We start from the raw sequence: 136,285 nt of genomic DNA, 5'->3' as shown, positions 1-136,285 counted from the left end.
GCCCAAGTGGCAGCCTTGTCTGGGCCAGGAATGCTCCGTGAGCTCAAGCTGAGCCTGGGTCTGGGCAGGAACCAAAGGGGAGCTCGGAACAAATGCACCGGCGGCTTCCCCGAGACTGCTGGTGGTCAGTGCTCGGTCATTGGCCGCTTTGACTGGACTCTCACCCACCCCACCCCGCTGGCAAACATGGAGCCTGTCGTCACCCCAGTATTCTGTATGTGCTTGCCAAGTTGGTAGCCGTATCCCCACAGGACAGCAGCACCCCGAGGGCCGGGCCACATTGCCACACAGCCCTGGACTCCAGTCACAGGTGGCCCAATAGCAGCTCAAGGAGCCAGCTGGACTGTGGGGGCCTGAAGCAGTCCTGTCTCCCCTCCTAGGCTTCTGGGGTGCACTCCATGCGTGGGCCCGCACGCCCGTGAAGCTGTGGAGCTGAGGGTGGCCGCCCCGTCCCGTTGGTTGAGGTGGCCGCGTTTCTGTACCTCTGGTGCCGTCCTGAGTGCTTGGTTTTAGCGGGCACCGGTCATTCTTGTTTGGAGTAATCACCGTCCCAGTCTTCACTGGCTGATCCTAGACCCGTGTCCTCTGAAGGAGCAGGGTCCTCCTCCCCTCCTGTCACCGTGAGCCGCACTCCAGCGTGGCTGCTTAGGGCCAGTGGCATCGGCTCAGGCCATCCCAGATTTGGCCCAGAGGGTCCCCTTCGGGCGGCTGTGGCCCCCTCTTGCCGTTTCCCAGCACCCTTGGAGTGTGTGCTCTTGTGTGACAAGTAGCTGGGCTGGTCCTCACCTTCCCTGCCCAGCCCGGAAGCCGCCGTCTCCCTCACCAGATGGATCGGATTTAGAACTCAAGATCCCTGCTGGGGGCCCGCATTGCCCCCTGGTGCCCGAGGTAAGGGCATTGTGGGTGTGTGTGCACACAGTCGGGCCTGTTTGGTTTTGCGTCTGCGCAGCTGTCGGCTGTGGAGGCGGTGGCACAGGCCTGGAGCGCAGCATTCTGGGAGGCTGAGGCAGGATACTTTTACAGGGTACTTTACTGACTTAGCAAGACCTGGTTTCAAGATACAAATAGGGCTGGGGGTGTTGCTCTGTGTGTTTACCGTGGACTCAGTTCCCAGCACCGTGCACACTTGTGCACACACATGCACACGCACAAAGTGAGCAGGCCGGCTCCCGGAGGCTCCAAGAGAGGATCCATTCCCCTGCCTGTCCACTCTGCAGGGCATCTGTGTCCCACGGCTGTGGCCCCTTTTTCCATGTCCACAGCCAAGCATCACAGCACTGCCCCCTCCCTCTTACAAAGGTCTGTGACCCCTCTCCTGCCCGCCCAGTGCCCCAGGGCCCTCCTGTCTCAAATCCTTGCCCAGATCCCAGCTGCAAAGCCCTTCGGGCCGTGCCCTGGGCCCCTCAGGAGCAGGCGGGTGGGGCTGTCCTGCAGGGCAGCAGCCTCCCCTCTGCCATCCTCTCCTGCTGGCCAGGGAAGGCTCAGGAAGGCAGCGTCCTCCATCTGTTTCTCTTCTTCCCACAACACAGAACCCACAGGAAGTGCCCCATTTTGTAGAGCAGGGGCTACACGTGCCGGTGCGGAATTGCCTGGCTCAGTCTTTTCCTTGTCTGCAAAATGGGGGTACAGATTGCAGCTGTTTCGGGGGCATCGGCCTCAGTCGCTCTGCAGAGTGGATGGGAGGCAGATGTCAATTGTGGCCGGGGCTAGTGCCATGTGAGCAGGGACTGCGGTGGTGCTGGTCACCGCCCGTCCAGCCCAGCTTTGGAGCCGCCCCCTCCTCGTCGTCCAGCCTCCCACGGGACTGGGGGCCCTGCTCTGTGAGGCTTCACACCACCCACGCACCCTCCCTGCTCAGACCACTTCCCGAAGGAGCATGGTCTGCTGGCCACGGCCTTTCCCGTCCTCCCAGATAATAATGGGCCCTCGGGGGAGGCCGCACTGGACTGGCTGAGTGTCAGGCTACTCTCACGCCCGGCAGCTTCACCTCAGCAGTGCCCCCGCTGCAGGCTTTCCCTGCCTCGCGGGCCGTCCCTGTGCTCGGCTGGTCTGGGGACAGCCCACGGCAGGAATACTCTGTCAGGACCCCAGTGAGGGCGTTGGATCACAGCCAAACCCCCCTAAGAATCTGTTAAGGCACAGGCGACCCCACCTAGGGCCCTCCGACCTTACGGGGCCTGAGAATCTGCATTTCTAATAGGGCTGAGGACCATTTGAGGACTCCTGGATAGAGGCAAAACTGGACAGTTCACAGAGCCTGCCTGGAAAAGACTGGTCGAAATCTCAGAAAGAAGGTGTCCATGGCACTTCCCTGGGCGGGGTGACCCTCGCTGTCCTCTCTAGTTCACTCATCTGACCGTTGCATGCGCTGTGACCTGTGAAACTCTGCAAGGGCTGGCCGCGAGGCTCCTCTCTGCCTCCTCCCTCGGGGACCCCAGAGTCCAGCGCTGTCCCAGCGGGGGACACCGGGTCCCACCCAAGTTTCTCCCGCTCTTCTCATCCCCTCGACCCTGCTCTTCCCCGGCCCAAGGCCCACTCCTCTCCTCCTCCGCCGGTTCCCCTCACCATTTCCTCCCCAGCCAGGAGGCCTCTCTGGATCGTGCGGTGGAGTGCAGTGCCCGGCCACCTCCCTCCCCGAGTGAGACGCCCCTCAGGGCCCACCCCCCCAGTGGATCTGTGCTGCCTACACACCTGGTGTTGGGATCTTCTGAGGGAGGGCCGGTGACTAATCCTGAATGCGTGCCCAGCGTTGGGTGTCCACGGGCACAGAGTTTACGGCTGCTGGTCTGGAGTTCCCGGGCCCCGAGGGCTCTGTTGTTTTCTCACCCTGGCACCCCACCCCACGCTCTCTGGGCACCCAGGACGAGGACCCTACTGTCCCCACCACGTGCGCCCCACAGTCCACCTGTGCTTCAGGTTTCCCATTCACCGTGCCCCAAATCCCACGGCAGGCCTGCAGAGTGCTTGCTGCATGGCCCAGTAGCCCGAGGGGAAACTGAGCCTGCAGTGGGACTTAGGAACTGTGTTGGGGAGACACAGGTCAGCGTAAGTGCTCTCAGCATGCCGGGTCCTCCGGGAGCCACATGAGAGTGAGTGAGGGGTGCTCACGGCCAGAAAGCAACAGCAGGACCGAGACGGTGGAGGCCGGCTCTGGAACCAGGACCGCTGCCATCTGGCAGGACAAGGGCCCGGACAGCACTGGGCCAGAGGACACTGTCTGGGCGGGGAGGGGTGCCCGCCGTGGGAGGTGCGCTCCTCCTTAGCGTGGAGCTGACAAAGGGTGCATTGTGGACTTAGGGGCACTCGGGAGGCGGATGCAGAGCGGGTGAGCAGGCCGTGCCAGCTGCGTGCTCCCGGGTCAGCGGCCCACGGCGAGAAGCCACCCAGGAAGCGCGTGGGGTGGGCAGCTCCGCGGCAGATGCGTGCAGGCGGGCACTGGCTGGGAGGGGAAGAGGTGGTGGGGAGGAGGAAGAGAAGAAGGAAGAGAAGTCTCCATTTTATTTCAGAAGTCAGTCGTCGCCTCCCGCCTCCCCCCCCCCCCGCCACTTCCTGTGGCCTGCTGGGAAGGGAGAGAGGGTTCTCAGAATACCGGGAAGGGCAGAGCACCCCAGAGCCCTGGCGCCGGCTCCCCATTATCAGAGCCCCCAGCTGCTTCCGGGGAGATGCTTCGCACCCTGGGGCTCTCAGGACATGGCCTGTCCCCGCCCGACCTTGGGTTATTTAGTGTCCCCTAGAACTGGCCATGGTACCACCTGTGGTCAGTAGCGGGCACTGTCTACACCTTGTGGGTGCTTGAAGGCGCACAGGGGTCAGGCCAGGGTTCTCTGTAAGGTGTCACTGCTGGGCCAGTGCTGCAGGATCCCATCTACTCAGTAAGTCTGCTTTAAAAACAGCCACACGGGTCACCTGTGGTGGCGCTCGCTGGCCATGTCAGCATACAGGAGGCTGGGGCGGGGCACTGTTGTGGGCTCAAGGCTGCTCTGCAGCGGGTTCCCAGCCCCCCGGAGGGAGCGGCCTCTCACACATGCACATGTGCGGATCTCCCTAACACCAGCGTTGGTGAGAGAGCGCGGGGTGGGCGCTGCTGTCCCTTGACCCTTGAAGGCGGGGCTGGGGCTCAGCCAGACGCCCTCCCACCAGAGTGAGGACCAGGCCAGAGCCGGAGCCAGGGCCGGGCAGACGCTGGCTCACAGCCGCCCACTCTTCCCGCAGGTGGACGGGCAGTCGGAGCTGAAAGCCAGCGAGGAGGAGAAGGCCGTCCCGGCGCTGCCACCCAAGCAAGCGTGCCAGTGCCACAAGGAGGACTTGGCAAAGACGTTTGCTGTAAGAGCTGAACGTGCGCCTGACACTGCGGTGGTGAGATTTCTGGGGGAAGAGAAGGTGGCACCGCCCCGAAAGCTGCCCTGGTTGTGTGTGCTGACCCACGCTGGTGTGGTTGAGCCCGGTTAACAGCGGTAACAGTTGTGATGGGGGGATGAGCATCTGGGGACTCTCCGGTGCCTGGTCCCAGCAGCCCCTCACATGGGGCTTTCAGCACCAGCGACCCTCCCCTCACCATTCACCCGCCGTTCGCACCCCTGGGACTGCCCGGTGCTGAAGCCCGGCTCTCCTGGGCGTCTCGGGAGGCATTGGGGCCTCCCCTGGCCATCGGGGTGGCAAAGCAGCCCACTTCCAGGAAGCACCCCACTGAGTTTGTAGGGCTCGCTCCACGGCTCTCATTTTCTAGAAAACTTGCAAACACCTGCACTCACGAGCTTCCACCCTGGGAATGCTAGTAAAAGTCCAGCAGTGCTCAGGACCGTGCAGCAGCGCCCCGGAGGCCGGCAGGCGGGGTCTGAGGGTATCTTTGGCTCCAGCTTGAGCCCTGTGGATCAGTATTTGCGGGGAGGGGCCCTTTATTCCCTGCCTAGCCAAGTAGCAAGATTTTTGATCCTCATTTAAAGAATATACAGCCTGTAATCCCAGCACTTGGGAGGCTGAGGCAGGAGGATCGTTTCGAGTTCAAGATCAGCCTGGGCTATGAAGCGGGCTTAAGATCAGCCTGAACTGCACAGAGACCCTGTCTCAAAAAGATCGGGGAGAAAAGAGCGTACAAATCTATTCAGATCCCTCTGTCACCCTCTCCAATACCTGTGTCGCCCTCTCCAACACCTGTGTCACCCTCACCCACACCTGTGTCACCCTCGCTCGCACCTGTGTCGCCCTCTCCAACACCTGTGTCACCCTCGCCCGCACCTGTGTCACCCTCACCCACACCTGTGTCACCCTCGCTTGCACCTGTGTCGCCCTCTCCAACACCTGTGTCACCCTCGCCCACACCTGTGTCACCCTCACCCACACCTGTGTCACCTCACCCGCACCTGTGTCGCCCTCTCCAACACCTGTGTCACCCTCGCCCGCACCTGTGTCACCCTCACCCGCACCTGTGTCGCCCTCTCCAACACCTGTGTCACCCTCGCCCGCACCTGTGTCACCCTCGCCTGCACCTGTGTCACCCTCACCCGCACCTGTGTCGCCCTCGCCCGCACCTGTGTCACCCTCGCCCGCACCTGTGTCACCCTCACCCGCACCTGTGTCACCCTCACCCGCACCTGTGTCACCCTCACCCGCACCTGTGTCACCCTCGCCTGCACCTGTGTCACCCTCACCCACACCTGTGTCGCCCTCACCCGCACCTGTGTCACCCTCACCAACACTGCCTGACGTCCCCCATCACTGTTTGCCGCCTCCAAACCTGCTGTCGTGTGCAGAGGTGAAATTCGGTCCTGCAGAGCCACCAGCTCCGCACGGCCCTGCCCTGCGCGCTGGGCCCCTGCCGCCTGCTTCCTGCCCTGCGCCACTGTCCAGAGCCCACAGCCTCTCTCTGGAGACTGCTGTGCCTCCTAACGTCCGTCCCTGCTGGAGCAGGGTCTGGATTTGCTTTTCTGGTTTTCTCTGCCGTGGCGGTACGGGTTGGGCCCGGGTACTCTACCCCAGCTTCGTCCCCAGCCCCTTTTAGTTTTTGAGAGAGGGTTGCTCTGAATTGCCCAGACTGGGCTTAATCTTGGTCCTCCCATCCCGGCCTCCTCAGTAACTGCGATTGAAAGCCAAGCAGGCACCATGGTGCCCGCTAGCATTGCCTCTCTTTCTAAAGCTAGCTGGCATTTCCTGGTGCCCACCCACCATGCTGTGCAGAGCCCTTTACCCTCCGGTGGACTCGGGTTGCTCCCAGCTCTGACTGTGGGAGACACAGCTGTGCTGAGCAGCTGGATCAAACACCTCTGCGGGAGCCGCTTCAGGCCTTCTGGGCACGGGCCCTGCGGTGGGATGGCATGGTCACCTGGTAACCCGACACTTGCTTTGGAGGGAGCCCTGAACTGTCTTCCAGGGTTCGCTGCTTGCCAGTCCTGGTGGCTTTTACCTTCCCAAGGTGCTTTTCCATTTGCTGAAACTGACAGGACCACACTCTGCTGTAATTATTGAGTGGTTGTGTGACCTTATGGAAAAAGAATGGGACCATGTCTTTGTGTTCTCTTTCTGCTCCACGCTTGGGGGTCTTCCAGCAAGTGCCCTGTCCTCCGAGGCCGAGCCCCCTTCCCTAGACCATCCCAGAAGTGATGGGCTACAGGGTGAGGTCCACACCGTGGGCCCCTGCTCCTTGCCGGGCCCCTCAGTGAGCTGCTGCGCCCTCTCCTTCCAGGTAGACCTGGACACCGGCCTGTCCGAGTTTGCCGTGACGCAGCGCAGGCTGGTCCATGGCTGGAACGAGTTTGTCTCCGACAGCACGGAACCCGTGTGGAAGAAATACCTGGACCAGGTGGGCCCGCGCTGTCCCCCTGCCTTGCTGAGCCCGCAGGGCAGGGCTGCTGCTGCCTCTCCAGATATTGATTGAGGGTGTCCTTGGACAGGCCCGCCTGGGCGTAGGCAGGGGTGTTCCAAGATAAGGCTCCCCTGAGCAGCGGCCCAGCAGCCACCACACGCAGGGACAGTGACCGCGCGGTGAGCTGGCCACATGCCAGGTGCCCAGCCGCAGCAGTGAGACAATAAGCGGCCTTCACCCACGAATGTCCCGCCTTGTGCCCTGTGCTGGGGAGAGGGAGGAGAGGACCTGAAACACTGTCCCAGGGGGCGCGCGGCCGCACAAACCGGGAAGGAAAGGCGGGGCCCTGGGAAGCTGGAGCTTCAGGGAGCCAAGCCAGGGCCAGGTTTAGCTGGAAGTGTTTTCAGCCCTGCAGTGGGCACTGAAAACCAATTCCTGGTCCGTCTAAAACTCAAACCCCTGTCCTGTATTTTTTCTGGCAACCTGAGCCCAGAGTCCCCCACACAGCAGTAGGGACCATGCTGAGCAGCAGCCGGGGCACCCAGCTCTCACCCGCTGTGGTCAGGCGGCAGCTGGCTCGGCCCTGCTTCCTTTCCGACCAGGGCCCTGGCACTGCCCCGTGTCCCTGCCTCCCAGCCTGTCGCTCCCCGCGCTGGGCCTCTGCTGCCAGGGCCGCCCAGGATGAAATCTCGGGCTTTCGCAGACCAAAGACCCGCTTCCTCTGATTCCTGTCGGTTTGGGGCTGCATCTGCTGGGCTCCTGCGGGAACCCGGGAGCCGCTGAGCGTCCAGTCTGCACCTGTCCTTCCCTGCACTGCTGCCCCTGCACTGCTGACCCCGCACAGGCCGGCGCTGTGGCTCCCTGTTGCTGCGCTGGTGCCCGGGAACCTGCCATGCTGTCTCGGGAGTTAGTCAGAGATTCTCCACCCGCCTGACCGAGACACACAGGTCAGGATCCAGGGAGACGTAGGCTGGAATCCGATCACTTGGGTCAGTCCCAGGCTCTGGCTTGGTAAGCCGAGGAGTCTGTTGACTCCCTTGGGCCTCGATTTCCCTGTCTAGGAGAGTACTAGGTCCCGCCATTGCCGTGTCACCAAGCAGAAGGTGCCTGGCACCCACGATGGCTCTCACGGCCCAGGGAGTGCAGTGAGGATCCTGGGCCCGTCGGCCACTTTCAGGCCTCGGCCGCTCATTTATCAAGCAAGAACCCTTGGCAGTGCCCGCGCCAGGGCTGGGTCCCCCACGGGGCTCTTTACTGCTAGTTTGTTGGGATCAGGTCCCACAAACCTCCTGCTCTGTCCCTTAACTGGCTTCTGGAGGTCCGCAGGGTTTCCTCTAACACGAGGCTCACCTGCCGGCTGCCCGATGTCCCCATCCCAGGCACTGGGGTACCAGGGTGCCAGGCTCGTGCGTTTTATTTCTTTTTTGGTCCTGGGACTCGAACTCAGGACCTCACAATTTGCCGGCGAGTGCTGCGCCACCGAGCTAAATCCCGGCTTGCGGCTGTGTCTGAAAGTGGGAGGGGTGTCCAGAGAGCCCACCTGGCCGTCCCCAGGGCCCCTGCCCGCAGGAACTGGACCCTTCCTTGTCGCCAGCTTGGGTCCAGCAGCCGTTTTCTGGGGGTCCAGTGCCCCTTTCCTCCTCAGTGAGTGTTTCCTGAGGGGCTCCTGCTGGCTGCCGTCTGTTGGGCCCTACTCTGTCCGCCAGGCAGCTCCTCTCTCCTCACCACCACGCACCCCCAGGGCCCGCAGTGGGCCGAGGCTGCTTGGGGCAGACGGTGCGGTGGGTCAGGAGCACCCCATCCCTGAGCCCCAGTGCACTCAGATCGGTCGAGGCCCTGAGAGGACCGGGAACCCTGGTCGGACACGGCCCTTGTCGTAGGTCACCTTCTCGAAGTCCATAGAGAGAGCTGATAGACCTGGAAAAGCAGGTGGCGAGAGAGGGCGTGTCTCTGTCCCGCCCCGCGCTGCAGTGTGACGAGTTGCTGGTTCACACTCGGGTGCTGCCCGGGCCCTCAGGCAGGGCAGCGAGGACCCCGACATTCCGGGGCGGGTGGGGTGAAGTCCCTTGTGGGTTCTCCTGGCGCAGGGCCCAAGCCTTTCTCACGAGCAGTGCTAACCCCACGTATGTCGGTGTTTCCTCCTCGCCTTGGCTGCTGGAAAGCTCAGGCCCCGCACAGCCAGCTGGAGAGGCGACTTGCTTGTTGGTCCTTTACCCTCCCCTGGTCTGCTTGCTCTGCCCTCTCTGATCCTGTTTCTGTGTGCCTGTGTTCCCTCTATGTCTTTGTAACGCGAGCTACCTCAAAATGCCTATGGGAAGTGACGGACAGGTGCACGGACTAACAGGGACTTCCCGGAGGCTGCGCCCCGCACAGCTCAGTGTGCAGGCAGTGAGGACCCTCGGCGTCCCAAGGCCCTGACCCACGGCACCGGGCATGCAACGAGAGACACCAAGGGCTCGGAGGCAGGGCCAGGGCCCCGTGTCTGGTGGGGCCCCGGGGCAGGGCTCCGGCCCTCTGTCCCCGCACTGGTGCCCCAGAAGACCCGAGTCTCGCTCCTGTGTGGGGTGGACCCCGGAGGAGACCCGCTGTCTGTCTTTCAGTTCAAGAACCCCCTGATCCTGCTGCTGCTGGGCTCTGCCGTGGTGAGCGTGCTCACCAAGCAATACGAGGACGCGGTCAGCATCACCATGGTGAGCGGCAGCGACGCGGGCTGCCCGGGCCTCGCTTACGCTGCCAGGCAAGCCACCTCGCAGGGCAGACAGCCTCGGGCCGCGTGGCCAACTGGGCTGCAGTTGGGTTCCCGTGTGCAGGGCGAGGGGTTCGCTGGCGCGAGGTCATTCTCAAAGTGTGTCTGGGTAGAGAAGTCCGGAGTGTGAGCCCAGGAAGCGGGGTGGAGCGTGCTGTGGCCTCTGCTTGCTCGGGGCAGGGGCTGCAGCTCTGTGTCACACAGTGCGCTGTTCTTGCACAAAGCAAGGCGGCCACGTGCGCAGGGCATCACCGGCCCGCTTGCTGGCCCGGCCGCTCTGGCCCGCTGCGGTCCTCAGCCTCCCCGTCCTCCTCCAGGCTGTGCTCATCGTGGCCACCGTCGCCTTCATCCAGGTGTGTATTTGCCAAGGTTCCAAACGTCAGGGTGATCTGGACGTGACGGGTTCCTGAGGGCCCCGAAACAGCCGTGCCGTGTGCCTCCGCAGGAGTACCGCTCGGAGAAGTCCCTGGAGGAGCTGACCAAGCTGGTGCCCCCAGAGTGCCACTGGTGAGCTGGTGCCCGGGTCTTTCCGTTCCTCACTCGCGCTGGGGCTGACGCGCTGGGCAGGCGCGGCGGCGTCCCCGTGGTGTCACCGGCTCGCTGTGTGTCCTGCGGCCGGAAGCGCTGCTCTCCCACGCGTCTCTCGGTGCCTGGCCTGGGCTGTGGACGGACGCAGCGGCTGGGCAAAGGACGCCGGCCCGGCTGTGTGCATTCTCCAGGGTCCTCGGGTGGCTCCAGAGAGGGGGGTCCGGGGTGCAGGGCCAGCCCAGTGCGGGGGAGGTGGACTCCGGCCCAGCTGGGATGCCCGCTGGCCTCCCAAATGCCTGGATGTGACTGCTGTGCCCTCTGTGGCCACGCAGCTCTTGCTGAAGGGGTTCAGATGGAGAAAGGAAAGGCACAAATGTCCATCAGGGCCACATCCAGAAGCGCTCTGTGACCCGAGCTGTGGGGTTAGGGGTCCTAGTCACATGTGCGGAGACCGAGGGAGGAGCTGGGTTCTTAATTCAATCCCACTTCACTTTGGGCTGGGAGCAGCTCTGGGGTGAGCTCTGGACGAGCGTGTGTGAGGTCCCGAGTTCCTCCCCCTGCACCACAGAATCCTAAACAACACAAAGATTAACTTTTTTTTCTGTGTTTTTGAGACAGAGTCTCACTGTGCAGTTCAGGCTGGCCTTGAGCTCACTTTGGAGCCCAGGCTGGTCTCGAACTCACCACGATCCTCCTGCCTCAGCTTCCCAAGTGCTGGGATTGCAGACCTGGGCCACCACGCCCTGAAAAAGGATTAATTTTAATTTAAATAAGCACCAGGACCCAGTGAGCCGACTGTGTGTGTGAGAGGGAAAGAGACAGAGAAGGAAAAAGGCCAGACTGGAGGCTGAGAGAGGCCGATGGGAAGCCTGGAGGGGACTCTGCCAGGGCCACCAGGGCAGTGGAAATCCGGAGTTGACCGCTGGGCGATCGGCCCTGGACACCCCGAGGGAGCCACAGGGTGCATGTGGCTTGATGGCTGCTCTCAAGTTTAAATGCCAGGCCTGGCCTCTCGGGAGCTCAGCCTGCATTATCGATGTCCCCAGCGGCCGCTCGATTGTGGAGGACAGCAGTGGGAGCGGGAGGGGGAGCCTGCAGGTCCCCGAGTCCCTCTGGCCAGTGGGGCACTGCCATGCACACCCCTCTGAGCTCCTGCATGCCAGCAGAGGGTCAGGGAGGTGTGGTGGTGGAGGGGTGGCAGCCACTGAGCCCCGCAGGCGTCTCAGCCCAGACCCAAGGCGCATGGAGGTGTGACAGTGACCAGGGAGGGGTGGACATGCCCCAGACAGCTGCTCTCAGACCACCCCAATCCAGTGCGGCAGGAGGAGCCAAGCGTTAAGCTGAGGCCTGGGTCACAGGGGCCATGCGGGGCACAGAGGGAACCACAGTGTCTCGAGGTCAGGTGCTGAGGCTGCCGGGCTCAGGGAACTCAGCTCTGCAGACGTGGTGGGGAGACTGTGTGTCATGAGCACTCTTGGGGGGACGGATTTGTTCCTTTCCGCGGGACCTCCCTCTGCCCCCTCCTGCTGCTTGGCTCTGCTCTCCACCTGGCTCCCTTCGGGTTCCAAAGTGGCTGCCATAGCTCTGTCTTCTCCAGAACAGATGGGGTGCACACGTGCACATAGAGTAGGCACCCTAGCTCCCTCCACATCTCGCAGGCTGGGGTACTCTGGCCTGCCTGTACCCACACCTGTCCCCAGCAGGACTTGGGGTCTTTCCATGCTGAGCCAGGTGTGACCACTCCATGAAGTACCCGGGTGGCCACGGGAGGAGGGCAGATACCCACGCAGGGTCAGCTCCATGAACGAGGAAGAAGGAACTGTGTCCTTCAGCCACCGAGTCTGCAGGGCTCCTGAGAGCAGGAAGGGGCAGTGTGGTGCCCCCTGGCAATACAGGCGGGAGCAGCTGGAGACAGGGCTTAGCCCTCGCCCTGGAGCTGGGCTCCCCCGGGTGGGAAGGCCCCAAGGCAGGAGGGACAGCGTGGGACTTTGCTGTCTCTGGAACTGCGGGAGGAGCAGAACAGCAGGGGTGAGGAGGCTGTGCGACCCTGGCAGAGCCGGAGCCCTGCATCGTGTCTTTTGCCCCAGTGACAGGTGGCCCCTGTGCCCAGGTGGTCCCTTGTGCCTCCAGGTCAAGCCACCTGCTCCCCAAGCACAGAGCACAGCCTGTTGGCCGCTGAGCTGACCCTGCGGAGGCTTCCACAGGGCTGGGGCTCCTGCTCCAAGCTGGGGAGTGGTGGCCCCCTCATTCCCAGGCTCCCAGCAGCCACCCCAGTCCCCAGAGGTCTTTTAGGATCTGATTTCAAAGAACAAGAAGGCTGAAGGCACAGGGTTTTCCAAAACGGAACGAGAAACAGCTGCACTGCGTCCGAGGCAGAGGTGGGGCACCCACGCGGTCTCTGCCTCCTCCGCCCACAGCATGAGGGACGGGAAGCTGCAGCACCTGCTTGCTCGGGACCTGGTTCCTGGGGACATCGTGTGCCTCTCCGCCGGAGACCGGATCCCCGCAGACATCCGCCTCACCCAGGTGAGTCACACCCCTGCGCAGGCGAGCCAGCCGGGAGGTGGCCCGGGCTGCCCTAGAGCGCGAAGCCCACCCTCCGTCTCCATAAACGCTCGCTCCAGTGCAGGCAGGTGGCCCCTCTCCTGCAGCTTCCCTTTCCGGGGTTCAATGGCCACAGTCAGCCGAGGTCCAGGAGCAGCTTGGGAGCGTGCTGGTCGCCCTGCGTGGTCACCAGGGCCTGTGGCACTGCTGGTCACGTTGCCGGTGCCAAGGGACCGACTGAGCCATTCCGGTGTGGTGCCCGGGGAGGACCACGCTTCTGCAGGGCTTAGTACTCTGCAGACTCAGGCAGCCCTGGGGGCTCGGAAAGTGTCCCTTCCGCAGCCCGGGGGGCCTACAGGAGCCGACCAGAATTGGGCCCCCAAGGGACAATCTAGCGTGCGGCTGACTGCAGCAGCAGATTAGCCCAGGTGGGCTGGAGAGTGAGCCCAGCCCAGCCAATGCTGAGGGACGGTGACAGCGGGGAGGGACCCGGATCTGGGAGCCCGGCTCCACGTGGCCCAGTCCCGGCACTGCTGCCGGCCAGGGACAGCTCTTCCATCGGCCTGTCAGGATGGCGCCAGGCCTGGGGGTCCTCCTGCCCTGTCCAGGCTGCAGGAGGGATCTGTTTTCAAGGTGCAGAGGGAGGCTAAGTGCAGGCGTCTGCCTGGGACCAGCATTTCCGCGTCTGTGACCTTGGCTGCGGGCCGTCCCACCATGCACACAGAGCCTCCGGGCTGCGGTGGGCAGGGCCAGGCGAGGGCCACAGCATCTGAGGGTCAGCCACGGGCAGCTCCCACAGCGGCCACGCCCCCCGCATGGACACCTGTCTGTCTTTGTCACGTATCTGCCTTGGGCTGCAAGACCCTCCCCCGGCCGGGGCAAGGGGCGCAGACACAGGTGGCCGCCAGGAGGGTCCTGTCCGCTGCAGCTGCTGGCCTAAGGCAGAGGCTGGGTGACGCGGGTTAGAGCCCTGGGTCTGTGAGCCCGTGACCTTGAGCAAGACGCTTAACCTCTCGGCTGCTGTAAATGGGAGGGGCCCAGGTCACCCCAGGGCTGTTGGGAGGACTGAGTGAGGGTCCTGACAGGCGGGCAGCTGGATTGCCCTGTGAGGCCGCTGCCACTGGCCTCGCCTCCTGGGTTGGGGCCAGGAAGGGCGAGTGCAGACCTGCCCAGCACCGCAGCAGCAGCAGCTGGGTGGGGGAAGGGGTTCAGTCTCCACCCTGAGTGTGACCCGCCTGGCATGCCTCCCCTCACCGTGTCTCCCCACCCCACTCCGCTTGTGTGGTAAGGTGGACACCTCCGAGCTGGCTGGCGGCTGCTCTGCTGGTATTTTGCAACCCTGCTGGACAATCAGTGGCTTTGTTGATTCACAGTGGGAGCCTCTATGTGCGGTCATGCCATGGGATCCTGGAGCCTTCCCCGTGCCTCAGCCGGCAGGCCAGGATCAGCCCTCAAAGCCCTTCGGCCAAGCCACCCCGTAAACGCCTAGCACCTGGGGTCAGCAAAGGCCTCGCCCTCACCGAACCTGTAGAAGGGTCACCGAACCTGGTCAGAGGCAGCGGTCACTGTGGTTTTTTGTTTCCCTGGGCTTCTTGAGTAAGAAAGGGTTGAGCTGACTGTCGGGGCCCTGGGGAGCCGTGGCAGGAGGGGCCTGACGCCTGGGGTGACTCCAGCTGCACCCTGAGACCAGCCCCGCCCGCCTGCCTCAGTGGGTGTCGGGTGCTGCTGCCACAGAGCGAGGCAGAACAGCTCTGCGCTCTGCGGTGATGTAACGGGGAGGCCAGACCTGGCAGAGACAGGTTTCCTGGACAGTGTGCCAGGCTGGGCCCGCGTACAGCCAGGACTTCCTGCCGCAGAGTCCCTGGTGGCAGCTGGCGAGTGTGCACGTGTCCCCCCGTCCTGGGCTCCAGGTCACAGCCACATCTCATCCCAGCCCTTAACACCCCACCTCCAAACGCCCCTCTGATGAAGCCGCCAGTCTCACACCTCACGGGGGTCAGAGGCCGACACGGGCTGCACCCTCGAGCGCTCCCAGTCAGAGCGCTCAGTTCCGTGTGGGGCCCAGAGCAGGGCAGCACGGGCGCCCTGAGTGCGTCCCATGGTTGCCACGGTTAGCAGTGTTAAAAAGTGTGCTGAAGTGTCTCACAGCATTTAAAGTAGGGGGAGACTTTTATTTCCCAAGAAACAGCACCTTCCTGACCCCGACCTGGAGGCGTCCACGGCCACGGCTCGACACTGGTCCCCCGATTTTAACGCCTTCCCTGGAAGGTGCCCGTTCAGGCACCAGGTGCCAGTCGAGGCTCTAAAACCAACTCGCAGGGCGAGATGGGAGCTCCCGTGGCATCGTCTGCCCCCAGGTCACAGACCTCCTGGTGGATGAATCCAGTTTCACCGGAGAGGTGGAGCCGTGCAGCAAAACAGATGACCCCTTGCCGGGCGGCGGGGACCTCAGCGCCCTGAGCAACATCGTCTTCATGGGGACCCTGGTGCAGTGCGGGAAGGGCCAGGTGAGGCTGGGCTGCCTGCCGGGCTGAGGCCCACCGCCGCAGGCCCTCGGCTTCAGCTGCCTCTCTGCTCACGCAGGGAGTGGTGATCGGGACGGGGGAGAGGTCTCAGTTCGGAGAGGTGTTCAAGATGATGCAGGCTCAAGAGGTAAGCGGCCTGGGTGTGGGGGTCTGAACCGCTGCCCGGGAGGGAGCGCACGGGGTGCATCTGATCTTCCTTCTAAACCGTTATTTGGGAGCTGAGCAGGGTGTCCTCACGATGCAGCCCTCAGATGGCAGCGGCTGCAGGCCCCGGGGGAGGTCGGTGACCTGGTGCCCTGCGTGCGGAGTCACCCACACCAGAGCCGGCTGCGGCCCGAGGCCGGGAGGTGCCTGACAAAGCTGCTGTCCCTTGCAGACACCTAAAACGCCTCTGCAGAAGAGCATGGACCGGCTGGGCCGGCAGCTGACCCTCTTCTCCTTCGGCATCATTGGTGAGCGCCGGCTCCCTGCGGGGTTCTGGAGTCTGCGGGACCGTGTGGGGCGCCCGGCTGCCTCTCCTGCACCGTCTGCTCACCCGGGCACCTCGGGCTGGGACAGGAGACGCAGGACGGGCTGGGGGCCGTCACAGGGCCACACGGCTCCTGCTCTTCCACGGCCCAGAGCGGGTCCCGGGCTGGCGGCTCCCTTAACTCTGCCAGACCCCTGCTGCCTGGGTTCCCGGAGGGTACAACCCCACCAGCCTGCGTGGAGAGGGCACACACCAGGAAGTGGAGCTGGCACTGCTGCCCAGTCTGTTGGCCAGAGCTCGGTCACAGGACCGCCCCCAACTGCAAAGGATGCTGGGAAATGTAGTTAAATCCCGCCCAGAGTCCTGTTTTTATACTTCTGTGTGCTGAGCCTGGGCGGGCGAGGCTTGGCCTTTCAGCAACGCACTGAACGGCATCAGAATGATGCTCACACCTCCACGTAAGTCCCAAGCCTTCACCTCTGAGGGACGTCCGGCTCTCACCTCGGCCTCTGCCCTTTCCAGCACTGGCCTTGGTTCTTTGCAGGACTTTCTCAGTGAGCGTTTGATGAGTGAATGACCGATCAAGGGACATACAGGGAGGGGACATACTGTGAGTCTGGCTGAAACCACAGTGCCAGCACAGTTCCCAGACCCGGCCCAGCCGCAGTCACTGACTCGGTGGGTCTCCCACAGCATGCCACACCCCCATGCCAGGCTCGGGGCCCCCAGAAGTGACAGGAGATGTCACTGTTCCTCTGACTTGGGAGGTTCTAGGGAGGAGCTGATAGGGATCATGCGGGATGAGGAGGAGTTCTCCAAGTGGGGGAGGAGGTCCAAGCAGAGGGAGTGACATTCTGAGGGCACCAAAGATGCCTTCCACCATAAGGGGGAACCTAGCGCCCCGGGAAGAGGATGAGTCCTGGGGCTGAGTGGGCCGCACGCGCTTAGGGCCTGGCCCTGCCGTCGCCTCTCCAGGAGTGGGTTCCGAGTATTCAGTGAACAGTGTGGGCCCAGAGCCTGGCCTCATGCAAGTGGCTGTCACCGCAGTGTCCCTGGACACACAGCCCCAGCCAGGTCCGTCCCAGGGAAAGGGGGAAACTGAGGCTCAGGAGGCCCCGCTGCTTCCATGGTCACATGGCTGGAGAGGAGGAGGAGCTGCCCCTCCCCGGTGGTGGTGTAGGCTGTGTCCTCCCCTCCCACATCCTGGGCACGCCCCGGTGGGTCTGGGCAATTTGGATGGCACAGCTGCCAGCAGGTTTTTATGTTTTGAGACGAGGTCTCTGCTGGATTACCAGGAACTTGTGATCCTCCTGCCTCAGCCTCCCTGGCTAGCAGACTTGACACTTAAACCCTGTAACAATTCCCAAGCGAGGCAACCTCACGATCCCATTCTACAGAGAGGGAAACTGAGCCTGCTCCTTGCAGCCCCAACACCCCTCCGAGATGCCAGACTGTGTGGTGCAATCTCTTGGGTGCCAGCTAAAGGTCTCTTGGTGACAGCCCAGGGCCCCAGTGCCCGGCATAAGACCTGGTACACAGTAAACCTTAGTAAATGATGGGGGAAAAGGAAAATGGACAATTTAACTGGGAGCAAACATAAACAGTGGAAGTGGTCCCTGCCCCGGCAGGGCGTTGGCCTGCGGGCGTGAGGCTCCAGGTTCCAGCCCCAGCACTGCGGAGGCAAATGTGCCCTGTGCCATCCCAGGAGTGGCTGGCACGGCCCACACATGGGGACCCCCAGGAACCGTCTCTAATTTACACGATGGCACTTGAGGTGAGCACAGTTGGGACGAGCCCGGCAGGAGCAGCCAGGACCTTTCCTGAAAACGGCGCTTTTTAAAGCGTGAACGCTCCCTTAGTCAGTAAAGACGCAGGCGAGACTCTCGAGGTCACTCGGCTCCCTGCGCGGCTCCCTGTGAGGTCCCTGCGGGCCGCGGGGGACCCAGGCCGCCTCGTCTCCCGCAGGCCTCCTCATGCTCATCGGCTGGGTGCAGGGCAAGCCGCCGCTCGCCATGTTCACCATCGGGGTCAGGTAAGCGCCGGCCGGGCCTCCCCTTCCCTGGGCGAGCAAGGGCCGAGGGGCAGGAGGACGGGCGCGGCGGGGCACCTGACCCCAACAGGCCCCAAGGTGCATCGCCAGACAGGGCAGGGTCGGGGCGCACAGCATGTGCTTTGGGGCTCCTTTTGCTGTCCTGGGGAACTGCTGGGCTCAGAGCGTGAACCCCGGGCCCAGCCTGCCAGGGCGGAGGTTCTGCCTTGGTCACCTGCTGGTGATGTGTCAACCACAGTGACCAGGTGGGCGCCGGAGACCTGTCTTAACGCCATCTACAAGGACCTGGTGTCTGAGCAAGGGCCAGGGGGCCAGGGAAGCTTGCACGGGCCTGGGATGAGGAGGCACTCATGGGTGCAGATGCCAGGTGCCCCGCAGGGGTCAGTCTAGGATCTCGGGAAACCCAAGGGGCGGGGGCCAGGTCTGCTGTGATGGGGAGCAGTGCAGGAGGGACATGGGCCCTCGGCCGTCCTTCACAGCCCCGGGGTCATGCTGGTGTCCATGACTCTGGTCAGGACACTGAGGTTGGGGTCCCTCTAGCTTTCCAGGGCGGCCTTGGCCGATGTCTCTGCCAGGACAGGGGCTCTTCCAGCCACTGCTGCATCCCTGCCCTCAGCGGCCAGCAGCACTGGCCCATCGTTTGTCCCCTCAGGTCCCCCACTGAGCAGCGGTGCCTCTATTTACCTCCCCCGCACGCCGGCCGTACAGGTCTCTGTCCTGTGGCATTGCCAGGCAGGAGGAGAAAGCTAACAGCAGGAGTGGGCTTAGCATCTGCCCTGCAGGGGGCGCTGCAGGGATGGGGTGCCAGGCCTGGCCGTGGCCAGGGCAGTTTCCTCACGGAACTGAACGCAGGGCATGCCTGGGGCAGGAGCAGGCTTAGGGCTCAGGTGGCACCGTCGGGGGACTCGGCTGGGACAGCCAGGACGTGCCGGCCTCCGTCAGGGAGGCACAAAGGGCAGCCCGGGCCCTGCGAGGCCCTGACCTCTCCTGGCCCCCCGTCACCCCAAGCCCAGCATCCTCCGAGTCTCTGGGGCTGGGGGATGAGAGACGCTGGTCCTGGGGTGGAGCCCCAGCTTGTCACAGAGAAAGGGGCTGGTAGCCACCGGTGCTGAGCACTGTGTGGAGCTCAGGGTGACTGAGTGTGACGCCTAGAAGAACAGGGCTGGACAGACCTCCCCGCCGCGCTCACGGGAGCCCGAGGCACTGAGCAGGGCGGCTGATGAGACGGTGACACCGTGATCCCGGCACACTGGGAGGCTGCGGCCGGAGGGTCCACGTTCCAGCCCAATTTGAGCAACTCAGCAATTTAATAAGACCCTGTGGTCACCCGTTTCCCCTGGCACGGGCGGGGGAAGCAGAGGTCCCGTGCCCACGCCAGGGTGAAGGTGGCCTGAGGGGCAGGGCAGCACAGAAGGCTGAGCGTGGCCCCTGGAGCCACAGAGCCCGGGACCTCCCTGGCAGGGCGGCAGAGGCAGACCCGGAAAGACGCCCACACATTCCCGGGGTGACCGGAGCGCGGCCTGCCCGCCCGCCACAGGAACCGTCCCTGCCTGATCGTGGTGAAACCGCACCTGAGAGAAAACGCCCTCCTTCCACCCTCGAGACCAAAAGGGTCAAAGCTGTTGTTCTCAGCTTCAGATTCAGGTCGCCGGAAACCCCGAGCCGGCCGGGACGTGGGCTCTGCGGGCAGAAGAGCTGGTGACACTGTCCGAGGTAAACAAAGGCGGCCACCGTCGGACTCAAGACGTCGCCCTGCTGCCCGCGGCACCAGGGTGACCCGGGAGCTGCTCTTCCGGGCCTCTGACCTTTATTAGTCAGTCTGGATTAATCTTCATCTCCGTGAGGCCTCTGACGCCCTCCGGCCCCCCAACCCTCTGCGAATGTTTGCCCGGCTGGCCTCGCCCTCCTGTGCCATCAAACCCCAGACGGCTTCTTGCCATCGCCATGGAAACGGGGCACAGCCCCTTGGCCGACAGTCCCAGAGCGTCCAGCATGCGGGTGAAAGGTCGCCGTGCCCACAGTTCCTGTGGTGGGCAGGGTTGGCGCACACACACAGTCTGGAGGGTTATTTTACAACATTCATCCAAAACTTCAAATGCAGAAGCTCACAGGAGAGGTGTCCACACACAAGAGGCCCAGAGAGCCCAGCTGAGAGCCTGGATCCCCTGCAGTGTCCTGCACAAGTCCAGCTGGAGGCCCAGGGCCCACAACAGTGTCTCAATTCTGTATGAAGGACCTGCGCTGGGGAGGCCCAGGGGTCAGCGGGGGAGCTGAGAGTCTGCGCCAGGCGTGAAGGGCTGTGCCAGCAGGAGGGGTCTGCACTGGGCCGGGAAGCGACGTTCACAGTAAGGACCAGGGCTCCCCAAAGGGGACCACAGCCGCCTCAGCGACAGCGCGGACACTGCTTTGAAGACACGGGGCCCCTGAGCTGCCATTCCTCAACACGCTGCAGTCTCCGGCAGTCGCCAGCCTGCTCTGACTCTGGGGTCACCTGTCTGGGTGACCGTGGGGGTCACGTGGCCTCTGTGCCCAGCTCCTCCCACCCGGCCTCAGGTTTTCAGGGTTCATCTGTATCGTAAGGTGTTAGCGGAACTCCGTTCCATTTCAGGGCTGAGTAGTATTCCACCGCGTGGACAGACCACGCTTTTCCACCCGTTTGTCTGTTGGTGACTGAGTTGTTACACATGTTGTTCAGATGTCTTAAAGGAAAGTTTCAAGAAGATCTCAAGGTAAAAGGAACAGGGAGGTGACCGCCAGGTAGCTGCTGTGGCCTCCCGAGGCACAACTGCAGTGCTCATCTGCAAGCTGGGTCCAGCCCAGCACATGCAAAGCAGCCCCCAGGCCTCAGAGGCCGTCGTCAGCGGGTCTCTGCCCCACCTCGCATCGCAGGGAGGAGAGCTGGGCCCGGGTGTGTGGCACAGAGGAGCTGGAGGCTGGGCGACGCCGGCAGTTGCCCAAAACAACCCGTCCGGTGCCCGAAGCCTCCACTTTGATACCCTCACCCGGATTCCTCGGCACCAACAGCAAAATCCCAGGGCCCAGGGAGGACGCTCAGGGCGCCCAGACTGGCATTTGCGGGGCAAGGCCTGAGGACCAAAGATTTTCTCTAACGCAGAATAATATAAATGCAGAAGTGTCTCGAAAGACACTAACTCGTGCTAAGGTGTGACTGACTGATAGGAGAGGTCCCTTCCCAGAAGCCAGGGAGGCTGGTGCACAGTGGGATCAGGGTGGCACCTACAGCCGGGGACCCTGGGGACACACTGGCCAGTCACACTGTCCAGAGTGCGTGCTCAGTGCGGCGTGGGCACCTCTGCTTCCCCCAGCCTGGCCGTGGCGGCTATTCCCGAGGGCCTGCCCATCGTGGTCACAGTGACGCTGGTTCTGGGCGTGCTGCGCATGGCCAAGAAGCGGGTCATCGTGAAGAAGCTGCCCATCGTGGAGACGCTGGGTGAGGGGCCTGGCACGGTGGGCGGAGGGCGGGGGTGCAGACTTGAGGGGGCGGAGGTGGCCCCGGTCCTCGCGCTGATGCTCTGTGGCCCCAGGCTGCTGTGACGTCATCTGCTCTGATAAGACGGGGACTCTGACGGCCAACGAGATGACGGTGTCCCAGCTGGTGACGTCTGACGGGCTGCGCGCGGAGGTGGGGCTTTCTCCGGGGACGTCTTCCTGGGTGCAGGGACAGCGGGGACGGACCTCAGTGGGACTCAGCGGCATCAGCCCCGCCCCGCGTGCCCGCAGGTCAGCGGCGTCGGCTACAGCAGTGCAGGGACCGTGTGTCTCCTCCCAGCCAAGGAGGTCCTCAAGAAGTTCGCCTGCGTGTCTGTGGGGAAGCTCGTGGAGGTGACGCGTCCCCCACAGGCAGCTCCCCAGGCTCAGGCTGTCACGCTGCAGCCAGGGTGGCCCAGGACTGAGGGGACTCGGGGGTGGGGCCAGGGGAGCAGATTCAGCTGCCCGACTCGAGAGAGCCCTGCAGAAAGGCTGCGTGGACGCCGGAGGTCACGTGGCCCGTGGCCCCACTGCTGTGCGTTCCTAACAGTAAACGTAGCAGCCTCTGCACACGCCGGCCCCACCACGTGGCCGGCGTCCCGTCCCGGCTCTGTGCTCGGGCAGCAGAGCCAGCTTTCCCACAGTCCTGGGTGAGCCTGGGGATCCCGGGGGCCACTTCCGGGGCTGACCGCGGACTTCCTGAACTGCTTTCAGGCGGGCTGCGTGGCCAACAATGCTGTCATCGGGAGGAACACGGTGATGGGGCAGCCCACGGAGCGAGCCCTGCTCGTGCTGGCCATGAAGGTGGGCGCCCGGGGAGCACCACGGCCTGGGAAGTCCTGCAGTCTCGGGACCCAGGGGGGTCCTCCAGTACCCCATGGCTCGAGTGCTGAGCAGACTTGGGGGAGACAGATGGCAGGAGGCCCACCGAGGTGCCCAGCAGTGGCCGTGGCCTCTGTGCCTCCGGGGTGTGTGGCACACAGCAGACCTGAGTTTACAGGAGGGGAACCTGCGTCCCGAGCTGTAGGGTGACTGGCCTGGAAGCCATCACAGCCCACAGGACAGGTCTGCAGGGTCCTGGCCGAGCAGCAGGGCCACCCCAGGACACAGAGGTCCTCCAGGAAGCTGCCTGCCCCTCACATTCCAGCAGACACCCCACAGGCCCCCGTCCCCAGGGAGTCAGCAACGCCCTTGGGACCTGACCAGGACGTGACAACAGGGACTTTCCCCCAATGGGGCACCTGAGCTGAGGGCTGGCATCTCCGCTAAGTGACCAAGTGGCCCCTGCAGACTGCGCACCTGGGGACGGCCTTTGGGCCGCGCCACAGAAACGCCGTCTGCTCCCCAGATGGACCTGGGCGACATCAGAGAGGCCTACGTCAGGCAGCAGGAGATCCCGTTCAGCTCTGCGCAGAGGTGGATGGCCGTGCGCTGCCGCCCGCGGGCCGAGGTGAGTGTGGGCACTCGCTCCATGCCCCTGCCCCCACGCAGCCAACAGCGGCCAGGGTGACATCCCCACAGTCGTGGTGACTTTAGAGCCACCGCACACGTCCTCCCCGGCTGTCACGCTAGCTCACAGCATGCCACAGAGGGGACAGGACCGCTCGGCCCTGAGGCACCCAGAGCCACGCCCGGCGGTGTGAGTGACGGGCTGACTGTGTGTGTGTGTGTGTGTGTGTGTGTGTGTGTGTGTGTGTGTGCGTGCGCACAGACCCGGGCCGGGTACGAGCGCTGTAGGTGACAAGGGTCCCGCTCTGACCTCTCCGTGCGCTGGGTGGGGACTGTGTGCTTTCCCATTTGCCCGGAGACGTCGCTCTGCATTTCCGGACCCCGAGCCTTCTGCCCGGGGACCCAGCGCGGCCGTGTGCCCCACCTGGGCGGGTCCCCCCCCTCCTGCTGGCTGCTCCCAGGTCCCTGAGGGAGCCTGACACATTCCAAGCGCCTCAGAGAGCCAGAGACACCAGGAGCACCTCCCTCGGGAAAGGCGGCTGGCGGCGGGGCTGAGACGCAGGCTCTGTGACTTGGCTCCTCCTCCGCCACGCCGCAAGTGGCACCTGCCGGTGTACTGAGCACCGCAGTGGCACCTGCAGGTGTACTTAGCACCTGGCCCTGGTGTTAGCGTGTGGCAGCAGTGTGCCACCCGGAAGGCTGCTGAGCAGCTGCTGGCTGTTCTGCACCCAGCTCCACACCCACCCCAGCTACATTTTCAAAACAAGGCCACAGCGTCTTTCTGTGCCAGCTAACAAACAGTTCCCCACCATCCTGGCTGTGCCCACCTGGGGACCCCACGGGACCAGAGGGTCTGGCGCATAACACAGTGCTTGCTTAACAGGCAGGACGAAAGGTCCACTGTTCACCCAGGTTGACTCCCAGTGCCAGGGGTCACGTGGAGCCTCCACTTCCTGCGTATCAAGGCTTCCCTGTGACATTAAAGGGGCACCTCCTAGCAAGCAGGGTGGTGGTCAAAGGCCAAGGTCATTCTTTTTATGGGCTGCATAGTATTCCATGCTGTGGATTCCAAGGCTCATTAATTTGTCTTGTATCCAGAACAGCAGTCTCTACAGTAACTGCATTGGGAACCCTCCTATATGTGCAGAACGAGGTGACGGCCACCTTGTGCAGAGGCATCTGAGTGGATCCCTTCTTTTGTGTTTTCCAAGGACCAGGGAGACGTTTACTTCATGAAGGGGGCCTTCGAGGAGGTGATCCGCTCCTGCACCACCTACAACAATGGGGGCATCGCTCTGCCCCTGACGCCCCAGCAGGAGGCGCTCTGCCTGCAGGAGGAGAGGAGGATGGGGTCGCTCGGCCTGCGAGGTCAGTGCAGGCCCAGCCCGGGCTCCAAGCTTCCCAGGGCTTGTGGGCAGCACAGGGTCCCGGATGACAAGCAGGCAGCTTGGGGTTGGGCAGATGGAGCCTCTGCCCCTCCCCAGCACTAAACACCTGCCTGTTCAGAGTGGCGGGGTGGGGGGTGTGGGACACCCCAAACTCCAGCACCCCAGCAGGTTAGAGGCGAGACTGCCACGTGGCCCAGGCCATCACATCCGTTCCCGTCCCAGGTGTGGGCCTGGGCCGGGCGCTGGACCAGGTGCCCACGGGGACTGTAGCTCAGTGTGCCAGGCTGCCGCGAGGCCCCAGAGGTGGGGGACCCAGCACTTAGCACTGGCGACCCCAGGGACTGGCTCTGGGCCTCTGCGAGGTGGCACAGGGCTGGTGGCCAAAGCCACGAGCCCCTGAGGCCCCTGCAGCCGGAGGAGGCCGTGTGCCTTGCAGGCCAGGGCTGGCAGGGTGACCAGAAGGACCGTCCTCGGCCAGGGAGTAGACAGAACAGCAGTGGCATCGTCAGCACACAGCACTTGGCACTCGGAATCGGTGTGCTTTGCTGGCGCTGGCCGCGGCCGGTACCGCAGTGTGCCACAGGGAAGCGCTGCCCGAGGCGCCTCCCCTTCCGGGGTCAGCAAGGTGACAAAGGCTGGTCCTCACGCCGCCACCTTTCCGATCGCCTGGCCCCAGAGCAGGCTTGGCCTTGGAGCCACTGAAAACGGGGTACATGGCACAGACAGCCTCCCGGCCGCGGTTCCTAGCGGGCGCTGGCGCCAGCCCTCGGGAGCCGCTGCTGCTCCTGCGGGAGTGACGAGGTGAGCCCTGAGCACGAGGGCAGAGCCGCCACCGTCACGGTCCCCAGCCTGCCCCCCGCAGGGCTCTGGGCCACATGCGGGCGAGTTCTGCCTCCTCCCTGGCTTGGGCACTCGCATCACAGGGCCTATGGGGGTGGGCACTGCCAGCCTGGGACACTTGCACCTGCTGGCCCAGTGACCCTCCCCGGGTCTCCCCTCTCCGCAGTGCTGGCGCTGGCGGCGGGGCCGGAGCTGGGGAGCCTGACCTTCCTGGGGCTCGTGGGCATCATCGACCCCCCGCGGGATGGCGTGAAGGAGGCGGTCGGCGTGCTCTCCAGGTCGGGGGTGTCCGTGAAGATGATCACGGGGGACGCTCTCGAGACGGCCTCAGCCATAGGTAACGGGGCGAGGGCAGGGGCGCCCTCCTGTACCTGGCACCACCCTTGCCAGTCTGTCTTTGGGGAATCAGGGCTGTCACACCCAGCTTGAGCACTCAGAGCAGCCCCCCAGACCCAGATCCGTGTCCCCCGCTCTGCCTCCCCAGCTGCCTCTGCTTCCAGGACGCCGGCAGGTTCTCCAAGAGGGGACACAGGTGTCCTCACCTAAACAGGACCTACTGGGTGCTGGCCGCACCCTGCCTTCAGGGCAGAGGCGGTACCTGCCACCGGCTCTGCACCCCTGGGAAACGGAGGTCCGCTCTGCCCTCCGTGGCAGAGGATTGGCAGGTCCTCCTGCCCCGCCGGGGAAGCGCCTTGTGCAGGCTGCCCTCACCCCCGCCGGCCTTGAGACGGCGTTGTGCCATGAGGTGGCAGCGGGCTTCAGAGACAGAGCCACCTCCGGGCCTGCTTGCTGCCCCAGCTCCTCCGCTTCCGTCTAACTGGGCAGCACAGGGCTCTGCTGGGAGTGGGGTGGGGCCACGGTGCTCAGTGGCAGCGTCCATTGTGGTTTCATTCCATCATTTCCTGCTGCGAAGATGGAGGCTGGTGTCAGGTAGGTGAGGGGACACGTGGGGGGAGCCACTCCAGCCCTGAGCGAGCCCCCAACCCGGGTCCCCCTGCAGGCAGAGACATCGGTCTGTGCAACGGGGAGCTGAGCGCCATGTCGGGGCAGGAAGTGGAGAGCATGGAGCCGGACGCCCTGGCGGGCCGCGTCAAGGAGGTGGGTTCCTTGGCGGCCCGGCCCGCTGCTGGGGGCGATGCCTGGCAGCCACAGCGCCAGGGGGACAGCCTGACGGGGCAGTGGTTATGGGGCTTCAGTCCGTGGCCAGCTGCTCCACGGGAAGAGGGACCACGGCCCCCGCTCTGGCACAGCCCAGGCACCACGTGGCCGAGCCCACACTGCAGAGCAGCTGGCGGGGCCCGCGCCACGCACGTCACCCACTCCTCTGTGTTGCCGTTCTCAGGTGTCTGTGTTCTTCCGGACCAGCCCGAAGCACAAGCTGAAGATCATCAAGGTGCGCCGGGCAGGGGCACAGTCATGCCACTGTGCCAGTCACGTGGCTCCAGGCCCCACGGGTCCTTGGGGCAGCCCGAATGGGTGGTGGCTCAGTTCTGCTGTCCTCTGGGTCCACGGCACGGGCACCGACCCTGTGCCCCAGCATGTTGTCAGCTGCAGCTTTAGTTGCAAGGCATTCTGGGAGCTTCCCCCCCAGCAGGGCAGAGCCGGCCCGGCTAAGGTGGGAGGACGGGGCCAAAGCTGGAACCTTCGGCAGGGCAGCTCTGTCCATTTCGAGCGGAGGTCTTGCCTTTCATTCTCGGCACTTGTGGGCTACAGGCTAACTCTCTGCACAGATGGCTCCCAGAGATGCCCCCGCACGGGCAGCCCTGGCCCGGTCCTCGGGACCAGGGTGAGCTCGCCGGCCTCTGCCTGTAGCTGGGAACCTCCCTGTCCCTTGGCCCTTTGGGCCTTGCCACAGCCCAGTAAGGCAAGGCTAGCTGCCCTCAGGAGGGGTAAACTGAGGCAGCAGGTCCATGGGCCGTGGGAGGAGCCTGTGTGGCGTCAGGAGGGGGTCTCATTGGGGTCCTCGGCCCTGGCCCCATTGCCCGTGCTTCCCCCAGGCGCTGCAGGAGTCGGGGGCCGTCGTAGCCATGACGGGGGACGGAGTGAACGATGCGGTCGCCCTGAAGTCCGCAGACATCGGGATCGCCATGGGGCAGGCGGGCACGGACGTCAGCAAAGAGGCCGCCAGCATGATCCTGGTGGATGACGACTTCTCGGCCATCATGTAGGTGCCCGCTACGTGGCTTCCTAGTTGCATAACCAGCAAAGACGTCTAGGCAGGTGGCACGGGGCTGTGATCCAGACGGCCTGGGAGGCTGAGGCAGGGGGGTGGCCATTTTCAGCCCAGGCCTGCAGCTCATGGGCCTGTCAGTGGGAACACGGCTCAGGCTGAAGGCCCGGGGTCATTGTCCAGTAACAAAAAAAGTGAAGCCGATGCACCACAAGAATCCTGGAAACGGCCGGGCGTGGTGTGCTGGCCTGTAATCCCAGCACTCTGAGGCTGAGGCAGGAGGGTCTCGGGAGTGTGAGGCCAGCCTGGGCTGCAGTGAGCCTCGGTCTCAAAAACCCAAAAGAAGCCTGAAAACGCTTTCCCCTAAAATAAGTCACAGCGTGCAGAGACTATAAGCATTATGCTCTCAGATCTTTCGCAAAGTTTTAATAAAAATGGGGGTTCACAGTCCCCCACCCCAGCGACCCCGAAAAGCCCCTGGGGACACAGTGTCTCTAACGCCCCCTTGGCTTTTCCCTGGATCCTGTGCTCAGGGCTCCAACTGGGAACCAAGCACTAAGCACTCGGTGCTGGGCAGGGCTGGGCTACTGGGTCTGGCCGGACGCTGGAGCACAGGGTCTGCGCGCAGGGCTGAGGGTCACGGCTGCTGCCCTGTCCCTTGCAGGAGCGCGGTGGAGGAGGGGAAGGGGATTTTCCACAACATCAAGAACTTCGTGCGGTTCCAGCTGAGCACGTGAGTGGGGAGCGGCCGCGGGCCCCTGCCGTGGCAGCTGGTGGGCAGCGGGGCTGAGGCTGCGTCTGTGCTGCCCCCAGGAGCATCTCGGCGCTGGGCCTCATCACGCTGTCCACCGTGTGCAACCTGCCCAGCCCGCTCAACGCCATGCAGATCCTGTGGATCAACATCATCATGGACGGGCCGCCGGCGCAGAGGTCTCAAACACGCTGCCTCTGTCACCAGGCCCAAGGGGGGCAAAGGCCTGGGTTGGGTCCCCAGAGCCAGGCTGGCACCTGTGTGCCCACAGGGCTGGCAGAGGCGGGGGGCCAGGGTCCGCTGTCCCCCAGGGCCCTGGCTCATCTCCGTGGCGTCTGTCCTGTTCCGAGCAGCCTGGGTGTGGAGCCTGTGGACAGGGACACCCTGCGGCAGCCGCCCCGGAGCGTGGAGGAGACCATCCTGAGCCGCGCGCTGGTCCTCAGGGTCCTCGTGTCGGCGGCCACCATCCTCAGCGGGACCCTCTTTGTCTTCTGGAGAGAGGTGAGTGGCCGGAGCAGTCCGTGAGCACCAGGTGGGGACACGGCGTTCGGGGAGGGCCGGGAGGCAGAGGGCAGGGGCGCCCCCTGGGGCGGCAGGAAGCCAGCAGAGGCGGCTTCTCTCCTGGGACAGGAGGCCCTGCTTTTACGGTCACCAGGAAATTACTGGAAGGCTCCCCCTGTCTTTCCTTTGGGGACATCCTGTGGGTCACTTCCCACCGCCTGCAGGCGGCACAGGGAGCCACTGACCGAGCAGGGACGGGGGCAGGCAACGGGGCAGCCTGTGGGGGTGGAGGACACCGGCTGTCCCTTCTCCCAGTCGTCTCCTGCCTGGGACTCGGGGCTCAGCCGGTCCCCCGCTCTGTTTAGCCACGCTGGGGTCGGGGGCGCAGACCAGGCCTACAGCTCCTGCGGGAGCAGCGGGTCCCACCAGGCAGGGGTGTGGGGCGAGAACGGCCCAAACCTCCCCCCGGCCTCCCTGGAGGCCACGACCCCCTGGGCGCTGCCCTCGGCAGCCCCAGGGCGGCAGCACAGCAGGTGTGGCAGGGAGCAGCGGCCCCGGGGTGGGGGGGCACCGCTCGGGTCCCCCAGCACCGCCCTGTGGCCAGGTCCCCGATGACAGAGGCAGCTCGCCGCGCACCACCACCATGACCTTCACCTGCTTCGTGCTCTTCGACCTCTTCAACGCCCTGACCTGCCGCTCTCAGGTGGGCTGGGGGGACCCCCCGCGCCCCGCCTGCTCCCCTCCTCCCTCCCTGCCTGATCTGGCAGCAGCGAGCGGGCACAGACGTGGACCCTGGCCGAGCTGAGGTCCCCTTTCTCCCCGCAGACCAAGCTGATCCTGGAAGTCGGCTTCCTCAGGAACCGCATGTTCCTCTACTCGGTCCTCGGCTCGCTGCTGGGCCAGCTGGCCGTCATCTACGCCCCACCCCTGCAGAAAGTCTTCCAGACGGAGAACCTGGGCGCCCTCGGTGAGCGTGGGGACCTCGGGTGCTGGAGCCCCGAAGGCCGCTCGCACCTGCGCGTCTGCCCTGAGCCCCTCGGGCACACAGGGCACGGTCGGAGCCCAGGAGGCCGCCTCCCCGGGTAGGACCTGGCAGGGCCTCGGCATCCTAGGGCCCAGGCGGGAGGTGCCGCCGCTGGCTTCCCGGGCTCAGCCCTGACGTCCGACCAGCTGAAGCCCTAGGCAGGGGGCAGGGCCACCCACCATGCCAGCTGAGGACACGCTGAGCGCCCCTGCTCAGAACTAGGGGCTCCCCCAAGTCCTCAGCCAAGTGGACAGGGGCGTGAGTGGTCCCTCAGCCTGCAGCAGAGGACAGGAGTGAGCCTGAGCCAGTGCCCCCATCAGGCCCATGCTTGCCCTTGGCCGCCACCACCAGGCAACAGAGGGCAGAGGACCCCGGGGAGGCGGCCCCCAGACAGAGCCGGTGCTGAGGCTTTGGCCTCAGTCCCGAGCCCCGAGAGGTCAGTCCCGTGAAGCTGGACAGATGGGCCCGAAGGCCCTGGGGCCAGCGAGGGCCGGAGAGAACAAAAGGAGCCAGAGCCAGTTGGGAAATGGACGTTCCTGCAGAGGGAGCAGCCGGGCCTGGGCGCCCCGCAGCCCCCGCCCCGTGCTTCCTCCCCCCCCCCGAGAAGGGAGGCGGACTCCACGTGCCCGGAGGACAGGGCTGACCCGCGCCCGCTCCCTGCAGATCTGCTGTTCCTGACGGGGCTGGCCTCAACCGTCTTCATCCTGTCGGAGCTCCTGAAGGTCTGCGGGAAGTACTGCCCCTGCCCCGGCCCAGCCCAGGAGCCCCCCGGGGCGCCCTGACGCCGCGCCGTCCGCATCTGTGGCCTGGGACACGGGGAGGGGTAGGCAAAGCTGTGTATTTATTAAATCACAACGGTTTTTACTAAGCTCAGCGCTCAGGTCTTTGTACCACGGTGACCGCGCTGGCCGTCCCGAGGCAGTTTCTGCAGCGCGGTGACAGGGCCCGCTGATTACTTTAGGTTTGCACCAGGCACCAAGAAACAAACCAAACCAAACACTAAAGCACGGTTTGCATAAGATCGAAGTTTCTCACTCACACGCACAGAGGTGCAGACACAGCCCAGGGCGTTCACAGGAGCAGCAGCAGTGGAAGGGCAGAGGGCGCCATCGTGCCCCCCGACCTCAGTGGCCGAGGAAGGAAATGGACGCGCCCAGGCCACACCTGCTCTCCACGAACCCCAACACGCGCTCCCGGCAAAAGTTCTCCATCACACAAACGCAAAGGGACACAAAGGGCCAGGACTGCTGAGTGACCGGCCCTGGGCCAGCGATGGTGCGCCTGCGGCAGGCGGGCTGCAGCCCTGGACGGCTCGCTGTCGCCCGCTAGGTGCCAGGCATGCGGGTGGGAGGCAGCTTCGCTGAGGGACCGGCTGAGAAACAGCAGGGGAAGGACGGACGGACGGGGTGACCCTCACCTCTCGGCCCGCGGCTGTGGTGACTCCAGACTCTGAGTTTCCATAAATTGTCACTCACGTGGCAGCAGCGTGTCCACAGGAAGACCTGGCCCAGGAGCATTGTTAGGTGACCCACTGCAGGTGCAAAAGAATGGAGGTAGCAAACCACAGGGACACAGGCACCCCGGCTTTACTGTGGCCTGGTTTACGCCAGCCAAGGTGCAGGCCCAGCACGGGTATCCACGGAGGGCAGAGCGGGTCAAGAAAACATGTGATGTATGTGCGGTGGAGTAGTATTCAGCCATGAAGAGGATGAATACTACTCCACCGCACATACATCACACGTTTTCTTGAGCCCCGGAGGGAGGCCTGCCTTCCGCGCTCCGCGCTCCCCACACGCCCACCCTCTTACTCAGCATGCACACGGGCTCACACCTGCATCCCAGCACTCCGGAGGCTGAGGCAGGTGGATCGTGGCGAGTCTGAGACCAGCCTGGGCCACGAAGTGAGCTCAAGGCCAGCCTGAGCTGCACAGCGAGACCGGACTCAAAAAGACCAAAATGCACACGTATACAAACATACATAAATACACACACACACATTTGGCGGGAGAGACAGCAGCCACGTTTGCGACAGGACAGGCCATCACTCTGGGCCCTGCTGGTCAGTGCACGGAGGGGACCTCGAGGCCCGACCCCTGCGGTTCTTACTCCGGATCCCCAGCAGGACAAACTCCCCGTTAAAATGCAGTCACCCATGTTTTTCAGACCTGCACAAGGGCCTACTGCGTTCAGGGACCTCATGGGCGCGGCGAGCAGCTCTGTACCCTGAGAAGTGTGTGACAGCCCAGAGGTGTCAGAGCACCTGGGCCGAGGGCCGGGGAGCCCCACGGCTGGCCCCCACCTGCCGCAAGAGGGCTGCACCCCCAGGGTACCAGAGGCCTGGCGGGGCACCCCGTCCCCATCCCGGAGTAGGGTGCTGCCTTGGGAAGCAGGGACCCCGGCTGTGCGCTGCACTCTGGCTAGGCCGGGTGCAGGGTAAAGTTGGGGTGCAGGGCCCCATGACCTACCCGGGCCCCAAACAGCAGTAAATGCAGGCGCCGCAGACCTGCTAGGAGTGAGGTATTCAACTGCATTTTTATTTTTTAAAAATCCACATCGCAGTGATGACGAGGACCCCGATTCCCTGGACTGCGGTGGAAACCACTGTGGACTCTGCGTCTTATCAGACGCCCCCACGTGCACCTGAGGAGACGCGCCAACGGCTACCCCGCGAAGTCTACACAGGCGGCATCAGGACGCCGTCCCCAGCCTGCGCAGAGGGCGCTTTTGTGAAGCCGATTTACAAGGCCCTGCCGCAGCCGGGGTCGCCCCGGGGCACGCTGGGTAAAGGGAAATGCAGGAATCTGCAGAGCGCAAACTGGCTCGAGTCCTTCCGCACAGCTTCTCTCGGAACGGAGACCCCTTTTCCCTGATCTGGGCCCCAAGGGGCGCTCGGGGTCCTCGGGCGGGCCCCCAGGGCCGGGACTCTCCGCCCTGGGCTTCAGGCCTGGACCGCAGCACCCCAAGGACGAATGGTCCGCACTGCAGGATCCCGGGCCCTCCTGCTCTCCGGTCTGGAGTCCTGTCCTGTCACCTGCCTGCTCCCAGGGGAGCCGCCGGGGCAGGGCGGGTGGCCCGGCCGATGGGCCTCAGTCTGGACTCCAGGCCAGCACTGGACGGCACTCAGTGCGGGTTTGTGGGTTGGGCCACGTGCACCTTCCTGAACCTGGGGCCCCAAGTATCCCCGACCCGCACTAGTGATGGAAGGGAACCCCTGCTTCTCTGCAGATGGAACCCCAAACCTCCAGCCACAGTGAGTGGTTTGGAGACGGAGCCCTAGCGGCCGACACCTCCTGAAGACCCATGCCGTGGCGGGGCCAGCTGTCCCCAGCCTCTTCAGCTGCTTCCCCGGTGCTGGGATATTTGGGCTTGGGGTTGATTTTTTAATAACGAACACAGAGTCCACACTGTTGGAAGCGTGGCGATTCCCACCCACAGCCTCTGCCCTCCTAGTGGGCCATCGGGGAGGCCTGGGAAGAAGTCAGGTGACCGCTGCACGTGGCAAAGTTTGTGCCGGTTGATGCCAGCAGAGCCCCAAAGGTCTCGTTTTTGGACCCCACTGGTACAAAATGAACACTGCGTAAGGCTAAGCGGCTCGTCCCATGCACAGGGGTTCTGGGATTTTTCCTGGCTTAGGCCATGTGTTCTGACCGAGCACGTCGGGGCGACCTGAGCAGGTCTGTGGGGCTGCACCTCCAAGGTCCAGTTAAACCCATGGGGGAAGCCAGGGCTCCAGGGCTCACCACTACCCAACGGGCTGTGCCTTCTGCATCTCCCGGGGTCCACACCCCAGTAGCTCACTGGCTGGTGGTGTCATCTGGGGCTTCCCGGAGGCCTTCGCTGTGGCGAGTCCGCCCGCTGGCCTCCAGCAAAGCCTGCGCCTCGGGGTCGGCATCCAGGATGCTCTTCTTAGCCTTGACCTTGGGGAGGAGGAGGGAGTGTCTGTGAGGTGCAGAGGCCAGCAGCCCTGATCCCCAGGGCCGGGCAGCGGCTCTTGCTATGTGCCTGCCTATCTGAGAGAAGCCCACTCGCCGCCTGGTCCATGCTCTGCCCAGGGCCTGCTCCCCTGGGCGGCATCGCTGGGAGTTACAAGCCGGTGTGGGCAGTGCCTCGGCCGAAGTGGAAGCAGAGCCAGGGAGCCTCGAGGAAGCCCAACACTCCCAGCTCGCACAGCAGGCCCTGGTTCCCAGCTCACCACCCGCCCACCCGCCTGTGCCTAAGGGAAAAACTAAGAATGGGGAGCCGGCTCCCCTCCACCCACGCAGGGTCCTGCCAGACCCCTCGGCTGCTGCACTCACCGGCGACGACGCTGCGGGGTCTCCGACCGCCCACACCTCCATCTTCTCAAACCGGAAGTTCTCCTCGGCGGACAGCTGCGGGCTGCTGTACGTGGTACACGTCGGCTTGGCCTTGCTGTGCCCGTTCCCGAAGTCGGCATCCACCCACAGCCCAAAGTAGCCGTGCTGCCCTCCCATGCCCTGCGGAGGAGGCGGGACGGCCTGGCCTGAGCCACCCGGGCCCAGAACGCCAGGACGTGACTCCAGCCCAGGACTGAGGCCCGAGGAAGGGCGCGGAGGGTGACCGTCCTGCTCTGGGCTGCAGCTTGCATCAGTGCCACACAAGCGTCCCGTACCATGACCCCAGAACGGTCACAGATGTCCCCAGACACCCACAACACAGCACTCGGCACTCCGGAGAGGCAAAGCTGTTACCCCCAGATCCCAGAAGATTACATGGCAGAGGTGGACACAGGTGACACTGGACAGCCCTGCCCAGACTCTGACCCTCAGCAGCAGGGTGCTGGGTTGAGGACAGAGGACAGGAGCAGACCCGGCCCTGGTCCCAGGGGTCCGGGAGCACTGGCATACCCTGGTTCTGACTGGGCCAAGGGAGCCCCAGCAGGTGTCTGCTGCTCCCGCTTAGTGTCACCTCTATTCCTCGGGCCATGACCAGCATGGACATGGGGTGCTGGACAAGGGGTGCTGCTCCAAGGACAGGGTCTCATCGGCGTCCTTGGGTGGGCTGGTCATGTGCCCCCGGGCAGCAACCGGAAGAGGATCCCCAGCCCCTCCAGCTAACTGAGGGTGTCACCTCCGCAGCCCCTGCAAGCACAGGCTGGGGGCTCACTGGGGGAGACGGGTGGGGAGAAAGGGCAGCGGGAGACCCGGCTCCTGCCCGGCTGAGCCCTGCCTGCCAGGGTTCAGAGCTAAAGCGTCCCCAGGAGCCTTGTTTGGAAGGTGGCAGCTCCTGGGGTGCTGTACAAACCCATGGAGCAGCTCAGGCTGACGAGCTGCCACCAGGGATCCCCAAGGTAGGACCCGCAGGCCCCAGCTCCTCCCTTCTCCCTGTTTCCTGTCCCCCATGCTGTGAGCCGCTTTCCTCCGACAGGCTGCTCCACCACGCCCTCGGGCCGGACCAGCCAGCCTCGGACTGAACCCTCTGAAACCTCGAGCTAGATCCACCTCGCCATTAAGTTGTGGGTGTCAGGGTCCTCAGCTCCTCACGGGGGCCCCAGGCAGCTGTGGGGCTCGTCCTCTGTGGAGTCCAGGTGTCAGCTGTGTCCCGCCCGTCAGCCCCAACCCAGCCCTGCCCGCCCTCACCAGCCCGTTGGGGATGGTCTGCTGGCCCTGGTTCAGGTACATGTAGTGGTCGTTGTAGCCCGTGGGCATGTACACCGCCATGCTGGGGGTGATGGAGAACAGGAAGCATCTGTTATCCCCTAGAAGTGACAGAGAGCAAACACACGGACAGCCAGGTGAGCTGGGCATGAGGCAGGGCCACTGGGCTTCAGCTGGGTGAGCACAGCAGTGAGACCTCCTCACCCCTCTCGGGGGGCCCCGGAGGCCCCATGGCCGGGGTGCACACTGCAGGAGCTCGGACTGCACAGAGGGTGAGCCCACAGCTGCTTGGGCCCCATGTGAGGAGCTGAGGACCCACGGCCCAGAGAGGCACCACGGCAGCTGAGCGCCAGGCCCGAGGGTGGGGTGGCCGCGATCAGGACGGAAGCAGAGCGGGTGCACATTGAATGTACGGCCTGGATATGGGGCACTGGAGGCCTGAGGGACCTCGAGGACACAGACAGCCCCCCGAGCTGTCAGGGGGGGCATGGACAACACCACGGCTTCGGGTGAGACGCAGCCGAGCCACTGCGACCAAGGTCAGCACAGCTGGTGCAGCTGATGCCCTCGCCAGCCCCGGGGTGAGGGACCAGAGGCCAGGGACAGCTGCAGACAGGACGGACAGCGGGGTCTGCCCTCTGCACCCTCCGCGCTTCCCAGGCACCGGAATCTGGAGAAGCAGCTCTTGGCTCTGCCATGATAAGGGTACTGATGACCAGCATTTACTGGGAGTCCATGCTAGGGGACCTGACAGAGCCACCACGAGGCCCACAGCCGCCACAGCCACAGCCTCGCCCCATGGGATTCTGCCTACAGCACAAGCCACGGGGGCACCTCACCGTCAGGACCCAGGCAGGACAAGGCCCCAAGAGGCACTGCCTGCCAAAACCCAGCTGACAGCGAGGGTCCTGGCCAACGCTCACGATGCCACTGCTGGGCGATGACAACTGTCTCCACCGCCTGCCCACATGGCACCAGTCCCGAGTTCAGGGAGCTGAGGCCCAGAGCAGCAGGCACCACACCCAGGGCAAGAGCTGGGACCCAGGATCCCATCTGCCAGCAGCACAGCCGGGGTCATTCCGAAGCTGTCCACCGGCTCAACGCTGCGGACAGGGGCCACCGTGCCCTGACTGCCATTCATCCGCAGGGCAGGCTGGCCTCTGCCAGGTGCTTCTGCACATGGAAGAGGAGGCTGGCGTCGCCTACACCCGCAGGAAGGTGGGGCCACTGCCAGCAGCTCCTTGGGGCCACAGAGGGGAGCTGACAGCAGCAGCCGTCACGGTGCTGGGGTCCCGAGGCCACCAAGGCACCAGGAAGGACACAGTACTGGGAGAGCCCGGGGGAGCACGCAGGCAGACGAGCCCCAGATGCCAGCTGTGCCCAGAAAGGCCGCCTGCGAGGTCAGGGACCCTGGACTCAGGGAGGAGCCCTGCCACGCCCAGGCCTAGCAACCCCGCACACTCTGAAACTACAGTGACTCCGACCCTGGAGACAAGCAGACCCAGGGGACAGAGGCGCTGAGCCCGCCCTCCCGGTCTTCCCGCCCAGGCACGAGGTCACGCAAGAGTCCAACAAGACCCAAGGGGAAGCAGTGCCAGGAAGCCCGTGACCGTGACGCGCAGGACTCTGTCTCCAGCCCCCGCCCCCCCAGGCATCCGTGGCCTGACCTCTCCCGCCCCCCAGGCCTGGCCCGTGTGATGACGCAGGCTCCGTGTCCCCGCCTGAGCTGCTGACACCTTCTGCTGATGCTACCCCACTGCCAGGGCCACAGAAGAGCTCTGTGGCGCCCAAACCACCCACAAGCGGCTCCACGCCTTCCCACAGGACAGGAAGAGACAGAGGCTCCCGCCGGCCTCCGGCTCACCTTGAAACTGCGGCTTGACCTCCCAGGAGCGGGAGGCGAAGCCCCCGAACACGTGGCCGTCGCGGTCCTCCAGCAGGGCCAGGCAGGGCCCGCGGTGAGTGATGCGGCCGCACAGCTGCGAGAAGCTCTGCCCGTGCAGGCGGGAGGCAAAGAGCAGGCGCCAGCGGCCCCGCAGCTCAGGCGCCAGGTGCGAGCTGAGGAAGATGACGGCCAGGACGTCCAGCAGGCTCTCCAGCCCCGGGCCCGGCCCCAGCGCGCACTCGGGGACCAGCGCGGCCAGGTCAAGGGACCCGCAGGGCACGAGGAGGCCTCTGTGGATGACCACGCTCAGGAACGTGGCCACGTGGGGGACCCTGAAGACCCAGTCCTCGATCACGGCTCGGTCACAGTCACCGTCCAGCCACTGAGGCCCCTGAGGCCTCTCGCCACCTGGGGGGAGTCAGTGTCACTGGGGTAAGCGTTACCCGGCAGTGACCGCCTAATCCTGCCCCAGCCAATCCAGGAAGCTCGAATCTCACGTGACCCGAACACCCCGAAGACGGCCTGGGGGAACTGAGAGGCACAGCACATGCGCCAACGGCTGCTCCTGTGGAAACGGGGGATCCAAGGAAACCCCACGCCACGGGGCAAGGCAGAGGTGCTCACTTCCTGTCTGCCAGCCGAATCACACAGGCCACGCCCAGGTCCCCACCGTCCCCAGGGGGCGCTCACCTGGAAGCCTCATCTCGGAGACCAGCTGGGCGGCCAGGGCCTGCGCCCTGACGGGGGCACCCGAGGCCACCTTCCCCGCCCAGCCCCGCAGCTCCTGCCTGTGGGTCAGGACGTGTGCCACGGAGTCCACCAGGTCCTCTGCAAACTGCAAGGGCACCGTGGCACCATGAGTCACAGCTCCGCCACCACACAAGCCCTGTCCCCACCACCACGCGGACCGGCCATTTCCTTCTGATGCCCGTGGTAACAGCTGGCGCGTGTGGGAGAGGGCACCCCAGGGGTGAGCTACCCACTTTCCGGAGCAGACCCTCGGCCGGCAGAGAGGTTTCACCAAAGCCCAAGTCCTGGAACTCTGACCTCGACTGGGCGTGTCCAGGGCTCCCCACAGCTGGACGCCTCCCAACGCCACCACCCGTCCACTGTCACTGTCCTCAGCTTCCAACAAGGACACAGGCCGCACCTTTTGTACTTCTCTGGCCTTCACGGGCCCCTCCGAGGCAGAAACCATCTTCAGGACCACCAGACTCTTCTCCTGGGCGCTGCCTCTCAGCAGGAGGGACAGCGCCTCGGAGAACTGCTCCCGAGAGACGCTCTCCCTGGGCCCCTGCGCCCGCCCGCTTGGGTCCACCTGCCGCATGCCGTTGTAGAGTCTGGTGACCATTGCTGCGGGCAGGGCTTCCCCAACATGGCTCTGCTGGGACAAGTGGAGAACAGGCTGGAGAGGGCGGGCTCCCGCTGGCGTCCTAGGAAACCAGGAGGTCAAGGCCCGCTCTGGGGGGCTCCAGCAGCCACCCAGCCTCCTGCGCCTGCTGCTAGCCCCGCCTAGCGACCACGACCTGAAGCTTTCCGGCTCTCCCTGGCCACCAGACATCCCAGTTCCTTCCTGTCCAGTCTCCTCAGGTGGCCATGTCCCTCCTGCCCCTGCGGCCACCTGCTCGCCACTCTGCCCGGAGCATGGACTCCGCAGACTCCTGAGCCGCAGGGCACCGGTCTGCGGTGTCAGTGTTGCTCTCGCCATCTGGGACTTCTGAGCACACTGTTTTCTGTCTTATCCTGGGTCTGAGGCCTGCGCTGTAACTATTCTTACTAAACCCTTCATATAATTTTTTTTTTTTTTTGGTCTTTTTGAGACAGGGTCTCTATGCCCTTCAGGCTGGCTTGGTAGCCCAGGCTGGTCTCAAACCCACAACGATCCTCCTGCCTCAGCCTCCCGAGAATGCTGGGATTACAGGCGTGCGCCACCACGCCCGGCTAAGGCCTGGTGATTTTTGAAGCTTAAACAATAACATTGTGTAACGCTGTTTTCCTTTTGGCCTCCAACATCAGATCTGATTTGGCCCAGAGGTGACAAATAAGAAAACAGTATGATTCACAAACACCCCCTGAAGTCCCTGCAGACGGGACTGACCGCCGACCGCCAGGCTGCCGCACTGGATGGTTTTTGTAGGGCAGGCTGCAAACTGCCCGCAAGCGTCCTCCTGTATCTGTGGGTGCTTCCAACCTTCCCCTGCCAAGCGGCCTCTAACTCCTTCCCAACTTGAAAGAGAGCTGCGGTCTTGGGGTCCTCCCCCAGCCCTGTGTTCTGCTCCCCGTCCCCCGGTTTGGTGCCCACCCTGCAGCCAGAGCAGGCTGCACTTGTGCGGCTGTGGGTGCGGCCCCGAGCCCCGCGCTGCTGACCTGGAGACGTGTACAGATGGCTGTGACCCCCCGAGCGCCCACAGTTCCCCATCTGCAAAAGGAGCGTGGTGGGGGGATCCCTGTGCCCCCATCAGGGCTGTCGGCACATCCAGAAGATGGACCGTTAGAGACAGCAGCTCCCACCCCCTCCTCTCACCCGTGCCCGCTCAGTGAGAGCCCCGAACGCGGGCTCAGAACCCCCAGAACAGGCCATGAGGTGGGCCGGCAGGTTCAGCTCCGTGAGGGGAGCCAGAATGCCAGGCTCACGCGTTTCCTCAGGGCACCGTTGGATTCCCTCACGTCTGGGTCACTTGAGCCAGGCGGCCCAGCCCCAGGCTGTCACCTACGGCAGCCAGGACACACAGGCCGGAGGAAGGAGGGAAGGGAGCCGGCTGCCCCTCTGATGTGGCCTCCAGTTAAAAACGCTCAGCGGCTCGGCCCTCACGATTCACCCTAAACTCCTTTCTCTAGCACAGATCGGACTCGGTGCCGATTTAAGGTGGGGTCGTGCAGACATCACTGGCCGCAAGGGCAGAGTAACCGCGGCAGGGCCGCGTGGCCCGCGGAGCCAAAGCCAGGCGCCGCCTTGCCTCACAGAGAACCTATTCATGGGGTCCCCGCCCCACCTCGAGCCGAGCATCGGTGAGGATCTTGCCTTCAGAGCCATCAGGGAGAAGCAGGGCGAGGCCTGCGCGCCGTCCTCCGCCGCCGACAGGGCGTCAAACAGCCTGTCCACCTCAGCCTGCTCCTTGGGAAGAAGCCGAGAGCAGGAGCTCTTCCCCGCGCGGCTCCTGCCGTTGCCCATGGCTCCTCGCCTCAGGAGGACTTTTCTAGGACAGGAAAGGGAAGGCGGGGCTGTCAGCACACAGCCTCGGCAGAGGGCCAGCGCGGCCAAGGTCACACAGAGGCGGCCGGCCGGGCCACGCAGCCGCGGAGCGAGGCAGAGGTCAGCAGCTGACCCGAAGTGCAGCCACGCCCGACTCCTGGTCTACCTGTGTGCACATCACGGCCCGGCCAGTGGTCAGCACTTCCATCAACCCAAACTTTCATCCCTTTAAAAACACCTCTGACCCTGGCTGGCCCCTCGCCGCTGGGTAAAACTGGACCCTGGACACCGGCCTAAACCGGCCTCCAGGGCACCAAGCTACCGAGACCCCATTCCGCTGCCTCCACTGTGCGCTCTCGGGCAGGCACTGAGCCTGCTGTGCCCGGCTTCCCGCGCCTACCACGGTCCTGCCCAGGGCACTGCGAAGCCCCATGCTCTCCAGAGCCAGGGGAGGAGCGCCTGGCCCACCCCAGGCCCACCGGCAGGTGCCCAGCCCCATCACCACCGCAGGCCTCATCACGGAAAGAGCCCGGGCACCCACACACAGGGGACCCACACCAAAGCACGGTCAGTGACGAACACCAGGCTGAGGGGCAGCACTGAATCTCTGTCCCGACTTCTCTGATGCAGGGGCACAGCCAGCTGGGGAAACTGAGGCAGCGCTGCACAAACAACCTTGTGTCCCGCCCGACCGGGAGGGGACAGTCCCCCAACCCAATTTTTCCATCCTAGAGGGTGCGGCTCGGTGGTGTTCAATGTGTCCACCTCGTGGACCACAACCGCCTCCACCTGGGGCCGAAACATTTCCCTCACCCTGCAGGATGCCCAACACCACGCTGGCATCCCCAGTGGTGCCCCTTCCCCAGCCCCGGCCACCGCAGATCCACCTGCCACCCCCAGCTTTCTCTACGCCAGGCATTTTGCATCGAGGGCTCTGTCACGTTTCGCGGCTCCCAGGCCCTCCGAGGCATGGCCAGCTTGTTTTTACAGCCAGCTGGCCTGTCACTGTGGGGCCCAGGACAGCCCCGCCACGGGCCTGGGTAGCTAATGACCATGCGGGCTGTCCCCACCTTCCGGCTGCTATGGAGACCCTCACAGATCTCAGCCATGAGGTTGACACCGGCCTCAGGGTCGCTGGCTTCCCCGGCCACCCTGTGCTCGGTGGCTGGTGCACCCCGCTCTTCCCCCCGCCCTTCGGAGGCCTGCTGCTGCTGTCTTTCTGTTGGGGTCACCCGCGTAGGGGCCCTGGTGGGACCCCCCTCTCCCTGCCTGAGAACAGGACCGGCCTGGCTCAGGGCTGTCACTTGCGGACCACTGCGTCTCAGGGCTCTAGTTTCTCAGCAGTGGACAGGCCAACAAGGACACCCCCTGGCCAGGCTGATGCCCAGCAGCACAAGGCTGACCTCACCTTGATAGCAGGGGGTGCACAGTGGGGCCTCATGTCCCCCACTCCGGGCAGCACCCAGGGGTACGGGGTGGCCACGCTGCCGACATCTCGGCCCTAGGGAACGGGATTGTCACAGAGGCCTCAACAGGACAGGAGTTATACAGCATCAACTTTAAACACCCGCTGAATTTAGGGGGACGGGGAGAGCGTGGCCAGTGGATAGGCGGCAGCTTCACAGGGGAGGTGGCAGCCACAGTCCTGCAGGAAAGGAAGGCGTGAGCCCCTAATTTCTGTGAATTTGTCAAGTCACCCAGAAACTTGCCGAGCTGTCTGCGCCCTGCAGAGGGGGGAAAAGGTGCGCCCATGTCACATCTCATCCCAAAGCATGGTGCTGTGGCTTCAAAGTCTGTGACCTCAAAGTCTGTGACGCCGAGGGCCAGAAGTCACCCACATGGCATGCAGAGCCCCCAGGGAAAAGCCGGACCCTTGCAGTGGCAGCAGCCAAGCCCACCCGGGAAAGCTCCCAGGGCACCTGTGCACCACAGGGTCCGCTGGGCACCAGCGCCGAGTCCCGCAGGGTCTGGACGCCTTCCTCTTCATCTCCCGGCCTCTGGTCTCCTAGCCTGAGGCTCCCCGCTTCCCTGGAGCCCGGGACCTCAGCACCCTCCGGCTCTTAACACCCAGGCCCCCGGCTGTTCTGTGACTCCTTCACTGGGCACTTGGTGGGGCCGGGCCGCTGCCCCAACACTGCTCCAAGGAGCCACAGGCTGGGCCCTCACTCTTCTCGGGGTTCCTCACACAAGAGGGTCCCCTGCTGACCCAGCCCCAACCTGGGAGTGAGCCCCTGTGTCCTCAGCGGGGCACCCAAAACCACCTGTTTCCTGGCCCCTCCTAACCCTGCTCAGACCCCTGCCACACGCCTGGTGCCCAGCGCCGGTTCCCAGAGGCCAGCCCACTGGGTCCTGACAGCAGCCCGGCTCCCCGAGGCCTCAGTCCCATCAGCAACCCGGTGACAGCGTCACCCGCTCCTCCATGCCGCCTCCCCTGCCTTGCTGTGCGGCCCCCCAGTGCCAGGCCAGCAAGGGCTCAGCACACAAGGGACGGGTCCTCAAGGCCACTGGCCTTGCAAGAAAATAAGCCCAGAGCCAGCAGGGAAGGCACCAAGGACAGATCGGGGCCAAAGCCACCTCCAGCCCCTTCAATGTGCAAAGCCACTTCGCACAAAACAGAGTAATCACTCTCCAGGAGACACTGGTCCAAAGACACCAAAGAATCCGTGTGCCCAGTGGCTGTGCCCGAGAGGCCAGTCCGCCTCTTCCTGACACCATTCATTCAACTGCCCACGTCACTTGGGCCAGGCCTCAACCCAGGTGGCCGTGGCCAACACAGAAGACCAGAGAGGATGGGGTCCCAGGCACCAGGACACAGCACCCAGGGACACGGTGAGGCTGGGCGGAGCACGGCAGAGGACTCTGGGGATGGAGGGGCAGAGGGGGCCACAGAGGACAGGGACACTCTTCCCCTTCACCCCTCGGTCCACCTGCTCCTCACGGGAGCCGTCACAGGGAGCACGGTCAGTGAGAGGTCAGGGGTCGGGGCCGCCTAGGAACAGCCCTGGCCGCTGCACCCCCAGCCTCAGCGCCTGACAGCACCACTGAAGGACACATCACAGGACAGCGGGGACAACCTGCCTCCTCATGGCCACTGCAAGACAACGGCAGGGGGACGCAGCTCCAAAGTCAACTCCTCTTGGCCTCCACCGTGGTCAGGCCCAGAGCTCTTCCATCTGCTATGCAGGAAGTGGAGCTTTGATGTGTCCTCCCTCCACAAGCAAGTCTCTGGCCTTCCTGTCCCTGACTGGCTGTGTGTCACCCTGGCAGCTCGTACAGCGACTCCTAAGAGGACCCCTCTCAGTGCCACTTTTAATCAGGATTGCTGGGACCAGCGGCCACAGCTGGTGGCAGCTCTGTACCCAGGGGACACCAACCACAGCCTAGGGCACGGTGGTCCGCATCAGTGGAGGGGAGTCCCACCAGCATCCAGGGGGCGGAGGCCAGGGCTGTTGCTAACTGTCCTACAGTGCCCAGCAGAGCCTCAGGACAAGTGTCCAGGCCTGAGAGCCCACAGGGCTGGAGGAGAGAAGCCATGGCCTCAGAGGACACAGGGCGAGAATGAACAGGAGGGGACCCGTAGGACACCAGTACTCACAACCCTGCCGCTCCCATGCACGAGCCCAGCTCTGCAGCTAGGGTATAAACAAACACCGAATTCACATGGTGACCCTGGGTTTCCTCACTGTGGACAACTTGTTAGGCTAATTCCAAACCTTAATAAAACAGTAGCTCTGAGCTGGGCATGGTGGCGCACACCTGTCATCCCAGCACTCAGCAGGCTGCGGCTAGAGGCCTGGTGTGAGTTCACGGCCAGTCTGGCTACCTCGTGAGCTCAAGGCCGGCCTGCACTACAGAGTGAGACCCGTCTCAAAAAAACCAAAAACGAATTTTTTAAATAAAACAGTAGGTCCAATGGGCCACAACAAGTGACAACAACCTTTGGCTGGTCCACCTTTTAGTCAGACTTCTAATCCATCTTAGCAAGAACCCTCAATAGCTGACCACCGTCATGAGCTACCCCAGCTCTTGTCCCCTGCCGTTCCAGGGGACGGCCGGTCACCCTGGCCTGCCTTCAGCGGTCACTCCACCAGTTAGACCAGAGTCCCCTGACCCCCACACTTCCCTTCAGCTGTGTTCCTTCCCGACCCAGCCTCCCCCGGACGGAGGGCCCAGCTCTGCCCCCTGCCGATGACCGGTCCTGAATGACGTCCACCTGACAGCTGAGGCTGCGCTCCTGAGCCACGGCCAGAATCCGACAGGGCAGCTCCCAGCCAGCGCCCACCCGGAAGGGACAGCTGACCGTCCCGTCCCAGCCCCAGGGCGGCCAGGAGCCGCGCTCGGCAGGCCGCGGGTGCCCTCGGCCGCCCCATCCCGAGAGGCCAGGCGGCCCCTCCGAGCCCCGGCGTGGCCCCCGGCGCCCCTTCCGGCCGAGCCTGCCCCGCGGCGGGAGCCCAGGGAAGGCCCCTCGGACCTTATCGGCCCCCACACACGGCAGGGCCCGCGGCGCGGTGCTCCCAAGGAGGCCTCAGTTCGCGGCGGACACCGCCAGCGCCCACTCGGCTCACCCGGCCTGCGCCCCACAAGCCCTCCACACTGTCTTCCAGTCGGGGTCCAGCAGCCTGGGAACTCCCCCTCCCCGTACCGCCCCTTCCGTTCCCAGGCAACGGCGCTGACGGGAGGATCTTTTGTCCAATCGAGGAAGAGGGAGGCGGGGCACGAAGCGACGTCAGCCAATGGAGATGCAGCTCACGGGTAGTAGGCGGGCCATGGGCGGTGTAGGCGGGGCCGAGTACCACGGAAGCTGCGGAAGACCAGACTGCGTTGGAATCCCCGGAGCGCCGGGCAGGTGGAGAGGGGCTGGGCCTCGGGGAGGTGACAGCCCTCCGAAAGGAGACAGGACGGTTTTCCCTGCCCTGCTGGACTCACAGACGCTCCCTCCAGGTGCTGACATGCCCCAGTCTGCTGAGCCTGGAGCTGCCCCGGCCTCTGCCCCTCTTTAGCCTCCGGGCTCCCAGCGCCAGCCTTGTCCACCTGGTCTCTCCACCGCCATACCCCTCCAAAATGTCCCCTCCGGATCTGCTCCTGTGCACTGCTTAAATCCACTCCAGGCGAGTCCAGGGACCCTGTCGCCAACACTCAGTGACACGGTGGTGCTCACAGCCAGCCTGGAGCTCGTGGCCGGCCCTTCACTGCAGCTGTCTCATATGTGTCCCTCTGGCTGGTACCTGGCTGTCCCTTTCTCTCCCAGGGGCTTCCCCTGGGTCTCTGTGTCCCCAGACTCTGCCTGCGTCTTCCCGGTCCCTTCTGTCCACCCGCATTCCCCTGAGGTCACATCTTCCCCACCTGTCTGCTGTGCTGATCCTGGGGTTGCACGTCAAGAAGCCGGTCAGCAAGTGGGCCCAGGCCTGCTTCACTTGCTCCCAGGTGTCTGCTCCACGGCCCCCAAAGCCAGCCTTGCCACCCTCGTTCCCCTTCCCGCCAAACCTTCGCCCCTGCCCATGTTACTCCATGTCCCGAGGGCCTGGAGGACCAGGCCGGACCTTAGTAACATCCTCCTCCTGTGGCCTCCTGGCCTCCTCCACCCAGCCCCATCCTATGGCCCACAGAGCAGTCAGCAGTCAGTGTCCCTGGACAGGGAGGTCCCACCGGTGGGACCATAAAAACCTGCCTGGCCACTCACCAGTACCAAGGACGGGAGGGAGAGTCTGGATAGCCGCTCCCTCGCAGGACGGCCACTTTCCCACTGAGAACTCTGCTCTCCAAAATCAGTAGCGGAAACCCGGCCATCCCAGGTTCTATGGGTCGGGATGACGAAGCTCCTTCCCGCCCAGGACTGATGTCACGTCCACGGTCTGCCCCGAGCAGCTGGGGTTTCTGTCCAGCTGCGGAGCTGCATGCAAGTCAGGTCTGGACGCAGCCGTCCACGCCTGCCTTGGTGGGGCTCCCTGGGAATCCGGAGCTGGGTCCCCTTTGTCCAGCTTGTGCTGGCTCAGCTGAACCTGACGGAGCCCTGCCCCTCTGCAGGGCGGACTCCTTACCGTTGCTGTGGAAGCCGCCCCAGTTCACAAAGCCGGCTGGGAGGTGCCGGGCTGATGGGGACTCTAAGGCCCAGGAGGGCGGCACTGGCCTGTCCCGTCTGCACCCAGGCACCTCGGGAGGGTGTGGCGGGGGTGAGAGGGGGAAAGAGATGGCCACAAGAGGGACAGGGAGAGGCTGGCCCCTGTCAGCAAGGGGTCAGGTGGGGCGGACGACACCACGGGGAGTTCTAGGCTGGAAGTCGGAGCCGCCTGCACCTTCTCCTGCACTGCATCGAGGGTCTGCTGCCTTTCAGGATAGAATCGGGGCCAGGCTCTCCGCAGCCCTGCTAACCCCCATGACACCCACCGAGGGGAGGTCAGGAGACTCCCAGGGCCACGCGGCAGGGCACAGGGACCCTGACCCCAGGGCCTGGCTCTTTCTGTGGCAGTGCCGCGCCCAAGTAACGTGGAGGGTGGCTCAGCAGTGCCACCTGTGGGGCGGGAGGGCAGAGCCTGGGAGTGGACACCAGGGGCCCTGTAATCCCCAGGAGGTCAAGGACTTCTGGACAGACCAGCCTCCAGTCCTCTCCATCTGGCCCCTCCCAAGACACTGAGTCACAGGAAAGGCAGTGACCTGGTACACACTGGCTGCCAGCTGGCCGAGTCCCGGGGGAGGGACTCTGAGCAGGGGTGCTCTGCCCTGCAGGATGCCTGTCCAGGCCATCGGAGCTGGGCAGGAAGTGGCATAGAAGAGGGTCTTTCCCTCTGCCCTGCTCCTGTCCACTGCCACCGTGTGGTCCCACTGCTGTGGGAATGGAGAAAGGACTGGGGGGGGGGGCAGTGACTGGCAAGAGAGCGGTGCCAGGCGCCTGCCACCCTGCCCACGTGTGTCACCCCAGCGAGCTGAGGTGCGGCTGCACTCGTGGTGGCTGAGGCTCTGGCTGGCCCAGTTCTCGCCCACCACGATGGAGAAGCTGGCCCTTCCTGCCTGCCCCTCCTGACCCTTAGACTAGAACAGAAATAGAGCCCCTGCTGCCCAAGGGCCATGGGCCTGGCTGACAGCTCACAAGCCTCAGCCTTCAGGACCAGCGTCCCTGGAGAAGCGGAAGCATAAAGTGACCTGTCCCTTGACGCAGGAGTGGCCCCGGCTTGTCCCCTCAGCACCGTCAGGCTAGTGTCTGCCACCTGCAGCCAGGGCTCCTGCAGCCCAGGATGCACAGGACTCAAAACACTGGCACTGAGGAGGCAGGGGCCATTTCCCGGGGTGGCGCTGCCACTGCCGCCGCCGGGAGGGCAGGCGTGGAACAGGGTCAGGGGCGCAGAGCTTCTGCTGTGGCGCCACCCGGTGGCCAAAATGGAAACAGCACTCTGCTCTCTGCGAAAGAGCCTCAGAATTTTAAAAGCCCGGGAGATGATCGAGATGATTTATACTAGCTGAACTTTTGTACATGAACCACAGATGACTTTGTTTTGTGTCTTTGAGACAGTTCAGGCTGGTCTTCAGCTGACTTTGTAGCCCAGGCTGGTCTCCAACTCACAATGCTCCTCCTGCCTCAGCCTCCTGAGTGCTGGGATTACAGGTATGCGCCACATTAAAAAAACAGCAACCCTGCGCACCGTGCTGTTCCAGTGCTCCCTGGGGAGTCCCTGGGCCGCCCTCCGACTGTCCCTGGGGGCCAGCCCCCATTTCAATGCTGACAGACCATAAGCACTGATTTCCCCAGATCTCTCGGGGGCCTGGCCTGCCGCTCCTGCCACGCATGGGGACTCCTCTGCTAGGACACCTGGCAGAGGAGTCTAACTTAGACGCCTCCACCAAGGACAAGCCACCTGTAGCCGGAGCCTCCCCTAACCCTAACCCTAACCCCTGGGAATGGAGGGTCACCAGCACTGCCCCACGAGCTCCCAGTGATGGCAGAAATGACCCCCGTGCCATGCAGGCCCTCGGGGCCCAGGCAGGAGCGGGGACCGCCCGACTGCTCCTGGCATTTCAGAGCAGGAAACAAGAAAATAACCAGAGCCAGCGAGGAGCGGAGAAACTGGAGCTGGGCAGACACTGTGTGACCCGCCAGCACCCCGGCACCCCCCACCCCGCAACCTGAGCACGGGGTCCGAACAGGGGCCGGTGCAAGGACAGTGGTGGCCACGGCCAGAAACAGAAGCGGCAGAGTCCATCGGACAAGAGGACAGAGCACACACTGCAGTCAGGACAGGGAACACGGGCGGGACACCAAAGGACGGACACAGCGACACACAGGTCACGGGTGGCAGGGGACAGGCGACCCTGATCCAGCCATGGATCCTGCTGACCGGCCGGGGCACTCTCGGGGCTCCGGAGATTGCTGTGCAGCTGGCAGAGGTGACAGGAATCGAACTCACAACCCCATGCTTCCAGGCATGTGCTGCGTGGCTGAGCTGTATCCCGGCCCTTTTTTAAAACTTTGTTCAGAGGTGACAGGTTTATAGATTGAGTTGTATGCTGCAAAGTGGTTGATTTTGTGCTATGTAAATTTCTCCAAAAAAATTTTTTTTAAAAAAATTATTTTTGTCACTCAGTGAGAGGCAGTACAGAGAAATTCAGAGAAAAAGGGAAGAAGAGAGAGGCCTTTGATGCGGGCACGGGAGAGTCACAGACAAACAACAGCGCTCTCCGCGAGAACCAAGTGGGGCTACTTCACCAGGCCTGGCTGGGGGAGGGGCGGGGGGGCAGAGTGGCACCCCACAGCTGCTGGCAGGAGCATCCGCCTGTGCCCGCAGGAGACAGAGACTCACGGGGCGGGCTGGAGCCGGACTGGAGAGGGCTCTGCTGGGCTGAAAGGGAGCAGGAGGTCCATCCCTGCAACCAGAGAACCTGGAAGTTACTCTTGGAGACAGAAGCTGCTGCTCTGAGCCGGGTGCCCAGGTGGGCGGATGCCCTGTTAGAGACAGCAAGCCCCAGGCTGGCAGAACCTACCAGAAAGTGCCCATCATCTTGTGCCCCTCACCCAGGTGGTGGCACAAAGGTCAAGGCCAGGGAGGGGCACAGTGAGACTGGGGGGCCGGACTCCTGCTCCCCCAGAGCAGGCACGTGTCCGCCTCTCACCCCAGCCTGGGGTGGGCCTCCGGCTCCGACCCTGTCCCGTGGAGGGCGGCCTGGGGCTGGGTGGGCTGTGACAGCCAGACCAGACAGCAGATCCCGCGGCAGGGGACAGGAGTGGCTCCCAGGGTGCTGGTGCAGAGGGGAGCAGAGATGCCCAGCCTGGAGACACAGCGCGCACCGGCCTGGCACGGGAAGGAGGCAGCCCCGACCTCAGGTCGGGTCCTGGCCTGTGTGACCGGGAGGGGCACCGAGGCCTGCAGCCGCGGAGACTGAAGCCATCTGTGGGGCCGGCGCCCACTGTGCCGGGAAGGAAGAAGGCCCCCCGCCCTCGGCCTGGCCATGCTGTCCGGCTGTCCACCCGTCTGTGCCCCGTGAGCTGGAGGGGCCAGAGACAGGCCCTGGACGAGTGAAGGCGCAGGGCACACAGCTGTGTGAATGAGTGAACAGGCCCCCATAGTTCATGGGTGTCACAGGAGAAGATGCCCCAATCCTCGGGAATTCCAGCCCCTCACACGGGAGGCGAGGAGGGAGAAGGGGAGGAGGAGGAGGAGAAGGAGATGGAGGAAATGGAGGAGGAGGAGGAGGAGGAGGAGGAGGAGGAGATGGAGATGGAGGAGGAGGAGGAAAAGGAGATGGAGGAGGAGGAGGAGGAGATGGAGATGGAGGAGGAAGAGATGGAGATGGAGGATGAGGAGATGGAGGAGATGGAGGAGGAGAAGATGGAGGAGGAGATGGAGGAGGAGGAGATGGGGAGGAGGAGATGGAGGAGGAGGGGATGGGGGAGGAGGAGATGGAGGAGGAGGAGATGGAGGAGGAGAAGATGGAGGAGGAGATGAGGGAGGAAGAGGAGGAGATTGAGGAGGAGGAGGAGATGGAGATGGAGGAGGAGGAAATGGAGAAGGAGGAGGAAGAGGAGGAAATGGAGAAGGAGGGGATGGAGGAAGAAGAGATGGAGGAGGAGGAGATGGAGATGGAGGAGGAAGAGGAGGAGATTGAGGAGGAGGAGGAGATGGAGATGGAGGAGGAGGAAATGGAGAAGGAGGAGGAAGAGGAGGAAATGGAGAAGGAGGGGATGGAGGAAGAAGAGATGGAGGAGGAGGAGATGGAGATGGAGAAGGAGGGGATGGAGGAGGAGGAGATGGAGGAAGAGGAGATGGGGAGGAGGAGATGGAGGAAGAGATGGAGGAAGAGATGGAGGAGGAGGAGATGGGGAGGAGGAGATGGAGGAGGAGGAGATGGAGGAGGAGGAGATGGAGGAAGAGGAGATGGGGAGGAGGAGATGGAGGAAGAGATGGAGGAAGAGATGGAGGGGAAGAGGAGATGGGGGAGGAGGAGATGGAGGAAGAGATGGAGGAAGAGATGGAGGAGAGGAGATGGGGAGGAGGAGATGGAGGAGGAGGAGATGGAGGAGGAGGAGATGAGGAGGAAGAGGAGATGGGGGAGGAGGAGATGGAGGAAGAGATGGAGGAAGAGATGGAGGAGGAGGAGATGGAGATGGAGAAGGAGGGGATGGAGGAGGAGGAGTTGGAAGAGGAGAGATGGAGGAGGAGAAGATGGAGGAGGAGATGGAGGAGGAGGAGATGGAGGAGGAGGAGATGGAGGAGGAGAGATGGAGGAGGAGGAGATGGAGGAAGAGGAGATGATTGAGGAAGGAGGAGGAGATGGAGATGGAGGAGATGGAGGAGGAGGAGATGGAGGAAGGAGGAGATGGAGATGGAGGAGGAGATGGAGGAGGAGATGGAGGAGGAGGAGATGGAGATGGAGAAGGAGGGGATGGAGGAGGAGGAGATGGAGGAAGAGGAGATGGGAGGAGGAGATGGAGGAAGAGATGGAGGAAGAGATGGAGGAGGAGGAGATGGGAGGAGGAGATGGAGGAGGAGGAGATGGAGGAGGAGGAGATGGAGGAAGAGGAGATGGGGAGGAGGAGATGGAGGAAGAGATGGAGGAAGAGATGGAGGAGGAGGAGATGGAGATGGAGAAGGAGGGATGGAGGAGGAGGAGTTGGAAGAGGAGGAGATGGAGGAGGAGAAGATGGAGGAGGAGATGGAGGAGGAGGAGATGGGGAGGAGGAGATGGAGGAGGAGGAGATGGAGAGAGGAGATGGAGAAGAGAGGAGGAGGAGATGGAGGAGGAGGAGATGAGGAGGAGAAGATGGAGGAGGAGATGGGGAGGAAGAGGAGGAAGAATAGGAGAGATGGAGGAGGAGAGATGGAGATGGAGAGGAGGAGGAGATGGAGGAAGAGGAGGAGATGGAGGAGGAAGAGGAGGAGGATGGAGGAGGAGGAGGAGGAGATGGAGATGGAGAGGAGGAATGGAGAAGGAGGGGATGGAGGAAGAAGAGATGGAGGAGGAGGAGATGGAGGAAGAGGAGATGGAGGAAGAGATGGAGGAGGAGGAGATGGAGATGGAGAAGGAGGGGATGGAGGAGGAGGAGTTGGAAGAGGAGGAGATGGAGGAGGAGGAGATGGAGGAGGAGGAGATGGAGGGAGGAGGAGATGGAGATGGAGGAGGAGATGGAGAAGGAGGAGAGGAGGAGGAGGAGGAGATGGAGGAGGAGGAAGAGGAGAAGGAGGAGGAGGAGGAGCGTGGAGCCGAGCTCTGGACCGGCCCTGGACGCAAAGGAAGGAGTTGAGGTGCTTTCTGGTGGAGCGGAGCCCACTCGGAGCCAGAGCAGACACTGCCTGGAGAAAGCGGCTCCCCGGGCGGGGTGGAGGCAGCTGCCCTCTGGCCTGGGAAAGGGTTTAAGGGTTCTTCCAGGCGGCGGCTCTGTGGGCGAGCCGGGTGCGGGCAGCGGAGGGTGACCGGTCAGCGGGTGCCCCCCCCCCCGCCCCGGCAGGGCTGACTTTTGCGGTTGGAGCAGGTCTGGAAGCTTCTCTTCTGGCAGCCTGGGCGTGAACAGCCTCGGGGGGGCCAGGCTGGCCCTTAGCTTCCTTCTCCTTGTGCTGTTGTTGAGATCGGGGACCCAACTCAGGACCTTGCACTTGCCAGGTGGGCGCTGAGCTGCTGAGCTGAATCCCGGCCCTTTGGCTCAGTGCAGCCCTGAGACCTAATTCCCCAAGAGTGGCCGGGATGGTCCGTCTGCACAGGGGACAAGCAGGTGGAGGGACCCCAGGAATAAAGCTGGCCGTCCCCACGAGGCCGCCTTGCATCAGCTACAGTGGGGGCCACGGGCCCAGTCCTGAGCCAAGGCCACATCAGAGACGTGGCCCTGAAGAGGCCCGCAGTGTCCCCTCCAGGACTCAGTCCTCCTCCGGCCATTCCCGAATTATCCTGGCTTGTTCAAAGCCCATGTGGCTGTGTGCCTACGGGGTGGCGCTCGCGGTCCACACAGGCAAAGGACACCAGGTCGTGTTTCCCGAAAAGTGTAATTTTCAGACAGTAGTTCTAGAGTCACAAGGATGTGGCAAATGTGCTATAGAGAGTTTCTGTGTAACCTACACATGTGACGCCCGTCACTAACGTCTTAACAACGCTCTAGCAATGGAGCCCAGGACCTTTGCACTGGGCTTATTTCCAGACAGAGCCTTGCTGAGTTGTTCAAGTGACCTCACATTTGTGGTCCTCCTGCCTCAGCCTCCTGGAGTGCTAGGCCTGCAAGCGTGTGTCCCCACGCGTGGCTTCAGCTGTCTTCCTGATGTCCTCTCTTCCGGGTCCCAGATGACCCCTAGCTCTCTGCTTCCCCAGGCTGCCGTGGCTGGGAATGCTTTGGGTGGGGTTTGTAAAGTGTCACCTTGGTGCTGGAGATTTAGTTCAGCAGCATAAGCATCTGCCTTGCAAGCGGGCGGTCATGAGTTCGATCCCTGGTACCTTGCCTCTGGGCCAGTCTGCAGTTCTCACCTGAGTCGCACACCAGGCGTCCCCCTGGCGGCACTTGCCAGTCCTGGCCCAGGCCAAGGCTGGCTTCTTGCACGCTGCGGTTCCTTCTCTTCCCACCCTGTGCTCCGTGGGGTGTCGGGTCTCCCCAGCCCAGTATTTGAGGTTGATGCAGGGTCTTCACGCTGGGCCGCCACGCTGGGCCCCTTCACCTCCTCTGAGAGCGGCTCTAGCTAAGTCACCAACGCCCTGCGGAGAGCTGGGCCGCGGGGAGCACCTGCCTGCTTCCCTTTCTGCTTTCTGAAAGCCATTCCTGGCCCAGGGCAGGGAACGGGGGAGCGGTGGGGCCTCCTCTGCGCGGCAGCCAGGGGGAGCAGGGAGGCTGGGGTGGCCCGGCAGGGATGCCCCCCTGTCGCCGGAGCTCTGCCCTCCACCCCACACTCGGGCCCCCTGCGGCCCTGGGGAGCAGGGCCACGTCCCATGGCCTGGGGTTCAGCCCACGTTCCCACAGCGGCGGGCTCTGCCAGGGTCCTCCGTCCTGCTCAGAGGTCACACAAGTGTGGGAACCTCTCGGCTGCCGGCATCCGCCCTCCCACACCCAAGGGAAAGGGGTCACCTTATATGGCAAAATAAAGAAGCAGTCACCGCTGTCACACTCAGCACAGGAAGTCCCGGGTCACAGGAGAGCACTGCACCACCTGTGCACAAGCTGGTGTGGGAGCTAAGGCGCGGTGGCCTTACTTCCGGGGTGAGGGGGTCTGGGGGTCGTCACCAGGACACAGGCTGGGCCATGACCTGTGCAGAGCCGGAGAAGCCCGCGGTGGGGTTTCCAGTGTGGTTACCAGGCGCGGGTGCAGGGTGCCAGCTACCCCAGGGCTGTGTGCCAGGCCAGTGCTCATCTAAGCCTCATGGGACAAGTGGGGGCACCTCGGGAACCCCACCTGTGCCGGACAGCGGCCACGGGCTCTGTGAGGCCCCTGGACTGGCCAGTGTGGGCTGAGACAGACTCAGGGTTCTCACTGAAGGCTGGAAGATGCCTCTGGCTTCAGAGCTGCGAGAAGCCAGCTCCTGGGGAGCCACCAAGGCCCGCAGAGCTCCCCCGCCCCCACCGCTCTCCCCACGGGGACCTCGGGTGTGACAGTCATGCAGCATGCAAACCCTGATGCTGGCACAGGCGTGGCGCGTGAAGCTAATCCGAGGTCACCTGGTCACAGGCAGAGGCAGCCGCAGGGGTCCCCTGTGGAGGCCGCGGAGAGCTCCCCGATTCCTCCCCTCAGGGATCTGGGCTGCCAGGCTTGCACACGGCAGGAGCTGCTTGGCCACCTCGGGTAATCAGGCTGTTGTAAACCAGGGTGTGCTCCCCACTTTCTGTGGCCACATTCCCAGCCCTTTTCACTTGTTCTGCTGAGCTCAGACTTGCCACCCTCCTGCCTCAGCCTCCTGTGTGCGAGGATCCGCAGCCTCGTGTTTCCTCTTGGCAGCAGGAGTGTGAGGGTTGGAATCCCGGTGGGGCCGCCGTCTCCCTCTCCCCGGCCCTGACACTGGGACAGCCACTCGGCCCGGAGCGGGCTCCTGGGGGAGCCTGCGAGCTGTCCACACACCCAGCGCCTTGATGGAGCAGCTGCCAAGTGCTGGGGGGGGGAGGCCCGGGGACCAGGACCTCCCCAGGGAGGAGGGGGGCTCCGGGACACAGCGGAGCACTCACTACTCTGCCCCCAAGGAGGAGAGAGGAGCTGTTCACGGGAGAGCGGAGGCACCTGGGGCCGAGCGTTACACAAACCAGACTCAGGAGCGTAAGCACCACAGGGCTCCTCCTCCGGGAGAGACCAAAGGGTAAACACCAGCGAGGAGAAGACAGAGGGCAGGACAGAGGGCAGGGGCTGCAGCTGGGCACACGGGGGCGGAGAAGGGGCGGGCGGTGCCCCGCACCTGCACGCACTCCCCCATCGGCGCACCCACCAGGAGCACAGCAGAGCCCCCCCAGACCCCACCTGTGCTGCTGGGGAGGAAAAGTCCCGCCCTCCTGGGACCCCCACTCTGTCCCTAAGTGTCACTTGGGCTCCTGCCTGAGGGGCTTCAGGCCTCCTTAACAAAGCAGACCCCAGCAGCACATGGGTCGGCTGGGAGGCTGAAGCAGGAGGATCACAAATTCCAGCCTAATGGTTTGCACTGACTTTGTAAGACCCCACCTCAAAAACAGCAACAAAAACACCTCTGCACCTGGGTCCCCCCGACTCCCAGCCTGAGGCCCAGGGTTGGTGCCCAAAGGTGTTTTGGGGGAGCCTTCCGGGGCCCCAAGCTCTGGGAGGTCCTGACTCCTCTCAGCCTGCCCATGGGGATCCCAGGCGTGATCTGGGCTTCCCCAGAGAGGTTCCAGGCAGCAGAAGCCCTTAGTGGGGGCCCCTGAAGTGGGGGTGCCGTCCCATCCTTCCGAACACACGCACAGCAAGAGCTTCACAAAGAAGGAACTGGGGAGGCGAGCTGGGGTTCACCTCTGTCTGCACCCCGAAACGCACGGCAGGTGTGCATGCACACACACACTCAGGACACTGGCCTGCATCACCACGTCTCCCGCCGTGAAGCCATGAGCCACGCTGCTCACGCAGCCTCTCTCTGACTTGCCCCATCCATGGTGCCCGTCACCCACGGCTTGGCACCCCGGTCGCTCCTGCCTTTTGCTGCCCTGGAACCCTGCGCCCTTTGGTTTCTTCAGTGTTTGTGACTGACCCCAGGGCCTTTGCACCGAGCTGCATCGCCAGCCCTTCTTAATTCTGAGACCAGGTCTCGGTAGATTGCCCAGGCTGGGATTAAACTTTGCAATCCTCCTGCCTCAGCCTCCCACTTCACACAGCATGTAACGTCCCTGGGGCTCCGCAGGCCAGTCCCCCAACACCAGGGCAGCAAGGCCTTCCCTTTATTTTCCCAGCCAGGGACTTTTAAAGAGAAAAAGGTGCCAGTTGTCACCCTCGTGTCATCAAATCGCAATGGCCTCTCTCTTGGGAAAGGCAGGACCTAGAGCTGCAGACCAGGGCTCTCTCCGGAGAGCTCCGGCTGTGCCCATTCCTGCGCTAAGCTCCAGGGCCCAGCAGGGCGTCATGGGGAGCAGGGCTCCCCGCCACCCCTCCTCCCAGGCTTTTCTCATCCACCGGGGTGCTCTCCCCGACCCAGTCGGAGCCCACCGGCTGCCTACAGCAAGCAGCAGGCCAGCAGCAGGCCAACCGCACCCCTGTGCGGCCCAGGAGCAGGGCTGGGGGCTCAGTGTCCGCCTAAGCTCCCAGGTGTTCCCGAGCTGCAGGGGGGCACATCAGGTCTGGGGAGCAGGGTGCAGGGCTGAGCGGCCCACCTCCCGTCCCACCTGTCAGGTGTCTGGAGCTGGACCCTTGTAGGCAGCACCTGGCCTGCCAGGAGCAGGGTCGTCGTCATCCTGGAGGTGGGGTGCACACCCCGGAGGTGGGGTGCACAGCAGCGTCTGGCAGGCACTCGCAGGGTGTGGCGCCCCACCCCCTTTCCCGAGGGGCACTGTCAGAGCCGCCTTCCGGGGAGCTGGGCTTCCCCTATTGGCTGTAACAAAGCAGCACCAGCTGGGTGCAAAGTTCTCACCTCCCTAGGGAGGCCGGAAGCTCCAGGGTCCCCCAGCAGCACTGTGGGACCCCAGCTCAGCCTCCTTCCCCACGAGGCCTCTGTGTCCCCGTCCCTCTCCTGTCTCTAGGAGGACACAGTCATTGGACCAGGATGACCTCATTTAGCCACATCTGCCAAACCCCCACGCACAGACATGGGCTCGGCTATGGACACAACTTCGGGAAGCACTCCACCCTCCCCCTGGCCCCTAGGCTCACCCAGCTGAGGAACTGGGCCGCCGGGCTCCGGGGGTCCCCGTGTGTTTTGCCCCATCCCCTCTGGGAGGAAGAGAGGTGTACCCTCCTCTGGGAAGATGCAGTTCCCCATGAGTTCCCTCCCATCCTGGGCCCCAGCTAACGCTCAGGAATCGGGGTCCTGTCAGCATCACCTGGTGCGGGGTGCGCCACGGCCCAGCTCGCCAGCCTTGAGGAGACCCCACCCACAGCCTGCAGAGTTCGTGGCCTGCCCTGGACCCCAGCACCAGCAGAGGCTGCCAGGGAACCGAAGGCCGTGCTGCCCGAGCCCTCAAAGGGCATATGGAGGGCTCTGGGGCTAATGACCTCCCGGGGTGTGGGTGTCCAGGTCCCCGATATTCAGGCTTTGGGCAGCTGCAGAGGTAACCTGCACTGAAGAACATGGGAACACACACTGTCCACTGTGCCCCACGGGTAACCGAGACCGGGACCACCCTGCCCATCGCCCTGGGAGACGGCAGACATCCAGTGCCCGGCAGCCTTGCTAACCTCCTTGGAGAGCCCGAGTGTGGGTCTCACGGGCTCTGGGGTTTTGGACAAATGGTGTTGAGGCCAGGAGACCATGCCTGCTGGGCCCACTCCACCAGGGCTGCTGCCTGTGAGCTCGGTTAGGGGTGGCTGAGGCCTCCCTCCAGCAGCACCTGGCTGGACCCAGCCCCAGGCCATGACACGCAGGACAGGGAACAGAGAGCAAGGCCTGGCCGACACCGTCCTGGCTGAGCCGGTCCCACCCCACCCCTCACTGGCACAGATGCCCACAGCTCTGGGCACGGGGCCTCCGAGGGCCCCTCCATAGAGACGGCAGCCCCAGGCCCTCGTCAGCCCGCAGGGTGAAGACAGGAAGGGACGCAGCTCGCTCCCCTGTGTGAGTGTGAACCCTGGGTTAATTGGCCCCAAAGCACAGGAAAGCCTGCCTGCGGGGCCCTGGCTGCGTCTCTCCAGGACGTGGGACTCTCCAGAGGTGGGGAGCCCTGGCTGCCAGGTGCTGAAGAGGACGCTTAGGGAGGTCGGGGACGGGGCACACGGCGGGCCAGGGCAGGGCGAGGGGGCCTCCTGACCGCTCGCTGGCCACCCTGAGGTGGATCAGGATGTGCCAACTGAGTTTCAAGCTCTAAGAAAATGAGAATTTGCTGTTATTGTAATGTAATAGTGGGGCACGGCCGTCAGGCCTGGAATCCCAGCATTTGGGAAGCTGAGGCAGGAGGATCCCCGAAGGTTCTGAGGCAGCCTGAGTTACATTTTGAGACCCCGAAAACACAGAAAAGAATCCACCTCCCACCTGGCCCACAAGAATGGGGGTACACTAGAAAACCCTGCCTAGGGCCACCGAAGGGCTGGAGTAATCATGTCTGGTGCCCAGTTCAGGTGGACAAGGACTGTCCCTCTGCCGCCTCCTCACTCGGGCGGGAAGGTGGGGACCCTGGCCTCTCCCTGCCCCGCTGCCAGCACAGACCCGGGACTCTCAGCCCCCACATCTGGTCCTCTCGGTGCCCTCTGGGGGGACATCACTGTCATGGGGAGTACCCTGCAGGACTTGCCTGGGCTCTGGCCTGTGCTCTGACCCGGGGCCCTGCATGGGGTCCTGGGTCTCGGGCTGCTCTGTTCCTCAGAACTCCCCCTCTCAGGCTCCCGTCCCATCCCAGCCACCACCCTGCAGGCCACCCAGCGTGGCTGTGCTGTCCTCTGTGGAGAAGTCCCCACAGCTGGTGCTGACCCCCGACAGACACGGCCCGGCCAGCTCCCGAGCGCAGACACCAGAGGGACACCAGCCACAGTCTGTGGGCCAGCGTGGCCACCAGGTGACTTCTGGGCCGGGGTGCCCGCCTGCCCAGCTGTGCCTCCAGCAACCTCCGAGTCCACACCTCTGTCCCTGTGAGAGTCACCCGGCACCTTCAGGGGCAGAGCGAGGAATCCCCAGGCAGGCTCGGCCCTCGAGGCCCTGACCACCTTGAAACTGCCCGGCTGGAAGGACCCAGGCCCTGTGGTCTCAGGGGGATGCTGGGGCTTGCGGGGAGCTCGCCTGAGGCCACAGGGTCACCCAAAGCCCTACCGCACCCAGCAGTGAGCTGCAGCCCTGTGCATCCTGGGATACCCATGGTGACTCCACCTTGAGGGCCCTGGACCTGGGGCCTCAGGAGTCCCCGCCACAGTCCCAGGCCTCCAGATCCCGGGCGCACCCCACTCACAGCACCTGCAGCCCACACGCCCCCTCCCCACCCCACTCTGCCCTCCCCTCGATGCCTGCCTCCACCTCTCTCTGTCTCTGTCTCTGTCTCTTTGGTGCTGGGAATTGAACTCAGAACCTGGCCTTGCCAGACAGGCGCTTTGCTGCCGAGCTCTAGCCCCTCCCTAAACCTTTATGACAGTCGGTGACACAGTGAGGCACCCCAGAGATCCAAGCATGGTCCCCGAGACTGGAGAAAGGGTTAAACACGGAGCTGGGAAATCCTCGGGGGACAGGCGGGTTCCCCAGGACAGACCCATGAGTGACAAGGACCCGCATCACCACCTGCTGAGGACTTCCCTGTCCCCCTTAAGTGACACAGTATTCGGAGAAGGGAGCACAAGTGACCCTCAGGCCACACAGCCACCACATGGAACAGCCATGACACAAATCCAGACGGGTCCCCAACGGAAGCCCCGGCTGTCACCCCAAGGCACCGTGCCAGCCCTGTGTTGAGCAGGCCACCAGAGGCAGGCGCCAGGAAAGGGCAGGGGCCCGGTGGCAGAGGTGGCCGATAAGCCCCTCGCACCTAATGCAAGATGTCCCTTAGCCCGCACAGCACTGAGGGCCCTGGGGTGACAGCGTCACAGCCACAGGCTGTCACGGGGGGCTTTGCCTCCTCCTTCCTCGGCTTGCAGTTTTATGACTGACCGGGGGACGTCTGCACCCCACTGCGCAGGGCAGCGCAGCACCCAGCAAAGCCGACAGTCAGTGAAGATGACGGCACCGAGCCTGCGGGCACTGCAGCTGCCCGGGCTCCCTGCTCCTGGGCATCCTGTGCCGTCTCGGATCGGGTGGCTCAGTCCCTCCTCCCGTGCCCCTGGCTCTTGGCCACCTGCCCGCAGAGACTGATGTGGGCAGAGCTGAGGCCACCCTGTGGCCGTTCTCGGGTGACCGAGAGGGCTGATGCTGCCAGGCCAGGCTGACTCTTGGGTCGCGGGGTGCCGATGACCCACGCCGGGGCCAGTGTCACAGCACAGTCCACACAGCCCAGGACCCGCACAGATGGCTCCCACACCGGTTCCACCCACAGACTCACCAACACGGCGGCCCTGGGTCCGGGCTGCACACAACCAGCACCTGAGGACGGGTCTGGGTCTCCCCAGGCTGGCATCGGGGCCTGGGGAACCAGCGGGAGCCCAGGAGGCCCAGGCCTGCCTGCCCACCCCACTCATTTCTCTGCCTCTGTCCTTTCTCACGTCCCTGCAGGACAGCCAGCCCACAACCCGTCCCCCTGCCCCACATCTCAGTCTGCATGGCCACGTCATAGGACAGAGGCCCTGACTGGCCCAGCTCAGGCCAGGCACTCGCAGGTCCTGGCCCGGGGTGCACAGGACCAACATGGCTTCCTGTGGACCCAGAAACCAAAGCCGGGTTGCTCACGCTCACCTGTGAGCCCAGACTCAGGAGGCTGAGCCAGGAGGGTTGCCCAAGTTCAAGCGCAGCCTGAACTACGGAACAACAAAAGAACCCCGGGTGTCGCGCACAACCGCAAACGGCACCAACCTCCCGGAGGGGACGCTGCACACTGCAAACACACGTGGCTGGGGGTGTGGGGACCTCGGGCTCCGGCCTGTGTCTGGCTGAGCGATGGCCTGAACTGTGGGCTTAGGAAAACCCGGCCCTGCTGCTCCCTGGGTCTTCCTGTTGGGCAGCAGGGCTCAGACCCCTGCCAGGGGCAGAGCGCGGCAGTGGGCGGCCTGCGGGCAAATCTGTCTCTGTCTCCCCTGCTCTCTCCATCTCTCTGTCTCTCTGTCTCCCTTGTCCCGAAAACTGCCTAACCCGTTCCCTTCCGCTGTGGGGAACCCCGCCCCCCAATCCTTCGGGAACAAAGGCCCTGTGTGCAGTGTGGCGCCCTCCTGACCCCAGTCTCCTGGTGAATGGGGACCTTGTGGCCGGCTCAGAAGTCTCTGCGTCTGCTGCAGCGGCTCCCTGACCTGCACTCCCCAGTCGTAGGGGCCCCTGGGCCCCTCAGAGGTGCCGTCCCCCACTCCACGCTGACCCCGGGGTCACCAGCGTTCCAGTGGCCGATGCCACCCCTGACTTCCATGGACGTGGTGCGGGTGGAGGAGACGCCCGTGTGTGTCCCCTCTGGGAACTCAGCGGGTTTCGGGGCGAAACTGGTGAGCATGATGTCCATGGCCCCGCCGGGCCTCCTGAGCTCAGGCCCGTGACACCTGGGACAGTCACCAGCCCGAGAGACAGCCAGCCCGATGGGGCCGCGTTTCAGCCCGCCCTGCCCTCCCCTCTGACCAGGCAAAGGCCTTCCACCGTGTCCTCGCTGCACCGAGCACGGCGTCCCCACCAGCGCCCAGCCCGTCCCCTCGGCACCCGGAGGTGACCCGTCCTCTGCCACCTCCGCAGGCGGCCCCCTCGGGGGACAAGGCTCCAGGGGGACCCTGTGCGTCTCCCCTTGTCGGGAGGCCCCGCTGACCGGGCAGAGGAGGGCGGCCTGCGCTGGGCTGCTTTGAGCTCTGCCCTCCCCTCCCTCCCTCCCTCCTTCTAGGCAAACGCTCTGCCAGGGAACTGCATCCCAGCCCCTTTTGCTTTATGATTAGGGTTTGACCAAAACTGTGCAGGCTGTTCAAGTATAAAGTCGTCCTGCCTCAGCCGCCTGAGTGCCGGGTGGCAGGTGACAGGCGTGTGCGGCCACGCCCGGCTGATGCACTGCTGGCTTTTCTTTCCTTTCTTTCCGGTTGAGATGAGTCTCACTGTGTAGCCCGGCGCCCAGCGATCCTCCCGCCTCAGCTTCCCCAGTGCAGGGCGACAGGCGTGCACCATCACGCCTGAGGACTCTGCTGACCGGTGTGGTCAGCACCCAGATGCAAGCATCCATCTCTCTCAGTGAGACCGGGACAACCGTCCCCGGGGACTCCTGAGGGAGGACAGGGAGGGGAGGACGGGGAAGGGCAGGCTGGCTCCGTGCTGCTCCCCGAGGCCTGGTCTCTTCGGCCCGCTGCCCCCGAATAGTAACTCCCCATCTCAAACCCTCACGAACTGCACCCACAAGCTCCCGGAGGCCGTGGGGGTAACACTCATAGATTGGGACGGGCCTGGTCACCGGGAGCCACCATCCAGGGCACAGCTGGTCCCCAGGGGCCCTGCTCACCCAAGGATGATGCCCTCGGGCAAGGCTTTGGTGAAGGGGCCATTCAGGGCCTCTCCTCGGACACCCCGCACCCCAGTCTCCCGCATCACTGAAGGCGATGGTGCGGCCCCTGGCTGGCTTTGCATCCAGTGCCCATAACTGCCCAGCCACTCTGCTGGTCCGGCCCCTGGCCCCAAGCCTGGCACGCGGTGTGGGCACAGAGCTATTTGCTGGGTGAGCGATTGGGCTCCTTTTGACCCTCAGCCAGAGGACGGGCTCCGGTTCGTGACCCCATTCACTGAGCTCCGAGGTGGGGAATTTCCTAGGCACAGCAGTCCTGGTCAGCACAGCAGTCCAGATCAGTACAGCAGTCCGGGTCAGCACAGCAGTCCCGGTCAGCACAGCAGTCCCGGTCAGCACAGCAGTCCCGGTCAGCACAGCAATCCTGGTCAGCCGGGGCCTTGCTCCATGGACCCACTCATCCCCCGACTGGGCTCAAACCTGTGATCCTCCTGCCTCGGCCTCCCAGAGTGCTGGGGTCACAAGTGTGCATCTCCATTTGGGGCCTAAAATCATTTTTAAAATGACAGCGCTCACCGTGTTTCCCACTGTACCGTGCGTCTGCACAGGGGTAGATCTGTAGGGACAGACAGACAGCTGCAGGGAGCAGGGTTCGTTCCTGCAGCAGCAGGCCAGCTTTCCTGAGGGCTGCACCGGGGCGGGGGACGCGGTGAGCAGGGGGGGCCCTGCGGTCCTGGAGCGGCCACCCGAGGGAGAGGCAGACTTGGGTTCAGAGCCCAGCTCCCGGCACTGTGGTGGTCAGTGACCTCTGGGCCTGGTGGCCACTGTCAGAGGACCCGAGGAGCCTCTGAGCGAGGACCTAGTCTGCCCTCTCCCTGCACCCGGGCGCCGCCCGCCCCGCCAGCAGGCCAGCCCTGGTCTCCGGGCGGGCAGCCTTTGTGCTGGGTTTTGTTTGTCTCTCTTTTAGCTCGGCGACGGCCCAGCCCCCAGCGCTGCCACTGCCCCGTAAATCACCGCTGGGCTCCGGGGTCCCCACGGCATCTGCTCGGGTGCTGCTACGTCTCCACGGGGGGGGGATGCCCTCCATGTCATGCGGTGGGGCCGCTCAGAGGGCCACAAGCCACCCCAGAGCCTGGCGGGCCGAGGGGAGCCCCACGGTGCCATGGAAACTGGCTGCCGCGGGGAAGCCTCCAGAATCTCTGCCGGGCTGGCAGGAGCGCGTGTTCTTCTGGGCAAGGACTCCCTGCTCCCCACCCAGGCAGAAAAGGAGGCCAGGAGCCAATCACCCGCACAGATCCCCATGTGGGGCTTCTCTCAGACGCCAGGGACAGGGGACCTGAGGCCGCCTGGGGTAGGGCGTCCTCCCCTACGCGGCCAGCCCTTTGGTCACTCCCAGTCACCGCCCGGGCCCACCTCCTCCTCCTTCCTCAGAGGCCGGGAGGCCATGGGGTGGGCACAGAGGAGGGCACGGGAGGTCTCGGCCCTGAGGCCCTGGGGGACAGAAGGGGGATGGGGCCCAGCAGAGCAGCAGGCCTTGGGTCAGGGCCTGGGGCCTGGGGACACAGATGTGGAGGTCACAGCCAGGGAGGTCACGGCTCCAGATGAGATGGATGGGGGGGGGACAGAGAGGTGGGGGACAGAGAGGTGGGGGACAGAGAGGTGGGGGACAGAGAGGTGGCCTCCCAGGGTCGTGCCTATTGGGGGAACCCTTCATGGGCCACTCAGCCAAGATTTGGGGGGGGGGGAGTCCCCGCCCCTCCCACTACTCCCAGACAAAGCTGCCCCCCTGCACACCTCACCCGTAACCCCTGTGACGCTGGCTGCCAAGGGTGGAGCGGGGCTCAGGGCTTCCTTTTGGGGTGACGGGAAGTTGTGGCCCTGGTACGACCCACTGAGTGGGACCAGGGTTTCACTGCCACTCAGAAAGCGCGATGCACCCCCGCCAGGCCGGGCAGGGGGAAGCCGGGTGCTGTGTCCATCGGCACCGGCTGGGGGCCCCGCAGGTCACATGAAGAATTTGCACCGCCAGCCCAGGAGTCTTTCAGAAAGGGTCCCCTGACACCAGGGTGCTCCCCGTGTGCTCGGTAGAAGACTCCAGAACCAAGCGAGTTGCTGCTGGGACAGTTTCCTGTGGTTGTGTAAGAGCTTAAAACACCCCAAACCCGCAGGGCCCCCACCTCCCAGTTTGCAGCCCCCTCAGCACAGGGGCCTTGGGGTGCACAGCCACTTGCACCCGGACCCCGGAGTCTCTTGATGCATTTGGTGGGCAGATGGAGTCTCTGCCGCCTTGGGGCGGCTCTGAGGGAAGGAGTCGCCCCTCCTTGTGGACTTCGGAGGCCACTCAGGTCCTGTCCTCATGGCCCCGTCCCCTCCTCAGCGGTCGCCCTCTGTGGCCCCCCTGGCTGCCGTCCGGGTTCCCCTGGTGATGCCAGGCTGGAGAAACGCAAGCCCAACGGCCGCAGGACACAGCCCCCCGCTGAGCAGACCCCGGGTCCCCACGGCCTCCTCCGTACCCACGAGCCGGTGGGTCACCGGGGCCACCAGAGAGGCCGCTGGCCACTGGCCCACCCGCAGCGGCTGGTCACTTCCAGGACCCCAAGACCGGCATTGTGGAGAGCTCTGAGACCAGACGAGAGGCGTCCAGGGGACACTGGCCTGGTCGGTGCTGTCCACTGAGCAGAGCCCACTGCCGAGCCATTCTAGATGTGGACACGGAGTCCCTTACACGTGGACTCCTCCATCGGCGTGGAAACCAAGTCGCCCAGGGTGGCCCCCGCAGGCACAGGACCGCAGGCCTCGGTCTCCTATAAACCTCAGGTGGGAAGAAGCAAACAGAACCGGCTCCTGCCCTGCGCAGGGGGGGCTCCGGGTCCCAGCTGCTCACAGAAGAGTCGGGCTCCAGAGAGGTGCCCGTCACCCCGCGATGACCCCAGGGGGCTGCTGGACAGGAGCGAGGCCCAGAGCTCAGAGCTGCCACGGGGGCCGTCACCCCCTCCCCCACCAGCTGCCCCACAAGTGACGGTCCCCCTCCACAAGTGACCGCTCCCCACCCCGCCTCAGGGCCTGCGGGAAGACCTGCAGGTGGCGCAGCCGGCTGAGGGTCCCCCACACTCCACACAGGCTGCTCCCTGCGGCTCCCCGTGACCCTCGAGCGGGAATGAGGCTGAGTCCCCCGCCTGACCTCAGCACAGGTGACACGGAGGTCGCCTGCCACACGGGCACCGGTGACAGCTGCCAGTCCCGACCACGGTGCCAAGCTCTGGGCACGGCAGCCCCGGAGGCCCGGGTGTTTCTCCATTCTCAACGGACAACGAAGCAACCAGCCTCGGGGAGGTCCGGGAGCGTCCCGGTCAGCACGTGACAGGACCGGGCTTCAGCACAAAGTCACACCTGCCGCCCATCGACTCTGGACCAGTGTTCATTTCCATGTATTCATGCTGAGACAGGGGCGCTCTGTGCGGCCCAGGCTGGCTTCGAACTTACGATCCTCCTGGCTCAGCCTCCCAGCGCCAGATCACAGCCCTGCGCCGCCCCAGCCCGGCTTATTTTCTTTTCAAAGGCAAAGACATCCGCACCACTGGAGTGCAGTTCGCCTGGCAAATGATCACCCCAAAACGTGGGGTGGGGGGAGGTGAGGGGGGACTCAAGGGAGAGGGCCCCGGGGGAGGAGCCGCGGGCTGGGGCGGGGCCCTACTGCTGGGGGTTCGGGGAGGCTGTGACCCCCCCAAGCAGCTCACAGTCAGGTCCCACAGTCGCCATAGCAACCCCTGGTCCATCCCCAGGCTGGCGGGAGCCCGCTGCGGCTTTGAGGAATTATTTCTTCAGCCATTCAGCAACCACCAAGTTCCACCCGCCCGGGCGGGGGGGGGGGGGCAGCAAACTCCCCAGAGCTTCCAGTCCCTGACAGGAGCCCTAAGGAGGCGCTAAGGAAGGGTGGGCGGAGGACCCAGGGGGGCAAGAGAGTCCTCTGGGCCTCTGGCCGGGAGGCGGCACCCCCCACCCGCACCCCACCATAACGCAGTCAGCGACTTATTAGTCTACAGAAACACAAAGCCAGCGTCACTGGGTCTTCAGATTCACCAAGGAAAGAGCCAGGTTTCTACGTGAGACCTTTCCGTGGTTTAAATACTGGAAACCAGCTCCAACTTGGAGTCGGGCTCACGGGCACCGTTACGCAGGTTGCACACTGCACAACTCTAGGGACAGACTGCCATGTTAGTTCAGTGAGCACGCCGACCCGCAGATGTAGGGATCCTGCCCTGCCAGGCCCAGCCAACGCTGAACATCCGGCCAGGGGCCCGGGGTGATGGAGGTGGAGTCAGCCACTAGAAGCCGCCAAAAATGGCCAACGGGGTCCCTGTGTGAAAAAGTGCTCAGCACTGCTTGCTATGAAAGCGGATTATAACACCGGGATCGGAGCACAGCTCAGCTTCCTGCTACGGTTTTTGAGGCAGCGTCTCACTAGCCCAGGCTGGCCTCGAGCTCCTGGTGCCCCTCCTGCCTCAGCCTCCCAGGTGCTGGGATTAGAGGTGAGAGCCACCCCCGGCATAGCCCAACTGTTGAAGACAAAACGCACTGCAGGAAGCAGTCTGCAAGGCTGAACCCCAAACAGAACAAGTGACCCCCAAGAGGCAGGACGTCAGGTCTCTTCTTTCTCATCTGTGTTTTCTAATGTTTTTTTTTCAGAAAACGTTCTTTATTTCAGGTGAGTGCGGTCAGCGCAGCCGTCACCAGACCCAAGTCCTGAATTACAGAGCAGTGTGTGAATCCCGAGGACACACACGAGACCAGCCACGGCCACCCCCTTGTGCCCACGCGTCTGTTATTCGTGGCTGTGTCTCCACTAGGACAGGACACTCGGCAACAAGTCTTGCGTTCTTTAGTTTAGACAGGCGTTACCTTGTGTAAACACGTTACAAATACTAATTATGACTCACATGATCTGTTCATGTGTATCTATGACAGGGTCCTCCTGTGTGACCTTGAACTGGTGGAGATCCTCCCGCCTCAGCCTTCCAAGTGCTAGGATTACCAAATGTGCAGATATTATGAATATAAATCCAGTTTCTATCTAATGATGCATTGTTATCTATAATTCAGTACGCCCATCTCATGCTGTACCTGTCTGGATCTTGCTGTTTGGTTTCATTTAGATACGCATAACGCTGACCTCTGCCGCGGAGGACTTGTGCCGTGGAGAGGCCCGTTCCCTTCTTTCTCGTCCCCTCCCGCCCCTTCACCCCCTCCCCTCCTCATGTACAAAGGTTTGGCTTCCATTTTTCCTATTTTCCTCCCTCTGCCCTGTCTTCTCCTCTGCTCCCCTCCGCTCCCCATTTTCCCCGTTTCCCAGTAGCTAATGTGCTTTTTGGTCCCTACTAACAGTCAGCTCCTCGTCCCAGAGAAGCGACGCAGCATTAAATGTGTGTCCCGTTGATTGCACTTTGGTCTCGAGGTCCCCATTTAGCCAGAAATCTCCCGCTTGCTCTTCTTTATGGCTGAGTAGTACTCCACTGTCCAAGAGAAACACCTCTTTGTCCGTTGAATCGTGGACGGGTGTTCGGGCTGTTTCCAAGGTTTCGCCGTTACACACGGTGCTGCTGTGAACATGGGCATCATCATGGTCACAGACGCCACCAAGAAGGGGGGCCTCTGGTCCTAGCCTTTTGAGGGTTCTCCACCCTGATGTCCACAGCGGCTGCAGCAGTCTGCACTCCCACCTACGGGGGGGTCCTTCTCCTCACAGCCCCCCAGCGTTTGTTACTGGGTGGTGTCTTGATGGCAGCCATTCTTCCTGGGTGAGGAGGATCTCAGGGTTGTTCTCATTTGCATCTCTCGAATGACCAGGGCTGATGAAGTTCCCCACACCTGCATTTGCCATTTACACCTCTTCATCTGAGGAGTATCTGTCTGTTTCAGGCGCCCGCTTTTGGACTGTGTTCACATTCGAGAGGCCTGACTTTTTAGTTCTTTATATACACTGCATAGTGGTCCCTTGCTGGGAACAGCCGGCAAACATCTCTCCTGCCCTAAGGGTCGCCTCTGCATGCTGTTGGTGGTTTATTTTGCTGTGCAAAAGCTTTTTAATAACCCAAGACCACAGCTGTTGATTCCTTGCGATAGCTCCTGTGCAAACCAGGTTTTGTTCATAAAGCCTTTGCCTGCACCAACGTCTGTCCTCCGACAGGGTTAGTGTTTCTATTTTAACTCTAATCTTCGATCCATCCTGGTCTAGTTTCCGTCTGTGGCTGGGCTGAGCCAGTTCCCAGGACCACTATTTCCTCCAGAGCAGGCGTTCGGCCCTTTGTCAGAGATAAGGGGCGCAGTGTTAGAACCCTTTCTGTGCCCCTAAGGGCTTCATGGTGCTGCTTTATCCCAGTGGCCTTGCAGTGCGGCCTAAAGTCAGCATCCTGACGCCGGGCTCGCCTTTGCCACACTAGATCTCTCCTGGTTCCAGCCCAATTTTAGGACTGTTTCCTCCAGTTCTGTGAGATACGCTATTGATATGCTGACCAGGCTGGATCTAGCTCAGTGGCATAAGCGTCCTCCTGGCAAGCGTGAGGTCTTGAGTTCGATCCCCGGATCCAGAAACAAAACAAACAGGGCCGCGTCAAGCCTGCCGAGCGCTGGGAGCGTGGCCGCGTCCTCTGTGCTGGCTCTTCCTGCCCAGCGCCGGAGGCCCTCGCACCCTCTGAAGTCCGCTAGCTCCTTTTCCAGAGGACTGTGCTTTTCAACACGAAGACCTCGGACTCCTTTATTAGACCGAGTCCTGGCCATCCGCTCTTTGGGACGCACTGCTGGGGTGTGCTTCCCGCTCTTCAGGAAGGCCGCGCGTCTCTGGCTGTGGGCTTTGTGTCCGGCTGAACTCGGTTGTTCGCTCCAGAGTCCGCCGGCTCAGGTCCTCTGCAGAGCCGTATAACTCACAGGGTGACGGCCTCTCTCCCTGTCCTGCCCAATTCCCTTCCTCCTCCTGTCTGGCTGCCCGGCGGCCGGTGCCAGGACGGTCCTGGACAGCAGGCGACGGCGGGCATGCTGCCTTGCTGCTGAGTGTAGGGTGAAGGCTTTTGTTTTCCCCTTTGGCATGATGCTGCTATTGGCTTGCCACATGTGGGTTTACCAGATGGAGGTAAAGCCCATTAACCCGCTTTCTGTGGAGGATCCCCAGCGAATGTGCCGGATTTTGTGAGCGCCCCGCGTCCGCTGAGGCCATCACGCGATGGCCCCTGGCTCCGTGGGAGCGGAGCGCCGCGTTCCCGGTGTGGAGCCATCGTGCAGCCTGGATGCGCCCTCCTGGGTCACCGTGGATGAGCTTCCCGATGCTTTGCGGAATCCTGTTTGTATCTTATTGGGGATTTTTGCGTCTGTGTGCATTAGGAAGATCGGCCATCGTTCCCTTCCTGGCTGGCTCTTCCTCCGCTTCGGCCGCCAGGGTAACGCTGCCTCCGGGATGAATCCGGGAGACCTGCTTCCCTTTCCGTTCCATTAAAGCGTTTGAGAAGTAGAAGCTTTACCGTCTCTAAACTCTTGAAGAATTCAGCAGTGGCTCTCTTAGGGCCTGGGCTTTTCTTTGTTGGTAAGTTTTTAATTATGTCTTTTTAAAATTACTTTTTAAAATCATGTCTTTAATTTCACTCACTGATATGGGTTTATCTAGAAATTTTGTATCTTCATGATTCAGCTTTGGCAACTCATAGAATGTTTTGTTTTCTGGTGCCCGGGATGGAACTCAACCTCACGCTTGCCAGGCAGGGGCTGAAGCCACCGTGCTGGGTCCCCGCCCAGCTCCGGGAACTGATTCCTGCTCGCCCAGGAACCGATCCTGAGCTTCCCACCTTGGAACACGGGCGCTCCACACGTGACTGAGGATCTCGCGCATTTCCGCAGGCTCTGCTGGGACTCCCGCTTTTCATCTCCACCTGCAGAGTCTTTTCTCTCCTCTTCTTATAAGGCTGGCTAAGCGTTTGTCAGTTTTACTCACTTTTTCAAAGAAGCGAGTGTTCTGTGTGCTGATTCTCTGTATCGCTTTCTCAGTCTCCGCGGCACGGCCTTCGGCTCTGATACATCGTGATGCATCGGAGCTGGGGGCTCCGCCTGCTCCACGTTTTCTAGGAGCTGGAGGTTCAACCTTAGGCTGCTTATCTGAGCTCACTCTGAGTTCCCGACCTGAGCATTCACTGCTATAAATTTCCCTCTTAAGTCGGCTTTCACTGCATCACTAAGTCCCCGTAGGCTGTAATGACACGGTAGATGACTTGTAGAAACTAATTTCTTTAATTTTATCTGTGACCGATTGGTTGTTGAGTAGGGTGCTATCTAATTTCCACGTGTTTATGAAGTTCTTGTGGTTTCCTGTGGCGAGGATTCCCAGTTTCACTGCCCTGCGGTCTGAGAGCATGCTTGGGACAATTTCAATTCCTCTGCATTTACTTAGGCATGTTCTATGAGCCCGAGAACGTCCTGTGTGTAGCTGAGAAGAACGTGTATTCTGATGTTGTGGGGTGGAGCACTCTAGACATCCACTAAATCCATTTGCTCAAAAGTTTAATTCTACTATTTCATTATTGCTTTTTTGTCTAGTTGATCTGTCTTTTTGTGACAGTGGGTATTGAGGTCTCCCAATACAATTGTGTTAAGGCTCATGTGATTTTTCATGCCCATTAATAATTGTTTTATGTAGCTGGGTGCACTAATATTTGTTGCATATGTATTTGTGATTGTTATCTCTTCCTCTTGGATTGTTCCCTTTAGAAGATTGTAGTGACTTTCTTTATCTCTCTTAATCAGTCTTGGCTTGAAATTCACTTTATCTGCAAATAGAATAGCAACTCTTGCTTTTTTCTGGATTCTTGTTGCACGGAGTATTGTTTTCCATCCTTTAACTTTCAGTCTATGAATTGCTTTTTGATTAAACGTGTTTCTGTACGCAGCATATCGCTGGATCCTGCTTCCCGAGCGCACTGCCGGCCTGTGCCCGTCCCCCTGGCGCACGGAGCGCTTTCCGTGAGGTTATAGCTGACCTGCACTGACCCCCTTTGTCAAGTCAGCTCCCTGTTCTCGGTCTCCTTCTCCCGTTTGCCCTGCCTGGTGGGTTCATTCCACGAGGTTCACGGGCTGCAGTCCTCATTCTCTTTCTGGAACGTCCCTCGGAACATGCTGGAGCGCAGGCTTGGAGGTCTTGAGAGTCTCCAGGGTTCTGTGTCATCCCCATGCCTTATTTCCCCATCAATTCTTTTTTTTTTTTTTTTTTTTTTTTTTTTTGGTACTGGGAACCGATCTTCAATTTTGCAGGACAGTCTCGAGGGCATCAACAGGAGTCTGCCTTCAGAGCCCGCTTCCTTCACTCCGAGCTGTGGCTGACCTGAGGGTTTGTGCTGAGAAGTCTGCCGATTCTAGTAGATTTTCCTTTACAGGTGATCGGTCCTTTCCTCCAATGCCCCCAATATCCTGTTCTTGCCAACTTCTGCGATCCTGCCTAATCTATGGCTGGGGTGTAGGGTTTTTTAATAATGGCTCGCCGGAGCTCTGTTCGCTCACTGAGTGTGTGTCAAAACCTTTTCCACGCTTGGGAATTTTCTGCCGTTGTTCCGTGCACAGGTCTGTTTGCGGCATTTGTAGGGTCTCCTGCCCTTTCACTCACGCCAATAATTAGACTATCTTCCTTTGTGTACAGCTGCTGGATAGTTTTCAGGGCCCTGGCTATTCTTCACGACTGCTCAGCACAGTCCTGGCTCCTGCACCCGCTGTCCTGTCCTCACCTCGGGTCACTCTGCCGCACGCTTCGGTGGCATTTTCATCTCCTGAGTACGTGTTTGAATCCGTTTCACGGATTCTGCCTCTGTCCTCTGCTGTGTTCATGGCTTCCTTCATCCTCCTAGGCGCCTCTGTTTAAGTCTGTGTCTTCTCAAGAGTTGCGAAGTGTGTATTTTTTTTTTTTTTTTTGTATTTTTACCGGTACCAGGGATCGAATTCACGACCACACGCTTGCAAGGCAGGCGCTTATGCCGCTGAGCTAAATCCCCAGCCCCAGCTAAGTGTGTAATTCATGAATATCACCCTCTGTAGTTATCGGAGAGATTATTCCTGACTTTTTTTCTAAAGCTCACTCATCCGCTTTGTCATTTCCAAGGTTACCGCTTCAGGACTCGAGGTGGGAGGCCTGGACTGTCCCCTTTGTGTCCCCTGGTGATCGTGAGTGCTTAGGGCAGGGGCTTCACTGCTGTGGTCCGGCTCTGCGTGGACATGAGCGCCTCTCAGAGGACTCGCTGGCTTCTGGGTGTATCTGTTCAGGCTCCCACCTCTGCAGTTTGCGTCGCTGCCGTCTGGCACAGCCCTGGGCTTTGGCCCTGGCTACAGCTCTGGCTGTGACCCTCAGGCAGCTCAGCCTCGGAGCAGAAAGAACCACCACGCCGTCGGGCTGACCCGGTGCCAGCGTAGTGAGGATGGCATCACACCAGCCACGCGGAGGTACGAATCCGTCAGCTTTAGCCACAGGGACGTGGCTTAGAGTCACGTAGCAAAATCTAAAACAGACCAGGGCCAGGGGTTTAGCTCAGCAGTGTAAGCGCTAGGCCGTGAACTCGATTCCAGGTACCAAAACACCCCAGAAAATGTGTCCAGTCCATTTCCTTCAATATGGTGATTTTAACCTGGCGGGGGAGGGTTAGTGGGAAATAGAGGCACAGGAGGAGGAGAAGGCTGGAGGCAAAGAGGGGGGGACGGGATCAGGCAAGCTGAGAGACTGTGGAGGAGACAGGAGGGGGACAAATAAACACAAGGACAGACAGGGTGACAGCAACAGAACTGGGGACGCCGTTCACGCCCCAAAAGGAAGAGGAGGAGAAGACATGTCCACCGGGGTGACCCTGCTGTCCCAGGGAGGTGGATGGGCACACAGTGCCCGCCCGTGTGGGACAGGCCCAGCAGAGGCCCCTCGGGGCGGCGGTGACCCCAGCGGCCAGCACCTGTACTCCCCCGAGTTTGGGGTGCTCAGCCTCCCCGACACGGAGGCCGCCGATGGAGCTGCTTACAGCTGCTGAGTGGGGCTCAGCGGCCTCTCCTTCTCCAGGGATGTCGGAGCCGGGTGGCTCACCAGCCTCTGCGTCCGCTGTCCGATGCTCCTTGTACCACTGTGTTTCCTCAGGGGTCCCCGTGGAGGCCTCAGGGGTCCCAGGAGTCACCCCGTATCCCGCAGCGAGACAGGGCTGCCGCCACCCCGCCTCCTGCACTGGTCTCTGCTCCTCCCCGGCCTGCAATGCCCACATCAGACCCTTACTGGGCCCGGACCAGCTCCCCGCTTCCTCCCGCTCTGTTCCAGCATCCAGACCCCCAATCTCTGCGCCAGGCCCGACCCGGCCCCGCAGGTGCAGCGCCCACCCCGGAGAGGCTCAGAGTAGGAGGGGGGCAGGGGGAGCAGGGTGGGACAGGAGGGGGTGCCCGTCGCTGCGGCTGCAGCCCGAGCTGGAAGGCAGGTCCTCTCCCCCTGCCGGCCAGGAGTCTGGGCTCCGATCCCGGGCTCTCGCCTGCCCCTGGAGGCACCAGGGCCCCAGGTGTCGCCCGTGGCCCCTGATGCCACCTTCGCCATCTTCCCTCATTTCTCTGTCTCCGGCTCCTGTCTCCCGCTCGGCCATCATGAGAACGTAACTGAAGTCCCTTCTCCCAGCTAAGGCCCAGGCCCGGGCCTGGGCACGGCTTGTCCCCGGGGCCACCCTTCAGCTCACCTCACAGGGCTCGGGGAACCTTCTAGAAGCAGCAGCTCGGACCTGACCGCTGCTCCTTGCTGAGCAGGGGACCTTTGGGTCCACTCTGCTCTGCGGCTCCCTGGGGAGCAGGCACGGGATCGTCCTGCCCGCCCAGGAGAGCAGGACAGGGAGGGGAAACAGAGGCAGCCGCCATGACCTCGTGCTGGCTGGAAGTCCACGGCCCGGAGCTGCGGGAGGAGCCCAGGCACGAGGAGGAGTGTGGGGTCACAGAAAGGTGGGGTCTGGCTGGATCCGAGGCGCCTGGCACCTGCTCCCCCAAACCTCCCAGCGAGCGGGCAAGTTGTGAGGCCAGGCCAGGGGCGCACGCAGCTTCTCCTGGACCCCTGCCAGGCTGGGGTCCCACGGCCCCCCCAAAGCCCAGGCTGAGGGCAGAGCGGGAGCTCCCCACGGCCCCGCCGAGCCTTCGGACAGAAGCAGCAGCCGGGCCCACGGCCCAGTCCGGGTATCCGGCCCCCTAGTGTCCACAGCCAAACCCAGGGGAACCCCTGCCCCAGGGGACCGCCCTCTCCCCAGACCCCACCTGCACTGTACCCCAACCCCGAGCCAGCTTCATCCCCGACACAGCTCTGGCCGAGTTCTGGGTCCCCGAGGGGCTGTGTGCTGCAAACACCGTTCCCAGCTCCCACCGCTTCCCAGCCGGAAAGGACATCACTGCTAGGCCCTCGGATGCCACCCTGGAGCCTGGCGATTGCCTCTCACCCAGCCCTGCACCCCCACCCCGCCAGCCTGGGGCTTTGTCTGGGGAGACCCGAGTTCAAACCCCAGTGCTGCCACTTTCCACCTTGTCACCTCGGGGGAATTTATCTGTGCCTCAGTTTCTACAAAACAGGGACAAAAACAGTGCCCACCGTTTACAACTGTTGGGAGTAAACCTGCATCGCACCCGGCCAGCGCAGCTCCAGACACCCGAGCAGAAGACACGGCTCCGAGCCCTCGGCAGAGAAACTGCAGGCAACTCGGGAGCCAAACTCTGTTTTCTAAAAACACAACACATTTATTCCTGTAAACTGTCTGGAGCCAGAGCCGGGCGGCACCGCCCAAAGCACGAACTTCTTCCTGAAACGAGGGGCGGGGAGTAAAGGAAACTGAACCCCAGAAGGTGTCCCGCCAGGAGCCGAGCCGCCCAGGCTCCTCCAACGCAGCAAAGCCAGCGCTGCAGCGGGCCCCACGCGGCCACCTGGCCCTCCCCTGTCCCTCGGGGGGCCCCGAGGTCAGCCTGGAAACGCTCCTCCGTCACCCCAGCCTCAGCCGTCTCCTCGCTCCCGGAGGTTTCAGCCCCAAGACGAATGGCCAAGTTACTGCCAGGCACGTGTTAAGGCAAATGTTATCATTTCTCACTTGGTCCGAGCCAGACTGCACTACCGAGCAGCACCGTCTCCATGCAGCTTCGGGCAGGGGTGGATGGGCCCGGGAGCATGTCCAGGAGCTCTGCACCCACTGAGGGCCGATGTGTGTGCTCAGGGAGGCTACAGCAGCCTCCGGCGCAGCAGCAGCCTAGCAGGAAGCAGGAGGCCTAGGGAAACCAAAATGGCACACGACAGCCCAGAAGCGACTCGGGGCCTCGGTGCTTAGACTGGGGGGCAATGAGGAGCACGAGAGAAAGCCCAGGGACCGGGGCCACCCTGGGAGGCACCTGGGGCGGATATGTGCATGACCTCAGCGTCAAACAGATGTTTCTCTAGGAAAAGAAGAGGGAGGAAAAAAGATCAAAGAAAGAGGTCCCATGAGCAGCCGAGAGACGGGACACAGCGGGGTCAGCAGGGGACTCGGAGGGCCTGGGCTGCAGACCCAGGCGGTGGGCGTGCCTCCGGCCGTCCTGTCCTGGTGGCCGCGGCCCCAGGCCGCAGGGCGGTCACTCCGTCTGGGCATCGTAGTTGGCGCCCCCCGCCTTCTTCAGCTCGCTCTTGATGAAATCCTCCTCCAGCTCCTTCCGGTCGCTGATCACGAACTCCTTCGCGAAATTCTACAACAAAAGGAAAATGCAGAGCCGTCAGGAGGGCGCGAGGGACCCGCCACGGCTCCCGACGCCGCGTCCAGAGAGAAGACAGGCGGGGTGGTGGCAGCGCCTGGGCCAGGACGTGGCCCGGGAGACTGGAACAGCGAACGGGCACACGGCAGCTGTGGGTCACACAGGCAGGGCCAGATGTAGCTCAGGGCACCAGCACCCACCTGGCAAGGGCAGGGTCCTGAGTTCAAATCCCAGTACCACAAAAAAAGAAAGGAAAGAAAGGCCGCAGGGCTGGGGTAGGAGTTTAACACCGCGACCCTGGAGGAAGGGAAGAGGCAGGAGCCACCCAATCCCCACCCACAGGCCGCCATGCCTGGCTCCTGACATGGCTCTGGCCACTGCTGGTCACAGTGACACAGGGCTTCGGGCAGGTCTGAGGCTCAGCCTGGTGGGGCACCAGGCTTCCAGTCCCGTTTAGTTACTGGAGCATAGCACACATTCATTCAACAAACACCACAGAAGGAGGACAATATGTGTTTATGGTGCCCCGTGGATATGCAGCTCTCCCTCTGCAACCCAGGGCCGCACGTGGACAGGCAGACAGGGTCTGTCCAGTGGCTCAACCGAGGCCCAGGGAGGAACGGCCACTCTGCGTGGGGCTCTTCGGACTTCGATCAACCAGGGAACCTTCAGCTAAAAACACAAGGGTCTCTAAAGGAGGCTCCCAAGAGTCCCTCAGGGCCCCCCGAGGGGGCAGCCTCACTCTGCCAGCTGCCGAGTGGCACGCAGACGCGGCCACCCGCAGCCTCGGCCGGGCCACACAAGATGTCCAGAAAAGGCCAATCCACCACAGTGTGCAGCCAGGTGCTGGCGGCTGAGGACAGGAACAGGAAGTGAGAGCACCCTAGAACTGGCACAACCAAAAACCAACTCAGCTCCCTCCAAGAGGTTTTAAAAAACGCCTTGGGTGATGCTCAGTACTGTCAGCCGGAGCCCCGGCCCAGGCACAGAGCAAGCAAGGCTGCCCCAGGGGCCCCTTCCTCCACTCCCTTGGAGCTAGCGGGTGGTGTTTGTGCAGCACTGTGAATGTCCTAACTGCCATCAACTGGGCCCTTTAAAATGCCAACTGAGTCAGGAAGATCCTCCACCTGAAACCCAGGCGTAATCCCAGATCTCAGGGGGCTGAGGCGGGAGGGTCTCCGTGAGCGCAAAGCCCTCCTGGGCTAAACAGCAAGGTCCTGTCTCAAAGTAAAATTTTTTTAAATACATAAATGGATAATTTTATGGGAAACAAATTTCACCCCCATTTTAAAAAGAAGACAAAAGTCTGTAGACCCGCAGGAGAGCCTTCCAGGTCAGGTTCTGCCACATAAACCATCACGGGGAGCTGGCAGGTGCCAGGCTCGGCTCTGCACACTTCCTCCTGGAAGCCTCCCTGGGCATCGGCTTGGTGTTTTGTTAAGATAAAGCCCAGGGCTGGGCGGGGCCCACCCAGACCGAGAGGCCCCAGGCCTCCGCAGAGCTGTGCTGCTGATTCCTGTGGGCGATCGCAGGCTGAGAGCAGGAAAGCGGAACCGGGGCCTTTCTCAACCCCGGCTGGGGGAGGGCTGGGGGGTGGGCGAGGGGAGGGGCCGGGCCGGGGGTGGGGGGGAGCCTCGCAGAAGCAGGAAGCCGTGGCATCGCCCCGCGGCCTCTCGGGAAGGAAGTCGCAGTCCCGCTGCCTACACAGCTATATATGGCAATGTTAAGTACAGGGGACCCCAGTGCCTTTCCCCAATCCGCTCCAGATTAGATTAAGAGGGAAGGAATTTAGGGCCAGGCTCGTGGTGCACGCCTGGAGCTAGCCCTTTGGGAGGCTGAGGCAGGAGGACTGCAAATTCAAGCCCAGCCTGGACAACATGAGCAATGTGGGGAGCCCCTGTCTCAAAACGAGAGCTGAACAGGCTGGGATGCGGCTCAGGGGAGGCCCGGCGCGCTGCCCAGGCCTGCGGGAAGGAGCTCCATCCTCAGGTCTACGCAGTCCAGAGGGAAAGAGGAACCGCACACCATGCACCCCGAAACCGTAGGCGTGCGGGACGCCAAGGACAGGCAGACAGCACCCTGAGAGGGACAAGGCCAGCAGGGCCAGCGTGGAGTGGGGGGACTGCAAGGTGGGCGGAAAACCACCCCTCAAGGCTGCCCAGAGCGGCCTCCGGCGCTGCACTCCCGATGCCAGCTGCGCCTGGGAGAAAGGAAACGGTTCCAAGTCTTGCTCAGAGAAACTGGGTGACCCTGATGAGCAGGGCCCGATCTCGGCGCCCTCGGCCGGGTGACTGCTCCCTCCACGGGGAGAAACCACGAAGACCAGATCCCGCCACGCTCAGCCTGGCACCCGCACCCCCACACACCCCCAAACAGCCTCCGGGCCGGGGCAGATGATGAGCCCCGAGTCGCTCAGAAAGTGTGTTAGGGTCCCCGCAGCCACGGTGACGAGGAGGAGGAACCGGGGCACTGAGTCCACTGACTTTTTATCCAGACTCGTATACTCCAAACACTGTGGCCTGTGCGTCACGGGGGCCCAGGGCGGTCGGGGTGCTCAGCCTCAGCCACCTAGGTGAGCACCTGCTGGGGGCACCCGGGGTGATGAGGCCAGGGGCGGGGTGCTGGGGTTCCACCCCTCAGTGGAACAGAAACAGTGGGCATTGGGCCAAGCACAGGGCATGGACCCCTGCCGAGTGCCTGGACCCCTGCCGAGTGCCTCTCCCCGGGGCAGGGGCCAGCAGAGGTCCTGGGGCCAGGGCCAAGGCCTGGGCACCAGACCCTTAACCCTGACCCTCCTCTGCCTCTGAGGTGCCCACCCTTCTCCCAGGCCCAGAGCAGCAGTCTCGGGCTGCGCCAGGGCAGCACAGAGCTCTGAGGGTGGCGTCCGGGGCCCAGAGAGCCCCAGGAGGGGCTGCTCCCCTCCCTGCACCCCCAAGTTCAGTTCTTAGCAGGGGGCCTGGGAATCCCTCCTGACTCCCCAGGCACTGACGCTGGCCAAGCGCCCCAGAGCTCCAGGGAAGCCCCGATCCAGGTGCAGATGGGGTGCAGGGCAAGTTCCGGAGGCCAGGGGGCCAAGGAGCTGGACAGCAGAGGGCACGCATCAGGGAGGCGGGCAGTCACAAGGTGGATGGGCGGGCGAGCAGGAGCCCTCTTGGCCCCACACCATGGTCACTGAACTCCACTCCTACGGCCTGGGGCTCAAGCTCTGGGACCCTCAGCTCTCCCTGAGGGTCCCAGAGCAGGAAAAGTGGCCGGCTCTGAAACGCCCCGAAGGCAGCAATCCACACTCGGGGCTGGGCGCCCAAATCCTCGAAGGAAGGAACTGAGCGAAGCCCGGGGGCGCTCTGGGAGGCTGAGGCGGAGCACTGCACGTTCCAGCCCAGCCTGGGCAACTTAGCAACTAGGAAGACTTAGTATAAAGATTAAAAGCTAAAAGGGCGGGGATCTGGTCCAGAGGCCAGGATCAGCTGGAGGACTGGAAAGAGGAGGAGGAGGGCAGGTCGGTCCCACGCAGGGCTGTGCACGGGCTTCCGGTCCCCCACAGCCTGGCAGAGAGGGCACAGCGGGGAGCCCGCTCTTCCACAGCCTGAGGGGCCTGGGGGAGGAGGACACCTGCTGGCCACCAGCTACCTCTGCCCACCTCTGCCCGTGGGTGAGGAGGACTCGGGACCAGGGCGGTGGGGACAGGAGCACGGGGCCCAGCGCCCACCTACGCTTGTTCCCGGCACCTGAAACACCAAGGCTGTCACTGGCTGGCACAAGGTAATTCACTCAATAACAGCAGGTTTTCAGCACAGGCCACTCGTCAACAAGGGAAAGGCACAGGGCTCAAATCAAGACAGCCTGGAGCTGGGCACACCTGTGCCACGCTGCCCGACACAGGTCCACAGCCACACCCGGGGGCACAGGGTGATCCCCCAGTGAGTCAGGCGGGCATCGTACTGGGATCCCTCACCCAGGGTCTGTGGTGTCCCCACCCCTGTGGCCGGCCCTCCCAGCACTGCCTGGCTGCCCGCAGTGTAACCTGACACCTGACCTGTGTCCTCCTGGTGGCCATCAGAGCCCATGTCTCCTGCGGTACCCGCAGCAGACATCACCAATCAACTGCCTACCGCTCACCCCTCCGCCCCCTTCTTTGCCAGAGCTGAGGAAGCCCCCACGTGAGTCCCGGAGCTGGAGATTAAACCAGGCTTCCCTTCATTCAGCTTCTGCCTCCTCAGGGGGCCGTGCACTCCCGACCCCTCAGCCTCACCCACATTTGGGGACTTTTCCCAAGAAATAGTTCAACAGAATTTGGGGTGTTTTTGTGACTGGGGATCGAACTCACGACCTTGTGTTTTCCAGGCAGTGTCAGTAAGCTGTTTCTGCATCTCAACAAAAGATGAGAAAATCAGTACCCAGCATCCTTCCTTTCCCGTCTGCAGCACTGGGCGCTGAACCCAGGTGCTGCCCTGAGCCGTGTAGCAGGTCCCCAGCCCGTTCACTATTTTTATTTTGAGACAGGGTCTCACCAAGTGTTAAGCAGCCGAGGCTGGGCTGGACAGGCCATCCTCCTGCCTCAGCCTCCCAGGGTGCTGGGATCACAGGGGTCCCCGCCCTGGGATAAGAACTGGGGTAGCACACAGGGCTGTTCAACAGGGGCACAAGGCCACTGTCACTCCCCAGTGTGAAGCCTCTGGGGGTCCCCCTACCCTCCCAGTAATGGCCCCTGCCTCCCCACAACCTCACCTCCACCTCAAGTCCTGGCCTCCCTGCCTTGATTTCCCCATCTGCACACAGGCAGATTCCGCAGGGCCGCCCCCGGCTGTTGGCAGATTTCCACCAGGCCCTCTGTGCTGGGGAGCCCGACACGGCCCTTCCTGCATCCAGGCCGCACGAGGCCCCAGGACACAGGCCAGGGCCTGGGCACGCAGGGGCACCCCATGGGCTTGGGGAGGCACAGACACATGGATGAGAGAGCCACCCGGGCAGGGAGCATTGGGGACAATGATGCCTGGTCATGGTGCCCAGAGCCATGGGCACTCGGCAGGGAGCACAGTCCGGCAGCGGCTCAGCCTGCCAGGCCCTGGCCCCCAGCCCCAGGACAGGCGGGGAGAGCGCCTCCCTCTCACCGTTACAGTGCTGTGCTGGGCACACGGCACCCTGCCACCCTGCTCGCTCCTCCTGGCTGAGTCCTTGAGGCCAGGCCATGGTGGACACCACTGCGGGCAGCTCCTGCTGGCCGCAGCCAGCAGGATGTGGGTGAAGCCCAGGGTTTCACAGGTGACAGCTCCCGGCCCGTCCTAAACCCCAATCAACAAAAGCAAAATCAAACCACACACACAAGTGCACACACACGCGTGCACATAGACACACACAGAGACAGACACACACAGAACCAGGGCTGGAGCGGGGCGTGGTGGGAAGGGTTTGGGCTCAGCCCAGGCGACTTCATGATTTACCAAGAGTCTGTCTCAAAATAAAAAGCTTGGGGTGAAGTCCCCCCAGCACCGCACGAGGAGGAGGAGAGGGCCGGGGGAGACAGAGGACGGGAAGAAAGATCAGAGCTGCTTCTTTAATTCCTCTCACAGTACCGAAGATTTACATTCTCCTTTGCTGAAGTGAAAACACAGATTCTAGAGATCGGATTACTCCGCCAGGGTTGATGGAGCTTGCATAGCAGCAAAGGAACACGCAGCAGCCACGGCCCATTCCAGTTTCAAAGTTTCCACTGGGACATTTAAACACAAACGCAAGCGGGGCATGGTGGCGCGAGCCTGTCGCCCCAGCACTGGGAGGCTGAGGCAGGAGAGTCACCAAGAATTTGATGCCAGCCTGAGCTACGCAGTGGATCCAAGGTCAGCCTGAATGAAGCACAGTGTGAGATCTTGTCTCAAAAAGCAAACAACCCACCCACAAAACAAGCCCACAAATCAGAAAGAGCCGTTTCCCGCAGAGCTCTGGGATCACCTCTGCACAGGCCAGCCTGCGGTTAGAGAAGCAGCTTCCTGCTCACTCGCTGCTGGGGACCCTGACGCAGTGGCTGAGTGGCCCTGGGGCCAGGTGGCTCGGGGTCCACGCTCCATGGGGGCCACTGCGCCCCGCAGCCCCGGTGCCAGGTAAGAGTCCATCGGAGGGCGATGACCCCCCAGGAAGAGGGGAACGTTTCAGAGCAGGTGAGTGAGGAGAGGCCCACAGAGGCTAATTCCTCCTGCAGGCGGGGAAACTGAGGCCCAGGAGGGCAGGGCCAGTGTGACGGAGAGCTCCACGACTGCACCGCACCGCTCTACCTCGGTCTCACTGCAGGCCTTGACTTTAAACCTCACAGCACGGTGGTCCAGTTGCCCCCCTGTGCAAAGCAATGGGTGTGCCGTGGGCACCCGGCCGCCTCAGGGCGTGGACTCGCTCTGGACCGGCCTTGTGACTTTGTGGATGGCTCAGGGACCCCGACCTGTGGGCTCTGCTGTGGTTTGAACACTGCACGCCGTGGCACTGTTTTACCAGTCTCAGAAGCAGAGAGAAAGGCTCACTGGCCACTGGACACCCGCCACCTTCCTCTGCTGGGGCCTGGGCCTTCTGGCCGGAGACCTTGGCCAGGGGACAGGATACCCCTGTGGCCACTCGGCTATTAAACCTGGACTGAGCCGGCAGTGAGGACACAACTGTAATCTCAACCCCTGGGAGGCTGAGGCAGGAGCAGCTCCGAGAATTTGAGGCCAGCCTGGAATACATCACAAGTCCTCTCTCAAGACATCAAAAAAGGCAAAAATTATCCGGGCAGGAGGAAAACTGCGAGCCGTGAGACAGGTGCTGGGGCAGAGCAGGTCACAGTGGGCAGCACTGACCAGCAGGGCTTGCGTGGCCGGCAGAGCACCCACCCTCCAAAAGGAGCCGACAGCCCCGGGCCTCGGGAACACAGTCTGGTGCCTGTGAGCCGGCCGGCTCCCGAGAGAACAATCCAGCCCCGCTGGAGGAGCTGGCGAGCACGATATTATAAAAATAAAATCAGAAGCGGCCCGAGGCTCTCACGGGGAGGCTGCATCTCAGAGGAACCGGGGGACAGAGAGGGACGGGGAGACCCTGAGCTGCTTCTCAGCCCCTCCACCCACACACAGCCTTCCCACCGCCAGCCTCCCGAGACCCCACAGACCCTAAGGAAAGCAGACAGGAGCGGGCAGAGCGGCCCGCTGGGGAGGAGAGGCGGGGGGGACCCAGACCCAGACCCTAACCCTACAGGGGCCAGCTCCTCAGGGTGAAGGTGCAGGTCAGAATCAGAAACAGGGACTGCGCCGGCTGGGGCGGGGTGTGTGTGCGTGTGTGTGCCTGTCACCCCAGCACTCGGGGTGTTTGAGATCACCCTGAACTGCATAGCGAGACACTGCCTCAAAAAGTAAGATAAAGGGGCAGGGGATTAGCACACTTGCCTTGCAAGTGTGCGGTCATGAGTTCGATCCCTGGTACCGATTAAAAACAAAAAAGACAAAAAAAAAAAGTAAAGATAACAACCAACACGGACTCACGCAGGATTTTTAAAGGCTCGCTGGCCTCTCCGACTCCCCCAGCACAGCTGTAGCCGTGAGGAGCCAGGACCTCCTTCGGATTCCTCCAGCTCTTCCGATCGCCCGTCTGACCTCTTGCACGCAGCCGGGCCTGCCTCTGAGCTGGCTTTTCCCAGCGCAGCAGCTTCTAGCTAAGAGGCCACGGGGACAGCGGCGAGTACACCTTCACCCCTCCCGAGGGAGCCCCGTGCTCTACCTCAGTCTCACTGCAGGCCTCTGACTTTAAACCTCACAGCACGGTGGTCCAGTTGCCCCCCTGTGCAAAGCAATGGGTGTGCCAGGGCCCGCCTGGGCCCCGCTAACCTCGCTCACCTGGAAGGTCTACACCCTGAAGGCAGATGGAGGCCCCTGCCGCCCTCCCACCCCGCAGAGCCCTCGGGGAGGACAGAGGCCACGCTCGGCCCGGCCCTGCCTGGCCGGGACCGGGTGTCCTTTCTCGGGGTGCCCGGCGGGACCCCAGCCCAGCCGCCGGGCCGCCCTCCGCACGCACGGCCGGCGTACCTGCACCACCTCCTTCACCAGGGTCTTGTCCGTGCCCGTCTTGGCGCGCTGCAGCCCACTGACGTTCTCGCCGATCCAGGTGATGAGGGCGAACTTGGACCTCTTGCTCATGGCGTCCCCAGTGGTGAAGCGCACAAAGGCAAACAGCCGGACGTCATCTGTGCCAACGGCAAGGAGCAGGCTCAGGCAGGGCCCCGAGGGCACCGTGACAGGCGGGCGGGCGGGGTGAGACACTGCACCTGTGCCCGCCCCGACACCGGGCGCCCCGAGCTGTGGCCCCAAAGCGTTCCAGGCAGTCAGTGTCCCCGGGGCAGACCCCTGCCAGGACCTCTGCTCCGGACACCCCGCCTCCGCCGACCCCCAGAGCTTTGCAGCCAGGCTCCGTGCTGCAGAGGAGACCGCGGCCACTTCCCCGCCTGCAGCTCTGGGCATCACTGACCTTCCTGGCCACGACCACGAGAGCGCATGCTACTCCCCCTGGGGGCCGCTGGCACCCGGTGCTGCTGGCTCCATCGCCCACCTCATGCCAACCTCTTCGCTAAACTCCTGCGTCCTCACGGGGCTCTGGGGTTTCTCGGGTACCCGTGACAACAGAGCAGATGGCCTGTGCCTCACACCCAGGGTGGGTTTGAAATCTTCCTCAGACGCCGCGCCTGGCATCCCTGGCCCCAAGGCCCCACAGCCCACAATCTCTGATGGAGAGCTCTGTCTTCCCAGTGGCCCTCTGGGGCCTCCACGCCAGTGCCACGCAGAGCCCACAACGCCACCCTGGACTCCCAGCCACAAACCCGGTCTGACGGCATCGCAGACCTGACCAACCCTGGGGAGCAAGACTCACGGCTGTCACCAGCTCCCATCCCCTGGGACACAGATGCGTCCCCCAGGGCTGAGGACCCAGGCGCAGCAGACCTGGAGCCAGATTCCTGCCCCAGGGCCCTGCCACACCACAGCTCCCAGGCAACAGCCCTGGGCACCACTTACGTGGGCCTGGCACTCGGAGACTGCACAGCGTGTTCCCACCCATGTGTTCCTCATGGCAGCACTGGGCCACCATCACCACCGAATTCCAGAACATTTCTATCATCCTGGGAAACTCCGGGTCAGGAGCAGTCATGTTCCCAGCCCCCGGTGACCACAAATCTGCTCCAGTCCCCGTGGAATTGTCCGTCCTGGACATTTCAGGTAAACGACCCCCTGGACACGGGATGCTGGAGACAGCTCCTGCTCGTGTCCAAGGTTGGCGGTGGGAGCTCTGTGGCGTGGAGGCCACACGTGATGACCACGCCCTCACCTCACCGAAAGGGAGGTGACCACCAGCCCAGCGGCCAGCCACAGGTGTGACTGAGAAGCCATTGTGCCGTGACACAGTCCCCTGGCCCGAGGGTCTGCTGCAGCCAGGGCTCAGGGCAGCGACTGCACACAGGAGACCACAGGAGGCCACTACAGCCAGGGCTGAGTTTTAGGGGAACACTCACAGCCCTGGGGCTGAGCACAGTGGAGCCCTTCAGCACCAGCGGTTCCCAGCGTCCGGGGGCCAGCAGGTCACTCCTGGTCAGCATCTCCAGTGTCTGCACTGCAGCTGTGACTCGAGCGGGAGGTGGGCTGCACGTCCCACAGGCCTCTCCTGGACTCCACAGGACACAGAAGATGTGGGTCCATCTCCACAGTGACCCTGGTGCCCTGGCCGCACCCAGATCCACGCTGCCAGTCCTTCCACACAGGGAAGCTGCTGGGGCCACTTTTGGAGCCCCTGACCCTTGTCCAGCCAGGTACCCAGCCCATCTCCCTCACCCTCCCCCAGCGTCGGCCAGCTGCTCTGTGCCTGGCCGTCCCCACACCCCCAGGTCTCGACCTTCACCTCTCCACCGAGGGAAGGAGCTCAACTTCCTGTTGGCTCCTGGTGACTCAGGCCCAGGAGACTCGGAGCCTGGGGTCGCCCTGGCTCGGACTGCAGCACCCACCAGTGGCCCAGTTACACCCAGAGCTCCAGGAGGGGCAGCTCAGCCTCACCCCCTGGGGGGCTGGGGACCTTCCAGAACCTCAGGCTGAGGTCATTTCCGTTACTGTGGGGGAGCCGTGACGAGGGACGGGCCTGCTCGGGTTTATCTGACAATGTTCGGTCAGAGAAGACTGCTGACACCACAGTCCCTGAATCCCACAACTCAGCTGCAGCGGAGCTGGAAAGTGCAGGGTTAGCAGCTCCGCCCAGGCCCCTCCCAGGGACCCAGGAGGCGGCTCCCGCTCAGCTGGCACCACGTCGGGGGGGCCCACCGCCTGCCCCAGCCTCCCCCCAGCTCTGGGCTACCTGCAAAACACAGGCGGGCAGAGGTGTGAGCTGACCGAGTGCCTACCATGTGCTGATGTGTGTGCCTTTTGTGGGTTTTTTGGTACTGGGGATCAAGCTCACAACCTTGATCTTGCCCGGCAGGTGCCGCGACCCTGAGCTACGTCCGTGCCCAGGACCATGCAGGTTGCACTGCTCTGATGACAAACCGGCCAGAAGCCTGGTCCCTGCCTGGTCCTCACCCACTGTGCCCAGGGCCCAGGAGGAGCTGGTGGCTCTGCCTGCTCCTGAGAAAGAAGACTCGGGAGCCACGGTTCTCAGTGTGGCCCTCGGCCCCAGCCCCAGAAGCACTCACAAATTCCATGTGGATGTGGATGTGGGTTCCCAACATCCGCCCAGGCCGGCTCACCATGCCCGGGGGACCAGGGGTCACCATGCAGGGCTCTGTGCGCCGCCCTTCCTCCCCTCGCTGGTCAGCCTGTCACTGGAGGAGGTATCCCGCTCCCTCCCAGCCCACCTGCCCCTTAGGTGACACCCACCGGCCTGGTTCCCCTGAGGAAGTGTGCCCACCAAGTGCCAGGCCGGAGAGGGGAAGCCACAGCTTCACAGGGGGCCGGGCAGGAGTGGGGCGAGGTCCCTCCCTGGCTCTGTCCCCCTCGGGTCCTCTCTCCTTCCACACCCCAGCTGGCCGCCCGCCCCGGGGCTGGGCAGGGTGGTGCGGACCCAGGGAGAGGGGAGGGGAGGTAAAGCTGACCAGGGGTCAGGGGCGCCGACTTAACAGTGACAGCACCAGGGACCTGCAGCAGTGAGCAGGAAGGGGAGACCACAGAGAGGGCAGAAGGGGGAGTCGGAGTTCCCCGAAATCACCAGCAGCAGCTCTGCTCACTTCCCCAAAGCCAAGAACGGCAAACACCTCAGTCCCCTCCCCAGCACCCTCCCCAGCTCGGGGAGGCTGTGCTCACACCAGGGGGGGGACAGGATCACCCCACCAAGGCTCCTCCCCTTCCTTCCATGTCCAGCCAGGGTCTGGCTCGGGCCTGCAGCCTGGGCCCCGCCTCACTGCCCTGAGGCAATCCTCCTGCCTCGGCCTCCCAAGTATCCCGTGTCAGGATTCCAGGCCAGGGCCACCACCCCCAGCTGGCCCCTATCTTCTTGCAAAACCAGGTCTGGTTTCCTCTGTGGGCCCCAGGGCCAGTCCCCGCTGGAGGACAAAGCCCCTGGACTGAGGGCCTGCCCCGTACAACTGTCTTACACCCAGCGTTTGTGCAAATGCGCTAAAGGGGCCTCTCCCCGTGTGCAAAGCACATCCAAGCACATCCCAGGTGGAGAGGAGGGCGGACGGCAAGCCAGAGGCCATGGGTCGGACCCTCCAGCCGCCCCTGCCCGGTGCTGATCCCGGTGCCCGGCTAGCAGCAGGCCCCATTGCCTGCCCGCGCCTGCCCACGCGCCTGCCCACCCGCCCGCGGGCTGACAGAGGAGGAGACAGGAAGCTTCGCAATTTCCACCCCACAGTGAACTTGGCGGGGTGGGGGTGGGGGTGGGGGTGGAGGCCGGGAGGAAGCTGCCTCAGGGCCCAGCAAGGCTGCAGCTGCTCTGGAGCTGCCGGGCCCACGGGCACAAGCAGGGAGCTCCCGGGTGGACGGGCCGATGCCCATCCCAGGGATGAGAGAGACCTCCGATGCCCCCTCGGATGCCCTGCCACAGCACGGCCACTTCGGGCCAGCAAGAGGGCAGCCCCCAGGCAAGGGAGGACCCCTCCGCTAACAGGAAGTCCTGGAGAGCCCGAGTCCCCACCTTCAGTCTCCTTTGACTAAAAATGCAGAACACCAAAGCCTGCCTGTCTCACTCACACAAATTCTAGAAACATCTTAAAAAGTACCGAAATGTGAATCCCCAGCCGACATGCTGGTGCACCCTTCTCCCAGTTCACAGGAGGCTGAGGCAGGAGGGTCGCTGCAGCCTCCAGGTGCCGCCCGAGACCCGGTTTTCAACTAAACACCCAGGAACAGCGCTACTGCGGAGCAAACGTGCGGCTCCCATCTTGGGTCTACGACCCTGTGCGCCCCGCAGGGTCCGGTCTGGCTCCCGTGTCTGTGCTCCTGTGCAGGGTGTGCGATGCTGCCCCCCCTCCCCTGGGCCCTGACTGAGCCCTCATTAAACACAGCGAGTGACCCAGCTTCCTAGCAACAGAAAGGAAGACGATTACTCCGCGGAGCCCTGGGGGCTGAGCTGATCCCAATACCCAGATTACCAGGAGCACTTCGCTTCCTTAAATGGAAGTCAGTGTGCTGGACCCCCCCACCCCCGACCGGAGAGCAGAGAACACTGCCACAGAGTCCCTGCGGGAGTCGGAGTCCGCTGCCGGAGCACCGGCAGCCCTGGTGTGCACCGCTTTGTCTTCTTCCACCTCTCTTCTGAAGTTCTGCTCTTAGTCACTTAACGAACATTTGACAAGCTGTGCTCCAGGGACTTTCTTGAATTAAAACACAACCTCTACCCTCAAAGCGAAACACGGGGTGTAGGGCTGGGGTGCTGCTCCAAGGTAGAGGCCCCAGCTGCCGGCCTCGGCACCACATGCAAGGAGCACAGTGTGCAGGCACAGTGTGCGGGCACAGTGACGTCAACTCTGGGACAGAGCGGCTCTGGGAACAGGAAGGCAGAGGGGGGCCGGTTTGGGGCCAGCTGGGCAGGCTTCCCGGAGGAGGAGGTGCTGACCTCAGGGATGGCTTGCAGGGCTGGGGTCAGGCTGGTGACTCCAGGGGCGGATTCTGGCCACAAGGCCGAGCTGGGCGCCTCCCTCTATCCACCTCTCACAGTTTCAAACGCCAAAGGCCACAGGGCCTGGACAGGAGCCGGACAACTCCATCCGGAGCACCCCAACTTCAGCCAGGCTCAGTGAGCAGTTCCGAGCTACTGCAAAGCCTTGTACCCCATCTTTCCTCCCCTGGAGGGGCCGCTCCCCACCACCCTGCCCAGCGGGATGGGCCAGAGGCCAGCGTGGCCAGGCTTCACAGGGCAGTTGTGGGGACCGAACCGTCTCAGCCCAAATGCAGCCCAGCTCCTCACCAAGGCCGGACCGCCCGGCCCAGCTGTGAGGGGGTCCTGCCTCACTCTGCTCTGTCTGTGAAGTTTAAACACCGTTTCTCAGCCTTCTGGCTAGATCAAGTGGAGCTTAAAAACCTGGGGAGCCACACACAGACGTGAAACCAACCTTGCTGGGCAGGAGCCGGGGGTCACCCAGGCCAGCAGGGCTCTCTCAGGGCATGCGCTGGGACCGCAGTGCTGGCACACAGGGGTCCCCAGGGCCTCTTGCTGGGTAGAGGAGCGTGTGCAAACCAGCAAGAAGTCCCAGAATCCCGGGATCCCCACAGGCCTGGCCCCGCTCCATCCCCTGGCTGTGACACGGGGTCACAGGGCAGGAGGGCCTCCAGGCTCAGCTGTGCCACCACACCGGCTCCCTCTACCCTCCCCGAAGCCCCCTCTGCCTGGGCAGCAGCTTCTTCCATTTGCAGACCCTAAACCATGAACCCCACTTTATAGGAGAACAGGAGTCACAGCTGGGGAAGGAAACACGGCTCTGGGGTCAGGTGGGGGACCTCCCAGGGCACCCTCATGCTGGAGTGGGGGGTCGCACAGCGCCCCTCCCCAGGGACCCTCCCAGCTCTGCACCACCAGTGCAGACAGAAACTGGCCTGGCCACTACTTGCTCCCCACCTGGCCCTGCGCTAGGTCACCCACAGGGACCTTGGAGAGCGCCTGGTGCTGGCTTCCACCCTTGGTTCCCAAAGACCCTGGGGCAGGAGTTGGGGATGGAGCAGAGGTGTCAGGAGCTGGGAACCAAACCTCGGCAGCAGCCTCTGTGCTGCCCGGGGCCTGGGGTCTTCCCCACTCTGAGCCTCAGTTTCCTCCAGGAGTGCAGTCCTGAGCCCCAGGGCCGTGGCAAGCGGGATTCCGAAGGTGCGATCAGGGTCTGGAGAGGGGAGATGACCCCAGGTCATCACAAGGTCCTTCAATGACAGGAGGAGGAGCCAGGGGAGGTGGGGCACCTGGGAGGCTGAGGCAGGAGGATCACTGCAAGCCAGTAGTGAGCGTACAGTCAGCCTGAACTAAAGAGCAAGCCACCATCTCAAAAAACAAAACCGGGGCGTAAGTGCCTGCCTGGTGCTGCTGGTGAGCACGCAGTCGTGAGTTCGATCCCCTGTACCAAAAAAAACAAAACAAAAACAAAAAAATGTAGAGGAAGAGGCAGGAGAGGCACCCGGGGGCATGGCCCGAGATGGACACAGCAGACACTGCTGGCCTAAACACACCGGGAGGCCAGGCGCAGGACCGCAGGAGCCACCAGATCCGCAAAGAGGTGAGGAGCAGATTCTCCCCCAGAGCCTCCGGAGGCGGCCACGTAAAACCCGGTTTGGAAACAGGTCTCCGGGGACGGTGCTGCCGCCGCTGCTGACACTGAGGCTCCAGCCCGATCTCAGAAGCTAAAAGCATAAAATTAAGTGGAGGGAAGGGCAGGCTGTGCAGACGGTGACCTGGGCCGAGGAGCTGCAGGCCTCTCTCCTGCGGACGCCCTGCCCAGGCCCCTGGGCCACGATGGGGTCAGAGCCTGCTCTTCCCACAGCTCTCGGGTGGGGACTCTGGCCGTGCCAGGTGCCACAGGTGACTGCCAGGTCAGAGGGAGCTGACAGCTGCCTCCGTCAGACTGGAGAAAGGAGCCACGAGAAAAGAGCCCCCTAACATTCATGCCCGTGGCGAGGCGTACGCTGGGGACACACCGTGGGGGGCTCCTGGCTCTCACCTGTCCAGGTCAGCCTGGTCACATCTACACCCTCGGTCTGTGTGCACACAGGCCACAAAACACGGCCAGGAGGGCCACTGGGAAAACCGCCTCCAACTCCGGACAGCGAGGCGAGTAAGAGGGTCAACAGCCACCATCCAAGGACATCGAGGCCTGGGGGCTTGGCACACAGTAGGTGCTCAGCAAAAACCCTGGAGAAGCAGGGGCCACCATCAAGAGTGGAGAACTGCAGGCTTCCGGACAAGGACGGGCAGAAGCAGCCACGGGCGGAGAGCCGGGAAGGCCATCGGGGGAGGGCAGGGCGCCCACCCTGCCGGGGAGCTTGGTCACCAGCACAGGGGTCAGTGACAAAGGAACAGCTGCTTCGCTGGCCGTGAGAAGCCCCGGGTGCCAGGGTAGAGAAAGGAGGGGGCAGGTGGCGGTGACTTTCGTAAGAGCCCCAAGGATGCCTCCAAAATGCCCACTGAACCCCAGACAGGTGGCACTCAGAAGGCTGAGGCAGGAGGATCTTGGCAAGCTCAAGGCCAGCCTGAACTGTGTAGCGAGAACCTCTATCAGAAAACAAAACACACACACACACCCCAACTAACAGCCCAACCTTATTTCTAGGGCAAAGTCCACGCTCAACGCGCACTTGCAGTGGGCCTGCATGATTCTGTCCCGCACGGCCCAGTCAGCAGCGATGTCACAGACCCCTGACTGCGCCCTGGCCCCGCACACCCTGCCGCGGAAAGGAGCCCTCGGGCTAAACCGTGTGCGTGCCCTGCAGCCATCGGCATAGCGGCCAGGCAGCAGAGCGCGTCTGTCCCGCCACTGCTCCTCCCCAACTGCACCTGGCTGTCGGTAAGAGCCCCCGTGTCACCCCATCCCGGCCTCCGGGTGGGTCTGGGCCAAGCCCTTGTTGCTGTGACAGAGGAGAGAGCCTGGCCTGGGGGCTTTGCTCAGCCTCCTTCTTACCCCTATGCCAAGTGGCCAGCCAGCCTCTCTTGACACCCCAGTGACGGGGAGCTCACTACCATTCCTGGGGTTCCCCGCCTGGACTTCCAGACAGCTCTTCCAGTCCTCCCAAGCCCACCCCTGAAGTTCTAGCCGCTTCACCACACGGGGTTGGGCACAGGACACCAAAAAAGACACCACATCTGCTGCGTGGCACCCCCAACTTCCACAGCCGACACCCGAGGTGTCTCCCCTGGGTGGAACACTCCCAACTTATTCAGCCAGTGCCCCACAAAACGTTGGTTTCCGTTTGCTCAATTCAGAGCCTCTGCACTGCGCCCATTTCCAGCAGGGGTTTCTATTTTTCATTTTGAGACCTCGGCCCACTACATGCCCGGGCTGGGCTCCCACTTGCCATCCTCCTGCCTCAGCCTCCCACAGAGCTGGGCTACAGGCGTGCGGCTGAGATCAACTGCATGACAGGGTGGCAATTCTCTGCCCACTCTGTGTTCCCCTGTCTCGAGGCTGACCAGCTGTCTCACCTGGGGATTATGCCCAGGACTCTTTGATGGCAGTAAGAGAGAATCCACCGAAACTGCCTTAATAAAAATAATGAACCAATGACCGTAAATCCAGCACTTGGGAGGCCGAGGCAGGAGGATCACTGCAAGTCTGAGGCCAACCTGGGCTCTCCAGAGACTAAAAGGCCAAACTAGAAACCACAGTGAAGCCCTGTCTCTAAAAATAAACAAAAAAGTGCAGGCATGATGTGCCACCTGTAACCGCAGCATTCGGGAGGCTGAGGCAGGATTCCAGGCTCATGTCCGGCCTGGGAAATTTTCCAGCTTAGCGAGCGAGACCCTGTCTCAAAGTAAAGGGGACAAAAAGTTTTAAAAAAGGGTGTGAGCACGGCTCATCTCGAAGGTGCTGTGCTCCACCCCAGCACGGAAAGTGGTATCAGAGAACAGGAATCCCTCGGGTCAGTGGAGGAGAGGGCCCAGCCGGGTCATCGCCTGGCTCCTGTGCGGTCAGCAGGTCTCTCCTCAACAGCAGACGCCCCGTAAGCACCGAGCCTTCGCCTTTTCCCAGCAGTTTTAATCCCAGGGAAAGACACCGGCACCTTCCAACCGTTCAGTCCAAAGTCCCAAGAAGGAACCCGATCGAGGCCGAGTCACATGAGCCCAGCCCTGAGGTAATCAGTTAGCCAAGGACGGGCTTCCTCTGCTCTGCCTGGGCGGGGTCAGCTGAGCAGGATTACATAGCCACTTGGAGCTCCAAAGGCGGGTGCTGGGCACCCACAGCCTTAGCCCACAACCTCTCGGTGAGGGATGCTCAGGGTGGCCCAGAGCATCATGGGAGTATCACCTGGCCTCAGCCTCCAGCCATCATCACAAGGCCACCCAAGCTACGCTCACCAGCACAAGCCATTCTGGGGACCACTATACACACTGGAGCACGGGTCCTGCTCTCCTATGACACAGGGCACGTCCCCTTCTCCCGAATCCCCCCAGCAAGCGTCTGTAGACGGGAACCGCTGAAGCCGGCCCTCTCAGCGCCCGTGCCTGGCCTACACTGGCTCTCCCCACCTTAGGGCAGCAGCCAAGCCCAGGAGACCCACAGTCCAAGGTCATAGGCACAGCACGGCAGGATGCTCAGCTCCTTGGCCAGGGCTCTTCACCAGCTGCTCCAAAACCCACACCAGAAAACAGGATTCAACCTCAGCCTACCGGATCCTTTCCAAAATAAAACTGCTTGCAGCTGGGAGAACCTGGGAGGCTGAGGCAGGAGGATCACTGCAAGTTCAAGGCCAGCCTGCACTACAGAATGGGGCCCTGTGGCAAAAAAAAAAACCCACAAAGAACTAAAAACTGTTGGCAACAGGGCGCTCTGGGGTCCATTCACAGAGCTGGGTTAACAAAGCCACACTGACAGCAGTGAGCATTGTGTGGCCATTGTGAAGAGGCTGGTGGGGGGGCAGCTCAGAAGCTCAAGATGGGGGAGGAGCTGCCGGTTCCAACACGGCTCCTGGGCAACTGTACCAAAAAATACACCCAAAAAAGTATCCACAAATATGGATAAGGCAGGGGACAGAGGCCCGTGCTGGGCAGAGGGCACAGCACCGACTCCCCAGGGAGGGGGCGCCTCCGCCTCTGTTTACCCCCAGTGTCTGGGACACAGCCCCACAGGACCAACAAGGAAAGCTCAAAGACCAACACAGAGGTGGGCGTCTGACGTCCCAGCACTCTGGGAGGCTGAGGCAGGAGGATGGAGGCTTTGTCCCGGCCTGGGCTACTCAGGGCCTTAGAGAGACACATCTCAAAATAACACTTACACAGAGAGACTGGGGGTGAGCTCAATGCAAAGGCGCTGGTCCCACCCTCAGAATCAGGCCCCTCAAAACAGGGAGACGGCAGGCAGCAGAGCTACCGAGTGAGTGAATCAGTGGGCTTCTAAGGGGGGCGGGCGCTGCCCCCCACCCCGGGTTCCACCTTCTTCCTGCACAGCCGGCTGCAGGTGCCGTCCCGTAGGCAGCCTCTGGCAAGACCCCTCGCCCTCCGCCAGCTCCCCGGCTCCGGTGGGCAGCCCTGGGTGCTGCAGCTGGGCAGCTCCTTCCCTGCCCACCCTCTCCTCGCCTCCCACTCACGGGGCTGGGACCACAGGTCCTGCTTCTGCATCACCGCACTCGGATCCACAGACAAAACCACAGCCATGGCGACAGGCGCCTGTGGCCCTGCCTCAACGGTCCTACGGAGCCCTCAGCAGCATAAGGTCCTTGGGGGTTGGGGACTCAGAACACCTGACGGCCAGGCTCTGAGCTGGGCCACCGACGCCACCCAGGCCTCCCGCTGGGCTGAGCACCTGTCACCAGGGACCGAGCAACTGTGAGGCAGGCCTGGGGCCACACAGTCACCAGCCAGCCTGAGGTCAGGGGTGCACAGAAAGCACAGTCACACAGCACCACGAAGGCACAGGCGGTCCCATCAATACCACTGCTCAGTGCACAGAAACACGTGTGCTAAGGAGTGACCACGCAGCCCTCCCGGTCTCCCTCCACTGCAGCTGCCAGCCAGGGCGCGGGGTGCCCCTGCCCCGCCACACACGAGAGCAAGAGAGAGGCTGTTGTGGGATGCGAACCTGATCCCAGGGTCAGGCAGGTGACAGAAGGCGAGGGTGGGGAGGAGGAAATCCATGCAGACGGCCTGCAAGGCCAGGTGTGTGCAGTTGGCAGACAGGTGGGAGGGCGACCTCGCCGCCTGTGGGTGTGGGGAGAAGCAGGGACCCACAGTTTGCCACACAGAGCCTGATCCGAGCAGAGGGACACATGACAAGGAAGCCCAGGGTTAAAGATGCGGGGGATCACTGGGGTCCACCCCTCTCTCAGAAGCACTTCTCCCCACTCTGTGCCCGCTCTGGAGCTGGCATGGGCCCCAGATGCAGACAACACAGTCCTAGCATTGCTCCAGGGGCTGGCACAGGACCTCAACCCCACAGGGTGGTTCAGGGACCCCTGAAATCCCAAGCAAAGAAGCCGCCTGTCTCCTTCAACAGAATGTTCGGAGGCTGGTGGCCATCTCAGTCACCGCTGGAAGACAGCCCTCCAGGAAGGGAACAGAGGAGCAGAGCCCTGGGGACAGCGGCCTCACCAGCCACACACAGAGTCTCTGACTCTAGGAACCTGCTCGGGGCTCCTCCCCCTGCACTCCAAAGGCCCCCGGTGGCCCTGAGCCGAGACAAAGCTGAGGAGACCATGGTCTCCCGGTCAGCAAGGAAGGAAGGAGCCGGGCAGGCCCAGCAAAGGGAAGAGCGGGGCAGGCAGAGGCCTGCACAGACAGGAACAGGAGGAGGTGCTGGCAGAAGCCAGCCTGGGCAAAGGGACAAGAGAAAGGAGACAGCCAGAGGGACAGGAGAGGACAGAGAAAGCCGGCAGGCAGGCGGGTGGGCGAGGTGGCACACTCCTGGGATCCCAGCACTCACTCGGGGGAGCCAGAACCCGCCCGGGACACACAGCAGCCTAAGGAGACCCTCTCAGAACCAGGGCTGAGGATGGGGGTGGGGGGGAGCACTCAGGGAGGTGAGAGCCGGCCCTTCCGAGGGAAGGCTCTGGAGCTGGGGTCCCTGGGAGCCCAGGATGCCCCACTGGTTCCGGGAGGAGGAGGCCAGATGCGGCCCAGACAGCCTTCGGTTGCAGACCTAACAAGACGTTCTGGTCCCGGGGGCCCCTGGGGCCCTGCCCGCATCATCGGTGAGCAAACATGTTACTCACAGTCTGCAAACGACCCTGCAGGCGGCAGGGCAGCCCAAACCACTTCTTCAGGGGCCAAGAACACGGCCCCAAGCCAACTGCCTGGGCTCAGGACTAGGCCCTGCCTCTTGCCAGCTATGTGACCGCAGGAAAGCCCCTCAACTTCTCTGGGCCTCAGTTTCCACACCTGGAGAAGGGGAACGATTTCATTCCTGCCCCACAGAGCTGACGGAGAGAGCGAGCACAGGAAGAAGCTCCTAGCCACAGTGCGAGGCCGTGATGGCTGGGTTATGGGACACAGCAGGGCTAGGAACAGCCTCTTCCGAGAGGAACAAAGCAGACAGCAAGCAGAACTCTGCCTCCCACCAGATGGCTGGGGAAGCAATCGGGCTTCAGCTGCAGCTGGAGCGGGAGCCCACGGCACATTCGCCAGACTCCGCAGCAGTAGGGAAGCGTCTTAGCTCTGTGTGGAGCTCACAGCCACAGGGGCTCCAGGGAGGAAGTGGTCTCTGGCCACCGCCAATGGCTGGCAGCATCTGCTGGAGGTCAAAGGCAGGATGCGCTCTTCCTCTGTCACCTTCTCCCACTGGGGGACAAACAATGGCCTCAGAGGCAGAGCACGGCGCCTGCTGGGGTGGGGCGGGGCGGAGGGCGCAGCGGGAGGAGGGCCACCCGGGAAGCAGCGGCCAGCGAAATACTGCTGAGTCTCCTGCACGCAGGATCCGGAAAGCGGAGTGCACTGCATGGGGTGCTTGCGAAAGCACCCACGGCAGAGATGGAGGAGACAGCGCCCCGACCTCCACGCCGCTGGGCCAGAGGCCCACACACCAGTCCCTCCCAGACCAGACCTTCCACACCGCCCCAGCGCCTCTCCAGGGGGAGCTGCCCGGCGCTTTGCGATTCCAGTATCTTAAGTGAATTATTTACAAATGCGATGAATGAATGTCTAGAAGCAACTCTCCAGGGGAGATTTTAGTTAGGAGAACATTTACACAGGCATACACACACACACACACACACACACACACACACACGTGTGCATGAATCTTTGTACAACCCAGCACATAGGAGCCCTTCCAATTGAACAAAATGCAAAAGATGATTTGGTCGGGAAAGCAGTCCTGCGGGCCCAGGCAGAATTCTGCACTTTGTTTCAGCAGCCTGTCACAGGCACAGGCGTGTGCACAGTGACTCGATCTCAAGACAGCACCGTGAGGTCCAGGCTATGAAACCAAGGCCCCCAGAGACGGTGACTTCTCCCTACCCACACAGGTAGGAGAAGGCGGCTCTGGGGCTCAAACCCACCCGAGCGGCGCACAGCCCGCGCCCTAACCTCCAGGCAGGCTGCCTTTGTCTTCAGCAGCCCCCTCCGCTCGGGGTTGAGGGGTTCCCGGCTCATGGCTACCCCAGGACCTTGCTTCTCACAGCCACACAGCACAGGGCGTGTAATGCGCACACTATCTTAAGTACAGGATCCAGAGATCTCCGACTTGGGAGCACACCTGTGTGGCCCGGCCAGATCAAACCTGCCGACACTCCCAGCTGCCTTCTGCACCCCAGCCTTGCCAGCGACTACCTCCCCCGAGGCGCCAGCTCCTCTGACTTTTCACGCTAGAGAGCCGCATTACAGTCCCTAGAATTTCACGGGAATCAAATCCGAGGGCACGCGACCTTTTGTGTCTAGCTCTGTATCCTTCCAAACACGAGTACCTGATCAGCACCCGGACAAGGACTGCCTGCGGAAGGAGGGTGGAGCTGCGCGGTGCCTTCTCCACTAGCAGCCCCCGGCGCGGGTGGAGGTGGGCTCCGGGACCATCTCAGCGCTGCGGGCAGGGCCTGGCACTGACTGTGGGAGCGGACCCTGAAAAGCGGTGACCGCGGGCACAAGGGTGGCCCTCCCGGACCCAGGTCACCGCTGCCGGCCCGGCCAGGCCCGGGGTTCTGACCCGGAAGGGCACCCGGTGACGGCCGCGCAGCTCCTACCCGTGCACTGCTGGATGAAGTGCTGGTACTCCGCGCCCTGCTCGCCGGGGACGATGGTGGCGCCGTCGTATCTGAAAGTCACCCTTTGGGCGGAGAGAAGAAGAGACACGCGTGAGCGCGGGAGGACACACGGCCCGAGCGCGGAGGGGCGCGGTGGGGTCGCTCCTCACCAGATGACCGCCGAGCCGTCGTCGCGCACCCGGTTGTACGCCTCGCGGCACGCCTCCTTGTCAATCCTGGTGGCCATGGCCGGGGACTCTGCCCCGAGCGGCGAGCGCGCCCCGGGCCGGCTGCGGAGACGGAGCGCGGCGGGGACGCGCCAAGGGCGGCGGCGGCGGCGGCGGCGGCGGCGGCGGCGACGGCGACGCGGGCAGCGCGAGCTCCGAGCGCTACGGCGGCGGCGGCGGCTCTGACTGAGGGCGGGAGCGCGCGGGAACCCCAGGCCGCGGCCCGCCCCGTCCCCCCGCCGCCATTGGCCGCGCGTGTCACAGCTCGCCCCGCCCTCCATCGGCATTGGTCTGCAGTCTCAGGGGCGGGGCGTCTTTACTCTCTGGTCGCCAATCCCGGTCGGGATGGTTGCGCAACTCCGTGCAGAGGGCGGAGTCGGGTTTCCCCGCCCCCTTCACGCCTCCCGCCTGTGCACACTCTCCTCGCTGGCGTCCCCATCCCCCTCCCCATCGCCCTCTTTCTGTTCCCCCCTCCTCTTCCCCGCTTTCCTCCCCTTCCAGCCTCTGCTCCCACCCCCGCCCAGGTTCTCCCTCTCCGTGGACTCCTTTGCCCACTCCCAACCATCTCTTTCCACCTTCTCCCGGTTCCTTATCCCCTCTTCCTCGCGTGCCCCCTTCCCCCACTTCTCCCTCCCCTCGCCCCTCCCCCCCCCCGCGCCTCACCTCCCCCTTCCTCCCTTTCCCTTCCTTTTTCCTGCTTCCCCCTCCCCTGCCCCCCATCTCCCCCTTCTCAGCCCTCCCCCCCTGCCCTGGCCGCTGACCGAGCTCGGGGACCTCCCAACGGATGAGCTAATACAGTGGACCGAGGACACCGCTGGCCATGCCCTCACTCCGCGTGGAGTCCTGTGGAGTGGGGTGTGTGTGTGTGTGTGTGTGTGTGTAAGGAATGGAGCGCTCTGAATAGGAAGGGGAGAGAGTGGGCAGCTTCCAACGCTGGTGGGCGCCCTGTTTACTCTGCTGGGTCATTTGCACGCCGGTCCCCCCCCCAGCTGACTCAGGTCTTCCCCACGGTCCTCCCCACTCCCTCGCCCTCCCCTGGCCCCTCTGCCTTCCAGGCATTGCAAGCTTCGACCGACCGCAGGGTGCAGCTCAGGGCTGGCACCCAGGGCTGTCACAGTCAGCTCCAGCCCTGGACAAGCCTGAGACCGCTTTCCTCAAATGGGAAGGTGCCAGAGTGTCACTGCTGCTTGAGGTGTAATTGAAGTAACACTCGTAAACACAGATTAAACACCCAGGAAAGGCTGCTCTTGGTTACTAATTGAAATAAATCCTGAGTGCAAAGCCAAAGGGTGAGCTGGGATGTGTAATACATTTTAAAATTCTTGCCAAGCAAAAACAAAAGGAAGCCAATGTGGCCACGCGTGCGAGGCAGCGTGCGAGGGGTGGCGGAAGGGCCGTGATTACAGAGCAGGAGCTGCTGTTGCTGTAAATAAATGAGCAAAGAGAAGAGACTGCTGCCTGAGGCAGCCAGGTGCTTCCCTTCTGTCCGCCTGCGTAAAGGTTAGGGAAAACCGGGACGGAGAACATGGAGACAATTCATTCTCCACCGCCCTGCGCAGGCTGGCTTGGAAAAGGAGCAGAGATGGACGCCCAAAGTGTCAGAAGACCTGGGCGCTGGGTGAGGCTGAGGCAGGAGGGTCGTTGTGAGTTCCGGACAAGCCTGGGCTACAAGGTGAGCTCAAGGCCAGCCTGGACTGCATAGCGACAAGAAGAAGGAGGAAGAGGAGCGGGAGAAGGAGAGGAAGAGGAAAAAGAAGGCGTCGGTGGCCTGGGCAGTTCCCTTGGTGAGCCTGGAACAGGAGATTTCTTTCCAGCCAGAAGCCATAAAAAGTTCAGAGTAAGTCTGAACCCTGCTTCAAAGAGAAACATCACCACCAGTTACGGGCCACAGAAAGAAAGGCCGCAGCCATGAAAGTGCTTGCCACTCAGATCAGAAGGAATCCGTGTGGATGGCACAGGGAGAGGACAGCCACTCCAAAGAACCAGGGCAGATGTGACCAGGCGGATCAGAAGGCTTGAGACGCGAGAGAAGATGCCCACGCTCATCCTCAAGAAGAGCTAAAGCAAGACGGACATGGCAAAATAAAGAGAATGAGAATAGTGTAGCAGGCGGGAGCCGGGGATGTAGCTCAGTGGCATCCGTGCCTGCCTGGCAAGTGCGAGGTCCTGGGTTCGGTTCCGGATACCAAATGATAATAATACTAATAACATAGCAGGTTGCAGGAAGCCAGAAGTTTGGACTGGTGTCCTTTGCAGGCGAGGCTACCTCACCGGTGCTGAACCACCGCAGGCAGCCTGCACTGGGCTGTCTCTCATTGAAGGCTCTAAAAGCGTCACCATCACTGGGCAAGGCGGCACCAGTGTCTCGGGTGTGCTGACACCTGCTGTGTGGAGGCCTTTTGGCAAATTTTCAAACCTCTGTGTCTGCAGCCAGGTCCCTGGCAGGTGCCTGGCCAGCCCAGGGAAGCCAGGTGCTCTGTTTTGAGCTCCAGGATTCTCCCTTCATGCAGGCAAAAATCCACCCAAGGTCACTTGTCCTTTATGTCTATAGCAGAAGGCGAGGAATAACCTGAGTGCCCATCAGTGGGGCACTGGAGGAACCGTAACGATCCTGAGCCCCACAGCCCCTCTGCCCCTGTGCAAGGCCCGTGTGTCCTCTTCAGGTGGTGCTCTGGTGCCTGCCTCTGTGTCTTGAAGTGATTCGAGACCGTTCCCCTTCGTGGTCATTTTGGGACTTTGGGGAAGAGCTACAAGTGTCGTGGTGCCAGCTGCAGGGGACAAGGGTGCCACCCACACCGTGTTTGTGACCAGGGAACAGGAATGCAGCCCCGTGTGTGTCTAAGCCAGCCATTCCGCTGGGCGGTGCTGGGCAGCTGCAACACTGCACTGTTTTGTTTTTGTCTTTTTTCCAATTTTTTTTTTGTCTTTTTGAGACACAGTTTCACTCTGTAGTTAAGCTGACCTTAAACTCACTTTGTAGCCCAGGCTGGCCTCAAACTCACAGCAATCCTCCTGCCTCAGCCTCCACAGTGCCAGGATTACAGGCCCGCACCACCACCCCCGGCTAGCATTTTGTATAAATATCCATCCCTGTGTGACACCACACCCGGCTTGTCATTGTACTTTTTGGTTACACCTCGTAGACACACAAGAGGACCCCTAGAGCTGCTTCAGAAAGCAACCAGAAGATGGGGGTGTGTTCCAGGCCAGGGAAGGATTCTGTATCAATGGCAACGTCTTTTCCATAATAGTTTTTAATTTAGACACCCACAGTATTTCCCTATCACCCGGTGCACGCGGTGTGGACATTCTTGGAGACACTAGGAACAAACAGCCCTCAGGGCACCCCGTCCAGCGCCACCCTGCAGGGGGGGAGCGGGGATCTGGAGGGGCAGAAGCCGGGACTGTGTATCTTCCTGTCGGACTCTTATTTAAACCCCCGAAGGCACCACCTCGTCATCATCGTATGAAGTTGCTGGAGAAAGGTGGGGTTCACCATGCAGTCAGTGAGGCACTTTGCTCCAGCCCAGGCCAGACGGGCTCTTCCTCTTCCTTGCCGAGGTCTCCCCCTGCCGGACAAAGTCCGTGAAAGTTTGGTCTGAGAACTCTGCTGTCAATTCGCCCAGCTGAGGCAGGAAAAAAAAAACCAGCAGCTAAAAATACTGTGTGAAAACTCGCTTCACTTGGGAGCCACATAAACAGCAATCCAATTACGTTCCTATTTCTTTAGAAGAGAAATCAAAATATGTGAAACTTCTGTGTTCTACGCACCACGTCAAGAATTGGGGGAGGAAGGCGGGCGCAGTGGCGCATCTTTGATGCCAGCTACTCCCGCGGCTGAGGCAGGAGGGTCACAAGTTTGAGGCCACCCGGGCAACTTAGCCAGAGCTTTGTCTCAAAATAAAAACATAAAAGGGGCGGGATGCAGCTCGCTGAAGATGACCCCGGGCTTGCGCATCAGCACTGCAAATAATAATCACAGTCATAACGTGGGGGGGGGGGGTACAGAGCCACTCACCCTGCCCACTGGCCGGCAGGGGGCAGGCGTGTGACGCGAATCAGCCCTGGCACACGGGGTGTGTGGGGTCCCTGGGAAAGGGCGTGAGAACCAGAGCCTGCAGCCCTGGCACAGCTCTCACCAGTCTCTACCTGAAGGCATCTTCTTCTTGCTTTTTCTGTTTTTTCTCAGTACTGGGGATTGAACCTGCACGCTGAACTCCGTCCCCAGCCCTTTGATTTTATTTTTATTTTTATTCCCAGACAGGATCTTGCTAAATTGCCCAGGCTGGGGTCAAACTTGAGATCCCCCTTCCTCAGCCTCCCAGAATGCTGGGATGCCCAGCATGCCCTGCTGCTTTGGCTTTGATTTTCTCATTTGTATCCTTGTCTGTGCCTCTCAGGACAATGTCCACGCAAGGACAGGGACAGTGTCCCTGGCCATCACTGCCAGGTCTACAGCTCCCTGAGCCCTGCCAGCCCACAGAGATGCCTGGGTCTGGGTTGCAGCCGCCCAGACAGATGCAGATGATGCAGGGAAAAGGGTCCAAGGAAGGGGCCAGCAAAAGCCCAGACAGGGAGGCCAGTGAGACCGAGTTCAGCATCCAGATCAGACCTTACATTGGAAAGTCAGCTGATCCTGACAAGGATGCTGAGTGCACTCGGTGGGCAGGGTGATCTTTCCAGCCAAGGGCGACGGGGCGATAGCAGCTCATGGGAAAATAGACGCTGGGCCCCGCCGCCCACCTGCCTGCAGTGCAGAGTTAGCTCCAAAGGGATGCAGACAAAGGAGGAGCCACTTAGGGGAAAACAGGCGGAAATCAGTGAGCACCCGGCTGGCAGTGATTGAGACGGACACGAAACAGGACCACAGAAAAGGGGAGCTCAGCTGAACTTCTCTGCAAGTTAAAATTTTGTACTTGAAAGGTTACCAACATGAAAGTGAGAAGATAATACACTAGGAAAAATACAGACGGATCATCGCTCTGGTGAGGACTCTATCCAGAATTTATAAAGAGCTTTCACAGCTCAATGATAAAAGGGAAGTGTTGGGCCGGGGACATAGCTCAGCGGCACAAGCAAGCCAGAGGCGGTGAGTTCGATCCCTGGTATCAATCAATAAATCAACTTTTAAAAAGGTAAGTGTCGCCTCTCAGCAGCACACACTCTCATAAAAAGGCGAGGAACAGCCGGGCGTGGTGGCTCATGCCTGTAATCTGAGCACTCGGAAGGCTGAGGCAGGAGGATCGTTGTAAATTCAAGACCAGGCTGGGCTACAAAGTGAGCCCAAGGCCAGCCTGAACTGCATAGCGAGACCCCGTCTCATTAGGAAAAAAAAAAAAAAAAGGCGAGAAACACAAGCAAAAACTAGGCTGAGGGTTTGAAGACGCCTCTTCAGGATACGTGCAGTGTTGGGACAGACGCTTCACCCATCGGGAAATGCAAGCCGGAACCATCCGAGAGATCACTTCACTGCCAAGGGACGGAGAATAAGAAGCCTGGGGCACAGGGAGAGCCATCAGGGCCCTCACAGACTGCTGGTGGGGACAGAAACGGGGCAGCCCTTCCTGCTTGACACTTCCAGGTCACCCTGGGATAGGGCTGGTACCCCACACCGGACTGGGGGGAGAAATGAGCACACACCCACGCAAAGCCCGCCCGGAATGTTCTAGCAGCCTTACTCACCAAGCTGCAGAAACGCTCATCAGCTGGAGAGGGCTGAGCCCAGGGTGCGAGGCCCGGTACACTTCGTCCACCTGAGCAGTCTGGGAGCTTACCTAGGCAGCCCAGCAGCTCTGCCCCTCGGGTGGAGAGGACCCGGAGAGGACTCCTGCGGGTGGTTCACTGCGTCCATTTGAGGAGGTCAGAAGTTAACTAGGACACTCAGAAGGGGCCCTCATCCCTAAACATCCTCATCCCAGGCAAGAGAAGGGCAAGGAGATTTTGTGAGGGCTACAGACCCTTGGCAGGGGTACAACATAAGGGAGAAGGGGTGCGGGCCCCCTTTTGCTCTGGCTGCCTTTGCTGGCTGCGGCCACCTTGAAGTGTTGGTCCTGTGCTGAGCCATCCTGCCCTGGAGCCAGCTGATTACAGGCTGAAACCTCCCCAAACTGTGAGCTAAGTAAACCGTCCCTTTCTTCGTTTTGAGCACTGGGTATTTTGTCCCGGCAATGAGAGAAAATAACCAACACGCCACACAGTGGAACATTATGGGGCCATAAAAGGAGGAAGCACAGATCGGTGCTTCGTGGTGAATCCTGAGACCAGCGAGGCGGGCTCCGGAGGCCGTGGCGGTGTGGATGTGTTGCTATGAAATCTAGAGACAGAGGCAGCCGGTGGGTGTGGCGGGCTGGGTGGAGGGGCGCAGGGGTGTCACCCGTGCCACGGGTTTCCTGGGATTTCAGAGACACCCCTGGGTTAGATAGCCACGAGGACTGCAAGCTGGGGGTGCCCTGAGCTGCACCCTTTAAAATGTGAGTTTGAACTAAGAGTCAGAGAGAAGGAGCGACAGACGGATGAGGTGAAGGGCAGGCAGGTGTCGCCGGTTGCCCGCAGACAGGAAGAGATGTCCAGCAGCCCTGCAGCTCGGAGACTCAGCACAGAGACAGCTGGGCACCAGGGCTAGGGGCGGCGCCTGGGTGGCAGGGGAGAGGGTCCAGGCCTTGGAAGCTTGGGGAAGGAGGTGGGGGTCGAGGGCCAAGGATGAGGACCTTCAGGGGGGGACAAGAAACCAGCATACAAGGTGTGTCCACCTAAGTCACACCGAAACCGAGTGCCTGCGCCACAGTGTTGGGAGGTGGCACCTCACAGGGCTCCCGCCTTCCCTGAGGGGCAGTGTTTGCCCTCAGCAGAGGGAGCTGGCACCCGACCGTGCTCCTGCAGGTCCCTGTGCTGGCCCTGCCGATTTCGGCCTGCACAGGAGCAGCCTGAGGGCAGAGCCCAGCAGGTGCCGGCCACAGGCCTGGGCTTCCTGGGCAGAACAAACCCCTCCGGTGTGAATTCCCCGCGGGGTGCTCCTGCTCTTAGAGAGACAGAAAGTGGACAGAGGCCAGGAGGGCCTCCAGCAGCGGGGAGCCAGGGCTGGAAGGCAGGGGCGGGAGGCGTGTGCTACACGTGTGCATGTGTGTGCACGTGTGTGTGAGAGCCTCATGCACACGTACCTGTGCACAACGTCTCGGGTGTACCCAGGGCCCGGCAGACACTAAGCGCACACTTTACCACTGGGGGTACACCTCCAGCCCCAAAGTGAAATTTGATGTTGTTATTCTTGTTGTGAGACAAAGTCTCACTGCGCAGTGTGGCCTGGCTTGAAACTGGCATCAATCTTGCTGCCTTGGCCTCCCGAGTGCTCGGATGATAGGTGTGCACCACTGACTGGCGCAGCTCCCCAATGAGACAGGAGACGCTCTTGTGGACGACAGTTAACTGCTGGTTTATTTATGCGGGCTCTGGTTTATATATTTGGCCGTGACCAATCACAGGCTGCCACGAGGAAGCAGGGCGGGAATGGGACGCAGGCTCTGGCTACTATATCCAGCTGTGGCCAATCAGGAGTTGCCACAGAGTATGGAGTGAGCACGAAGTGCGCACGGGTTGGCTAATTTAAAGAGGGACGTAGCGCATTGCGGAAGCTGGCGTGGTCCTTACTCCCGGGTGGGGTATGGTATGTTGAGCGCCTGCGCCCAACACACCACCATGCCTGGCTAGATCTGTGGTTGACCCAAGAGATGGATGATGGACAGCGGCTACAGACGAGCATCTGTGAGCGCCTTTACACTCAGAGCCTTTTTTGAGCCTTATGACCATGCTACATTTACAATTATACACATATTGTTATTGTGAATACGTACATATATATATTTTTTATGCTTGTGTGGTGGGCCAGGGATTTAGCCCAGTGGCACAAGCGCTTGCTTGGCAAGTGTGAGCTCATGAGGAAATATGTGTGTGTCACAGTGGGGTTGGACCCAGGTCTTCACACTAAGCCACATCCCCCACTTTTTGTTTTTCTTGATTTTGAGACAGACGCTAAGTTGCTCAGCCTGGACTTGAACTTGTGACCTTCTGGCCTTCGCCCCTGGAGTGCTGGGGTTACCCCACCGGCTGCCCCACTGCACCCAGCGATTTCCATATAATTGGATAGCAATTACGGTCACACAGGCTGCGTGTTACACAGCTGGTGCTTAAGAGCGGAGGCACTTGGCTCCCCAGCGTCTGCGCTCCTAAGCACCAGCTGTGTAACTGCTAGGAAACCAAGCAAGCACCTCCCCTCCCTGGTAAGTGGTGGTGCTGTGGCAGACCACGGCCCTTCCAGGGGGAGAACCACCAGTGTCTCCTGAGATCCAGCCATGTTGGAACTTAGGACACTGGGAAACCAAACAAGCAGCTCGCCTCCCTGCTAAGTGGCTGCAGTGTGGCAGACTGTGGCCCTTCTAGGGGGAGAATATCAGTGTCTCCTGAGATCTGTGCCATGTTGGAACTTAGGACCCTGGGAAACCCAGCAGGCAGCTCCCTCCACTGGTAAGCAGCGGCCCTTCCAGGGGGAGATCCACCAGTGTTTCCTGAGGTCCAGCCATGTTGGAACTTAGGATGCTGGGAAACCAAGCAACCAGCCTGCCTCCCTGCTAAGCAATAGTGAACCTACTGGTGCACGGCCTAGAGTCAAACATCCCACTTTCCCTACTCTCCTTCCCCTGTCCCCCCATTAGCTAATGGGAACCAGAAATCTGAGCATCTCTTGAGAGGTTGACCATAGCAAATAAGGGGGATTTCCTTCTACCACCTCTTTGAAGGCAAACATTTTTATTACTGTTTTGCTTTATTCTGATTAAGGGTACTGCTCTATTCAATATTGTTTTGATAAGTTCTATAACGTTCTGTATTTCATTTTATTTTGATATAGTAATTGAAAGAACAACTATTGTAAAGATAACGAAATATACTGTGATACCTATTACTGTTATCCCGGTAACCTGCTGGGAAGTTCTGTACCAATTTCACTACACAGTCTCAGCTGGCTTTGTTCTGTCTTGTTTTGTTGTAGTTTACTACTTTCAAAAAAGAAAAAAGAAAGAAAAGAGAAGAAAAAGCAGAGGTGCACACCTCTGCGGCCGCCCAGCGCTTCCCCATTTTCCTGTTGCTGCTCAGGTCAGCTGGAGGCGGCCCCGCCCTGAACCAGCTGCGGCCACTGAGGTGGACCCCGTGGAGATGCCGGTGGCACCCAGGGTGCCGGGCCTCAGGGGACCTGGCTGCTCAGAGGAGAAACTGGCCTGGGAGCTGGCAGCGTTGCCCGGGGACTTGGCGACCCTTCCGGATACTGGCACTGCCGTTCTGCAAGGCTCTACCTCATCCCTGCCGGTGCCCTGAAGCCCCCCGAAGGCCAGCACCCCAGCTGCCACATGTTCCCTGGGGCTACAGATTAAAACAAGAAACAGTCCTGCCTCAGCCTAATGAGAACTAAAGAAAACCACCCGGAACTTGCTTCTCAGCAAGGTGCCCGTCGCCCTGAAGCAGGTGTCCCACACGGACGCTATTTATAGAAGATGCTATTTGTGGAATCCAAGCTGACCTCAGAGCTTCCGGGAGAGGCTGCTGGAACCGGGACTGAGAGGCAGCAAAGGGGTCCAATCAGGGCGGAGGCCCAGTGGCTGCATGGGCAGGGTGGCCTCGTGTTGGCGCTGGCAGGCGCTCCCCCAGTCCTTACTCTGCCGTGGGCTTCCTGAGCTTCAGTGTGCTCTTCCTGGAAATGGGGTCCCCACACAGGGGCTGTCAGGGATCATGCAGGATGTGTGCAGAAGCTACTGTCCAAATCTGCACATCTGTGTGCAATCTAAAACGACACCCCTAGAAGTAGCACTGCCAGGGAATGTGCTGGTGAATTCCAGAATTCCAGCTACTCGGGAGGCTGAGACGGAAACATCCCAGATTTAAGCCGGCCTGGGCAACACGGCAGAGCCACGTCAAGATGAAGAAGGCTGAACAGCACTCCAAGCTAGAGGCCGCATCCGTGGCCAGAAGCCACGCACACACCTACAAGCGGAGGGTCCGTGCAAGATACGGCAGAGCTGCGAGCTGAGCCGGGTGGTGAGGGCCTCTGAGTGGGTCGCTCGGTCACCAGCGCTGGCCGGAGGGACCAGGAGGAGGGGACACCGAAGCCCAGGAAAACTCTGGCACAGAGCAGCCTCTGCAGGGAGGAAACACCCGGCCTGCCTTCCTTTCCACCGCCGGTCTCCACCGTGCTGTCCACCGACCAGGGAGCCTGGGGGCAACACAGCCTGTGTGAAGCAAAGACTGACCCCCAGGACAGGTCCCCCCACATTGCCCTGACGCCTGTCCTGCCCCGAGGGATGCAGAGCAGGCCCCACACCCAGGGCCAGGGAAGAAAGAGCTGCTCTGGCCGGAGCCCATGGTGCCCAGGAGGGCTGGGGAGGCTGCGCGGCGGGGGAGACGCAGGCTCCTCGTGGCCGGCTGCTCTCTGGGCAGGTGCTGATCTCCCAGGAACCCTGGCCGCAGGGTTACTGACCCCCAGCAGGCCACACAGGGCTCCTCTCCGGCGGAGGCCGAGGGTTCCCGGGCTGCTGCTGCGGAGGGCTGGCGAGAACTATTCCCCGCCTGAGGCCGGGCCCTCCTGAGCCAGCTCTGCTGGCTAACGCAGGCATCTTGTATCTGCCCCTGTGCTGTCACACAGGCTTCGTGCAGTCTCCCCCGTCGTTCCCCTTAGCGGGCAGTAAATGCCTCATGGAGGAGGCCTCTCGGAGGGACGCTGCAGGGCTCCTGTGGGTGCTGGGGCCGCATCTCTCAGGCCAGAGTCTGCTCCCAAACCCCGGAACATGGCCCTTTCTGGTGGCACAGCCAGGCGTGCAGTGGCTGAACAAAATGGGCAGCTGTCAGCCAACACCTGCAGGGCGGCTGCGGCTCCTGGGTCGCCCATGGCTCGGCGACAGCCCCGCTGTGTGTGCCCCAGGACCCTGCTCCCTCAGCCACACCTTAACCACTGGAACCGGTCCTCAGTCAGAGCCTCCTCCCAGCACGCGGCATCGCAGCTGCACCGAGTGAGCCAGTGGACGAGCGAAGGCATCCGGCAGGCCAAGATGAACAAGACGCAGGGGGCAGTCCCGAGGCCCAGGCCCTGCAGTGGGGCGGGGGGCTGGGACAGAAGTTCAGAGGCACTGGCACCCTCCCGCCCACCTTGGGCTCCAGGAGGGCCCGGCCCGGCCCCTTATCTCCCTCTGCTGCACGGCTGGGCCTCGCCGCTTGGTCAACCTAGAACCAAGCTGTGTTCCTGGGCAAACAAGAGGAAGAGGACGGGTGACCCCAGGAGCCCCGTGGGGAACGCAGGCCAGGAGGCAGCCAGCAGGCTGTGGCACCAGGTCCCACAGGAGCAGCCACCAGCTGTCCAGGTCCTGCCCACGGGCTCACTGTCTGGGGAGCAGGGTCTGAGCTTGGACTCTTTGGCCTGGACCGGGATGGGCGCTCCAGGGCTGTGCAGGCGGGACAGGCAGGGCTTTGGGAACACTCGGGCATGGCTGGAAAACGTAACTGAGTTCTGAGGACCGCATCTCTCCAGAGTGCAGCCTCATGTTCTGCTCCTGGAATCCCATCACTGCCTCTGAGCTCAGGGGGAGCGTGCCGCGATCGATTTGCAGTGTCTGCCATGGGCACAGCAGGAGGAGGGGCGGGCTGGCGTGTCAAGTGTGTACCATCCCCAGTTGCAGAGCTGTGCGGAGTGGGAGCTGCCAGCACTTGCCAGGTGTCGTAAATGTGCTGGGCACCACATGGAACACTTTTCCTGTTCTATCTCATTGAAGCCTCAAAACAACCCTGGGAGATAAATGTTACTATTGCCCCTTCTGCACGAGTTCAGCTCCATGTGGGCCACAGTTTTCTTTTTGTTTTTAATCTGCATCATTTAATGCTGTGTCCGCAGCTCCTAAGAGAGGACCTGGTCCAAGGCAGGCACTCAGTGCTTCTGAGTAGATGAACTCCCATTTTGTAGATGAGGAAACTGAGTCTCACTACAGTAAGTAGCTGGTGCAAAGTCATGCAGCCAGCAGATCCCCAGAAGTCTCCATGATGACAGAAATGTGCTACGATCTGAGCCGTCCACACAGCAGCTACAGCCCTAACCCTGTCCCAGCCATCCCTGCCCACACCAGCTGACGAGCTTGAAACCCCAAGTCCCTGAGTGGCTTTGGATCAGCAGCTGAAGACACAGCACAGCGCCAGTGTCCCAGAGACAGGGCTGGCTGGGTGTGGGCAGTAACGGGCTCTGCCTGGGGGATTCCTACCTCAGAGACCTGAGGTCAGGGTGGCGCTGGCACACATGGTGTGCGGGTCACCCTCCCCTGCCTCTCCGGGCCCCTGTGGGCTGGCATCGACCCTGGCCACCTCCCAAAGTGTGATCTTAAGAAAATGGAAGCTGATGACCACGTCTATCCCAGCTGGCTCCCGGGAAGCGTCCACTTCTAGATGACAGAATCAAAGCTTTTCACCAAAGTACACCTGCTCGCTGGTGGAGAACCCGGCGTCACCCGCAGGAGCGGGCACTGCCCCGAGCGGTGGCCCGTGTGAATTCATTTAACTCTCAGAACAGGAACTGCCCCACTCAGAGGTGGGGAAACTGAGGCATAACAGAGCTAAGTAGCTGGTGAAGTTCATAAAACAGGAGGAGCCAGGACAGAGCTCTAATGCAGGCAGAGCCAGGAGAAAAGCACTGGAGAGGAGGAGGAGGAGGAGGAAGGGGGGGAGGGGGAGGGGGAGGAGGGGGAGGGGGAGGAGGAGGAGGAGGAGGCAGGTGCTGCATTTAACGTGCGGTGCTGTAGAAGGAACCCGGGACCATCACCCTGAGCCGCACCCTCAGCCTTGTGTTTTTTGCTTTGGTTTGATTTTGAGGCAAGGTCTCACCACCCTGCTAAGTAACTGCCAGGGCTGGGGTCAAACTTAGTGATCCTCCTGCCTCAGCCTCCTGGAACGCTGGGCCATGTGAGTCTGTGTGCCGCCACACCCTCCACCTCCAGCTTTCTTCTTCGCCCTGGGCTAAGGGACCGCCCAGACCACTTTGTGGACCTTGCCATGTGCTGGTGACCTCCCAAGGCCACTGCGGCTTCCTGCCCTGTGTCTAACAGCTACAGACTCCCAGCAATGTGCGGGCCGAGAGTCCCAGGGCTGCAGTCGGTGCCAGGCTGTGACAACTCCAGATTACTCAGCCTTCGGGAGGCAGGCTGGGCTGATGACCAGCCCTTGGCAGGCAGAGGAGGATGTTCGGAAAACCTCAGAGGAAACGGGCCAGCTGCCGGGGCGGTCAGCCCAGCCGGTCCGGGGTGGCGGAGAGACACTGCCCCCGAGCCCTGCAGCCCAGGGCTCCAGGCACAGCGGAGCCAGCTCCACAGCCACCAGCAAGCAGCGCTGGGTGTGGTTCACTGGGAACGGCTGGTGCCAGCGTCGGAGAGCCTGGGCTCCCTGTATCATGTCACACGCTTCCCAGCTGGGTGACTTCACGCAGAATCCCAGCCTGCCCCTCTGCAAAATGGGCATAATGAGAAAACCTCGCACACGTGAGGCAGGGCGCTGACACTGATCTACATCCCCAGCCAGTCTTTTGGTTTTTCCTGACATGGGATTGAATCCAAGGCCTCGCCCTAAGCCACGTCCCCAGCCCTTTTGTAACATTTTAGCTTGAGAGAGCCTAAGTCGCTGGGCTCAACCTTGAGATCTTCCTGCCTCAGCTTCCCGGAGTGTGGGGATGAGAAGTGTGCACCACCATATGTGGAAATAGCATGCACCTCGCTTGTGCGGGCTTTTGGTGACAGTGCACTTATCTCAGCGAGGGCGGGCTTCACAGGTCTGCTCAGAAAGACCCAAACCTAGCTTCTGAAGCTCAGAGAGGTCGTCCTGGAATTGGGCATAATTTCATCTTTGCAAGTTTGTCTCTCACGAAAAGCAGGAGGCAGGGCAGCAGGTGGGGCTGGGGCTTGGATTCTCAGCTCAAAACCAGGCTGCATCCCCAGGACACCGGGTCACTCGGCTCCCTCGGCCCCCTCACCCCTGCCTGGAGAACCCTGTCACCTGGTGGGGGCCTGGCATGGGTGCAGAGGGCGTGAGGCGGGGGCTGGGCATCTGCTGGCAGCAGCGACCTGAGACCTGTGCCCAAGGGAGCACAGCACGAAACCCTGAACAGTGAGCACATGGCAGGCGAGAGGGCGGTGCAGACGGAGAAGGCCTCTTCCTGCCTTCGGCACGAGCACAGCGGGCACAGTCTAACCCGCTCCAGGCCCCGCCTGATCTCAGAAGAAGGCCACTGTGGAACCACTGTTGGGGGCACCTGCTTCAGCCCGTCTCTTGGTGCCCCCCGAGGCAGCTGAATGAGAAAATGAAGGCTACGACTCCCTGCAGCGGCCGAGATGCACACACTGCAGCCCAAGCTGGAACCGTGGCAGGGTTGGCTTCACTCGGGGTGGGGCAGGCTGGCAAGGGTCCACGTGAGGTCCAGATAGAGCAGACACCTCACTATGGCTTTGAGAGGTGAATGTGTTTGCCCCATAGATGAGAGTTATTTATTTATTTTGGCAGCACGAATTGAACTCACGACCTGGTGCTCACCGGGAAGAAGAGAGTGATTTTACGCTAACTCATGTTAAGGCGAAGAGATGGTGGGGAGGGGCGCTCCTCCGCTGTGCCACCTCCCAGCCCTTCCTCACTCACTTTGAGACGCTTCTCATGGTGCTGCCCGGGGTGGCCTCAGACTCCCGGGCTCAGGGGACCATCCTGCTTCAGCCTCCTGCGTGGCTGGACGATAGGTACACACCAACACACCAAGGCTTCTATACTTTTGATTCTGAGCAAATATTTAATAAAAATGTATTGAAAGTTGCAGGCATGGTGACCCAACACTGGTATTCCCAGCACTCTGTAAGGCTGAGGCAGGAGGATCGAAAATTGGAGCCCAGCCAGAGCAACTTTTTTTTTTTTTTAATTTAAAGAGAAAAACAAAACAACACAAAACAGTAAAAGGGTACAAGTAATACAGAATTTCAAAAAAATAAGCAGTAAGAAATCACTAGTTAACAGATTACATATTGTCATCTTAGAAATAGTTGTTCAAGTTACAAAATTAAAGCATACAAAGTGGACATTCAAACAGTGAGACTGCAAACAGTTGTGTTCAATGATCCAACAAAAACTCAGTAATATGGTTTTCTATCTTACACACTTAAGTATACACGCAGTTATATCCTTTAGAGCACTTTCTTTTCCTCTTTTTTACAATGACAATTACATTTTGGGTTTTATTATTCCCACAGTTCTGATTACTTTTTTTTGAAGAGAATAAAACCAAATGTGACAAAACAAAATGGAGTCAGTCAAAACAAAAGATGGACACAGTAGATGATGTGAAAACAGAATACCAGGTGATGATCATCACTGGTTACCATCAGCCGGGGCGGGGAATTAGCACCGGGAGTCAGGACAGTGGGGTTCACCAACCCCGCTCCTGTGTCACAGCTGACCAAGAGTGACGGAGCTCTCCGTGTCCCCGACACCCCTCCCCACTGCACCCCCACCCTGCACAGGTGACAACTGTGCGTCCCCTGTGCAGGGCTCTGTGGGACCTTCTGGGGGCAGCTGGGCCGCACTGAGGTGGCCATGAGGGACAGGAGTTTCTGCACTTGCCCCCAACATCCTGACTCCCTGGGGCGCACCCAAGGGGGCTGCGGCTATCTGAGCCGTCTGCACCCCTGAATCCTCTCTGGACCCCACAAGAAGCCGGAGAAGTGAGCAGTAAGGTTTTTGTTTGGTTTTGTTTTTGTAACAGCATTGAGACATAATTCTCACACTGCAAGATTAACCTTTTCAAAGGGTTTTTAGGACAGTGTATCCCGAGTTAGGCAATCATCCCTCCCCTCCAATCCCACCAGGTCGGTGGAGCTCCCACTTCCCCACCCCCCAGGCGGGCGGCCAGCAGTCCTCCTCCTGCTCCAGGGTCCTCCCTGTCACCGAGCCGGCCTTCAGGTTCATCGAGGCTGCGGAAGAGACAAGGTTCTTGACTGACAGGTGATGATCACGTTCATTCATTCCACAAATCGGCCCCTACCTTGGCCTTTGGGGGGCTAGTCAGGACTAAGGGGAAGGACACCCCGGCCTAGAGGACTTCCGAAGAGGAGGCAAAAAAATCCTTCAAAAACCTACAAACATTGTTATGTAAACTCTTCCTGGACACGGGGGCGGAACCTCTGGGTTCAGTCCTCAGCACCACAAACAACCGAGCGTGGTGATCTAAAGGGGGAGAGGAAGCCGAGTAGGGGCAGAGAGGGCAGATGTGGCCGCCAGCCTCGCGGTCAGGAGAGGCCGCCCACAGGCGCTGGGCAGGGGCCGAGGGGCGTGGCTTGGGCTCCCGGCCGTCCCTCGGGAGCGTGACCCCGCCCCCGAGAAGTCCCGCCCCGCCCCTTCTGGCGCCAGTCCCACAGCCCCGCCCAGTTCCGCCCCGCGCAGGCCCCGCCCCGTCAGGCGCCCGCCGCCATTGGCCGAGCGCCGCCCCCGTCCCCGCCCCCGCACTTCCGGGCGGAGCCATGGCGGCGCCGCGGGCCGACCTCGGGGCTCCTGCGCACCCGCCCCGCCTTCCTGCCGTCCCGCCGCCCGCGCCATAGCGCCCACCGCAGGCGGCGACGCGCGCCGTGCCGGGACCGGGCGGGGGCCGCGGGGGGCGGTCACCGCGTCGCTTTGGGGGCCGGGAGGGCCTCAGGTGAGCCGCGTCCCTGCGGGCGCCCCACCCCCGCCCACAGGTGGGCCGCGCCGCGCGCCCCGCGCTCCGTCCTCCCCGGCCGCCCTGGTGGGCATCCCGAGCCCCAGAGCCCCAGCCGCGAGGCCTGGGCCGGTGAGTGCAGGTCCTGGGCGCGGGGTGCTTCCTGCTCCGGCGCCGAGCACGCCCCCCCTCGGTGCCCGCTTCCCCTGTCCGGACGTGGGCTCTGCTTACGGAGAACGTGTTACGCGGAACTGGTGGGCGGGGGTTTCCAGCCACCTGCTGCGGTAGCGCGGCGGGCAGCTGGCACCCAGCACCCAGGAAAGACGAGCCCCAGACCTCGGCTGAGTGCAGGGGGACCTGCCTCCAGCGCCCGGGAACTCTGGATATCTCCGCCTAGGAAGGATCGCAAAACCCGAGCTCTGGGGGTGGCAGGGGGGAGGGCACTGTTTTCTTTCGTGTGATCCTGAGCCAATTTCTCGGCCACCTGAGTGTGGGTGTCCCTCTGGGAAGGCTGGGGTCCCTGGGTCAGAGGCCAAGGTGAAAGGGGTGTCAGGTTGCGGTGGGCACTGCGGGTGTGCTGGCTTCCTGGCTGGGCCTCAAGAGGCCTGGGGTACTGAGGGAGACCCGAGGTGGGTGCAGGTGTCCTGATCCCACAGTGGTCAGTTTTTCTGGAGATTTATTTGACCCTTTCCTCGGGGGAGGGAGACAGGGCGAAAAGCCCCTGACTCTTTCCTCTGGAACCCCTCCTGTGTCCCCTTTATCACACCAGTGTCAACTTGTCACATTGTTCTTTATTAGCAGAGATTCAGAGGTAATGGGTTGGTTCTTAGCGACTCAGCAGGACACATTCCCCTGGAGCCCACAGGCACTGCCACTTGCGTGTACCTTGACCTCTTGGGGCCGGGCTGCCTGGCTCTGGTCTGGTTGGCAGTGCAGTGCTGGTGGAATCCTTCACCCCAGCGCACCAGCCTGTTCTGTGGTGGGACAGCGAATTCAGAGGGGTTCACAGCCCTCTAGTCACACCAAGCCTGTATTCAGAGATGGCCTTTTTCCCTCAGCCAGGCGGGCTAGTGTAGGGCAGTGATGACGAACCCACCACACAGAAGCTACAGAGGCTGTTTGTCTCGTTGGAGGCTCTCAGAGGTTCGCACCACTGGAGAGGTTAAGAGGTGCTGGAAGCCTCCTGGGTTGGGGCCCCAGCTGCCACTTGCTGGCTGCGTGAAACTGCACAGGGTAGTTCAGCCTCCTGCTGTCCCCCTCATCACTGTGACCCCAGGAAAACAGTGTGCTGGCCTGGGCCGGGCATTGTGGGGCTATGTGAGGGACGAGGCAAAGAGCCCTGGTTGGGACCTATGTCCGGAGCGCACTGTGTCATCGCTGTACCGTGCCTTGGCCTCTCGTGGGGCCCATGAAGAGTCCTCAGGTCAGGGCCTGACTTTCGAAGCTGGGTGGACCCAGCTTTGATCACCAGCTGTCTGCTAGCTTTGTGACCACAATTCGGTGTCATCCTTTGTAAGTGGGCTAGGTGACATCTCCTGCCTGAGTATTGGTGGAATTAAAAGAGGCTGCCCTGGAAGTCCTTCAGCTTCATTCCAGGGCCGCAGTCAGGGCCAGCGGTCACTTCTAACCTCCCTCTAGCCAGGAGACCTACTTGGGATGAATCCTTCAAAAGTGGGTACACTGTGACGTGGTCAGATTTTAGATGCTAAAGGAATGAGAGTAAAGTGTTGGCAACAGTGCTGACAACCTGATTTTCTCAACTTGCAGCGTTAAAAGAGTTCTTTCCAGTGCTCTCTCCTCTTGCGCTGTGCGAGTGGCTTTTCTCCGCCTGCGCCCTGCCTGCCAGCAGGACCCTGGGTACACACTCAGGACGACGCCCGTTCTGTTCCAGGGTGCAATCTTTTCTGCGATGGAGGGAAGCAGACAGACGCGAGTGTCCCGGCCCTACAAGATCAGCGAGTCATCAAAGGTCTGTGACGGTGCTTGCCCGCTTCCGGCGAGCTGCTCGCTGACTTTGGTTATTGGGGTTATTGATCTCCATGATGACTGGCAGGGGCAGAAGCAGGCAAGGAGCAGACAGCGCAGTAAAATCAGAGACAGCTCGAGACAAGGGGCCCTGTGACACCACGGCCGGCGTGTTCATCTCCCGCCGGGGCGTTGCAGAGCATCCTGTGTCACAGCTTGACTGACTGATCCTCTGTGTCAGTGGCAGGAGCTTGGCTGTGCAGGGTAAGAAGTCCCAGTCGGCCAGGCGAGGTGGCCCCTGCTTGTCATCCCAGCACTTGGGAGGCCGAGGTGAAAGGATCACAAGAGTTGGAGGCCAGCCCGCACTCTACCGTGAGACCTGTCACGCTCACTCTGCCTCCCTGTCACACACTCACACACGCCCACACGCGCGTGTGCACACACACACAGGCAGCCTGCCCTCAGCAGCCGCGGGGCCCACAGTGCTGCAGGAGACTGGGGGCCGCGTGGACACCTGTGAACAGCAATGGAGGAGGGAGGGAAGCGGCTCCGTTCAGTCCAGGAGTTTAACTTCTTAACTGAGAAAGCAATACAGAAATGAGAAGCGTCACTATTTAATGTTAATATTCGTTAATCCACGCTATTAATATTTTTAACTTGGTGATGGGTGCACAGATTTTCATAATTATCTGATATTTTTGAATAAAAAATTTTTATAAAACAAAAAAGCATCTCCCTGGCAATGTTGTGCTTTAGTACCGAGGGTTGCGCCCGGGGCCTCTGTGCTCTGCTCCACCCCAACCCCTTTTTTTTTTTTTTTTTTTTTGTCTTTTTTCCTTTTTATCGGTACCGGGGATCGGACTCACGACTGCCTGTTTGCAAGACAGGCGCTTATGCCGCTGAGCTAAATCCCCAACCCCTGCCCCAACCCTTTTTATTGTCTTTTTTGAGACAGGGTCTCACTGAGGCATTCATTTACCCAGGCTGGGCTCAAACATGGACTCCTCCCGCCTCAGCCTCCCAGAGTGCTGGGATGACAGGCACACTGGAGACTAAATTTTATGATTACTTTAGATCATGCGTTGCCAGGTCAGTATACTGTCCCAAAGAGGGCAAAGATTGGTTCCGGGTGCAAAAGGAATGTGACCCTTTCTGCCTAAAGCAGAGGTACCCAGCCAGCCTCGGCGGACGGCAGTGGGCAGTGGTTCTCTTAGGACAGTAACGGCTTCTTAGTGGGAAGTCGGGGAGAGGCTGTGCGGTGGAGAGGCGTTACTGCGGCGTGGGGATGCGGGCCTGCGGGTACAGAGAGGGGAAAAGCGGGCGTCGCTTGTGCGCGGGCAGCTTCCCTAGAAAGGGCTCTGCTGCCAGGCCCGCCCTGTCTGTGAAACCCGGCAGCTCTGCTCCTCAAAGGGCCTTTGTGTGCAGCGCTGGCCGGACAGTGTCGCTTTCTAAGTTTCATAGCTCTGGGGACCTCGGTCCTTTGCAGCCGGATTCTGAGTTGGTTCCTCTCTGGCCGGAGCTTTTAGGAATAGTGTTTCCGAGCCATTCACTGGGGGTGTTTCTGGCATTTTCTGAAAAAGTGAACCCTTGCATTTCCAGCACCTAGATGGGAACACATACAGAGGGCATGGTGGTGCCCCTGTCGTCCCAGCACGCAGGGAGGCTGACGCAGGAGGATTGCAAGTGCTAGCCATAGTGGGGTTCTGTGTCAGAATCAAAAAGGGCCGCGGTGGGGGTGGCACTCCATGGGGAGGTCTCGGGGTACAGTTGCCTGCACCAGAAGGAGAGGGCCACGGTGGACTCGGGGTGCTGCTGTCGCTGCCTCTCACCGCGCCCTCTCCGCAGGTGTACCGCTGTGCCGACCACCCCACCACGGTGCTGCAGCGGCTGAACGAGCAGCGGCTGCGCGGCCTCTTCTGTGACGTGGTGCTGGTGGCCGAGGAGCAGCGCCTGCCCGCGCACCGCAACCTGCTGGCCGTGTGCAGCGACTACTTCAACTCCATGTTCACGCTGGGCATGCGCGAGGCCTTCGAGAAGGAGGTGGTGCTGGTGGGCGCCTCGCCCATCGGGCTGAGGGCCGTGCTGGACTTCCTGTACGGCGGCGAGCTGGCGCTGGACGGCGGGAATATCGACCACGTGCTGGAGACGGCGCACCTGCTGCAGCTCTGGACGGCGGTGGACTTCTGCTGTGAGTACCTGGAGCAGGAGGTGAGCGAGGACAACTACCTCTACCTGCAGGAGCTGGCCTCCATCTACAGCCTGCGGCGGCTGGACGCCTTCGTGGACAGCTTCGTGCTGGGCCGCTTCGGCACGCTGTCCTTCACGCCGGCCTTCCTGCAGAGCGTGTCGGTGCAGAAGCTGTGCCTGTACCTGAGCAGCAGCCGGGTGCAGCGCGAGTGCGAGCACGACCTGCTGCAGGCGGCCCTGCAGTGGCTGACGCAGCAGCCCGAGCGCGAGGAGCACGCCCGCCGCGTGCTGGAGAACGTGCGCTTCCCGCTCATCCCCAAGAGCGACCTGCTGCACCGCGTCAAGCCGGCCGTGTGCGCGCTGCTGCCCCGCGAGGCCGGCTGCGAGGACTTCATCGAGGAGGCCGTGCGCTACCACAGCAGCCTGGCGGCGCAGCCCGTGCTGCAGACGGCGCGCACCGCGCTTCGGGCCGAGGGCGAGCGCCTGCTCTTCGTGGGCGGCGAGGTGTCCGAGCGCTGTCTGGAGCTCAGCGACGACACCTGCTACCTGGACACCGAGAGCCAGCAGTGGGTCAAGGAGACGCCCTTGCCGGCGCGGCGGAGCCACCACTGCGTGGCCGTGCTGGGCGGCTTCATCTTCATCGCGGGCGGCAGCTTCTCGCGGGACAACGGAGGGGACGCCGCCTCCAACCTGCTCTATAGGTATGACCCCCGCTGTAAACAGTGGATCAAGGTGAGACTGCAGCCGGTTCTCTCTCTACTCCCCAGGTCTCCGGGGTTCCCTCGCTCCCGCTCCGGGGCCTTGACAGCTGCTCCCGCGAGCGGGGCAAGAGGGCGAAGTGGCAGCACCTGGCCCCGCCGGGCTGGGCAGGCGCAGGGCGGGTCACGGTCCAGCGGCTCCTTCCCCACCCGTGAGCACGTCCCGTGCCTGGGCTCCAGCGTGGCAGCCTCCGTCCCTGGTGGCACCTGAGCCCTGGACGTGTGGCCAGTGCAGACAAAGAGCCAGGCTCTCAGTTTGATGTAATTTCAGCTACTTAGCGTTGTAAGTGTAAACACCCCTGAGGCTCCGGGCCACCAGCCTGTCCTTCCCAGATCACTCCCGGCCCATCGTGCCGTGGAGCTGTGCTTCCAGAACGGTGAAAGGAGGTGCCAGAGCCGGGTGTGGTGCTGCAGACCTGTGCTCCCAGTACTCAGAGGCTGAGGCAGGAGCTTTGCTGACAGATCAACCCCAACCTGGATTCCAGAGTGAGACCCTGTCTCAAAAAAGCCAAACCAAAAGCCGGATGTGGTGGTGCACGCTTGTAATCCCAGGACTTGGGAGGCTGAGACAGGAGCATGGCTGCAAACCCAAGGCCAGCCTGAACCAAACCAAAAAAACCCCACCAGGCTGCAGAGCCTGCTCTGGCCCTGGCCGTGGGGAGAGTGAGCCGAGACCAGATCGCACCCCACCACTGCTGGAGTGTGGCTGGCACCTTGCACCACGCCCACGCCTTCTTCAAGATGTTTCTGCCCCTGAGAACTGTGTGGCCTGGAGGCCGGGGCCTGTGCCCAGGGTGGCTGGCACCACATCAGGGTCCCTGTCTCCTGGGAACCCCTGTCCAGCCCATCCTCGAGGACAACTCTCCTGGCTTGTCTACTCCCAGCTCCTCACTGCTGCCCGCCCTCGGCTGGGCTCCTGTTGATCCTTCCCCTGTGTTCTGGAAGGTTCTCAGCCCAAGTCCAGTCTCGTGTGGAGGAGGCTCAGGCTCCAGAGTGGACCCTCAGCCTTGCGGGGTGTAGCCCAATGCGCGCTCCCCTGGGGAACCCGCGTGTGTGTGCTCTGCTGAGATGACCCAAAGTGCAGGAAAGCGCAGGTCTTGTGCCCTGAAGTGTGCTGCTGAGTGCCACTTCCCACTGTGAACGGGCCAGGCCTCCTGGTTAGCTTCAGGTGGCCCTGGGCTGGGCTGGCTCTGGGGGAGAGGGCCTGCCCTGTGCCTGAGCCCTGGGCTCTGTGTGAACCAGGTCAGGTAGAGGGGAAGAAGGCAGAGATGATTTTTGTTCTGTAATTTTAGGAAACTGCTAAGTTGACAGTTGTGAACCGCATGGTCTGCAGAACCTTGATCTGCAAGGTTGATCACGTGACCAAACAAGTTTGGGGAGCCATGGGTCCGCACCTCTCTCAAGGTGTGCCTGTGCTGAGCCACCTCAGGGCCTCTGCCAGGCCGCTCCAGAGATCCCCGGATTCCTCAGTCTAAGTCCTGTTCCCAACCTTGCTTGTCCATTGTCACGCCCTGTCCCCGTCCCGGGCCCAGCCTGCTGGGCACACTGGTGGAGGTCCTTGCCCAGGCCAGGACGGCTCCCTGGTTTGGGGGAAGGTACAGTGTCTCGCCTCTGCAGGTGGCCTCCATGAACCAGCGCCGTGTGGATTTCTACCTGGCCTCCATCGAAGACAAGCTGGTGGCCGTCGGCGGCCGGAACGAAAACGGGGCGCTGTCCTCTGTGGAGACCTACAGCCCCAAGAGCGACTCCTGGTCCTACGTGGCTGGCCTGCCGAGGTGCGTCGGGCTGCGGCCCACCTCGCCCGAGTGACGCCTGTCCACTCCCTTGGCCTGCTTTGGCCTCAGGTCTTGGGGTCCCCCTCATGGCTTCTCACACGAGGCAGTGGGTGGGCCGGAGCGGGGAGCCAGGCCCGGCTCAGCCACCAGGGCCACAGCCCCGCTCTGAGTCTGCCAGGCGCCCGCTATCGGAGAGCTGAGTGTTCCTTGTGATGTTAGGGGCTTCCTGGAAGCCCCTGAGTCTGGGCAGGGGTGAGAGGAGATGAGGCTGTTCCTGTCCTCGCCTGTGGGCGGGTGGGCAGCAGACGGCACGGTTCTCCCGGTCCCGCTGTGCCCGGTGTCTCATCCTTGAGAGTCAGGGCTGCATGGGACCTGAGTGGACCCGTGTTTAAAGTGACACATGGGCCGTGGGTCCCACCCAAGCCCCTAGGGGACAGGTCTGGCCGCCGGGGAGCAGTACCCCAAGCCTGGTGGGGAAGCCCTGTCCGCCCTGCTTGGCCCTGGTCCCTGTTGGCACGCTCTGTCTGTGTGATGCATCCCGGGCCACCCGGACGGGAGCCCCTCTAAGCCAGGGACTGAGGTGCCTGTGGCTGGGTGTGGGTCTCGGCCCTTCCCCAGGTCCCCACACTCCCGGGGCTCTGTCACCCCACATCCCAGACAGGAGTGGAGTGGACAGTGCAGCTCCCGCGTGGGGCCCTGTGTCGCCCAGAGCCCTGCCTGGCCACCTCTGCACCCCTGGGCTCACTGCGGGCACACTGCCCCCAGCCCCAGCCGGCCACATCCCTGCCTGCCCAGGGCTTCCCGACGTCGCTCCCTGGGCTTTTTGTACCTTAACCTTTAGTTTTGGTTGTTTTGTTTACCTTTTTATTTTTTGGTATTTGTTTGTTTGCTTTCGGTTGTTTTTTTTTTTGTTTTGCTTTGAGTTTTGGGTTTTGGTTTTTTGAGACCGGGTTTCCACCGTGCAGCCCAGACTGGTCTTGGACTCACAGTGATCCTCCTGCCTCTGCCTCCTGAGTGCGGGGTACAGCCTGCACCACCATGCCTGGCTCTGTTTGAGTTTTTGTAAAAGGCTTTGCTGTGTACTCTAGGCTGGCCTTGGACTCAAGGGGACCCTGCTGCTTCAGCCTCCCGAGCGCGGAGATTACAGGAACGTGCACCACCCCGGCCACCTTGTTCTGTCTTCCTTCTCAGTAAACTTTCGGGGTTTTTGTTTTGTTTTGTTCGTTTCTTTTTGTTCGTTTGTTTGTTCTTGGTCGTGGCTGGCGCTGTGCTGCTGAGCTACATCCCCAGCCCTCGGTGTCTTTGTGAGACAGGGCTTCCCTGTGCAGTTCAGGCCGGCCTTAACCCTCGGTGATCTTCCTGCCTCAGCCTCCTGCGTGCTGGGAGTCTGGGCATGCATCACACCTGGCCTCAACTTCCACTGAGAGGTGTTTTAGGTGTGCAGCAGATAGACGCTCAGGGGCTCTGCCCTCACCGCACGGTCAGGGACTGGTGCTGAGGAGCCCTGTGTGGCAGGTCCTCCCTTGTGCCACACAGTCCTGAGTGCTCCATCAGGGTCATACGGGACATCCATGCCCAGATGCCCAGCCAGCCCTGCTCTGCCCACCCCACCCCCGCCCCACTCGCTCTGTCCCTCCCAGAGCGTCTGCAGAGCTAGAATCGTACTTTGTTTCTGCCGAAAAGTCGGAAATGTGGTGCCATCGGTGTATGCTTGTGAGCAGCCCTTGGTCTCAAGGTTCCCAGCCACTCCGAGAAGGTCCCGGCCTGGTCCCTGTGGAGGTCGGGCATAGGCAGTGTGGCCGGGACGTGGCTAGGTGCCCTGGTGGCAGGCTGTGGGCACACCTGCCTGCTGTCTACATCTTGCCCATCGACAGCTGAATCTGTAAAGTGCCCACGCGAGCCGGGCGTGGTGGCGCACACCTGTAATCCATGCACTCAGGAGGCCGAGGCAGGAGGGTCGCCTTGAGTTCAATTCCAGCCTGGACAACACAGCAGGAACCTATCTCAGAAAAAGGAAGCAGACAAATGAAAACATAGTCGTGGGCCCCGCTCCTCGCCTTTCTTCCTTCAGTCCTGAGAGGCGCTGGGGGCAGGTGGCTTATTGTGCAGAGGACAGGCCCGAGGCCCCGGCTCGGGCTGGTCAGCCGGCTGGGCACTGAGTCCCTCCCTGTCCTCGGTCCCCACAGGTTCACCTATGGCCACGCGGGCACCATCTACCAAGACTTCGTGTACATCTCGGGGGGCCACGACTATCAGATCGGCCCTTACCGCAGGAACCTGCTGTGCTACGACCACCGCACGGACGTGTGGGAGGAGCGGCGGCCCATGACCACGGCGCGCGGCTGGCACAGCATGTGCAGCCTGGGCGACAGCATCTACTCCATCGGCGGCAGCGACGACCACGTGGAGTCCATGGAGCGCTTCGACGTGCTGGGCGTGGAGGCCTACAGCCCGCAGTGCAACCAGTGGACGCGCGTGGCGCCGCTGCTGCAGGCCAACAGCGAGTCGGGCGTGGCCGTGTGGCAGGGCCGCATCTACATCCTGGGCGGCTACAGCTGGGAGAGCACGGCTTTCTCCAGGGCTGTGCAGGTGTACGACCGCGAGGCCGACAAGTGGAGCCGCGGGCCCGACCTGCCCAAGGCCATCGCCGGCGTGTCGGCCTGTGTGTGCGCCCTCAGGCCGCAGCTGGAGGACAAGAAGCGGAAGGGGAAGGGCAGGCGGCCCCAGGACCGGGGCCAGTGAGCCGCGGCTGCCCCACCTACCATGGGGCGGCGTCCCCAGAGCAGAGCCGGCAGCCCTGCGCCCGTCCCAGCAGCTCCTGCCCCGGTGCCTCTGCTGCCTGTGACCCCACAGCCACGGGTCACGGAGGCTCGGCCTGCACAGGGTCCTGGGGACAGTCACGGGGCGCAGAGTAGGCACGGTGCCCCTGGGCCCTGCCTTTCTCCAGGACAGCCGCACCAGGCTTCCCCCAGCACAACTCGCACGGGGAACCCTGCGGGACGTCACATTCTTCCAGCTTTGGGAAGTGTAGGTGTTCTGGACCCGCCTCAGAATTGTCACACCAAAACCCTGGGGAAGGAGGCGGGCGGGCGTGGTGCCCGGCCTGTAATCCCAGCGCTGGGAGGCTGAGGCAGGAGGATGCCCAGGAGGGGAGCTGCAGCAAGTGCCCAGCAGCCGGAGTTCCATGGCGAGACCCCGCCTGGAGCCCCTGTGGGAGGTACCCAGGGCCACCGGGGAGGCCCAGGCCGTCTCCGCCAGGGCCACGTGCAGGAGTCATTGACAAGGCTGGGACTGAGGACAGGCCGCAAGGACTCCCCAGGGAGCCGCACCTGTCGCCCTGAGCACCCCGCCTTTCCTGGTTGGGGATCTCCCGAGTTCTAAGAGTGCGGGCACCCAGGAAAGGCAGGAAGGGACCGGAAGCTCGTGAACGTGGTTCTGCAGTGGTCTGTCTGCCCGCCCCTGCCGTGCTCGGCAGGGTACGGAGCTCCCAGATCTGCGCCTACTGCCCAGGAGCGGAGGGAGGGCGTGCATGGCCGCCCTTGGCTGCAGGGCCAGGCTGGCACCTGCGGGCGACCTGGCCCCGTGCCTGCAGCTGAGACGTTCTCAGCAAGCCTTCCTCTGTCCCCATTCCCCGAGCGACAGTCGGGGGAGGTGACCTTCAGCGTCAGCCGTGGACACTCGTCCAGCTCCACTGCAGATATGGGGCTCTGCTGCTTCCAGAGCGGACCTCACCACCCACTGCCCTCCGACAGCAGCGACTGCGGCGCCCCAGCAGGATGGCGGCAGCGGCCTGTCCTTTTCGGAGATCTGGTTGCAGGGGATGTGGAGATTGCGTGGTGGAGTCCGGAGGAGCAAAGCCATCTTCGTGCCCTGCCTCTCTCCCTGCCCAGCCCCCGGCCCGAGCTGCAGGCGCTGGGCTCTGCGGGCACCGAGGTTGGGTGTATTAGAGGCCCTGAGAGGACCGCGTGTACCGCGAGCCGAGGCCCAGCTTCCCAGACTCCGTGAGCCTGGCTCGCCCCGTCCCATCCCTGGCCCAGAGCCCCGGAGAGGCGGCTGGCAGAGCTGCGGCTGCCTGAAGGCCGGCGAGGGCACGACGTGGCCAAGTGTGACGTCTTCGCCTCAGACCGCAGCCGGCCTCAGCCTGGACATCGCACACACCGGTGGCCTGGGCCTCCGAGACACTGCATTTTAGCTGAAGCCAGCTCCCCCCATTTTTGCTGCTGGGGCTCACCCAGGACAGGGCTTGCCGGGACTACTCTGGCCTCACCCTCTTTCCGGGTGCCTCGCAGGACCCACGGGGCTCCCTGCAGCGTCGTCCCTTGTGGCCCCTCTCCCCTGGTGTCGGTGCAGTTTGCCATGTTGGCCTGGACCTAGTGGCGCTGGGGCTGAGCGCCCTTCCAGGGAGAGCACGGACATGGGAGTGGTGGCTCGGGTGCTAGTGACAGCTGGGAGCTTCCAGGCCTGGGGGGTTCCTGGATCAGCTCCTTCCTTGGCTTTGAGGCTGGAAATTCACTGTCCTGAGTGGGCCGGATGGGTGGAGGGCTGGGCAGGGCGATGGCATGGTGGGACGGTGGAAGCTGGTGAACCCGAGTGTGTGGCAGCAAACAACAGTCTGCCAAAATACCACGTCCGCCGTTAAACTGTCCATAATTCCGGCAGTCGGGAGGCTGAGGCAGGGGATCACTGCAGTGGGAGGGCTCCATAGTGGGTTCAAGACCAGCCCGAACTACACAGTGAGACCCTGTGTCACCCAGAAAAAACATCAGCCCTCTGTGCGCTGGGCTTTTTGGAGTTTTAACACCTGGATTGCTTTTCCTTGGTCTTTCAAAATCAGGATGGGTTTTGTTCAGGTTCTGACTTTCTGTTTTTGAAAGAGTTACAGCTCTATATTAGCTTTGGTCCTCATCTAAGTTGGAACCGGGGCGTAAGACAGGACAGAAAGCCGAGGAGCGCTCTTTACCGCGGGGGTCTTTGTGCTAAAATTAGTATCAGTCGGCTCAGTGTGGAGCACGTGCCCGTGATCCCAGGTACCTAGGCGGCTGAGGCAGGAAACTGTGCTTGAGCCCGGGAGCTAGGGGTCAGCCAGGGCAACATAGCAGGAGCCCTCCCCAAAAAGGAGCCTGGGCGTGCGGTGCTAATGTTCTGCTGTTTCCCTGAGGCGCCCAGCAGGCCAGTGAGACCTGGACTGGCCAGAGCACAGGGCTGTGTTTGTATTCCGATCCCCTCCGGCCTCCCCTGAACGGTTCAGTGACCCTGCAGGACTCTGCAGGACTCCAGAAGCTCGGAGTTTGGTGGGAAGGCAAAGCCAGGGGCGGGTGGCGCCCATCCTCTGAGACCAGGACCCTGGTGGGGTCGGGGGAGTCCTGGACACTGCCAGCTGTGGGGCAGTGGCTGGCACCTGGCCCCAGCCTAATTTTTTGCAGTTTACCTGGGGCAGCCACACAGGTGCCTGGACACCGGCCCTGGAACTGGCTGTTTTTAGAGGCTTTCGGAACTGTTTTGATACTTTTGATACAATTTGCTAACCCCCATTTTGTAGGCCTCCTGCCAGGCATCCCCCTCACCCTTAGCTGCACCCCTGGGACTGGCTGGGTGAGCAGTGTCCTTGGTCAGGCCCAGGACTGCTGCGTGGCTTTGACTTTGGTGACCTCACCGGTCTCCATTCTTGCGCTGGGGCATTGTCCTAGGCCGGACAGACCGGAGGACATGGGCCACCCCAAGCATCTGCATTTCCTCCTGTACCTGGCCTCATCGCTGCACGGCCTGGGGAACACCACAGGCTGGCCACCTGTCACCCATCTCTTGTGGGTCGTTCCTCCATCTGGCGTCAGGCGTTACGTGGGCGCACACACACCTGGCACCTGGGAGAGCCTGTCCCCCCTGGGCAGGCTGTGGTTTCTCACTTACGTGGATAGAACGGATGGACCCTGAGGGGCTACAGCTGTCAAGAAGCTGTCCTTTGCTTCCTTAGAAGAACTGAGCTGGGTGTGGTGGCACACGCCTGTCACCCCAGCACTCGGGCCTGAGGCAGGAGGATCCTTGTGAGTTTGAGACCAGCCTGGTCTACAAGGGAGCTCAAGGCCAGCCTGGACTGCATGGTGAGACCCTGTCTCAAAAAGACAAAACAAACAAATTGAATGTATGCATTTCGGTAGTGGATGGACAGGCCACGCCCCTCCCTGTCAGTTTTCTTTAAGGGAAGGAAGCAGCCTGCAGGGTGGCAGGAACAGGGCCCAGGATTCCCACAGGGCGCGGAGGGAAGGAGGGGAGGTCCTCTTTGCAAATTAGTTGCCAGGAGTTACTCAGTAGTTACATTCGGCTACTAATGTCACCCAGCCTGTAATTTGGGTTTATCATTTGTTGCTTTTTGTATTTGCAATTTTATGACATTCAAGGTTTCTGTTTTTCTCAGTTCTCTGCACAGTGCTTTTTTTTTTCTTTGTTTTTATTTCCATACAGAGTATTCAGTTCTTGCAAGCACATTAAAGCAGTTTGCCTGCTAGGGTTGGGTGTATTTTATAATCATGTTCCTAGTCTCCTGTCATGATCTCTCTCTTCTCGGCCTGTATGAAAATGAGCTCCTTACATGTGAAGTCCAGATTTCATTTTTAATCTGATTTCCTTTTAAGTGTTACGGGAAGCTAGGACATCTGTTTTTACTGTGCTCCTAATTACTGTGTGTAGCTGAGAATTTCATTCAGCTCTTTGATTGCAGGACTAAGTCCCCATGACCTGAAACGGAAAACATTCGCCTAGCCGTGTCAGCCGAGGTCGCTTGATTTCAACAGAAAGGAGCCGAAGGCAGCCGGAGTCTGACCTCACCGGGATTTGTTTCCTTGCTCGGGAGGCGCTGGCGTGGCTGTGTGGGGACCGGGACACCCCGTTCCCCTAGGCCTCTCCAGGCCTCTCGCAGACCCAGCACTCAGGCGGTCTGCCACGGCCCGCTGGCGGGGACGCTGGCTGGCTGCTGCTAAATTTCTCACTTGGGTCCATTTCTGCTTCTGAAGACCCTTAACCTAGGAGAGATGCAAAGCTGGGGGGCCCTACCGCCCCAAAATCTGACCGACTGAGCCGGCTGGCTGGTGGGCTTCGTCCTTGTGTCCCATTCTCAGGACAACACGGCCTGTGGGAAGGGCCTGGACTGGACACGGGGGTCCCTCCGAGGGAGTGCTGACCGGCGGGGAGGAAGGCCGGGCGGAGTGCTTGTCCTCTGCTGGGGAGCAGGTTGGCTGCCAGCTGACGCGGAGCTGGGCCCGGCTCCCCGCTCACGTCGCAGGGCGGGTGGGCCACACTGGCTCCCGGGAAGCCCGGGGTGGTCACAAAGGGCCGCCGGCGGCTCCTGCTGGACGGAGCGCGGGGTCCTGCAGCCCCTCCACGTGCAGTGCGACGGGAGGCCACTGCTGGGGTCAGCAGGCCGTCCCGCCGCCTCTAATCAACCCGGGGAGGCTGGCCAGACCCACACGAGGGGCAGGAAGGCCAGCCGGGGAAGCCCTGGGCCTCACTGCGGCGGGCAGCGGCCGCCGGGACGGAGGCGGGGCGGGCCAGTCCCGGCGCCTGGGGAGGCCCCGCCCACAGCCCCCATCTGGCCAATCGCGGTGCGCCTCTGCGGAGCCCGCCCCTGTTGCCGGGCGACGGCGCTGAGGCGCTGAGGGCTGGCCGCCGGGGGGCGAAGGCGGCGGAACGCCGGGTCCAGGCCGCGGGGGGAGCTTTTGTTTTTAGCTGCACGGGTGGAGGAGCAGAAGGCGTGGAGCGGAGAGTGGAGAAGTGGGCAGGTGGCGCGGGGCGGCAGGAGGCCATGGGTGACCCCACAGCCGCTTAATTATGTCTCTGCTTTCATGGGGGGCGGGCGGGGTCACCCGTGACACCGCTTGCTGTGGCCCTACCGCACGCCCGGCCGTCAGACCAGCCTGGGTCCGGGGCACCCGCCGCGGGGTCAAAGGTGTGTGCCTGTCTTGGCCCCTGGGGAAGGGGTGGAGGGCACCTTAGGAGGCTGGGGACACGGGTCTCCTCCTCTGCTTCACCCATGCCAGGCCCCGACCTGCCACCCCACGCGTGCAGCAGCAGCGCTGGCCACCCAGGGGCTGAAGCCTCAGCCAAAATAAACGTCTCCTTGAGGGGAGACGTTTGAGGGGAGGGGTGACTGGGGGGGTCAACCAGGACCTTGGCACTGAGCACACCCCAACCCCCTTTTTAATATGTTGAAGACAGGGCCATGTTAAACTGCCCAGAGTGGGGCCAAACTTGTGAGCCTCTTGCCTCAGCCTCCCAGAATGCTGGGATCACGGTTGTGCCACAGTGCCCGCTACAGGTACCTCTCTTTAAACTAGTTTAACTCAGGTGTCCGTCACAGTAAAGGAACGCTGACAACATGAAAGCTTCTGTGTTGTTTATCTTAACAGTTAACATACAAAAGCGCTGGGCTACAGTTTAGTGGCATAAGTGCCTGTCTGGCAAGCACAAGGTCTTGAATTCGATTTCCAGTATAGAAAACAGAAAACACGGCCCACACCTGTAATTCCAGCACTGGGGTGGCTGAGGCAGGAGGATCACTGCAAGCTGGAGGCCAGGCTGGGCTACACAGTGAGTTCACAAAGATTACACAAAGAAACCCCCCATCTCAAAAACCCAACAACAAAAAAATTCAAACAGTATTTCAACCCACCGAGTTATGGTTCAGACAGCCCTGCCCACGCAGGGCCCAGGGCGTCCTCAGGGGGCGCTGTGGAGCAGCTGGAACAGCGCCCCCCATTCTCTCGGGAGCCCGTTGGACATGGGTCTCTCCGGGATGGACCCAGGCAGCCGTCTGGGCTGGGGGAGAGGGGCCGAACGCGCTTTTGCGAGGCCTCCCGCTCTCCCCAGCCTGGGCCTCCCCGGCCGAAACCCTGCCCATCAATCACCTGTGCCAGGTTTGCTCTGGTGGAGTCCTGGACCCTGGGCCTTCCTCAGGCTGCTGCCCACAGCCAGGCTTCATGCCGGGGAAGGCAGGAAAGGCCGGCACCCCTCAGCTCAACCCACACTCCCTTTTCCCCGGGGGCGTCAGGAAGCCTGGGCCACAGAGTGCTGGAGAGGGGTGGCATCGTCCACCTCTGTGGCTCACTTTCTGTCCAGGGTCATTTTGCAGACTCGCCGCGATGGCGGCCTCTGGGATGCTAGGAATGCAGACTCCCACCACAGGCCTGGTGCAGGGCTAGGGTTAGGGTTAGGCCAGGCTGAAATTCAGAGCCTTGAGTTCCACCCGAGGCTCACGGCTCGTAGGCACTGGCCAAGGCCTGGTTCGAGTCTCCTACTTTGCACTGGGAGCTTGGTGACAGGGTGGCCCCGAGGTGCCGCATTTAGCCTCTTTGGCTCTGTTGAGGCCTCCTGTTCAGATGCTTCCACCCTAACATTTCAGCTCCTTTCACCCTGCCAGGAGCTGCCCGACAACTGGGGCTTCACGGGCCCTTGTCCTCTAGGCCACAGCTAAACAACGCTGTGGTCACAGAATTTCTGGGGCCCTCAGGAGGCAATGTCACCCTCGAGGACAGAGGGCACACAGTTGTGTAATGCAGCCAGTGAAAATCCTGAAAAAGACACCCATCTGGTAGGCCGGGGATTTAGCTCAGTGTGTAAGTGCTTGCCTGGCAAGCACAAGGTCGTGAGTTTGATCCCCAGTACCAAAAAAAAAAAAAAAAAAAAAAAAAAAGAACCATTTCGAACCTGGTGTGGGAGAGTAATGCCTGTAATCCTACCATTTGGGAGGCTGAGGCAGGAAGACTGCCATGAGTTTGAGGCTGGGCTCCAAAGGGAGTTCAAGACCAGCCCAGAACACAAAGCAAGACCCTGTCGTGAAACACAGAAACAAAACCCATGCCCAGCTCACTCAGCTGCAGCTGCGACCTCCTGCACTTCTACAATGCGCAGTAGTTTGTGGACACATAGTCTGGGGAAGCGGGATGCTCTGGTGACTCAGTGACTGTTCTGCTCCCACAGGGGAAGAGCCAAGGAGGGCGTTCCGGTTCTGGGCGTCACAGATCTAGAATTCTGCTCCGGGTAGTGCAGTGGCCATGGCACCTGCGGTGTGCCCTGCCCTTACCTAAGGCTTCCGGGCACGCGTTGCTGGGTGGATTTGGAGGAATGTGGGCTGCCATCTGTGATGCTGGCGGCCTCATCCGCTCAGCTGAGGCCTCTGAGAGCCAAGCACAGACTGGCAATCCTCCTGCTTCGGCCTCCCACAGTCCCAGGATTACAGGTGTGCACACCACACCCAGTTCTGAACCACTTACAATCAGTTTATCTCTATATGCAAAGCTACTCCTGCATCAGCTTTCCATTACTGTGGCAAAATACCTGGAAGAGACAGCTTCTGAGCAGAAAAGTTTGCTCTGGGGCTGGTGCCACAGCAGCGGCCTAGGAGCGGGCAACAGAGTAAGCCCGCGCCTGCGCGGCTGGGAGGCTAGAAGAAGGAGGGGCGGAGCTCCGTAACGACCCCGCCCCGTAGGCGGGGCTTCGGGCCAAGCGCCCAGCTGTGTACACCCGTGCCTTGGGGAGCGCTCGAGACCCAACCTAGGAGCTGGGCGCGGGGACGCAGGGCTGTGATCACCGCGAGTTTGAGACCAGCCTGAACTACACAGCGAGACCTTGTCTCTAAAACAAAATGTTACATGAAGAACTCCAGAAATAAAGAATTCATGGGTTAAATAACCTTTATTACAACTTTTATTCTATTGCTGAAACTCTTTCCATTTGCGATGAGTTTACTGTCCATTTCGGTGCAGATGTATCACTGAGACCCGTAAATTCCCGAGGCAGGGAAAGCAGAACAGGAGCTTGGTGCCTGGGGTCTGTCACGGGGGGCTGGGACGGGGACTCGCACACACAGCACGAGGCGCACGCTGGACCACAGGCAGGCAGGCCGGGCCTGGGCTGGGAGGGCCGGGAAAGCGCCGGCACAGCTGCTTCCCGTGCGCCCCTTGGCGACCCGGTCACTAGGGCACATTCCCGGGAGGAGGCCCGGCCCGGGGTCAGCAGGCCTCCGTGGGCAGCGTCCAGCACCAGCCAGCGGTGCAGGGATGGAGCCGTGCTGTGGTCCTCAGCTGCGGTGACCGCGCCCAGGAACCGCCTCGTGCCCGGAGCCCGCATCCACCTGCGTCTGCGCCCAAGTCCCGCCGGACACCAGCGTCCCTGAGCACCGAGGAGCCGCGTGCTGGGACGCTCTCCACGGCCATCCGGTAGGGCCAGGGAGGCTACAGAGCTGCGTCCGGGAAGAGACTCTGCCTAGCGAGGTCGATGGGAAAAGACCTGCAAATGCCAAGCAGAGGCCAGAACACAAACACCAGACACCCGGGGGTCACCACCTCACCTCACCTCTTACACGGGAACTCAGGGCCAGGCCTCGTCCCGGGTGTTTCCTGTGCATCACTGAATTACGCGGAAGGTTATTCCCAGGCACAGGGCATGGACCTATAATCCCAGTACTTGGGAGGCAGAGGCAGGATGCTGGGAGTTCAAGGCCAGCCTGGGCTACTGGGGAGACCTTGTTTCCCACCAGCTAATCAGTCAATCAGTGAAGAGGTCATACCCTCAAAAGCCAACAGTGTTCATCTTTGAGCTGAAGTGAATTTGCAGTGCTTTTATTTTGGGACTGAATTCACCAAACTGGACTTCCTAGGCGGGATGGAGTGCAGGCCCTGCTTCTGGCCTCACCCCGACACTCCCGACACTCCAGCCAGGCAAGGTGGCACATGCCTGTAACCCAGCACTTGGGAGGCTGAGGCAGGAGGACCCCTGCACTGGGCTACAGCCCCAGCCCTTCACTGTTTATTTTGCAACAGGGTCTCATCACACTAAGTCACTAAACTGTCCAGGCTAGGCTCAAACTTGACACCTTCCCGTCTCAGCCTCCCAGGTAAGCACTGCCTTGTGCCAAACACACTGGTAGCAGCAGGGAGGCCTCACTCTCTGCGTGGGCATACCCACCCCTTGTCCCCCTGTCTTACCTCCACTATCTCCCCCATGTGCATAGAAAGGAAACATCTCAAGGTTGGGCTCCTGAGTGGCTTCTGGGTACCACACTAGACCGCTAGAGTGACGTCCTCGAGCTGTCCCAAAGGCCACCTGGGCTCCAAGTCTGTAGTGCTAAAACTCAAGATGACCCTGCCCTGCTCCCATAAGTTCCAGCTGGAGCCCAGGCATTGACCCCTTCCAGGGGACGAGGAAGCCATTCCAGACTGGGAGCCCAGCCAATGCAAAAGTCCTGGGGCAGCACCTCCCTGCCAGTTTGCCAGGAATACAGGGGACAGGAGGAGAGAGGATGGTCTGCAGGGCTGCAAGGACCAGCTGCTTCTTCCTTGTCTCTCAGTCAGCGAGCAGGAGCTGAGCCCTGGGATGGTGTCAGGGACCTGGGCCGTTCAGGCTCCAGTTGATGCAGAACACATGGGTCCCCATCTCCCCAGAGCAAAGGCACCACCCTCAGGGTACCACAGAAAACCCTGTGGCTTTTTTTTTCTGTACTGGGGATGAAACTCATGACCTCGTTTGCTAGACAGGCATTTATGCCACTGAGCTAAATCCCCAGCCCAACCCTGTGGCTTTGACTAAACCACCTCATCTCCCGTTTTGTGTTGCCAGCCTCAAATGCCCTCCTGTGAGGGGACCCTGGGGTGACACACCCACACGACACCTGACAGTGTCTTGGTGGCGGTGGTGAAAACCAGCAATTAAGCATAGCACTGAACGTGCTGTGTAAGCCAGCACAGTGGTGTGCATCTGTGCTTCCAGAGCTCAGGGGGCCGAGGCAGGAGGATCACTTGAGCCTAGAAGGGCAAGACCAGCCTGGCCAATGTAATGAGACCCTATCCCTCCAAAATAAAATTACAGAGTGGTATCTGAAATAAAACCAACACATATTTTGCACTCGTTGAGTACTCTTAGCCAGTCTTCTATGCCTGTATTTTTTTGGTTTGACACAGGGTTTTGCTATGCAGTCAGGCTGGCCTTGAACTCAACTTTGTAGCCCAGGCTGATCTCGAATTCACAGCAATCCTCCTGCCTCAGCCTCCTGGGTGCTGGAATGATAGATAGGCACACCACCCCAGATCTATGCCTGTGTGATTTTGTTTTCTAATTTTTTTCCTTACGAGGTGCACACCCCCACCCCCAGCTGGTGCAGGACCTTATGTCAAGGACTGGTCATTTGGAAAATGTTGACACCACACAGTTCCCCAAAAGCTTGCAAACATTCATTTTCCATGGTTCACTGTTTTAAGAAATCATTTTTTTACTGTCACCTGGTCTTATCAGAAAATTCTGCAAAAGGGAACTTCCAGCTCATGTGGCAGACACGGGTTTCCCAAAATTCACATTTTTGTTAGAAAGCTTGAATTTTTATTCTTGGCAACAAACATGGTTGAATGCACAAAACTTTTCCTTAAAAACAGCACTTTTTAAAATTTTTTTGTACCGGGGATCAAACTCACGACCTTGCACTTGCCAGGCAGCTGCTTGTGGCGCTGAGCTGAACCCTCAGCCTGACTTTCTTTCTAAGGCTTCTGGGGAAAACATCGGTCACTTCTGACATTTAAGTCTTCACAGACTGGGTGTGGAGGTGCACACCTGGAATGCCAGCGCTCAGGAGGCTGAGCAGGAGGGCACCTGGGAGTCCAAGGTCAGCCTAGGTTACATGGCAAGAGCGTCTAAACACAAAACCGCGCTGCAGCAACTGTGTGACACATTTCAGTGCACACCCCTGATCCGGCCCTCGGATCGGTCCGTAGGCCTCGCCTGGAGAGGGGACGGGGATGGAGGGCTGGGCAAGAGAAGAGAGACAGGGCAAGACGACCAATTCCAATCAAGCCCCTTTATTCAGGAAGTAAACATGGGTTACATAGTCAAAGGGGACATGGCTTCCCAGGATGGGCCGGCTTGGATGTGCTCATATGCCGTGGCACACAGCAGGCAAGGGGAGGATCGTGGGAAACGTAGGCTGACACACACAATGCCCTCGGGTGGGAGGGGCAGGGCAGCGGCAGCCATTCTCAACTGCCCCCTACATCTCCTCCCACATTATTATATATTTTTTAGGAGTATGGCAGGCCCTGTGAGGACAGCACCTGTCTTGGGTCAAGGACTCCTCACATGAACCCAATCGAGCCTTACCCGTCGTGGGCCTGCAGGACTGCCGCTGGTCCTGGGCCTGTCATAGGAACATATGTGTCCTAGTTGCCCGTCTCTGGCTGCCTGTCCAGTGCCTCAGGGCATTTGGGCCACAGTATCATGTGGGCTGTCGGTGGGTGTTCTTTCCCGGTAAGTTTGTTGTTCTGCCATTTCCAATGTAGATGGTAATGTACCTGAGTGGGCTTCGCCATAAATGCATCAACCTTGTTATTAATGAGTGTCATGATCCTCTGAAAAACACAAGGTCCTACAGTCAGCAGTAACAGCAAGGCAGCGAGCGGTCCCAAGAGGGGGGCACTGTAAGGGAAGAGACCCCCCCACATGGAGAAGGTGCTTTCTCTGAGGCGCTCTCTTAGTTTACTCATGGACTCTCTGACGACTCCCGAGTGGTCAGCA

General features: G+C 61.9%; 4 protein-coding genes across 16 annotated transcripts in view; 2 read left to right on the top strand and 2 right to left on the bottom strand.

Moving 5' to 3' along the window:
* Positions 1-30,141, top strand: part of Atp2c2 (ATPase secretory pathway Ca2+ transporting 2) — a 63,516-nt gene extending 33,375 nt beyond the window's left edge. The window contains exons 3-28 of one of the 5 annotated variants that reach the window (XM_063247776.1): positions 4,213-4,323; positions 6,680-6,796; positions 9,400-9,536; positions 9,863-9,898; positions 9,991-10,052; positions 12,491-12,599; positions 14,975-15,124; positions 15,201-15,269; positions 15,519-15,594; positions 17,577-17,643; positions 20,988-21,112; positions 21,207-21,304; positions 21,403-21,504; positions 21,865-21,954; positions 22,499-22,600; positions 23,811-23,967; positions 24,994-25,164; positions 25,828-25,925; positions 26,170-26,220; positions 26,825-26,991; positions 27,662-27,730; positions 27,811-27,927; positions 28,102-28,249; positions 28,854-28,952; positions 29,075-29,216; positions 29,937-30,141. In XM_063247776.1, the coding sequence (XP_063103846.1) occupies positions 4,213-4,323; positions 6,680-6,796; positions 9,400-9,536; positions 9,863-9,898; positions 9,991-10,052; positions 12,491-12,599; positions 14,975-15,124; positions 15,201-15,269; positions 15,519-15,594; positions 17,577-17,643; positions 20,988-21,112; positions 21,207-21,304; positions 21,403-21,504; positions 21,865-21,954; positions 22,499-22,600; positions 23,811-23,967; positions 24,994-25,164; positions 25,828-25,925; positions 26,170-26,220; positions 26,825-26,991; positions 27,662-27,730; positions 27,811-27,927; positions 28,102-28,249; positions 28,854-28,952; positions 29,075-29,216; positions 29,937-30,055 (2,789 nt within the window). In that variant the 3' untranslated portion in view covers positions 30,056-30,141. Of the gene's footprint in view, positions 1-4,212; positions 4,324-6,679; positions 6,797-9,399; positions 9,537-9,862; positions 9,899-9,990; positions 10,053-12,490; positions 12,600-14,974; positions 15,125-15,200; positions 15,270-15,518; positions 15,595-17,576; positions 17,644-20,987; positions 21,113-21,206; positions 21,305-21,402; positions 21,505-21,864; positions 21,955-22,498; positions 22,601-23,810; positions 23,968-24,993; positions 25,165-25,827; positions 25,926-26,169; positions 26,221-26,824; positions 26,996-27,661; positions 27,731-27,810; positions 28,250-28,853; positions 28,953-29,074; positions 29,217-29,936 lie in introns of those variants that run through there. The other 4 variants (XM_013145840.3, XM_063247774.1, XM_013145828.3 and 1 more) reach the window with 4 other exon arrangements.
* A 1,645-nt stretch (positions 30,142-31,786) lies between these two features.
* On the bottom strand, positions 31,787-44,670 carry Meak7 (MTOR associated protein, eak-7 homolog). Of its 6 annotated transcripts, none has more exons than XM_013145854.2 (8): positions 44,532-44,670; positions 39,767-39,970; positions 37,924-38,206; positions 37,464-37,608; positions 36,753-37,181; positions 34,871-34,989; positions 33,569-33,748; positions 31,787-33,190 (listed from the first exon to the last, which is right to left on the bottom strand). In XM_013145854.2, the coding sequence occupies exons 2-8, from the start codon at positions 39,943-39,945 to the stop codon at positions 33,068-33,070; spliced, it is 1,458 nt and encodes a 485-aa protein (XP_013001308.1). In that variant the 5' UTR covers positions 39,946-39,970; positions 44,532-44,670; the 3' UTR covers positions 31,787-33,067. The 6 variants fall into 6 exon arrangements, with proteins under 6 accessions (XP_013001308.1, XP_003460951.1, XP_013001311.1 ...); XM_003460903.4 differs by having other exon boundaries at positions 37,924-38,154; positions 39,796-39,970; XM_013145857.3 differs by having other exon boundaries at positions 44,438-44,569.
* Positions 44,671-74,808: 30,138 nt separating this feature from the next.
* Cotl1 (coactosin like F-actin binding protein 1) lies at positions 74,809-98,509 on the bottom strand. Of its 2 annotated transcripts, XM_003460923.5 has the most exons (4): positions 98,262-98,506; positions 98,092-98,174; positions 83,848-84,005; positions 74,809-75,802 (listed from the first exon to the last, which is right to left on the bottom strand). In XM_003460923.5, the coding sequence occupies exons 1-4, from the start codon at positions 98,336-98,338 to the stop codon at positions 75,692-75,694; spliced, it is 429 nt and encodes a 142-aa protein (XP_003460971.1). In that variant the 5' UTR covers positions 98,339-98,506; the 3' UTR covers positions 74,809-75,691. The 2 variants fall into 2 exon arrangements, with proteins under 2 accessions (XP_003460971.1, XP_063103843.1); XM_063247773.1 differs by lacking the exon at positions 83,848-84,005 and having other exon boundaries at positions 98,262-98,509.
* A 16,411-nt stretch (positions 98,510-114,920) lies between these two features.
* On the top strand, positions 114,921-128,240 carry Klhl36 (kelch like family member 36). 3 transcript variants are annotated; one of them, XM_063247771.1, is made up of 5 exons: positions 114,921-115,053; positions 116,945-117,022; positions 118,864-119,937; positions 121,581-121,738; positions 123,925-128,240. In XM_063247771.1, the coding sequence occupies exons 2-5, from the start codon at positions 116,963-116,965 to the stop codon at positions 124,478-124,480; spliced, it is 1,848 nt and encodes a 615-aa protein (XP_063103841.1). In that variant the 5' UTR covers positions 114,921-115,053; positions 116,945-116,962; the 3' UTR covers positions 124,481-128,240. The 3 variants fall into 3 exon arrangements, with proteins under 3 accessions (XP_063103841.1, XP_063103842.1, XP_003460974.2); XM_063247772.1 differs by having other exon boundaries at positions 114,934-115,053; positions 116,821-117,022; XM_003460926.5 differs by lacking the exon at positions 114,921-115,053 and adding an exon at positions 115,058-115,185.
* Positions 128,241-136,285: the final 8,045 nt, after the last annotated feature.

This window comes from Cavia porcellus, unplaced genomic scaffold (genome assembly GCF_034190915.1).
Source record: "Cavia porcellus strain 051 isolate PalLab524CR breed Dunkin Hartley unplaced genomic scaffold, mCavPor4.1 scaffold_4, whole genome shotgun sequence".
In the NCBI taxonomy this organism is placed as follows: Eukaryota; Metazoa; Chordata; class Mammalia; order Rodentia; family Caviidae; genus Cavia; species Cavia porcellus.
The sequence above is the reverse complement of the archived record's forward strand: the minus strand, read 5'-3'. Positions and strand labels throughout refer to the sequence as shown.

Excerpts from the sequence above, each read along its gene's own strand:
- Meak7 (XM_063247778.1), bottom strand. The coding sequence starts at position 38,481 with ATGGCGAGAGCAACACTGACACCGCAGACCGGTGCCCTGCGGCTCAGG. Across the intron at positions 37,609-37,923 it reads AGGCCAGAGAAGTACAAAAG|TTTGCAGAGGACCTGGTGGA; the intron begins GTGCGGCCTGTG and ends GTGCCCTTGCAG. Across the intron at positions 33,191-33,568 it reads ACCCCGCAGCGTCGTCGCCG|GTCAAGGCTAAGAAGAGCAT; the intron begins GTGAGTGCAGCA and ends CTCCTCCCCAAG.
- Klhl36 (XM_063247771.1), top strand. The coding sequence starts at position 116,963 with ATGGAGGGAAGCAGACAGACGCGAGTGTCCCGGCCCTACAAGATCAGC. Across the intron at positions 119,938-121,580 it reads GCTGTAAACAGTGGATCAAG|GTGGCCTCCATGAACCAGCG; the intron begins GTGAGACTGCAG and ends TCGCCTCTGCAG. Across the intron at positions 121,739-123,924 it reads TACGTGGCTGGCCTGCCGAG|GTTCACCTATGGCCACGCGG; the intron begins GTGCGTCGGGCT and ends CGGTCCCCACAG.
- Cotl1 (XM_003460923.5), bottom strand. The coding sequence starts at position 98,338 with ATGGCCACCAGGATTGACAAGGAGGCGTGCCGCGAGGCGTACAACCGG. Across the intron at positions 84,006-98,091 it reads CTTCATCCAGCAGTGCACGG|ATGACGTCCGGCTGTTTGCC; the intron begins GTAGGAGCTGCG and ends CCGTTGGCACAG. Across the intron at positions 75,803-83,847 it reads TGGTGAAGGAGGTGGTGCAG|AATTTCGCGAAGGAGTTCGT; the intron begins GTACGCCGGCCG and ends CTTTTGTTGTAG.